This window comes from Erinaceus europaeus, chromosome 10 (genome assembly GCF_950295315.1).
Source record: "Erinaceus europaeus chromosome 10, mEriEur2.1, whole genome shotgun sequence".
NCBI lineage: Eukaryota > Metazoa > Chordata > Mammalia > Eulipotyphla > Erinaceidae > Erinaceus > Erinaceus europaeus.
The window spans coordinates 78,794,967-78,936,244 of NC_080171.1; the positions used below are offsets into that span (position 1 = coordinate 78,794,967).

The 141,278-nt window shown below is 48.2% G+C and overlaps 5 protein-coding genes across 12 annotated transcripts in view; 3 read left to right on the plus strand and 2 right to left on the minus strand.

The window, feature by feature from the left end:
- Window positions 1–737: 737 nt before the first annotated feature.
- TMEM52 (transmembrane protein 52) lies at window positions 738–2,531 on the minus strand. Its single transcript, XM_060199880.1, has 5 exons — window positions 2,239–2,531; window positions 2,111–2,173; window positions 1,968–2,009; window positions 1,306–1,478; window positions 738–1,212 (listed from the first exon to the last, which is right to left on the minus strand). Exons 1-5 carry the CDS (start codon window positions 2,514–2,516, stop codon window positions 1,034–1,036), a joined length of 735 nt encoding a protein of 244 aa, XP_060055863.1. The 5' UTR covers window positions 2,517–2,531; the 3' UTR covers window positions 738–1,033.
- Window positions 2,532–2,907: 376 nt separating this feature from the next.
- Window positions 2,908–113,584, plus strand: GABRD (gamma-aminobutyric acid type A receptor subunit delta). 5 transcript variants are annotated; one of them, XM_060199887.1, is made up of 9 exons: window positions 2,908–2,926; window positions 103,839–103,951; window positions 104,070–104,137; window positions 104,212–104,432; window positions 110,808–110,890; window positions 111,623–111,760; window positions 112,326–112,481; window positions 112,637–112,848; window positions 112,941–113,584. In XM_060199887.1, exons 2-9 carry the CDS (start codon window positions 103,843–103,845, stop codon window positions 113,238–113,240), a joined length of 1,287 nt encoding a protein of 428 aa, XP_060055870.1. In that variant the 5' UTR covers window positions 2,908–2,926; window positions 103,839–103,842; the 3' UTR covers window positions 113,241–113,584. The 5 variants fall into 5 exon arrangements, with proteins under 5 accessions (XP_060055870.1, XP_060055869.1, XP_007529560.1 ...); XM_060199886.1 differs by lacking the exon at window positions 2,908–2,926 and adding an exon at window positions 97,492–97,517; XM_007529498.3 differs by lacking the exon at window positions 2,908–2,926 and adding an exon at window positions 99,119–99,230.
- CFAP74 (cilia and flagella associated protein 74) lies at window positions 4,091–84,035 on the minus strand. Of its 4 annotated transcripts, XM_060199883.1 has the most exons (40): window positions 83,645–84,035; window positions 79,476–79,561; window positions 77,291–77,363; window positions 77,032–77,178; window positions 74,039–74,137; window positions 72,527–72,631; window positions 67,434–67,607; window positions 66,701–66,811; window positions 65,986–66,088; window positions 65,151–65,308; window positions 64,079–64,283; window positions 63,551–63,607; window positions 62,143–62,307; window positions 60,818–60,991; window positions 60,267–60,385; window positions 58,219–58,285; window positions 57,664–57,753; window positions 49,982–50,143; window positions 48,586–48,748; window positions 42,974–43,047; window positions 41,869–41,991; window positions 38,511–38,632; window positions 37,686–37,814; window positions 22,597–22,684; window positions 19,717–19,890; window positions 18,835–18,968; window positions 12,564–12,840; window positions 11,186–11,284; window positions 8,755–8,894; window positions 8,096–8,230; window positions 7,848–7,957; window positions 7,715–7,770; window positions 7,501–7,620; window positions 7,198–7,353; window positions 6,732–6,861; window positions 6,496–6,650; window positions 5,659–5,791; window positions 5,390–5,520; window positions 5,144–5,278; window positions 4,091–5,054 (listed from the first exon to the last, which is right to left on the minus strand). In XM_060199883.1, exons 2-40 carry the CDS (start codon window positions 79,540–79,542, stop codon window positions 4,953–4,955), a joined length of 4,962 nt encoding a protein of 1,653 aa, XP_060055866.1. In that variant the 5' UTR covers window positions 79,543–79,561; window positions 83,645–84,035; the 3' UTR covers window positions 4,091–4,952. The 4 variants fall into 4 exon arrangements, with proteins under 4 accessions (XP_060055866.1, XP_060055864.1, XP_060055865.1 ...); XM_060199881.1 differs by having other exon boundaries at window positions 7,848–8,230; XM_060199882.1 differs by lacking the exon at window positions 11,186–11,284 and having other exon boundaries at window positions 7,848–8,230.
- An 11,712-nt stretch (window positions 113,585–125,296) lies between the features above and the next one.
- Window positions 125,297–130,861, plus strand: LOC132540897 (protein kinase C zeta type-like). The gene is made up of 4 exons (XM_060199889.1): window positions 125,297–125,534; window positions 129,160–129,281; window positions 129,453–129,542; window positions 130,575–130,861. The coding sequence occupies exons 1-4, from the start codon at window positions 125,464–125,466 to the stop codon at window positions 130,859–130,861; spliced, it is 570 nt and encodes a 189-aa protein (XP_060055872.1). The 5' UTR covers window positions 125,297–125,463.
- Window positions 130,862–131,616: 755 nt separating this feature from the next.
- LOC103119236 (protein kinase C zeta type) overlaps window positions 131,617–141,278 on the plus strand; it is an 89,494-nt gene continuing 79,832 nt past the window's right edge. The window contains exon 1 of the mRNA XM_060200791.1: window positions 131,617–131,640. Coding sequence (XP_060056774.1) covers window positions 131,617–131,640 — 24 coding nt within the window. The remainder of the gene's footprint in view (window positions 131,641–141,278) is intronic.

A 141,278-nucleotide genomic window follows, 5' to 3' on the forward strand; every position in this document is an offset into this window, starting at 1 on the left:
GCTTCTTCAACTGTACGGGCTTCCTGGTCCTGATGGGCATCTATTGGCAGAAGGCACAGAACCAGAAGGGCGAGCTGAGGGCAGCCTTCCGAGTCTTTGACAAGGAGGGCAAGGGCTACATCGACTGGGACATGCTCAAGTTGGGTTTGGCTGGGGAGGCTGTGCCCTGCCCGCTGGAGTTCCAGACTGCCTGTGCTTGGCAGGTACGTGCTCACCAATACAGGCAAACCCCTAGATGAGGTGGAGGCTGAGCAGATGATGAAGGAGGCAGACAAGAACAGGGATGGCACCACTGACTATGAGGGTGAGCAGCATTGGCCCATGAGTGGAGAGCAGGCCCTGGTGGGAGGCTGACCCAATCCTCTGCCCCTAGAGTTCATGGTCATGATGACCAGGGAGTCCTTCAAATTGGCCCAATAGGAGCTAGAGGTGCTACCTCCCTGTGGGAGTTCCAGTAAGCAAAGCTGCTTCGCCCACCCCTCTTCCCTCATTCTATCTCCTGTTTTGTGTCCAATAAACACTCCAACCACACTCACCTGCTTCACTGTCTCCTCTGGGGATGAGGGACTGGAGGCATGGGGGGTGGTTTCTGGGGACCAATGGGCACAGGCCCTCCCAGCTGCTGTGACACCTGACACTCTCCCCCTCTCACAGCCCAGCCCTGGCCTCCACGCTGCTCACAGGGATAGGCTGCAGAGGACACCCCACCCCCTTGCCCTTTCCCAGAGGTGAGACCATTTAGATATAAACTTTATTCTTTCCAAAAGGAAGAGGCAGGGGTCCCAAGGGCCTGTGGGGCTCCTTTGGGCTGGGCCTGCCGGGCCAGGCCAGGCCGTTACATAGCAACGAGGCTAGGGCTGCAGCAATGTGCTGGATGGCTGGCCTTCCCAGGGGGGAAGGATGGAGAGGGGGGGTGGGTGTCCTTGGCTCCAAATGCCCTTGCACAGTCCCCTCTGGGCAAGGAGTGGGTGGTGGTGGCACTGGGAGGCCCAGGAGAATTTCCTGTGTCCCAGACCCCCAGGAGGCATGTGGGCTACTGGGAGGGGGTTGGCTCTTCCTGGCTGGTTTTGGACATCTTGATGACCTCATCGTAGGAGGGGGGCATCTCCAGGGCATACAGGCTATAGGCAGGGGGTGTCATGGAGTCCAGGTCCAGCTCCCCAAAGGGGAGGGGCAGTGACATGCCCAGTGGGTACTGCATAGAGCTGTAGGCTGGAGGGAAGGGAGTGGGTTTGTTGGAAGAGGCCTTCCCCCTCCCCCCATTGTGGGCAGGTGGACAACCAGGTGGGGGCTGTGGGCACTCACACGTCACAGTGCTGTGCACAGGGCTGTCGCTGTCTGCAGGGATGCCCACTGGATCGCACGCTGCCTGTGACAGGTGAGGCTGTGTGTTTGTCTGCTTGCGGAGGCAGCAGAAGCGGACACAGCTGGCTGTGACCCCGCACAGCAGCAGCAGCAGAACGGCAAGCAGGATGAGCCTAGGCAGGGGAGTGAGAGCCTGCTGCTGGACCTCTGCACCTGCACCTGCCAGGGTGGCCCCACTGCTCCCCGTGGGGGGAGAGGGAGCAGGCTGATACCTCCCTCCTGGCCCAAGCTGGCCTGCCATGGCTGTCTCTCCAGGCTTGGCTACAAGTGGCCTTGGGCCCACTCCCAGGACACAGTGTCCTGGGCTTACTGCACAGTCTTGTGCTCAGACCAATGACCGTTCACAGGGCCTCCCACAGGAGCAATGGAGGGGGTGGGGAGGAGGTGGGTAAGCAGGCTGAATGGAGTGGGGTGTGTGTGTGTGGAGGAGGGGTGCCTGGAGCTGCCTAGGGGTGGGGAAGGACTTGCCCTTCTACTGGGGGCAAAAGGCTGGGATATCCTACTGAGGGCCCCAACTCTCTGGAGGGGACAGTAACTCCTGGGTAGGGCGGGAGTCTGGTGGGCCCGCCCCGTGAGAAGTGTGGATCGCCCCGGCCACTTACCCCACGTGCCACAGGCTGCTCCAGCGGGCCTGGGGCGGGCACCTGCAGGAATGGGCAGCACCTGGAGCAGGCGGGGCGCAGCCCGAGCCTCCCTGCAGGGCGGGGCCGACCCCTGCGCCCTCCCCTAACCATTCCCGACTTACTGATCCGAGGGGTCACAGCTGCCTTCCGCGAAGCCCAGCGCCACCTGTAGGGACAGGGTGAGCCTGGGCCGGGGCGCGCTTGAACAAAGACGCTCTCACGGTGCCCGAGCCCAGAGTCCACGACTTACCTGCAGCAGCGGCGGCAGCAGTAGCAGTGGCAGCAGCCTGCGGGCAGCCGGTGGCCACGCAGACATGCTCCGCCACCCGGAGGCGGAGGGCCGGGTGCCGCAGCTTTATGGAGGACCCGCCCACCAACCACGCCCACCGCAAAACACGCCCAGACACTGTCCACCACCGGTCCTTCCCGCGCAATCCCCGCCCCGCGAAAGCCACGCCCACAGGCCCACCCATTACGTAAACAGCCCAGTGAAACCCTACCCAGGGCCCCGCCTAGTCCAAAACCCATCAGAGGCCCCTTCCTGCTCAAGCACCGCCCCATTCAAACCCCGCCCAGGGCACGCCCTTGGGAAACCCTGTCCAGGTCCCCAAGTTCCCCTCCCAGCGCAAACCCTGCCTTGTCCAAGTTCTTCTCAGGTCACAACCCACACCCCAAACCCTCGCCCAGACCCCCTCACACACACACCTCTACGCCCCTCCTCTCTCCCCCAGGCATCCCCATCCCATCCCCGCAAACCCGGCCCAGGGCCCCGCCTAGTCCCACACCCAACCTGGGCCCAGTCCCGTTTATCCAGCCCCAGCGTGTCAGCACACTGGCTGGGTGTGGTCCCGAGCGTCCCCTGGCCGGCTGCACCCGGTGTAGCTTCAGGGTATGGCGAGTGTGACAATGCGGTGGAACCTCTCATCCTTGCGCTGAAGGTAAAGGGGGGCGTTTTGCTTGCAGGCTCGACCACCGGAGTCTCAGTGCCAGGGTGCAGGCTATTTCCAGCGGCACGTCCCCTCAAAAAGCAAATCCAAGCTGGGGAGTGTGACCTGGGGCCCATTCTGCCAAGGAAGGCTGGAAGCTCCCTGGTTGTCATCTCGATCATTTTCAGGCTAAGGATGGGTCAGTTGGGCAAGGTCTGTCCTGTGTGGTCTCAGCAACTGGGAGGGCAGGTTCTCTGGGGCATGGGTCCAGCAGTTGTTCCTTAGCTGGGACCATACCCCAAAACTATCCTCATTTCTACCCCAGCCAGCAGGGCCATGTGGCGGGACAGCCAAGCCAGAAGGGTCTGTGCCTGCTGCCAGTCCCCAGGAGTCTCTGGGGCTTCCCTCATCTGGCCAGTCTGTCCTGGGCTCTACCCCTCACTTTCCCCCAGATGGGAGTAGAAGGACCTTAGCCTGCCAGCAGACATAAGTCTCCCAGAAGCCACTATAGATGGGGCCACTCACTGCCATGCTTTTCTTTTTTTCTAATTTTTTTTTTTTTGCCTCTAGGGTTAGCTCTGGGGCTTGAAGTGCCAGCACCACGAATCCACTGCTCCTGGAGGCTATTTTTTTCCCCTTTTGTTGCCCTTGTTGTTTATCGTTGTTGTTATTACTGTCTTTGTTGTTGGATAGGACAGAGAGAAACGGAGAGAGGACAGGAAGACAGGGGGAGAGAAAGATAGACACCTGCAGACCTGCTTCACCACCCGTGAAGCTTCCCCCTGCAGGTGGTGACGGGGCTCGAACCTGGGTCCCTGCACACTGTAACATGTATGCTCAACCAGGTATGCCACCACCTGGCCCCTTCTTTTGTTTTTCTTAAAAATATTTTTTGTTTGTTTTTTATTATCTTTATTTATCAATTAGGTAGAGACAGCCAGAAATTGAGAGGGAAGAGGGTGATAAAGAGGGAGAGAGACAGACACTTGCAACAATTCACTACTCACAAAGCTTTCCCCCTGCAGGTGGGGACCTGGGGCTTGAACATGGATCCTTGTGCATTGTAGCATGTGCATTCAACCAGGTGCTGGGGTGGGAGCAGGCAGCCAAAGGCAGGGTCTTGAAGCCTGCACCTATACCCATCCCCCCCATACCTGGGTGGTGGTGGTAGTGGTGGTGGTAGTGGTGGCGGCAGGCAGGGCTGTGTCCAACCAGTTTTTCCCCATAAGCCAGGGCTGGGGTGATACCAATAAGAGCTCACTACAACATCTCCTGTACCAGTAGGGCCCAGCAGGTGGAGCTCAGGCTCAGACTCTAGGGTAGGCAGGGCTCAGGAGGGAGGTCTGCATGGCAGGGTTAGCTCCGCAACCTGCTCACCTTTGCTTGGGGTCATGAGGAACTTGGGGGTCCAGGGAGGCCTAAAGGCTCTCGTGTTTGAATCCTCCTTAGTGGACTTCTCAGGACGTGGGCAAGTCTTCAGCCCTGTCCCCCAGCACCCCAGTACTTTGCCTTGTTCCAGGCACCCCCCTTTCTGACCATCTTAGTCTTCCTAAGTGTTCCCAGCAGAGGCAATTGTTTAATGGGTGGATTGTTTGGGTGTGGGATGGGGAGCTACCTCCCCAGTGCTTAGTCACCATCTTGCCTGTGCTCCCCACAACAGATTTACAACCCTAAGGTCACATCACAGGCCTGGAGACAAACATTCAGTGTTTATTGGCAGGTGGGGAGGCTCTCCCCCAGGCCTCAGAAGGTTGGGTGGGTGCTGGTGGGTTCAGGAGGGGGGATGGGGTGGGGGATGGGATTGTCTTCACCGCTGGTTCTGGGTGTTGAGGGCCAGGAACAGGTGCTCTAGAATGGGGCTGTCTGGGTCCAGGGCAGCTAGAAGCAGCTGCATCAGGAGCACTGAGGGGTATGGTGTCAGGGGCCCTGCAGAAGGTGCCCAGGTGAAGCATCCAGCAGGACTGTGGAAGACTCAGAGAGGGCCTTGAGGTGGACAGGAGAGCCCGAGGGGATCACTGGGGAGACCCCCTCTGGGGCCTCAGTAGCTGGTTACAACCTGGGCCACAAACAGGACCTTGTAAGTCTCCTTCACGTCCCCCCTGAGTTGCAGCAGGGCTGAGGCAATGAGCGGGTGGTCTGGCTGGTGTGGAATGATGGACAGGGCTTAGTCTACAGCAACCCACTAGCCCACCCATCCCCACCCAGTACTCAGCATTCCTAAGCACCTACGTCAAAGTCTGCTGGTGGCACCCAGGAGATGCTGATGGCTCTGGTCTGGCCGCGCTCCACAGAGCCACGGGCAGGTTCAATGGAAAAGCCTTTGTGCTGCAGCACTGAGAGGCTGTCCAGGCTGAATTCCACCGTCTGTGGGGCATTATGGTGGCTGGTGGGCTGGCACTGGGCACATAGCCCTGCCAGGTTTCCCAACCCACAGCCCCAGTGGTGGGCTCTGGGGTTGGGTAATGTGGGGCTCACCTTCTTGGGGGAAGACTGTGTGGTTCGGATGCAGCCCACCTGCAACTCTCGAGTGGCTGGTGGGGCTGGCATGTCCCCATCAAACTGGACATAGTCCAGTGTTACCAGGATGGGCTTTAGCTCCTCAGCTTCTGTAGAATGGGGTAGGGGGTTAGGTGGAGGGGTGGGACAGGGGTAGCTGGGGGGGGGCCCAGGACTGGCAAGGCAGTGGTTAGCTCTGTTTAGCAGCCCACCCTCCACCTGCACTGATGGGCCTGCTTGGGGCTCACCCTCCCTGCGCTCAGTGTCTAAGGCCGTGATCACTGCCAGTGACTCCACGGGCACATCCAATGGGTCTCCACCTTCCACAAACATCATGTGCTCACGGGCAGCACCCTTCAGCAGAATCCGGTGGGAAATTTTCTGGGAACAGATACCTGGTTAGGCTGCTCAGAGTTGGGGTGCCAGGGTCTACCTGATGACCCCCAGCCCAGTGGAGGTTCCCAGGCATCAAGGCCTCACCAGGGGTCTTGGAAGGGGTTGGTAGCACCCACTTTTCTTTTTTATGATTTAAAAAAAAAAATCAGATCACTACTCAGCTCTGGCTTATGGTGGTGTGGGGGGATTGAATCTGGGACCTTTGGTACCTCAGGCATGAAAGACTTTATTTTTATTATTACTGTAATATCTATAGATCAGAGCATTGCTCAGCTCTAGTTTATGGTGGTGTGTGGGACTGAACCTGGGACTTCAGAGCCTCAGGCATGAGAGTCTCTTTGCATAAGCATCATGCTGTCTCCCCCCTAAAGGCTTTAGTTATTTTCATTGCCACCAGGGTTATTGTTGGGACTTGGTGCCAGCATGCCCTTTCTTTCTGTTTTAAAATTTTGACAGGGTAGAGAAAAATTGGGAGGGGAGGAAGGACGGAGAGGGAGAGAGAAAGACAGACCCCTGCAGACCTCCTTCACTGCTCCTAAAGCGGGATCCCCCATGCAAGTAGGGAGCTGGGGCTTCTTGAACCCGGTTTCTTGAACATGGTGATGTGCGCACTCAACTGTGTACCTGCCTGGCCCCCATGAAAGGAATTTTGCAGAACCATTATGCTGTCTCTCCCACTCAGCACCCACCTTCTCGAAGAGCACAACCTTCAGCCGGTCAGAAAAGTAGAGGCTCTCGTGGTCTGGGCTGAAGGTTACGGTGAAATCCTGTGCCTTGCCAGGCTCCAGTACGCCCTCCACCGGCACCACGCTAAACACGCTCAGGCCGCTGAGGTTCTGTGTGCCTGTGGGGTGGGGGGAGTGGGGGGGTTGGTCACCTAGCCGGGCCTGGGGCCCGCCCCTTCCCCTAGGCTGCTGGCACCCACCTACGACCTCTGTCCTCTGTGCGGGCGAGGTGAGGAAGCGCGGCAGCTGCTGCTGGGTCTCTGCCCGGGCGCCCGCCAGGCTGTCCAGCTGCATGGAGAACTTGATGGGCAGCGATGAGTTGTTCTGCAGCTACGGGACGGGGCGTGGTCACCGGGCAGGGTCTCCCGGGCCACTGCCCACTCCCCGAGGGACAGCTCTGCGTGGGGGTGTGTGGCGGGGGTCCAGCCTCCCCTCCTGCCATGGAGGCGCATGGGGGCGGCAGTGGGATCTCCAGGGCAGGCTGCATCCCGCTGGGGTCTGAGTTAAGCCCCCCCCCCCCATACACACACACACATCGCAGACTGGGTGACAGCAAGGGGGCGTGTTTGGCTTTCCAGAAATAGGGGCCCGCACCCCTGCTGGAGAGATGCGGAGGTGCAGGCAGCTGAGGGACCTTAGGTGGCCCTGGGGTGTTGCTTCATTCACCCTGAAGCTGGAAGAGACAGACTCCCTGGCGATCACGTAGCCCATGTTTAGAATGTCCCCCTCGATGGAGCAGGTGATCATGGAGGCCACACCGGTGCCCACCAGCGTCAGGGTGAGTGTGCCCCTCCTAGTAATGATGTCCAGTGTCTCGTGGGCCTGTGGAGATCATGCCCTCAGTGTGGTTGGCTGCCACAGTCAAGTGCAAGTGGAGTGTCCTGTGTTGGGGACACTGGGCAGCACCTGCCAGCACTAAGGCTGTGGGATGCCACTATTAGCACCGTGGGCTGTGCTATGGGGCATCACCTGCATGCTGTCCTGCGGGGAGAAGGTCAGAGCCAGCACGTGGCTCTCACCTGCAGGCAGCTTGTGGATGGGGTTGAGCAGGAGAAAGGGGCCGTCAGGGTTCAGCAGGGAGAACTGTAGCTGGGGCCCTGAGTCAAGGAGAGGTTGTGAGGGGGATTCCCTCTACCAGCTCTCCCACCCCGCCAGCATCCCTAGCCATAGTGAACAAGGATACAGTCAGGTCCTCGGAAGAGATGTTCTGGATGGTGATCTTCTGCAGGCCATGGTGTCCTGAGGGCAGTCAGAGTTGTGAGCTGAGGTCTGGGGGTGCTTGGGGGGCAGTATGGGGGCATCCGACTGGGACTCACCCACAGCAATGTCACCAAAGTTGGAGAAGGTCTTGCCCTTGTTGGATGTGACTATGATGGATGGTGCCACTGATGGGCACCACAGCTCCAGGTACAGGGTGTTGTGGGGGCTGGGGGCAGAGCAGGGCATGCAGAGTGCAGGGGCAGCCACCTGCTCTAGGCTCCACAGACCTCCCCCACCCCCAACTGGGTTGTGGTTGAGGAGAACAATGATGGTTTGGCAGACCGTGCCGGGCAGGGCACCCCACCTGAAGCTTAGGGATTCCTTGCCCTTCCTGTCTTTGATGTCACCGCTGGCAACCACACAGGGGACAACAAACTTGTGGAACTTGCCCTGGAAAGATCTGATCAGGATGGCTTGTGTGGCCAGGAACTCTTCAGAACTGGAAGGCAGGCAGCAAAAAGCAACCCTGTGTACCCAGGGCTCCCGCAGGCAGGCTGCGGCTCTTCCAGCCTCTCAGGGCAGCTCCATTTGGGCAGCCCTTCTGGGATGCTCACAAGGCCACTCCTGTTTTGTCTAAGTAGTTGACTTTTGTCCCCCTGCCCTGGGTTCTGAGGGGACTTCTCTATGCCCTGGGTCTGGTCAGGCACAGGAGAGCAGGCACCTTTGGCAGATAATCAGAGAGCCAGGTTCCTGGGCCAAGAAAGGACTCGAGCTTTCTGGGGCTGCAGAGAGGAGCCAGGCTTGTGGAGATGGGGATTTGGAAATCAGGGCATCTTCCCCACCCATGGAGAGCCCAGGGGGTTGGGGTTAGTGGATGTTCAGAAAGGCAGAGCCTGGATCTAATCTTGAACTCTGGTCACATTGTTCAGTACTGCCCTGCTGCAGGCAGCCTGTGGGGAGCCAGGGCAGGGTCCCATCAGAGGGGTCTGGCTAGGAGCCAAAGCAGCCTTCTCCTGGGCCCACCTGCACTTGAGCTCCTGCATTTGTAGATCCAACGGGTAGGAGGTGGAGACCTGGGACACTCTGTCTCGGGGTGGCAGGCGCTGCACGGAGGTGGATTGCCTGCGAATGTCCTTCCTCTGGGTGGTTGTGTCCCTGCGGGACTGATGGGGGAGACTGGCTGTGGGGCTACCTGGGGCCCTGTCTGGCCCAGTTGGTATGGTGGTAGCTCCCAGGTGCTTCTTCTCCTAGGCCCAGCTTGGGAGCCCTGGGGTGCTATCTAGTGGCTCCCTAGATAGCCTGGTAGCAGGTTCAAAGAGGGACACAAGCCTGCATAGATTGGGCAGTTTCACCCTCAGCTTTATCCTTGTCCCTGTGCCTTTTCCACTCCTGACCAGCAGGGGACAAGCAAGTGTGCCTGGGAAAAAACTGGAAGACTGGAGAGGTTCAGGTGGTGTATTTCTGGTCTGGAGGGTAGTAGGGGCCTGTGTCACCCTGGGCAGTGAAAACATGTCCGTGGGGGTTGGCAAGGATATAGCCTCTGATCCTCTGAACACCCCATCCCCACCCCCAGGTTCACACTCCAGGTGAATGTCACAGTTGCCCTCTGGAGGCCAAGACTAGAGAAGCCATCCTGCAGAAAGGTTGGCCTACTCAGCAGTGCAGGGGAGCCCTTCCCAAGCCCCATCTTGGGGACCTACCAGCTTGCTGGGGCTTTGAGAGGATGCAGGGGTCTTGTGAAGAGAACATTTTCCCCCCATGGAGGGGTATTTATTTTAATATATATGTATGTATTTTATTTATTTTACCTCCAGGGTTATTGCTGGGACTCAGTGCCTGCACTACTACTGCTGTCACTTTCTTTCTTTCTTTCTTTCTTTCTTTCTTTCTTTCTTTCTTTCTTTCTTTTGGATAGGACAGAGAGAAATTGAGAGAGGAGGGGAAAATAGAGAGGGAGAAAGAAAGATAGACACCTGCAGACCTGCTTCACTGCTTGTGAGGCAACTCCATTGTAGGTAGGGAGCTGAGGGCTCGAACCAGAATCCTTGCTCAGGTTCTTGAGTTTCATACTATGTGCAGTTAACCCGGTATGTCACTGCCTGGTCCCCTTTTTATAATTTTTTATTCTCTTTATGTATTTATTGGATAGAGATAGCCAGAAATTGAGAGGGAAGGGAGTTAGAGAGACACGCACAACACTGCTTCACCACTCGCAAAGCTTTCCCCTATAGGTGGGGACCAGGGGCTCGAACTTAGGTCCTTGTGCATTGTTTTTTTTTAAATTTTTAATTATCTGTATTTATTTATTGGATAGAGAAAGTCAGAAATCAAAAGGAAGGGAAAGACAGAGAGGGAAAGAGACAGAAAAACACCTGCAACCCTGCTTTACCACTTGCAAAGCTTTCCCCCCGCAGGTGGGCACTTGGGGCTCGAACCTGGGTCCTTGAGCATTGCAACATGTGCACTCAACCAGGTATGCCACCACCCGGTCCCTGGTCCTTGTGCATTGTAACATATGTGCTCAACTGGATGTGCCACTACCCTGCCCCGGAGGGGTATTTATTTTATTTACTTATTTTTATATAGAGACAGAGAGGCAGGGAGAGTGAAAGAGACTGCAGCACAGAAACTTCCTTCAATGTGGTGGGGGCTGGGCTTGAACTTGGATCACACACATAGAAAGCAGTGCACTATCCAAGTGAGCTATTATGCCAGTTCCAGTTTTTATTTTATTTTTTAATGCAGTATAGGAGAATGAACTTAGGGCCTCCCCAGGTCAATTTCCCTCTCCTCTCTCTCTCCTACTCTCTCTCCTCCCCTCCATTCTTTCTTTTTATTGCCACCAGGGGTACTATTGGAGCTCAGTGTTGGCACTACAAATCCACTGCTACCCTCCCTCCTAATCTCCCTCCCTCCCTCTCTTTTTATTTTGTTTCATGGGACAGAGAGAAATTGAGAGGGGAGGTGGAAATAGAGAGGGAGATAGAAAGACAGACACTTGCAGACCTGCCTTAGAAGTCATTAAGGGTCCCCCCAGCAAGTGAGGAGCATGGCTTCAAATCTGGATCCTTGCACATGGTAGCATATGTACTCAGCTAGGTGCACCACTGCTCAGCCCCCCCCTCAGCTTTTCTTCTTCAATCCAGAGAGAGAGAGAGAGAGAGAGAGAGGAGAAAAGAGAAGATGGAGAGATACCAGTGCATCATCTTGGTACTGTCTATGGTCCTCCCATGGGGTGCTGGGGATTGACTCATGCAGAGCAAAGCCTGTGTTCTACCTATTGAGCCTATCCCCTAGTCCCAGAAAAAGTTTTGACTTCTTGAATAGTTCCACAGACATGATGCTCCATAGAAGTATACCCAGCAAGAACAAGTTGCATTTCTTGCCCACTGTACAAGGAGCAGACAGCCCCCCACCAGCAGACAGCGCACCCCCAGCCAGCACCAGCACCTACCCCTCTGACTTCAACATCCTTGGTGAGGGTCTGGCCTGCTTCCTGGCGGATGACCTCACTAGACAGCACTGGCTGGAAGGCCACCTGGACCAGGCACCTCTGTGGCAGGAAGGGCAGGGTGGCCTTGAGTACTGGAAGCACCTGTTGCCTGTGCCTCCCCTAGGCTCCTCTATGGACCTGGGTGCAAGTCCTCACCATCTTTTTTGGGGAGGGAGTTAATTTTAACACACCCCTTCCAAGAAGGCCTCCTTGCTTGACTCTGGTTCCCCAGAAGTTGGGATAGGTGGCAGGACATCACCAAGATCATCATCATCACCATTATTATTTTATTGCCATCAGGGTTATTGTTATGTGTCTGCCCTGGGCAAAGCAGGAGGGGTACTTTGAACCCTCCTGGTGTCCAGTCACAGTGTGGTCTGTGTGGGCTTCACCTCCTGCTCCCCTTCTTTTCTTTTTCTTTTTTCCCTCCAGGGTTATTGCTGGGGCCTGGTGCCTGCATTACAAATCCACTGCTCCTGGAGGCCATTTTTTCCATTTTTGTTGCCCTTGTTGTTGTCATTGCTGTTGTTAGATAGGACAGAGAGAAATCGAGAGAGGAGGGAAAGACAGAATGATGGAGAGAAAGATAGACATATGGAGACCTGCTTCACTGCTTGTGAAGTGACCCCCCCTCCCTGCAGGTGGGGAGCCAGGGGCTCCAGCCTGGATCTTTCCAGTGGTCCTTGTGCTTTGCACCATGTGTGCTTAATCCACTATGCTACCACCTCCCTCCCCCCACTTTTTTTTCCCAGAGCACTGATCAGCAATCAGCTCTGGCTTATGGTGGTGTGGGGGATTGAACCTGGGATTTGAGAGCCTCAGGCATGAAAGCCTCTTTGCATAACCGTTATGCTATATACCCTTCCCAATTTTTCTCAGTCTCTATCCAATAAATTATTAAGTACGTAAAAAATTTTATAAAGACCTCAGTGAGTGGTCCGAGAGGTGGTGCAGTGGATAAAGTATTGGGCTCTCATAAAGGAGGTCCCAAGTTTGATCCATGGTAGCATATGTACCAGAGTGATGTCTAGTTCTTTCTCTCTCTCTCCTCCTATCCCTTAATAAATAAATAAATAAAACAAAACAGATTAGATTAAAAATAAAATAAAATCTTATATAAAAAAAGACCTCAGAGAATCAGGGCCTGTCCCCACTGCTGAAGTCTACACCGAGTGCAGTTCCCCTTGTCCGCTCCATGCACTGGTCACAGAGCCCCTCTTGGCCTTGCTGGGCCCCAGGGACAGTGCAGAAGGTTACACTGCTGTGGTGCTGGGTGGGTGGAGCCAAGAGTCCCAGGTGGCCCCACCCATGGTCACTCTCCCACAGGTGTCACACCCACCTTTCCAGGCAGCACAGTCCCCACCAAGGGGGAGATGGTGATGGGCGAGTCCGGGGGCAGCAGGAACTCGAAGGAGGTGGGTCCCACGGGGAATGTGTCCCCGGAGCCGATTCGGGGTACGGAGTGGGTCAGTGAGTTCATGCTCAGGTGAGAGTTGATGACGTACAGGCTGGTCACGGACACATCGTACAGGGAGGTGGCTGCAAACTTGATCTGATAGTGGGACAGCTCCAAGGGTGGGTGGACACCCACTGCTCGGCATGTCAGTTTGAAGCACCTGGAAGTGACCAGTGTGGATGGACTCAGCCCTGGACATAGCCCCTGAGGACATCCAACTGTCATATGAGTAACCTCTAGGGACACAACAGCTGTGGCAGGGATGCCCTGACCTAGGATGGTAGCTGCCACAGATCTCTCCTCTACCCTGTTATGACTTTTGATGAAGTTTGAAAAGACTGTGCTTTGCATAGCGGATAGTTGTTTAAATGGTTACAGAAGAGGTGATTTCTGGCTTATTTTGTCAAATATTTGGCATGAAGTGTAAGGACCAGTGTAAGGATACTGGTTCACGCCCCTGGCTCCCCACCTGTAATGGGGGTCGCTTCACAAGGGGTGAAGCAGGTCTGCAGGTGTCTGTCTCTTACTCCCCCTGTCTCCTCCTCCTCTCTCAATTTCTCTCTGTCCTATCCAACAACAGCAGCAATAACCATAAGAACAACAACAACAAAAGACAAGGGCAACAAAATGGGAAAAATGGCCAATAGGAGCAGTGGATTCGTAGTGTATGCACTGCGCCCCAACAATAGCTCTAGAAAAAAAATAAGTAAATAAAAATACATTAATTAAAGTGAGAGAGATGGAGGAGGGAGAGAGAGAAAAAACAACCCAGAGCATCACTTTGGTATATGTGGTGTCAGGTACTGAATTTTGGGCATTGGGTATTTTTTGTTTGCTTGTTTGTGCGCTCAACCAAGTGCACCACCACCTGGCCCCAGGACTATCTCTCTCTCTCTTTTTAAAAGCTGAATTTAAAAAAATATTTATTTATTTTTTACCTTTTGTTGCCCTTGTTGTTTTTCACTGTTGTTATAGTTATTATTGTTGTTGTCATTGTTGAATAGGACAGAGAGAAATGGAGAGAGGAGGGGAAGACAGAGAGGGGGAGAGAAAGACAGACATCTGCAGACCTGCTTCACTGCTTGTGAAGTGACTCCCCTGAAGGTGGGAAGCCAGGGGCTCGAACCGGGATCCTTATGCCGGTCCTTGCGCTTTGCTATCTCTTTCTATCATAACTAAATCTTTAAATTAAAAAAGTAATTTAGAGGGAGTAGGGCGATAGTGCAGCGGGTTAAGCACATGTGGCACAAAGTACAAGGACTGGCGTAAGGATCCCAGTTCGAGCCCCTGCCTCCCCACCTGCAGGGCAGTCGCTTCACAGGCAGTGAAGCAGGTCTGCAGGTGTCTATCTTTCTCTCCCCCTCTGTCTTCCCCTCCTCTCTCCATTTCTCTCTGTCCTATCCAACAACGATGACATTAATAACAACAACAATAACTACTACAACAATGAAAAACAACCAAGGCAACAAAAGGAAAAATAAATAAATATAATAAAAGTAATTTATAAAGTAAGGCTCAATCTATTTTAATTCACTTCTGTAATAGCAAAGCTATAGCAAACATGGGAAACCCCAATAGAACTATGGGTTTGGATCTCAGACAAACTGCTACAGCAAGAGACAAGAACTCAGCATCCAGGAAGTAAGGACACAGACACATTCACAAAGGTAAGTGAAAACTGCTCTGTGAGATAATAAGACATTTGGGACGAGACCCATAAGATACAGAACTTTATTTGGATGAGCAGGAGGCAGGATAAACTGAAATCCCAACACACCAATCCTATTATAGTTTTGTGTCTAAAACTTTACAATAGAGGAAGATGGGAAATAAGCCGTAATTTGCATAGGAGTTGCAGCAGTCACATGGAAGCAGTCATATTGGAATTCGGTTTCTATAGTAACAGATCCTGAGGGTGGAGTTGGGGAGAAGACTTAATTTATCTTTTTCCAGTCAGCTTTCTGTGCACCTGCAACTTCAAACTGATGCTACCTTAGTGCAATTGTGACCACAAATCCCTGATAATTGCCCAGGCCTACTCAAATATAAACACCTGGCTCTGATCCTCATGGAGCATAAAAAATAATGGAAAGACAGACAGATTCACCACACCGCTGCACAAAGAGCAGCTCAAATTTAAAAGAGCTATATAATCTTCAGAAAGAAGAACTTAAAGCTGGGGAGTCGGGTGGTAGTGCAGCAGGTTAAGTGCATGTGGTGCTAAGCACAAGGACCTGTGTAAGGATTCTGGTTCCAGCCCCGGCTCCCCACCTGCAAGGGGTGTTGCTTCACAAGCAGTGAAGCAGGTCTGCAGGTCTCTCTCTCTCTTTTCTTTTCTTTTTCTTTCTTTCTTTTTTTTTTTTAAAGAATTTATTTATTTATTCATGAGAAAGATAGGAGGAGAGAAAGAACCAGACATCACTCTGGTACATGTGCTGCCGGGGATTGAAGTCAGGACCTCATGGTTGAGAATCCAATGCTTTATCCACTGCGCCACCTCCTGGACCACACTCTTTCTTTTTAAAAGCATACTTAAAAAAAAGATTTTATGTATTTATTAATGAGAAACATAGGAGGAAAGAGAGAGAGAGAACCAGACATAACTCTGGTACATGTGCTGCCGGGCATTGAACTCAGGACCTCATGCTTGAGAGTCCGATGCTTTATCCACTGCGCCACCTCCTGGACCACAGGTGTCTCTCTTTCTCTCCCTCTGTCTTCCGCTCTGTCTTCCATTTTTCTCTGTCCTTCCCTCTGTCTTCCATTTTTCTCTGTCCTATCTAACAACGACGACATCAGTAACAACAATAATAACAACTACAACAACAATAAAAAAACAAGGGCAACAAAAGGGAAATAAATAAATAAGTAAATAAATAAATAAATATAAAAAAAGAAGAAGAAGGGGGGTCGGGTGGTAGTGCAGCGGGTTAAGCGCATGTGGCGCAAAACACAAGGACCAGCGTAAGGATCCCATTTCGAGCCCCTGGCTCCCCACCTGCAGGAGAGTCGCTTCACAGGCGGTGAAACAGGTGTCTGTCTTTCTCTCCCCCTCTCTGTCTTCCCCTCCTCTCTCCATTTCTCTCTGTCCTATCCAACAATGAAAGGCATCAACAATAATAATAATGACCACAACAAGGCTACAACAACAAGGTCAACAAAAGGGGGAAAATGGCCTCCAGGAGCAGTGGATTCAGGGTACAGGCACTGAGCCCCAGAATAACCCTAGAGGCAAAAAAAAAAGAAGAAGAAGAAGAACTTAAAGCTATAGTCATAAGGATGCACACTGAGAAATAAGTTATGTGGTGGTCTGGGAAGTAGTACAGTGGATAAAGTTTTGGACCCTTAAGCATGAGGTCCTGAGTTCAATACCAGCTGCACATGTACCAGAATGATGTCTGGTTCTTTCTTTCTCTGCCTATCTTCTTCTTTTTCTTTTTTTCTTTTTTTTGCCCCTGGGGTTATTGCTAGGGCTCGGTGCCTGCACTATGGATCCACTGTTCCTGAGGCCACTTTCTTTTTTTGCCTTTGTTACTCTTGCTTTATCGTTGTTGTGGTTGTTATTGTTGTTATTGCTGTCATTGTTGTTGGATAGAACAGAGAGAAATGAAGAGAAGAGGGGAAAATGGGGAGAGAAAGATAGACAACTGTAGACCTGCTTTACTGATTGTGAAGTGATCCCCCTGCTGGTCGGGAGCTGGGGGCTTGAACCGGGATCCTTACGCTGGTTCTTGTACTTCACATCATGTGTGCTTAACCTGCTATGCTACCACTCGACCCCCCCATCTTCTTCATAAATAAATAAAAATAAAATCTTTGAAAAAAATTTCTGCTATCAGATTTAACCACAACAACAAAAGGAAATGCTATGTGGATGAAAACTTCAAAGTCAGAGAAAGTCTGGAAGAAGCTGTCACAGGTATCAGTGAAACAATGCAGTAACTGAGTTAAAATATAGTAAAGAGAGTTGGGCGGTAGCACAGTGTGTTAAGTGCATGTGGCAGCAAAGCACAAGGACCAGCATAAGGATCCCAGTTCAAGCCCCCGGTACCCCACCTGCAGGGGAGTCACTTCACAAGCGGTGAAGCAGGTCTGCAGGTGTCTATCTTTCTCTCCCCCTTTACGTCTTCCTCATCTCTCTCAATTTCTCTCTGTCCTATCCAACAATGACAACATCAATAACAATAATAACTACAACAATAAAACAACAAGGACAACAAAAGAGAATAAATATTTTTAAAAATACAGTAAAAGAGACATCTATGAAATGTCAGAATTCAAAAATTGAAGTGGTGAGATGGAGGACAGGGTAGTGAGTCATACAAAAAAAGCCATTTAAAAGAGAAAATAACTAAAGAAAATGAAAATAATCTAAGACAGCTATGAGAAAACATCAGGAGAAACAACATTCACATCATGCAGGTACCAGAAAGGAAAGACAGAAAAGGACAGAGTTCTTATTTGATGAAGTATTAGCTGGGAATGCCCCCAAAACTAAAGAAGGAGATAAAATTTCAGATCCAGGAACCTCTAAGAGCTCTAAGAAATATAGGTAAATCCAAAGATAAATTCACAAACTATATATATATATATATATATATATAGCCTCCAGAGTTATCACTGGAGTTCTATGCCTGCATGACTCCACTGCTTTCCCCTAGACAGATGGTGAGAGACAAAGAGAGGAGAGACACCACAGCACTACTCTACTGTTAGTGAAACTTCCTCCTGGTAGGTGCTCCATTGTAGTGACCTGGGACTTAAACCTGAGTTCTTACTCATGGTAGTATAAGTAAGCTTTTCCAGGTGAATGACCTGCCAGCCCTGACACATAATAATTGGAATGACAAAGAACAAAGGTAAAGAGAGAGTATTAAAAGGGTCAAGAGAAATGTTACCTGTAAGGGAACTCCCATAAGACTGTTAGTTGATTTCATACAAGAAACTCTAAAGCAGGGATGGGGGACCTTAAAAAAAACTTATTTATTTTGGATATAGGGATAAATTTGGAGGGAAAAGGGAGATATGGAGAGAAAGATACACCTTCAGCACAGTTTTACCACTTGTGAAGCTTCCCTCCTGCAGGTGGGAACTGGGGACTTGAACCTGGATCCTTGTGCATTGTAATGTGTGTGCTTAACCAGGTGCACCACCACCTGGTTATAACATCATTCATGAGTCTTATGAGTGGTCAAGGATGCTTGCTACCACTGAGCTATCTCCTGACCCTCCAGGTGTATTTTCAAGGTGGAGCCAATAGGACTAATGGCAACGTGGATGGGAGGTGAGGAAAAACAGGAAGACAGGATCGGCAGGTAAGTGTGGGGTGTGGGTAAGGTGTCTAGCTTCAGTCACATAAGATCTGAAACCTCTCTGAACACCCACCCACTGGAGCTGGCATACAGTTGACTGGACTTGGGGTACCAGATTGGGGAGGAGGTGAGCCCAAGATCATGACTCTCCCATCTGAAAGTCTGGGCTGGGTCTCTTCTGGGCTATAAACCCCACTGGGCCCTCCACTCCCTGCTGTCATCATGGAAGCTTCTAGGCTGAGCACTCTACACCATATACACCACCCCCACACCCCACACATGTACCCACATGCACACCACACACCCATACCCTCACCATGTACTACAAACATGCTTATAATACATGCATTTACATACAACCAAACACATGTTCTTATACATGTATCATACATGCATTCTATGCATATGCATGTTTCATACAAGCAACCAATCTAACATCTGCATCACACATTCACAGACATGCCCACATGTACATAGCAGCTTTCCACATAATGCCCTCATATACACATACCACATGCAGCCACAAATACACATGCCCATAGTGTACTCACATGCATGCACTATACTCATACAAGCACATGTATATATAATCATACACATGTACATAATAACATGCACACACAATACTCATGCTCTGAAATGCACATACCATTATGTTGTCCATACACTAACATATATGTACACACAGTCATATGTGAACACACACACACACACACACTCATACATATAATCCTTGCAAGCCATGGGGCTTGAGCTGGTCCAGTGTGCAAAGGTGCCTGGATCCCAGCTGTCTGCAGCCAGTCAGCCCCCAGGCCAACCACCTCCCCTGGGGCCAGGCTCACCGGTTGATCTCTGATTTGCAGATGAGCTCAAAGTTGTACTCCTTGGCCTTGGTGGGCTGGAAGATCACATCTAGCAGCAGAGTCTCCAGGGGCAGGATTGTCCCAAACCCGTCATTGGGCTGGATGTCCACAAACTGCAAAGCAGGGTGCACTGATGCCAAGGCAGACCCCCTGCAACCTGCTATGGGCTTCACTATGTAGGCACACAGGTAGCAGAGTATGCCAGCCAACGCTTTTGTGTCTACAGGCATGTGGGCCTATATGCTCCTGTGTGGCTTGAGCACACGTGTGAGCTTGTGTCTGTGCACATGTGTCAGTGTGGAGCATTCATTTGCTCTTTCAGCTGTAAGCATGCCCACGAGCATGTCTCTGTGTGCGGGCCCACCTGGAAGTGCTTGCAAGCATTCATGTGAGTGCATGAGAGTCTGTGTTTGCAAGCATGTGTGCACGTGAGTGAGCATGTAAGTGTGAATGTGTGTATACAGGTGTGAAAGTGTGTGTGTGTTTGTGTGTGTGTGTGTGTGTCCGTGGGTGGATGGCAGTCTGGTCATTGGGAATTCAAGGGTGGGGAGTGAAGGAGGCCCATTCTGGGGCTGTCCTGGTTGCTCTGTGAGATCAGGCAGAAAAGAGTCTCATGAGGAAGGGAGGGAGTGGAGCCTGGAGTCCTGCAGGGAAATGCAAGGGAACAGGAAAGGACAGAGAGAGACAGGGTGAGGCAGGGCAGGGACAGTGGGGCAGGAGGGACAAGAGGAAGGGAGGCGTAAGGCTAAGGTTAAGGTGCCAGGAAGTGGGTTGGCATTTGGACCTCAGGGCTGCCCCGTTGGTCTCAAGCACTTGCTGGCTGGGCCCCAACATGCTCCCCTCCCTCACTCCAGGAGGCACCTTGGGCACCCCGATGAACCCAAACTCCTGGGGCAGGAGGGAATGGTTGTAGAGGTTGACTCGGGCGCGGATGGCCTCGTATATGGTGCAGAAGCTGAAGTCTACCACTGAGGGCCGGAACTCTAGGTCGGAGGTTGTGACCACAGCATGGACCATAAACTCCAGTGGCTTGATCTACAGGGTGAGAGCAAGCATAGACTAGTCAGTGCAGCTCCCAAAACAGTAACAGAGAGTGCTGGGACTGGCTGCCCACTGCACAGCTTCCACGGACAGCAGGTTCTCTCTTTAAAAGTCAGCTTAGGGGGAAAGGTGGTGGCATAACTGGTGGAGCTTAAATGGTAGGTACAGTGTGCAGGGACTCTAGTTCAAACCCCCTGGTCCCTACCTGTAGTGGGAAAACTTCACAGTGAAGCAGTGCTATGGATGTCTCCCTTTCTATCTCCCCATTCCCTCTCAATTTCTCTGTCTCTCTCTCTTAAAAAAAGGCAGCATCCACTGTTGGGGAAATCTCAACTGGAAAGGACTGGAAAGCTATGTTAGACTTGTACATCTAAGGCTCTTGGTTTGATTCTCGGTGCTGCATGTATTGTAGTGGTGCTCTGGCTTCTTGCTCTTATACATAATAAATAAAATCAATCTCTAAAACAAAGTTTAATTCTCTTAGCTGGGGAGGTGGCTCTGTGCTAGAGTACAGGACTGGCAAGCAGGAGGTTTCAAGTTCGATCCCTGTGTCAGAGTACTTCTCTGGCTCTCTCTGTCCCCCACTAAGTGAATCAGTGAGAAGCATATAAATACCAATGCCCCTGGAATCCTGACCAGGATGACATGCAAGCAGTTGTCATCATGAGGTGCTAGAGATGAGGGCAAAGCCATGGGTAGGTGGCCATGGGAGGACGATAATATGCATGTGGGTGCATCTGTGTATCTATGGGAACACACACCTGTACTGAGTAAGTGCACACATGTGGTTGAGGGTGCTGGGAATGTGTTCACTTACATGTGTAAGAATTGAAGAGTGGGGAGCTGGGCGGGTTAGGTGGACATGGCTCGAAGCACAAGGACCGGCATAAGGATCCCGATTAAAGCCCCTGGCTTCCCACCTGTAGGGGAGTCACTTTACAAGTGGTGAAGCAGGTCTGCAGGTGTCTGTCTTTCTCTCCTCCTCTCTGTCTTCCCCTCCTCTCTCCATTTCTCTCTGTCCTATCCAGCAACAACAATATCAGTGGCAACAATAACAACAACAAGGGCAACAAAATGGGGAAAATGGTCTCCAGGAGCAGTGGATTTGTAGTGCAGGCACTGAGCCCCAGCAATAATCCTGGAGGCAAAAAAAATTTTAAAAAGCCTCACAAAAAATTTTAAAAAAGAAGTGAAGTGTTTCATTTTCAAAATATTAATATACATGTTTATACATATGACATATATTACTACTTTGAATTAATATAAATAAATATATAAATATATGTCAGAATAGGACAAGTGTTATCTTAGCGTTTCATCCCCCCTACTCCCTACCTCCTGGGGGCCTTCCAGGGAGATCTTTTCCCTGGGAACCTACTGATAGTCACTGCAGAAACAATTCAGCTGCTTTTCTTAGACCTTCAGCTGCTAAGGAATCCTACACAGCTATTTGAGGAAGGTCACATCTTCAGAACAGCACATGAGCCAAACCAGGCCCCTAACCTAGAAAAGAAAGTTCTCTCGCTGTCCCCAACCCCCATGTACCACCTTCCCCCTCTTCTCTCAGCCAGTGGTAATCAGACTGTGAACCTGTATATCCAATCCATGTAGAAAACAGGGTGGTTTCAAACCTGTGTTAGGGAATAAAATGGTTGTGTCTCTAGCTAATGTGTGCCAACATGATGGACCCAGGTGGGGCTGGGACCCAGTTCTATAGAACTGAATAAACTGCCTCACTTCCTGCCTTTCTTAAGTCTCTTGAGGCCGTTTTGGGGTCAGTGGGTAAAGTTTTTCTTCTTCTCCTTCTTCTTCTAAGATTTTTAAATTAATTAATTAATTAATATGAAAGATAGGAGGAGAGAGAAAGAACCAGACATCACTCTGGTACATGTGCTGCCGGGGATTGGATTTGGGACCTTTTGCTCTAGAGACCAGTGGTTTATCCACTATGCCACCTCCCTGACCATGGGTAATTTCTTTCTTTCTTTTTTTTTGTTGACAGCTGCAGACCTGCTTCACCGCTTGCGAAGTGACTCCCCTGCAGGTGGGGAGCTGGGGGCTTGAACTGAGATCCTTATGCCGGTCCTTGTGCTTTGTGCCACCTGTGCTTAACCTGCTGCACTACCACCCGACTCCTAAGTTCTTTATTTAAAAAAAATTATCTTTATTTATTTATTGGACAGAGACAGCCAGAAATCTAGAGGGGAGGGGGAGACAAATAGGGAGGGAGACAGAGAGACACCTATAACACTGCTTCACTGTTTGCAAAGCTTGCCCCCTGCAGATGGGGACTGAGGGCTTGAACCCAGGTCTTTGTGCATTGTAACATGTGCACTCAACCCTGTGCACCACCACCTGGCCCCCAAGGTAAAGTTATTTCTAACACATGTGTGTGCACCTTGACCTCCTGATGTGCATAGACAGTGTGCACACATATGTGCAGGTGTGGGGCACACCTCTTATGGTTACGTGACACATCCAGTTAGGGTGCACAGGGGACAGCATTCAGATGCCGCTATCTGTCCTACTCCGTCTCCACTGCATGGAGGCTCTGGAAGGACTGCCTGCTGCCCCAGTGACTGGATGCCCATTGTGGGAGGCACATGAAGATGGCCCCCCTGGACTTTTGGGGCACAGAGTCTAGCTTCCCCAGCAGCTTTCCAGGTGGCCCAGGGATTCCCAGTAGTGTCCCACACAGACCTGGTCAGCCACCCGGATTGTCATTGGTGCCTCCAGAACCCGGGTTTCCTTGTCGAAGTACTTCCCAGCATCCTCTGGGAGGGAGTGTCTGTAAGAGACAGGACACAGCTGAGTGTGGTTGCCATCCTGATGGTTTGCAGCCTGGCAGCAAATCTGACCTAGAAGGGGCACTTTTCTTTTCTTTTCCTTTCTTTTCTTTTCTTTTCTCTTCTCTTCTTTTCTTTTCTCTCTCTCTTTCTTATAAAGAAGAGATCCTCCTTCCTTCCTTCCTTCCTTCCTTCCTTCCTTCCTTCCTTCCTTCCTTCCTTCCTTTTTATTAATGCATAGAGACAGAGAGAAATTGAGAGGGGAATGAGAGGGGAAGAGACAGAGAGACACCTGCAGCTCTGCTTCACCACTTGTGAAGCTTTCCTCTTGCAGTTGGGGACCAGAGGCTTGAACCTGGGTCCTTACACACTGTGATGTGTGTGTTTAACCAGGTGTGCCACTGCCTGGCCCCAAGGGGCACTTTTCACATGCACAGAAACTAGGGGCTAGGTGGAGTGCACGTGGTACCATGCAGAAGGGATATGGGTTCAAGCCCCTAGTCCCCACCTACAAGAGGGAAAGGCATAGCTGTAGGTGTCTCTCAATCTCTTTCCCTATCTCCCCTTTCCCTCCAAATTTCTCTGTCATATAAATAAACGCATAAAAGTTAGATGCAGAAGCAGTAGAATTGCTATGGGGTGTGCAAAGCATGAACCTCCTGTTCCCCCAGAGCTGACAGTGAACCTTGGGCTTAGGGACTCAAGTCCTCTAGCTAAATGACCACAGCACTTTCTACAAACCCTAGACTCCAGGAGCACTGCAGGAAAGTGTGTGGGTGAGTGACATGGATGTGATTCCAAACAAAGCTTTTTTTTTTTTCCCTCTTGGGGCTTCACATCTGCACAGTTCCTCCACTTTGGGTGGATTATTTTTTTTAATATATATTTATTCTAGAATGAAGGTAAGAGACAGAGAAAGGAGACACACTTCAGCACTACTCCACCACTCATCTTTTCATGGTGCTCCCGTGTGATGGCAGGGTGCTTGAACCCAGATTCTTATACCTGGTGAAGTTTGTCCTATACTGGACAATATCCTCACTCTCTGAATAAGGCTATTTCACTACTTAACAGTGAATACATTTTTTTTTTCCTCCAGGGTTATTGCTGGGCTCAGTGCCTGCACCATGAATCCACCGCTCCTGGAGGCCATTTTCCCCCCTTTTGTTGCCCTTGTTGTTGTAGCCTCATTGTGGTTATTATTATTGCCATTGTTGATGTTGTTCGTTGTTGGATAGGACAGAGAGAAATGGAGAGAGGAGGGGAAGACAGAGAGGGGGAGAGAAAGATAGACACCTGCAGACCTGCTTCACTGCCTGTGAAGCGACTCCCCTGCAGGTGGGGAGCCGGGGGCTCGAACCGGGATCCTTACACCAGTCCTTGCACTTTGCGCCACATGCACTTAACCCACTGTGCCACCGCCCGACCCCCCCACTTGTGTTTTAAAGTAATGAAGAGTGGGGCCTGGGAGGTGGCACACCTAGTAAAATACACATGCTAAAGTAATGAAGAGTTTGTAACTTAGAGAAATCCTCAACCATTCCCTTGGAAATACACAATAAATAAAAAATATAGTATGCTATTTTAGGATAAAGGGAGATTGATGTAAGCCAATGTGAGTATGTTGCTGGATAGGACAGAAAGAAATTGAGAGAGGAGGGGAAAACAAGGAGTGGAGAGACCTGCTTCACTGCTTTTGAAGTGACCCCCAGCAGGTGGACAGCTGGGGGTTCAAATTAGGATCTAACACGGGTCCTTGAGCTTTGCACCATTGTGCTTAACCCACTGCACTACTGCCTGCCCCCCCAATAGACTAGTAAATTTACTAAAGAAGAGATACTCATGTACCACAGACATAAGAAATTCTATATTTAAAATTACACCACAGGGAATGACAGGTGTTGGTGAGGTTGTAGAGAAAAAAAGGACTGTGCTACACTGCTGGTGGAAATGCAAACTGGTGCAGCCCTTTTGGAAGACTGTATGGACAGTCCTTAAATAAATAAAAATAGAATTGACTTATGATCCCACAATAAAACTCTTGGGCATTTATCCAAAGTACATGAAGACACTAATTTGATGGGACATATACATCCCTATGTTCACAGCTACATTATTCACAATAGCCAGAGTGGAGGTAGCCTAAATGTCCATCAGCAGATGACTGGATATAGAAGTTATGAGAGAGCTGGGGAGATAGTATAATGATTATACAGAAGACTTTCATGCTTCAGGCTCCAAGCTCCCAGGTTCAACCCCCAGTATCACTTTAAGCCAGAACTGAGCAGTACTCTGGTCTTTGTGTATTTCTCTCTCATTAAAAATAAAATAAGACTTCCTGTTCCGGAGGCGGAGCTACAAGCAGCAGATCGCTTTCTCTCCTCTCCTCTCCTCTCCTCTCCCGGATCAACTAGGAATACCAAAGGAGACCACCTGGACCGAAACAAGACAGGACTAGAATGATCACAGGAACCCAGTAAATCACCCGTGAGTACAAACACGCGTGGCTGGTGACAGAGAGGAGAGAGGGGCCTAAGGAGAGATTAAGTGACTGCTAACAGTTCAACAGTTTATCAGTGGAGACACCACCTCCATTCTGCTCCACAACAAGGGGACAGCTGAAGGGAGGAAAGGACTCCCCAGAGACTCACCAAGTGCAACTCTGAGTCTCCATTGCTACTACCCTCAGAATCTGGAGCAGTAACAGGGAGGGACACCAGGGGACAGAGATCTAACTGGGAAACTCAGGAGAAGACCTATACCTCGGTGGCATAGCTGAGGGGCTGTGAAAGTCTCTTTGCATAACCACTGGATTATCTCTGCCACACCCTGCTTTATCTCTTGGTCAGGAGTCAGTGATAAAGCTAAGAAGCCTATTGACAGTTTAAAATCCCTCAGGCTCCCATAGCCTACAGGGAAGAAAAAAAATAAGAGGCTTTTACACCACTGAGCTCCAACTCAGGGATTGAAAAAACTGTTAATTTCCACCACGGTAAACCCTTTAATTAAATTACTTAGACACAAGTCAATCCAGGCAATAGTGATCAATAATTTGAAAAGTACTGATAAAGGGAACTCATAACATAATATATAAAATGGTTAAAACAACAAGAAAAAAAATTGGAGACTCGAACCAGGACAAGAGTCCAGCTGAAAGTCCTCCAGAGGGTGAAGCACAAAACAACGAGTTCAACATCCAAACATTAGCTAAGGAAATAATAACAGGAGTGAGTAAAGAATTTGAAAAAATTGTAATCAGAAATGCAGGAACAACAAGTGAGAATATGGAAGGAAATTCTAATTATCTCATGGTTATTAGAGAGCTGAAAGCTGAAATCGCTGAGCTAAGAAGGCAACTAGCTGAACAAGATAAAACAGTATCAGAGCAGGGCAACAAAACAGATGAACTCCAGAAAGCAGTAGAGGGCAGAGAGAATAGAATCTATGAGGCTGAAGACAGAATTGGCAAGATTGAGGATGAATTAGAGGCAACTAAAAAAGAAGTAAGAGATCTCAAAAAGAGATTAAGAGATGCTGAAAACAACAACAGAGTCCTATGGGATGACTTCAAAAGAAACAATATACGCATTATTGGCTTACCAAAGGAAGAAAGAGAAGGAGAGGAGGAAAGCATTCTCCAGGCCATAATAGCTGAAAATTTCTCTAGTCTAGACAACACCAAAGACATAAAGATTCAAGAAGCCCAGAGGGTCCCAAACAGATTAACCCAGACCTAAAGACACCAAGACATGTCATACTTAGAATGGAAAGGAATAAGGATAAAGAAAGGATCCTCAAGGCTGCAAGAGAAAAACAAAGAGTCACCTACAAAGGAAAACCCATAAGATTAGCATCAGACTTCTCCATACAAACACTACAGGCCAGAAGAGAATGGCAAGATATCTATCGAGTGCTCAATGAGAAAGGCTTTCAGCCAAGAATACTATATCCTGCTAGACTGTCATTCAGATTAGATGGAAGCATCAAAACCTTCTCAGACAAGCAACAGTTGAAGGAAGCAACCATCACCAAGCCTGCCCTGAAAGAAGTTCTGAAAGGTCTCCTATAAACAACCAGACCACCACAAATAGGACATATATCAAAACACTCTAAAACTCTTCAAGAATGGCGTTAAAATATCTTCAATCTTTGATATCAATAAATGTCAATGGCCTGAATTCACCTATTAAAAGACACAGAGTAGGAAGATGGATCAGAAAACACAACCCAACAATATGTTGTCTACAGGAAACTCACCTAACTCAACAAGACAAACACAGACTTAAAGTGAAAGGATGGAAAACTATCATACAAGCCAATGGCCCACAAAAAAGGGCAGGAACAGCTATTCTCATATCTGACATGATAGACTTTAAAATAGATAAGATTAAAAAAGATAGGAATGGACACTACTTAATGCTCAGAGGATCAGTCAACCAAGAGGACTTAACAATTATTAATATCTATGCACCCAATGAGAAGCCATCTAAATACATCAAACTTCTACTGAAAGAGCTACAGCAATATATTAGCAGTACCACAATCATAGTAGGGGACTTCAACACCCCACTATCTCAACTTGACAGATCATCCAGGAAGAAAATCAGTAAAGACATAAGGGAGCTAAATGAAGAGATAGATAAACTAGAACTATTGGACATTTTCAGAGTCATTCATCCCAAGAAACTGGAATACACATTTTATTCAAATCCACATGGATCATTCTCAAGGACAGACCATATGTTAGGCCACAAAGACAGCATCAGCCAATTCAAGAGTACTGAAATCATCCCAAGCATCTTCTCAGACCACAGTGGAATTAAACTAACATTTAACAATCAACAAAAGATTAGTAACAGTCCCAAAATGTGGAAGCTCAACAGTACACTTCTTAACAACTTCTGGGTCAAAGAGGAAATCAAGGAAGAAATAAAAATGTTTCGAGAGTTCAATGAAAATGAAGACACAAGCTATAAAAATATTTGGGACACAGCTAAAGCAGTCCTAAGAGGGAAGTTCATAGCTATACAAGCACACATTAGGAAACAAGAAAAGGCACAAATAAACAGCCTGATTGCACATCTTAAAGACCTAGAAGAAGAACAACAAAGGAATCCTAAAGCAACCAGAAGGACAGAAATCACTAAAGTTAGGGCAGAAATAAATAACATTGAGAATAGGAAAACCATACAAAAGATCAATGAAAGTAAATGTTGGTTCTTTGAAAGAGTAAACAAAATCGTCAAACCTTTAGCCAGACTCACAAAACAAAAAAGGGAGAAGACCCAAATAAATCGGATAGTAAATGAAAGAGGAGATATCACAACAGACACTGCAGAAATTCAACATATCATGCAAGGCTTCTATGAAAAACTATATGCCACCAAGCTGCTAGAGAACCTGGAAGAAATGAATGATTTCCTAGATACCTACCAACTTCCAAAACTAAGTAAAGAGGAAGTGGATAACATGAACAGGCCCATCACAGCTAATGAAATTGAAACAGTTATCAAAAATCTTCCCAAAAATAAAAGTCCTGGACCAGATGGTTTTACAAATGAATTCTACAAAACTTTCAAAGAAGAACTAATACCTCTACTTTTAAAAGTCTTCCAGAAGATTGAAGACACTGGAATACTCCCTGCCAGCTTCTATGAAGCCAACATCACCCTGATACCAAAAGCAGACAGGGACACAACCAAAAAAGAAAACTACAGACCAATATCTCTGATGAACATAGATGCGAAAATATTGAACAAAATTCTAGCCAACGGGATACAGCAGTATATCAAAAAGATTGTTCATCATGACCAAGTGGGGTTTATCCCAGGCATGCAAGGTTGGTTTAATATACGTAAATCAATCAATGTGATCCACCACATCAACAAAAGCAAGACCAAAAACCACATGGTCATATCAATAGATGCAGAGAAAGCCTTTGACAAAATACAACATCCCTTTATGATCAAAACACTACAAAAAATGGGAATAGATGGAAAATTCCTGAAGATAGTGGAGTCTATATATAGCAAACCTACAGCCAACATCATACTCAATGGTGAAAAACTGGAAGCATTTCCCCTCAGATCAGGTACTAGACAGGGCTGCCCACTATCACCATTACTATTCAACATAGTGTTGGAAGTTCTTGCCATAGCAATCAGGCAGGAGCAAGGAATTAAAGGAATACAGATTGGAAGAGAAGAAGTCAAACTCTCCTTATTTGCAGATGACATGATAGTATACATGGAAAAACCTAAGGAATCTAGCAAGAAGCTTTTGGAAATCATCAGGCAATACAGTAATGTGTCAGGCTATAAAATTAACATTCAAAAGTCAGTGGCATTCCTCTATGCAAACACTAAGTTAGAAGAAATTGAAATCCAGAAATCAGTTCCTTTTTCTATAGCAACAAAAACAATAAAATATCTAGTAGTAAACCTAACCAAAGAAGTGAAAGACTTGTATACTGAAAATTATGAGTCACTACTCAAAGAAATTGAAAAAGACACAAAGAAGTGGAAAGATATTCCTTGTTCATGGGTTGGTAGAATTAACATCATCAAAATGAATATATTACCCAGAGCCATCTACAAATTTAATGCTATCCCCATCAAGATCCCAAGCACATTTTTTAGGAGAATAGAACAAATGCTGTTGTTTTCGCCGGGTTATGTTGTTTTCGCCGGGCTAGCTTCACGGGTGGGTAACAGACAACCAGGGATTCATGGTTGAGCTGTAGGCAGTATCTCTTTATTCATGCAGGACGCAGCACAATCTAAGATGAGCTAAGCTAAACTCAAAGTACAGTACTGTAAAACTCACAATGCTGTCTTTATATATACTTGCCAAGTAGGGTGGAAACAGGGTGTGACATAGAGAGGGTGGAGAGAAAAGTGACTGGTGACAATCAGTGTGTGACAAGGAGAGGATCAGGGTGTGACAAGGAGGGGGGTGGAGCAAAAACATATCATGAAACAGTGGGGATTGAACCAATGCCCTGGAGGGAGGTGCTTGTTAACAGCGGTTATATAAATAGAATGAAGTGGTTATGTAAATAGAATAGTGTTAAGCAGGGGGGATTTAAACCAAATGAAACAGAAGGGGTCTCATGCATACCAACAATTCCCCCTTTCTTTTTAACTAATGGCCATTGCGGGGTGAACAGAAATGTATATTGTACAGGCGTTTTCAAAAGAACTGGCATATGACATGGAAAACAAAATAGGCGAGCAGCAATAACTAGTGGAGCTTTTCTTGCCTCAAAGGGCAAGGCCTAGCAGGCGAAAGGGCATTTCTTGCCTCTGGGAGTGCTTCATGCCTCTGGGGGCATCTCTTGCCTCAAAGGGCGATTCTTGCCTCTGTGGGCATCTCTTGCCTCTTGGGGCGCTTCATGCCTCTGTGGGCATAACCTAATAAGGAGGGGGAGTTTTCTGCCTCTGGGACAGAGCCTGCAGGCGAGGGGACATGGTCTATAAAGTCTCAAGGCAATTGGCTGAAGTTAGTCTTTGAGAAACACAGCTGTGTGTACCAGTAAGTCCGATGGAGTTGTCAGTCCAAAGTAGCTGACCACAGACGAAAATGTCAAAGGATGAAACGCTGCACGTCTGTCTCGATGGGGAATGTCGGCCACCAGAATTCTGCTTTTCTGTAGAGAGTGAGCTTTGGAGTCTGTGAATCTGTTTCTTCATGTCGTGCCAGGTTTCATCATTGGTTTCCGGGGGCGATGTCAGAGAACCGGATCCAAATGGATTTCCAGGAATTCCATTTGAGTAGATGCTTTTTCATGTGAAGACTTGACAGCTGAAATTCACTTACTTGTCAAACAAAACTTGTAGCAGATTAGAAGTTTACTACAATTGATAACTCCATTATAATTGGAAGTCGTTTCTAGTATGATTTTAAGGTTGTTTAAACAGTTTAAACTCAATACAATGTGGAAAGGTAAACAGAAGAACCACAATTAAAAGCCTCAGGCATGAGAATAATTAACATAATCATTGCACTATCTGCCCCACCCATAACTCATACAGTTTTCAGGATTAAACGTTTCAGATTCATGTCAAGACGTAAAAGAGAAATCAAAGGAGGGAAAAAACAATTTTTGGATTGTTTCTGGATGTCTCTAGAAATCATGGCTGCGTCCAGCATTTTTTTTTAAGTCAATGTCAAACAAAAATTCAGTCATTCAAATCATTCTCTTATGAAACGCAACTTGAACCAGATTATCAAGATCTCACCATGTAGGATTAAGAATCCCCGGAGGGCGACCTAGTCCAAAAAGGTCCTCGAAATTCCATTTAGGGTGTTTCTGACTGTTCCTGCTGGATTGCTTCAGGCACCCATTTTTAAAAGCGTCTTCCCATCGAAGAAAGAATCCAATCAGGAGAGTAGAACTAACCACGTGTCTCCATACTTGGGAACTGCCAGGGTACTCGAGAATGCTCCTCAAATTAGAGTAGTCCTTCTCCATGGGAAACATTCGAGAAGAAGTCCAGAAAGTCCCAGGGGAAATCCCCATGCATATCCCAAGTTCTATGATCACAGTCATAAAGAACCAAATTGTGGCCCGGAGCAAAATGTAGTCCTTTTCCTCAGGAAACATGGGAGAGGGAATCCAGAAAGTCCAAGGAGAAATCTCCGTGCATCTCCCAAGCTCTATGATCCCGGTCATAAGAAACCAAAGTTCCCGGTCAGGGAACCGAAATGTAGCCCAGAGTAAAATGTTCCAGAGACAGACTAACTATCTCATGATGAAACAGTAGAGGCTTTGACAAACCTCTTCATAAGTAGAAAGGCAACCCATGGTGGATGGGTAGCCAAGTTTACTTATCTGGACGATGGGTGGGTAGGGTCCCACGTTGATGCCGGTCCATGTTTCAGGGCTTATTTCAGTCCCTGTTCAGGCGCCATATGTTGTTTTCGCCGGGTTATGTTGTTTTTGCCGGGCTAGCTTCACGGGCGGGTAACAGACGACCAGGGATTCATGGTTGAGCTGTAGGCAGTATCTCTTTATTCATGCAGGACGCAGCACAATCTAAGATGAGCTAAGCTAAACTCAAAGTACAGTACTGTAAAACTCACAATGCTGTCTTTATATATACTTGCCAAGTAGGGTGGAAACAGGGTGTGACATAGAGAGGGTGGAGAGAAAAGTGACTGGTGACAATCAGTGTGTGACAAGGAGAGGATCAGGGTGTGACAAGGAGGGGGGTGGAGCAAAAACATATCATGAAACAGTGGGGATTGAACCAATGCCCTGGAGGGAGGTGCTTGTTAACAGCGGTTATATAAATAGAATGAAGTGGTTATGTAAATAGAATAGTGTTAAGCAGGGGGGATTTAAACCAAATGAAGCAGAAGGGGTCTCATGCATACCAACAAAATGCTACAAATGTTCATCTGGAACCAGAAAAGACCTAGAATTGCCAAAACAATCTTGAGAAAAAAGAACAGAACCAGAGGCATCACACTCCCAGATTTCAAACTGTATTATAGGGCCATTGTCATCAAAACTGCTTGGTACTGGAACATGAACAGACACACTGACCAGTGGAATAGAACTGAGAGCCCAGAAATGAGGCCCCATACCTATGGACATCTAATCTTTGACAAAGGGGCCCAGACTATTACATGGGGAAAGCAGAGTCTCTTCAACAAATGGTGTTGGAAACAATGGGTTGAAACATGGAGAAGAATGAAACTGAATCACTGTATTTCACCAAATACAAAAGTAAATTCCAAGTGGATCAAGGACTTGGATGTTAGACCAGAACCTATCAGATACTTAGAGAAAAATATTGGCAGAACTTTTTTCCGCATAAATTTTAAAGACATTTTCAATGAAACGAATCCAATTACAAGGAAGACTAAGGCAAGTATAAACCTATGGGACTACATCAAATTAAAAAGCTTCTTCACAGCAAAAGAAACCACTACCCAAACCAAGAGACCCCTCACAGAATGGGAGAAGATCTTTACATGCCATACATCAGATAAGAGTTTAATAACCAACATATATAAAGAGCTTGCCAGACTCAACAACAAGAGAACAAATAACCCCATCCAAAAATGGGGGGAGGACTTGGACAGAATATTCACCACAGAAGAGATCCAAAAGGCCGAGAAACACATAAAAAAGTGCTCCAAGTCTCTGATTGTCAGAGAAATGCAAATCAAGACAACAATGAGATATCACTTCACTCCTGGAAGAATGTCATACATCAGAAAAGGTAACAGCAGCAAATGCTGGAAAGGGTATGGGGTCAAAGGAACCCTCCTGCACTGCTGGTGGGAATGTAAATTGGCCCAACCTCTGTGGAGAACAGTCTGGAGAACTCTCAGAAGGCTAGAAATGGACCTACGCTATGACCCTGCAATTCTACTCCTGGGGATATATCCTAAGGAACCCAACACATCCATCCAAAAAGATCTGTGTACACGTATGTTCTTGGCAGCACAATTTGTAATAGCCAAAACCTGGAAGCAACCCAGGTGTCCAGCAGCAGATGAGTGGCTGAGCAAGTTGTGGTATATATACACAATGGAATACTACTCAGCTGTAAAAAAATGGTGATTTTACCGTTTTCAGCCGATCTTGGATGGACCTTGAAAAAATCATGTTGAGTGAAATAAGTCAGAAACAGAAGGATGAATATGGGATGATCTCACTCTCAGGCCGAAGTTGAAAAACAAGATTAGAAAAGAAAATACAAGTCGAACCTGAAATGGAATTGGAGTATTACACCAAAGTAAAAGACTCGGGGGTGGGTGGGTGGGTGGGGAGAATACAGGTCCATGAAAGATGATGAATGACATAGTGGGGGTTGTGTTGTTAAATGGGAATCTGGGGAATGTTATGCATGTACAAACTATTGTATTTACTGTTGAATGTAAAACATTAATTCCCCAATAAAGAAATAAATTATTAAAAAAAAATAAATATACTGCACCAAAGTAGGGGACACTGGGGAGGAATAGAATAAGGAGTCTAGGGGGCAGAGGTGGCTTGGCGTCCTTGATGGGGGGATAAGAATATGTAGAATATGGGAGTCGGGCTGTAGCGCAGCGGGTTAAGCGCAGGTGGCGCAAAGCACAAGGACCGGCATAAGGATCCCGGTTCGAACCCCGGCTCCCCACCTGTAGGGGAGTCACTTCACAGGCGGTGAAGCAGGTCTGCAGGTGTCTATCTTTCTCTCCTCCTCTCTGTCTTCCCCTCCTCTCTCCATTTCTCTCTGTCCTATCCATCAACGACAACAACAATAATAACTACAACAATAAAACAACAAGGGCAACAAAAGGGAATAAATAAATAAATAAATATTTTAAAAAAAAGAATATGTAGCAGACACCAGTTACACAGAACTGGGAAACCTTACACATATATAGACAAATATGCTGTAAATCATTAACCCCCAAATAAAAAATATAATAAAAAATAAAAATACAATAAAGTAAATAGGGGCCAGGCAGTGGCACACCTGGTTAAGCACACATATTATCATGTACAAGAACCTGGGTTCAAGTCCCGGTGCCCCACCTGTAGGGGGATGTTTCACGAGCAGTGAAGCAGGCCTGCAGGTGTCTCTCTTTCTCTATCTACCCTTCTCTCTCTACTCTTCCCCTCTCAATTTCTCTCTGTCCTGTCAAGTAAAATAGAAAGAAAAAGATGGCTTCTGGGAGTGGTGGATTTGTTGAGCCAGCACCGAGCTCCAGTGATAATCCTAGTGGCAATAAAATAAATAAATATACTAATAAAAGAAGTTATGGGGTATATAATCTGTGGAATACTACTCTGCAGTCAGGAATTTGAGGTGATTATACTTAGCAAAATAAGCAAAGAGGTGAAAGACAATTACCAGATGGTTTAACACATGTGGAATATAGACAACTTAAACATGTGATCTTGTAAAAAAGAGAGAAAGAAAGAAAATACCAAAAGTAAATAAATTATCTCTAAGGCTTTCTAATAATGAGGTTGGTTATCATGGGGAGACTGGGGGTACAGAATTTTGGTGGTGAAGTAGGGCACCAAAGTAAAAAATCTCTGGGTTCAGGGTGGATGTTCAGCTTAATCGGTAGGGGTTGGGGGGGTGGGGGAGGATGGGATGGGACACAGTTTTTGGTGGTGGGAATGTTGTTTATGTACTCTCCTATTCATTTGTAGTCATATAAATCACTACTTAATATGAGAGGGGAAAACTGAATATCTCAACCTTTTTAAAAAATATTTTCTTTTATATTTATTTTTTCCCTTTGTTGCTCTTGTTTTTCATTGTTGTTATAGTTATTATTTTTGTTGTTATTGATGTCATCATTGTTAGGACAGAGAGAAATGGAGAGAGAAGGGGAAGACAGAGAGGGGGAGAGAAAGACACTTGCAGACCTGCTTCACCGCCTGTGAAGTGACTCCCCTCCAGGTGGGGAGCCGGGGGCTCGAACCGGGATCCTCACGCTGGTCCTTGCCGGTCCTTGTGCTTTGCGCCATGAGTGCTTAGCCCGCTGTGCTACCACCCAACTCCCTGTTATTTATTTATTTTTTATCGTTGTTGTGGTTATTTTTATTATTGTTGTTATGGATATGGTTGTTGGATAGGACAGAGAGAAATTGAAAGAGGAGGGGAAGACAGAGAGGGCGAGAGAAAGACAGACACCTGCAGACCTGCTTCACCACCTGTGAAGTGACTCCCCTGCAGGGGGGGCTGGGGGCTTGAACCAGGATCCTTATATCAGTCCTTGCGTTTTGCACCATGTGCGCTTAACCTACTGCGCTACCGCCTGACCCCCCACCAGTGTTCCTTTTTATAAATAAAAATTAAAAAAAAAAGAATTTTGGTGGTGGGTGTGGTGTGGTTGCTGGAATTTTGCAGCAAATAACTACTAATCACAAAAAAAGAAATGGCGGTGGTCTGGGATGTGGTGCAGTGGATATGATACTGAACTCTCAAGCATGGTCTTGAGTTCGAGCTCAGGAAGCACATGTACCAGAATGATTTATCTGGTTCTCTCCCTCTCCCTCTCCCTCTCCCTCTCCCTCTCTCTCCCCCTCTCTGTCCTTCCCTCCTCCTATCCTTCTCATTAATAAATAAATAAATAAATAAAATATTAAAAAAAGAAAAGAAATGGTGGGGCGGGGCGGTAGCGCAGTGGGATAAGTACACATAGCGCTAAGCGCATGGACCAGCATAAGGATCCCGGTTGGAGCCCCTGTCTCCCCACCTGCAAGGGGGGGGTGTCACATCACAAGCGGTGAAACAGGTCTGCAGGTGTCTTTATCCCCCCCTCTTTTTAAAATTTTTTATTTATAAAAAGGAAACAATGATTAAACCATACATTAAGAAGGGTACAATTCCATACAATTCCCACCACAACTCCGTATCCCATCCCCTCCCCTGATAGCTTTCCTATTCTTTAACCCTCTAGGAGTATGGACCCAAGATCATTGTGGGATGCAGAAGGTGGAAGGTCTGGCTTCTGTAATTGCTTCCCCACAGAACATGGGCATTGATAGGTCGATCTGTACTCCCAGCCTGCCTCTCTCTTTTCCTAGTGGGGAAGGGCTCTGGGGTTGTCTGTCCAGGGAAGTCTGGTCGGCATCATGCTAGCATCTGGAACCTGGTGGTTGAAAAGAGAGTTAACATACAAAGCCAGAACTGGCATAAAGGTCCCCGTTCGAGCCCCCGGCTCCCCACCTGCAGGGGAATCACTTCACAGGCGGTGAAGCAGGTCTGCAGGTGTCTTTCTCTCCCCCTCTCTCCATTTCTCACTGTCCTATCTAACAACAATGATATCAATAACAACAACTACAACACCAATGAAAAACAACAAGGGCAACAAAAGGGAAAACAAACAAATAAATATAAAACAAAACAAAACAAACAAAAACATACAAAGCCAAACAAATTGTTGACCAATCATGGACCTAAAGGCTGGAATAATTCAGATAAAGAGTTGGGGTTTTTTTTTCTCCATTTTGTAGATAGCTAGCAGGCATGTTTTAGTTATATTCCAAAGGGCCTGTGGCTACACTAGTTTTTGTTTGTTTGTTTTTCCATGAGCCTGAAATCTGATATGCAGGTGGATCCTAATTATTGTCTGGGGAGATGATGTCATGACTGGAAGAAGGACCAGAAAGCTGGATCAGGAAAGAGAGTAGCTCCCTAATATAGGAAAGGGGTATAAATATTGTTGATTGTATCTCTCCTTCTCGGTCTTCCCCTCCTCTCTTGATTTCACTCTGTCCTATCAACAACAACAACAATAACAACAGCAACAATGGCAACAAAGTGGTATAGGCATCCCCAGTGATAACCCTGGAGGAAAAAAAAAGTAGCTTATAAAAACAAGTTAAAAAATTTAAATTTTAAAATTTTATTTTAAAAATATTTATTTATTTATTCCTTTTTGTTGCCCTTGTTGTTTTATTGTTATTATTGTTCCTGTTATTGATGTCCTTGTTTTTGGATAGGACAGAGAGAAATGGAGAGAGGAGGGGAGACAGAGGGGGAGAGAAAGGTAGACACCTGCAGACCTGCTTCACCGCCTGTGAAGCAACTCCCCTGCAGGTGGGGAACCCAGGGCTTGAACCAGGATCCTTACATCGGTCCTTGCGCTTTGTGCCACCTTCAGTTAACCCATTGTGCTACCATTGGACTCCCAAATTTAATTTTTATTTAAGATTTTTAAATTTGTTATTGGATAGAGACGGAGAGAAACTGAGAGAGAAAGGGGAGACAGAGAGACACCTGCAGACCTGCTTCAATGCCTGTGAAGCGACTCCCCGCAGGTGTGGAGCCGAGGGCTTGAACTGGGATCCTAACTGTTCCTTGTGCTTTGCGCCACTTGTGCTTAACCTGCTGCGCTACCTACCACCCCGATTCCCCCCAATTTAAATCTTAATAAAAAACAAAAGGAAAAGAAGTTCCCATTGTTAAAGAAATACCAGACGAAAATCCAAAGAAGGGAGAGCTCATGTCTGAGAGGAAGGCAGTCTCTGGTGCTTACCGAGGCTTGAACTTGAGCTGCACAGAATAGGACGACAGGGCCTGGATGTAGCCTGTCTCCGGCAAGAGCTCGATGTGGTCTCTGAGCTCCTTGCACACTTCCAGCTTCAGGCGCAGAGCCACTTTTGACCTGATGCACCAAGGGATACAGGACAGCAGCTGTGAGAGTGCTAACCTTTCCCTCATAGTCCCGCTGCTGTGGCCACATGCCTGCTGCACTTCCAAGAAGCTTCAGGTTCTGCACAGGGGCTGGGCAGTGACACAACTAGTTGAGTGCACACAATACTTTAAGGATCAGGGTTTAAGTCCCTGCAAGGGGGGGAAGCTTCATAAGTGGTGGAGCAGTGTAGCAGGTCTCTCTCTCTCTCTCTCTCCCTCTCCGTCTCCCTCTCTCTCTCCCTCTGAATCTTCCCCCTTACCTCTCAACTTCTCTGTCTCCATTCAAAATAAAAATATATATATATTTGGGGGGAAAAAAGCATCACAAAGCAAATATGCCCATTCAGCTTTTTGGCTGCTAGACAACAAACCATAAACAGAACCTAAGACAAAACTGGCCAAGAAGCAAGGCTTAGTCCTGGGGTATGGCATTCCAAAGTGGGTAGAGCATACCCTCTGGAGGCTCCTGTCATTGTCAGTTTCTGGAAACACTGCTCCCAGGTCCCTGGCTTTGCCCCCACCTCATTGCCCACCAGCAGTGCTGTGTCTTCCCAGATTTCTGTAATTCTGGTTCTCCCCTGTCTCCTGTGACCAGTTTAGGGGGTTGGCCAGCACCCAGGGCACCCCATAATCTCCACAGTCACAACTCTCCTGGACCAGGACTCACCGTGTGTGGACAAGGATGGAGTCCTGGTACAGGCGATCATACATGCAGATCTTGAGGTCCACGTTGGGCTTTGGCACCCAGACTGGCACATCAATAGCGACGCCAGTGGCACCAAAATACAGCTGAACAGAGACATGCAAGTCAGGAGTGTCTCCCCAGGCAGTGCTAGTGCAGGCTCCATGGTGGGGCCAGGCTTCTGCCATGGTTACAGATTATCACCATTGGTTGCCTTTAGAGTTCTGTTCTTTTCACATCATAGAGAAGGGCAGAGAGAGGGAGAGACACCACAGTACAGTCCTACCATCTGGGGGGCTCCTTCCAGTGCTGTGGTTCACAACCGAGGGCTTCATGTCTAGTCAGCTATACATTCTGCCAGGGGAGCTATGTCCTACCTTAAAAAGCTCCCTTCATGATTAAATAAAAGTCATACATAAAAATGTAGAATGGTGGGGGCTGGGCAGTAGCACACCAGGTTAAGCACCCAAAGTGCAGAGAGCAAGGACCTGTGCAAGGATCCAGGTTTGAGCCCCAGCTCCCCACCTGAAGGTGTGAAGCAGGTCTGCAGATGTCTATCTTTCTCTCCCCCTGTGTACTCCTCCCTTCTCAATTTCTCTCTGTCATATCCAACAGCAGCAGCAGCAGCAACAACAACAACAACAATAATGGAAAAAAGATGGCCGCCAGGAGCAGTGGATTTGTAGTGCAGGCACTGAGCCCCAGTGATAACCCGGGAGGTAAAAGAAAACAAAACAACAGAAGTAGAATGGTGTAATGAATGTCATGTACTCATCACACAGCTTCAAGTATTTGACACCTTTTTTGTAGTGTGGGAGGAGGTACAAAGCATAAAGTACTGGACTCTCAAACATGAGGCCCAATTTTGATCCCAGGCAGCACATGTACGAGTGATGTCTAGTTCCCTCTCTGTCTCTGTCTCTCTCTCCTCCTATCCCTTCCACAATCTTTAAAATAAACTTTTATTACAGGGCTGGGGATATGGATAATAGTTCTGTAAAACTTTCATGACTGAGGCTTTGAGGTCCCAGGTTCAATCCCCAGCACCACCATAAGCCAGAGCTTGAGCAGTGCTCTGATTTTTCTGTTTCTTTCATTAAGATAAATAAAATATTAAAAAAATAAACTCTTTATTACAGAAGATCACATAACTTTCACAGTGCTCCCTGGTACCCTGCACTGACAGATCCACAAGACTCTATAGCCCAGGGAAACCCACATTGTCACTTACTACCTCATGGTACTCCAATAGAAGGTTGAAGCATCAAAACTGCCCTGAAGTCCCCCTGCACCCCACATTGTCCTAAAACACTGCCCAGTATACCTGTCCTGGCCCACAGAACTAACAGGGAACAGAAGCACAGAGTCTGGGAGAGACCAGGAAAGAGAGTAGGGACTCTTTCTCTTGGACCAAGCCACTATCGTCTCCCAGAGAAATCCTGAATCCTGGACATTGGGAGCTGCGAAGGGTAAGTGGAGGGAAGGTTTCGGGTGTGTGTGTGTGTGTGCCCTTCAGCTCCCATTGGACTGGGCAGGCCCCTGGTAGGTCAGAGCCCTGGTGCTGGGGCATATACCTGGAGGAAGCTGGACAGGGGTCATTGTGCTAACACTACAGCAGTGAATTTTGGACTCTGCATGCCTTCTGCCAGCACCCTGTGATGGGTGGAGACCCTGCCATAAAGAAAGCAGCCTCCAGGACTAGATAGGGACATTGAAGAGGTGGCTGCTTCCCTTCCCACAGTCTGTGGTGCGGGGGATACTTAGATTATACAAGAAACCAGGTGCAGGTTTATCAGAGCCCTGTGGGGGTATTACAGGGTGATGTGGGGTTCAATAGGGCACTGTGGGACAGTGTTGGGGGACTGTGGGGATTGTGGGGGACTGCATGGCAGTGTGGAACACTGGGGACCACTGTGTAGTTAGTAGCCAGTTCTTTGGCACATGAACCCTTGTGCTATTTTAGAGATACTTAGGATTGATGGCACCTTGGGCCCTGATCTAAAGAATCATCCTATTCCTCAACACCAACCCCTGTAGAGTCATTCCTATCTGGCAGCAGAGGGTGCCTGGAGAAGAGGAGGTAATTAAAAGGGAGCACAGGCACAGCATACACATGACAAAATGTGGGTGTTGTGCTGGTGGGGCAGGGCACATTGGGGGAAATGCTAATAATTAATGAGGAGGAGGACAAGATAGTGCAAATACAAGGGCTCCCAAGTTGCATTTTAATTTGGTCAAAAAGAAGTGTTGGAGGAGGGCATCTAGCTGAGGGTAGCAGTGATTATGGAGTGTTTTCTTCCTTCCATGTGAAAAAAGAGATTCACTTGGGATTATGAGGGATGGAAAGGGGAGAGATTGCTGATGGAAGAGAAAGCAGAGTTTTTGTACAGTGCAAACTTCACCAAGTGTGAGGACCCCATTTCCGCCCCCAGCCACCAGATGGGAGCCCTACCCAAAGGAGAAGTCTCACAAGCACAGGGCAGTGGGGTAATGTCTCTCTTTCTGTCTCCCCCTCTCTGTGTCTCTGCCTCTATCTGAAGGCAAAAAAGAGGGGGCTGGGTAGCGGAGCACTGGATTAAGCACACATAGTACTAAGCACAAGGACCTGTGCAAAGTTTGAGTGCCTGGCTCCCCACCTGTGGGGGGGGTGGGTATGTTGCTTCATAAGTGGTGAAGCAGGTCTGAGGTGTCTATCTTTCTCCCTCTCTATCTTTTTTTTTTTTTTTTTTGCCTCCAGGGTTATTGCTGGGGCTTAGTGCCTGCACTACAAATCTACTGCTCCTGGAGGCCATTTCCCCCCCTTTTGTTGTCCTTGGTGTTTATAGTTATTGTTGTTGTTATTATTGTCATTGCTGTTATTGTTGTTGGATAGGACAGAGAGAAATCCAGAGAGGAGGAGAAGATAGAGAGGGGGAGAGAAAGATAGACACCTACAGACCTGCTTCACCACTTGTGAAGTGACCCCCCTGAAGGTAGGGAGTGTGGGGGGGCTCAAACCGGGATCCTTGCACCAGCTCTTGGCTTCTTGCTTTGTGTGCTTAACCCGCTACGCTACTGTCCGGCCCCCTCTCCCTCTCTATCTTCTCCTCCTCTTAGTTTCTATCTTATTTAAAAAAAAAAAAGGCACCTAGGAATGAAGACTGAGTGGGTCCAAGCACCACCTTATATGCACATGTGTGTTCATGGGTGCTGGTTCTGGGATCGCCCCTCCACACCCCCACCTGTCAAGCGTGGGCAGCAGAGTTCCCCTACAGAGCCTTGTGGGGAGGGAGCGAGGGCGAGGATACCCAGCCCAGGGAGGCTCTGTGTTGTGGTCCAGTACATGAGGCTGCAGGATACTTACTGTTGGGCACTGCTGGTTCTTAAACACCACCTTGAACCTGGTGTGGACTGATCCTGGGGTGATGGGCGTGAATATGATGGGCACTTTGATGGAGGAGAAGGGGGCGACCTCACCCTCTGTTATCTGTACAGCAAGAGAGATGCCAGTGGGACATGAGGGGCTCCCACTGTGCCCACCATGGACTGCACATTCTGCACACACATGAACGCACACATGCACAGCCAAGAATGCCCGACAATCATTCTTCTCCTTGTGTTGGTTACCAGCTTCTTTTTTTTTTTTATTTTTAAATTTATTTTCCCTTTTGTTGCCCTTGTTTTATTGTTGTTGTCGTTGTTGGATAGGACAGAGAGAAATGGAGAGAGGAGGGGAAGACAAAGAAGAGGAGAGAAAGATAGACACCTGAGACCTGCTTCACCGCCTGTGAAGTGACTACCCTGAGGTGGGGAGCCAGGGCTTGAACCAGGGTCCTTAAGCTGGTCCTTGTGCTTTGTGCCATGTGCGCTTAACCCACTGCACTACAGCCCGACCCCCGGGTACCAGCTTTTTTTTTGCTTTTTTTTTTTTCCTCCAGGGTTATTGCTGGGCTCGGTGCCTGCACCATGAATCCACCGCTCCTGGAGGCCATTTTTTCCCCTTTTTGTTGCCCTTGTTGTTGTAGCCTCGTTGTGGTTATTATTATTGCCATTGTTGATGTTGTTCATTGTTGGATAGGACAGAGAGAAATGGAGAGAGGAGGGGAAGACAGAGAGGGGGAGAGAAAGATAGACACCTGCAGACCTGCTTCACCACCTGTGAAGCGACTCCCCTGCAGGTGGGGAGCCGAGGGCTCGAACCGAGATCCTTACGCCAATCCTTGCACTTTTGCGCAACTTGCACTTAACCCACTGCGCCACTGCCCGACCCCCCCCCCCCCCGTACCAGATTTTATGTGGGACTGTGGTTCCCTGGTGCCAGCTTAGATGGCAGACTGTACTCCCCAGTGGTCAGACAAGCCTAGTCAGGTTCTAGTCTGGCTCTGGTCCAGTGGAAGAACCCCTTGGGGTCAGGGGTCAGGACCACTGACTAAAGAAAGATGGGCGATGGAAAGCTGGGGTCTGCTGACCTCTCCCAGTGAGATCTCTGCTTTTTCCTCTTCAACAGGCACTGTCAAAACGGTGGGGCCAGGCACCTCTCCATCTGGAAGAGATGGACATTCCTATGTGAGGTCCTCCTGGGTCAAGATCTGCCCCAGGCACTGGCTGTGGGGGCTGAAGTGCCAGCGTGCACTGGGCTCCCTCTGCTGGATGGATCTTTGTCCTAGCCAGCCCAACCCTGGTTCTAGAAAATATCACTACTTTCAAAAAGATGATTTTTTTCTTATTATTATTAAAAATCAAAGTCCTGAATGAAAAGGAAAACAATGTGAAACTTGGATTGGGTGTAGTGTACTGCACTACAGCAGGGGATTCAGGTGAAGAGGGAAAAGGGAGAGGATGGAAGGGTACTGGGGTCCTAGTGCAGGATGGGGGAAAATGACCTGGATTGGGGATGAGAGTGTCTTGCAGACACCTATCACGGGGAGATGAGAGGTTGTACCTATGTGTTATCAACAGTACTGTGAACCATTAACTTCCCAATAAAGTGGGTTAAAAAACAAAGTCCTAGAAAGGAGACTACCTGGGACCGCAATAAGACAGGACTAGAATGACTTCAGGAACCCACTAAATCACCAGTGAGTGCAAACACATGTGGCTGGTGGACAGAGAGGAGCCTAAGGAGAGATTAAGTGGCTGGTAATAGTCCGGCAGTTTATTAGTTGAGACACTACCTCTAGTCTGTTCCACCAACAAGGGGACAGCTGAAGGGAGGAGAGGACTCCCCGGAGACTCACCAAATGCAACTCTGAGTCTCAATTGCTACTGCCTTCAGAATCTGGAGCAGCGGCAGGGAGGCCCTGGACTGACACCAGGGGACATAGAACTAACCAGGAAACTCAGGAGAAGGCCTATACCTTAGTGGCATAACAGTGGGGCTGTGAAAGTCTCTTTGCATAACCACTGGATTATCTCTGCCACACCCTGCTTTATCTCTTGGTCAGGAGTGAGGGATTAAGCTAAGAAGCCTATTTATAGTTTAAAAGCCCTCAGGCTCCCATAGCCTACAGGGAAGAAAAAGAACAAAAGAGGCTTTTAAGCCACTGAGCTCCAAATCAGGGATTGAAATAATATTGAAACAACTGTTAATTTCCACAACTGTGAACTCTTTAAGTACCTTACTTAGACACAAGTCAATCCAGATAAGAGTGATCAGTCATTTGAAAAGTACTGAGAGAGGGAACTCATAATGTAATATATAAAATGGTTAAACCAACAAGAGGAAATATTGGATAAATGAACCAGGACAAGAGTTCAGCTAAAAAGCCCCCCAAAGGATTAAGCACAAAATGATGAGGTCAACATCGAAACACCAGTTAAGGAAATGATCACAGGAGTGAGTAAAGGGTTTGAAAGAATTGTCATCAAGAACAGAAACAACAAATGAGACTCTGCAAGAAAACACAAAATATCTCAAGGTTATTAGAGAACTGAAAGCTGAAATAGCTGAGCTACGAATACAACTAGCTGAACAAGCTAAAACAGTATCAGAACAGGGTAACAAAATTGATGAACTAGAGCAAACAGTAGAGGGGAGAGAGAATAGAATCAATGAGGCTGAAGACAGAATTAAGAAGACAGAGGATGAATTAGAGACAACCAAAAAAGAAGTAAGAGATCTGAAAAAGAGATTAAGAGATACTGAAAAAAATAACAGAGACCTATGGGATGAATTCAAAAGAAACAATATATGCATTATTGGCTTACCAAAGGAAGAAAGAGAGGGAGAAGAAGAAAGCATTCTTGAGGTCATAATAGCTGAAAATTTCTCTAGTTTAGACAATATCAAAGACATAAAGGTTCAAGAAGCCCAAGAGGTTCCCAAACAGAATTAACCCAGACTTAAAGACACCAAGACACATCAAATTTAGAATGGAAAGGAATAAGGATAAAGAAAGGATCCTGGGAGTTGGGCGCTGGCGCAGTGGGTTAAGCACAGGTGGCACAAAACACAAGGACTGGCGGAAGAATCCTGGTCAAGCCCCCGGATCCTCACTTGCAGGGGAGTCACTTCACAAGCGGTGAAGCAGGTCTGCATGTGTCTATCTTTCTCTCCCCCTTTCTGTCTTCCCCTCCTCTCTCTATTTCTCTCTGTCCTATCCAACAACAATGACATCAATAACAACAACTACAACAATAAAATAACAAGGGCAACAAAAGGAATAAATATTAAAAAAAAAAAGATCCTGAAGGCTCCAAGAGAAAAACAAAGAGTCACCTACAGAGGAAATCCCATAAGGTTAGCAGCAGACTTCTCCACACAGACACTACAGGCCAAAAGAGAATGGCAAGATATCTATCGAGTATTCAATGAGAAAGGCTGTCAACCAAGAATACTGTATCCTGCTAGACTGTCATTCAGACTAGATGGAGGCATAAAGACCTTCTCAAACAAGCAACAGCTGAAGGAATCAACTATCACCAAGCCTGCCCTTAAAGAAGTTCTGAAAGGTCTTCTATAAATAGACCATATCAGAAATAAATATGCCATATATCAGAACACTCTAAAACTCTACAAGAATGGCATTAAAATATCTTCAATCTTTGATATCAATAAATGTCAATGGCCTGAATTCACCTATTAAAAGACACAGTGTAGGAAGATGGATCAGAAAACACAGCCCAACAATATATTGTCGACAGGAAACCCACCTAACTCAACAAGACAAACACAGACTCAAAGTGAAAGGATGGAAAACTATCATACAAGCCAATGGCCCACAAAAAAGGGGCAGGAACAGCTATTCTCATAACTGACACGATAGACTTTAAAATAGATAAGATTAAAAAAGATAGGAATGGACACTACTTAATGCTCAGAGGATCAGTCAATCAAGAGGACCTAACAATTATTAACATCTATGCACTCAATGAGAAGCCATCTAAATATATCAAATGTCTACTGAAAGAGCTACAGTAATATATTAACAGCAACACAGTCATAGTAGGGGACTTAAACACCCCACTCTCTCAACTTGACAGATCATCCAGGCAGAAAATCAATAAAGACATAAGGGAGCTAAATGAGGAGATAGATAAACTAGAACTGTTGGACATTTTCAGAGTCATACATCCCAAGAAACTGGAATACACATTTTACTCAAGTCCACATGGGTCATTCTCAAGGACAGATCATATGTTAGGCCACAAAGACTGCATCAGCAAATTCAAGAGCATTGAAATCATCCCAAGCATCTTCTCAGACCACAGTGGAATTAAACTAACACTTAACAATCAACAAAAGATTAGTAATAGTCCCAAAATGTGGAAGCTCAACAGTACACTCCTTAACAACTACTGGGTCAAAGAGGAAAGAAAGGAAGAAATCAAAATGCTTCAAGAGTTCAAGAGTTGAAAATGAAGATACAGCTATCAAAATATTAGGTCACAGCTAAGGCAGTACTGAGAAGGAAGTTCATAGACATACAAGCACACATTAGGAAACAAGAAAGCACAAACAGCCTGATTGCACATCTTAAAGACCTAGAAGAAGAACAACAAAGGAACCCTAAAGCAACCAGAAGGACAGAAATCACTAAAGTTAGGGCAGAAATCAATAACATTGAAAATAAGAAAACCATACAAAAGATCAATGAAAGTAAATGTTGGTTCTTCGAAAGAGTGAACAACCCCACACCTATGGACATCTAATCTTTGACAAAGGGGCCCAGACTATTACATGGGGAAAGCAGAGTCTCTTCAACAAATGGTGTTGGAAACAATGAGTTGAAACATGCAGAAGAATGAAACTGAATCACTGTATTTCACCAAATACAAAAGTAAATTCCACGTGGATCAAGGACTTGGATGTTAGACCAGAAACTATCAGATACTTAGAGGAAAATATTGGCAGAACTCTTTTCCGCATAAATTTTAAAGACATTTTCAATGAAACGAATCCAGTTACAAAGAAGACTAAGGCAAGTATAAACCTATGGGACTACATCAAATTAAAAAGCTTCTTCACAGCAAAAGAAACCACTACCCAAACCAAGAGACCCCTCACAGAATGGGAGAAGATCTTTACATGCCATACATCAGATAAGAGTTTAATAACCAACATATATAAAGAGCTTGCCAGACTCATCAACAAGATAACAAATAACCCCATCCAAAAATGGGGGAAGGACTTGGACAGAATATTCACCACAGAAGAGATCCAAAAGGCTGAGAAACACATGAAAAATGCTCCAAGTCTCTGATTGTCAGAGAAATGCAAATAAAGACAACAATGAGATATCACTTCACTCCTGTGAGAATGTCATACATCAGAAAAGGTAACAGCAGCAAATGCTGGAGAGGGTGTGGGGTCAAAGGAACCCTCCTGCACTGCTGGTGGGAATGTAAATTGGCCCAACCTCTGTGGAGAACCGTCTGGAGAACTCTCATAAGGCTAGAAATGGACCTACGCTATGACCCTGCAATTCTACTCCTGGGGATATATCCTAAGGAACCCAACACATCCATCCAAAAAGATCTGTGTACACATATGTTCTTGGCAGCACAATTTGTAATAGCCAAAACCTGGAAGCAACCCAGGTGTCCAGCAGCAGATGGGTGGCTGAGCAAGTTGTGGTATATATACACAATGGAATACTACTCAGCTGTAAAAAAGGTGACTTCACCATTTTCAGCCGATCTTGGATGGACCTTGAAAAAATCATGTTGAGTGAAATAAGTCAGAAACAGAAGGATGAATATGGGATGATCTCACTCTCAGGCAGAAGTTGAAAAACAAGATCAGAAGAGAAAACACAAGTAGAACCTGAAATGGAATTGGTGTATTACACCAAAGTAAAAGACTCTAGGGTGGTGGGGGTGTGTGAGAATACAGATCCAAGAAGCATGACAGAAGACCTAGTGGGGGTTGTATTGTTATATGGAAAATTGGGAAATGTTATGTATGTACAAACTATTGTATTTACTGTTGAATGTAAAACATTAATTCCCCAATAAAGAAACAAAAATAAAACAAAAAGCAAAAAACAAAGTCCTAGAGAAATTGTGCACCAGGTGGGGGTAAATAGCATAATGGTTATGCAAAGACATTTCATGCCTGAGGCTCCAAAATACCAGGTTCAATCTCCTGCACCACCATAAGCCAGAGATGAGTAGTGCTCTGGCTAAAAAAAAAAAAAGGAAAGAAAAGAAAAGAAAAGAAATTCTGCACCGGGGGCTGGGTAGTGGTGCACCTGGTTGAGTGCACATGTTACAATGTCAAGGACCGGGGTTCGAACCCCCGGTCTCCTCCACCTGCAGGGGAAAAGCTTCATGAGCAGTGAAGCAAATCTGCAGAAGTCTCTCTTTCTCTCTCCCTATCTCCCCCTGGCCTCTCAATTACTGACTGTCTATCCAATAAATAAATAAAAATAATAAAACATTAAAAAAAAAAAAAGAAATTCTGCACCTACCCAGCCCCCTGGCAACATGCTGTGCCTCAATGCACCTAGGATAATGGTGGGCAAGGACCACCCCAATGCTGCCTTTTAGGGCCACCACCTGTTCAGTCTGGCCTCCTCTCAGCTGTCAGATGGGTGAGCTTGGGGTGGGGGCCAAGGTCCTGTGGCTGGTGCCCCCTTACCTCCAGTCTGCCTGTCCTCATCATCCTTGCTGTACTGCTTCCCAGACTCCTTCTGGCTTAACACCTCCAGGATAGAGGACTCGTTGCCCTCCACAAGCTGCTCAGAGAAGCTGGGGAGGGGTTTTTCATACAAGCCTCTTTCTTCAGAAGGGAAGATGTTGCTCTAGGAAAAAGACAGGGACCTCTTATTGGTGGGCACCCTGCCTGGACCCCCAAGTTCTGGAAGGCCTCCCAGAGAGCGATCACTGGACTACAGGCAGTGGGCTCTCCTCTCCTGAATGCACAGGACTCTGGGGACCCAATGGTTTGTCCCAGGAGGAGGTTCAGCTGGGGGTTCGGCTGGCACTGTGCTGTTACCCAGGCCCTTCCTGCTGCCTCCTGAAGCCCTTTGCTCATATCCTCTGAAGGCTGGGATGCCTAAGGCTAAACTCACTCGGACCTTCTGCCTTTCTCTCTGCCTGTGTGCCTGGAGGCCTGGAATGCTTGTTTATTTGTTTATGGTACTATGTGTGGCCTTCCACATTCACACTTTCATTGTTCCAAGCTAAGGTTTTTGTTCCTTTTACTTGAGAGAGAGCAGGAGAGATGTCACAGCAGTGGAGCATACCCCCGTGTCACGGCACCTCCATGTAGTGTTGGGGCTTGAATCTGGGCCACCTGCATGACAAGGCAGGCACCCTACCTGGTGAGCTATCTTTTGGTCCCTATGAGCCCTAGCTTTGTTTTGCCTCTCTCCCCTCTCCTTTCATTTAAAAAATTGTCACCAGGGTTACTGCTGGGGTTCAGTGCCTGTATTATGAATCTACTATAAGTCCTGGTGGGTGGATGGATAGATGTGTGTGTATGCATGCATATGCATATAGATATAGTTTTGATAGAGACAGAAATTTAAAGGAAGACTACGGGGGGGGGGGGAGAGTACTTCAACGCTTGTGAAGTTTCACCCCTGTAGGTGGGGGTGGGGTTTGAACCTGGTTCCCTGTGCATGGTAACACATGTGCCAGGCTCTTTCCATTAGTCATATATCCCACAAAAGGACAAAGGCTCACCTCATACCTTTGGGGAAGGTGCACACACAGGGCAGGAGTGTGGTTTTTAGGTTGTGTAACTGTGATTATGTTGAAGCATGTACCCCAGAAGAAGGGGGGTCCTGGTGCCCATGCCTCTTCCCTGCCACATGCTCTAAGGGGTCCTGTCCTGCTACCCGTCGTGTCTGTAGCTTTGTGGCCCTAGGTGTCCTCCACGCAGAGCCCCACCTCTTTTACTGAGATGACAAGAGTGTCCACCCCCCTCTCCTGCACCTGGCTCCCATCACCACCCGGCCCTCACCAGCTCAGAGGGGATGCTGAGCATCCAGCACACCTGAATGCTGGGCTGAGACCAGCAGCACACTCACTGTTTTCAGAATCAGGTGGGAGCCCATGTCGCAGGGCTCTGATGCACGAAGAAACTTGAATCTGGTGCCTAAGCCGCCGATATTGGACAGTGTGATGACCCGTGATGTTGTCTCGCCCACCACATAGCTGCCGAAGTCAATTAGCTCTTTGTCCAAGGACAACTGCCAAGGGGGCCGGTGAGTGAGGGTGACTGAGCCCTAGGCTGCCAGCCAACTCTCCCACATGTCATCTGCAGCCCCCTGGGGACTCAAGGAACCGGGTGTTATTATCATGCCCCGCCCGATGCCCCCCCACCCCCGTGTCTGGAACACAAACCATATATAACCTAGGAATTGCAGACCTGTGTGCTGATCAGGAAAAATGGGAGCCCTCAGGCTCATGCTTTGCTTGTGTGTTTGTAGACTCTGCTCTGGGGCACTTTCTCATTCAGTGCGGAGGGTGGGGGGTGGTGGGGGGGGAGAGATGGTAACACTGAAGCCCCATGCAACGCCACAGCACTGCTCATGGATTTCCATGGCTCAGACTTGGATCATACACAGAGCCAGGCCCAACCTGGTGCTCTATCTCTCTGACCCTTCTGTCGCATTCATTTGTTAATTTATTTTCTTTAAGTCTCAGAGAGGAAAAGAGTGGGGAGAAACACAGAAAGAGATGGAGATATACCACATTACTGTACTGCTTGTGGAGCTTCCTTTGGTGCCAAGCATGGCCTGAGCCCAGCTTTTAAAAACTTCAATCCAGCAGGGGGCTGGGTGGTGGCACACCTGGTAGAGTGAATCATTATAGTGAACAAGGACTGGGTTCAAACCCCCAGTCCCCACCTGCAGGTGATGTAATGCTGCAGGTATCTCTGTCTCTTTCTCTCCCTCTTTACCCCATCTCTTCCATTCCTTTCAATTCACCTGTTTTTATCCAGAATAAACAAATAAACAAATCAATAAATGTCAAACCAGCTAAAAATGATAAGCTGTCAAGACACAAAGGGACCTGAAACACATATTACTAAGTGGAAGGAGTCAATCTGAGAAGGCTGCATGAGTTCAATTAGGAGACATTTTGGAAAAGACAGAACTAAGGAGATAATTATGAAAGATCAGTGCTCACATAGTACTGAAGGGTTCACTACAGTAAGAAGATAAAACAGTTATAAACATTAACACACCTAATACCAGATCATGAAAATATACACATGAAGTCACACTTGATGGAGTGGAGGGGAGACAAACTATCCTAAAAGAACCCTCTCACAACAGCAGTCAGAACATACAGAAAGCAGTAAGGAAGGAAGCAAATGTTCAGACAGTATGCAAGGCCCCAAGCCTTGGCACTTGAAGGAGGTCACTGCACTCTGTTGAGTACACATGCTCTCTTCAAGTACACAGAGACGTTTTCAGGATAGAGCAAACACTAGACCACAAATTAGACTCATTAAATAAAAAAAAATGTAAGTGGCATACAGACCATCTTTTCTAAACCCAAAAAGATTAAGTTAGAAATCATTAACAAAGCGTGAGGGTAAATAGCATAATGGTTATGCAAACAGATTCTCATGCCTGAGGTCCAAAGCCCCAAATTCAATCCCTTGCATCACCATAAGCGAGAGCTTAGCAGTGCTCTGGTAGAAAAAAATAATAATAGAGCCAGAAATCAACACAAAGATGGTGCATCTGGTTGAACTCCCATCTGCAGTGAGGAAGCTTCTTGAGCAGTGAGGCAGATTTGGAAGTGTTTCTCTGTCTCTCTCCCTATCTCCTGTTCCCTCTCAATTTTTCCCCTCTTTCTTTCTATCCAAAATTAATGAAAAAAACCCACCCTTAAAATACCTTGAAAAAAGGGTAAAAAACTTGAATAGACATTCTACAAAGAAGACATACATGGCTAACATATACATGATAAGATGCTCAATATCACTGATTATTATGGCAATGTGAACTGAAACTATAATATGAGATAGGCTCATGGCCACTAGAAATGTTACTATCAATAACTAGGAAGTGACAAGTATTGGTGAGGATGTGGAGAAATCCAAACTCTTATCGTACTGTCAGCATGAATGAAAAATTATTTGGCCTTTGTGGAAAACAGTATGGTATTTCCTCAAAAAACAAACAAAGAGTAGAATTCCTCTATAACCTTGCAATCCTACCTCTGGACATATATGCAAAAGAACCAAAAGCAGGAGGGCAGGCAGTGGCATACTGGGTTGAGTGCACACATTGTCATGGGCAAGGACCCAGGTTCGAGTCTACTGCTTCCCAGCTACAGAGGGGAAGAAAGTCTGAAGCGGTCTCTCTCTCTCTGCCTCCCCCCCAATTGCTCTCTAGCCTCTCAAATAAATAAATAAATAAATAAGAGGGAAAAAATGGCCACACATGACCTACAGATATATGTGGAAATACTCCACTCATCATCAGGAAAATGCAAATCAAAACCACATTGAGATTCCACCTCACACCCGTGAGAATGGGCTCCATCAATAAAACAAGAGAAGGTAAGTGTTGGAGAAGATGTGGAGAGAGAGGAACTCTGCTACACTGCTGGTGGGGATGCAAACTGGTACAACCACTATGGAGAACAAATACAAATGGAAATGCCATACAATCCAGCAATTCCACTACTAGGCATAAACTCAAAAGATATAATAACACTGATTTGAAGGGACAGATGCATTCTCATGTTCATAGTGACTTTATTTACAATAGCAAAAACCTGGAAACACCAAAATGTCCTTCAACAGATGAATGATAAGAAAGTTATGGGACATATACTCAATAGAATAAAAAAAGATGATATAGTATCTTTTTTTTTTTTTTCTCCCTCCAGGGTTATCGCTGGGGCTTGGTGCCTGCTTATGAATCCACTGCTTCTGGAGGCTATTTTTTTTCTCTTTTGTTGCCCTTGTTGTTTATCATTGTTGTTATTATTATTGCTGCTACTGCTGTCATTGTTGTTGGATAGGACAGAGAGAAATCGAGAGAGGAGGGGAAGACAGAGGGGGGGAGGGAGAGATAGATACTTGCAGACCTGCTTCACCACTTATGAAGCAACCCCCTGCAGGTGGAGAGACGGGGTTTGTCTGTCCTTGTGCTTTGTGTCATGTACACTTAACTTGCTGTCCTACTGTTCAGCCCCGATGATATAGTATCCTTTGGGATAAATGAATGGATTGGAGATTATGCTTAGTGAAACAAGTAAGGAGGTAAAGGACAACTACAGATGGTTTCACTCATGCGAAATATGAAAATGATATATGCAGACATTGAAAGCAGACATTATAAATATAAATGGAATATAAAGAATTGATTATATGAATGTGAAAAAAATTTTCTACCTATTTCTAAGAATGTGGGAGAACTATAGTGGTTATCTATGGGGGTGGGTGGGGACACAGACTTTTGATGACAGGAGTGATAAAAAAAAATAACTGAAAAAAAAAAAAGAAGGGAGTCGGGCGGTAATGCAGCGGGTTAAGCCCCCGTGGCGCAAAGTTCAAGGACTGGCCTAAGGATCCTGGTTCAGCCCCTGGCTCCCCATCTGCAGTGGAGACGCTTCACAGGCGGTGAAGCAGGTCTGCAGGTGTCTATCTTTCTCTCCCCCTCTCTGTCTTCCCCTCCTCTCTCCATTTCTCTCTGTCCTATCCAACAACGACAACATCAATAACAACAATAGCAACAACAACAACAACAAAAAGACAACAAGGGCAACAAAAGGGAAAATAAAAAGAGTGGGTCTGGCAGTAGTAGAGCAGGTTAAGTGCACTTGGCGCGAAGCACAAGGACCTGTGTAAGGATCCTGGTTCGAGCCCCTGCTCCCCACCTGCAGGGGAGTCGCTTCACAAGTGGTGAAGCAGGTCTGCAGATTTTTATCTTTCTCTCCCCCTCTGTCTTCCCTTCCTCTCTCCATTTCTCTCTGTCCTATCCAAAAATGATGACATCAACCACAACAACAATAATAAATACAACAACAATAAAAAACAACAAGGGCAACAAAAGGGAAAATAAATAATAAAAAAATTAAAAAAGAGAGAGAAGACATAAAAATGAAAGACATCAATTAGTAGTAATGATATGGGGTGATTCAAAAAGGATGTAAAGGCAGGGCTATTTAAAAAAATTGAAAAAAGGAGGCAGGTGGTGGCGCACCTGGTTAAGCACACACACTACAGTGTGCAAGGTCCCAGGTTCAAGCCCTTGGCCCCCACCTGCAGGCTGGAAACTTCACAGTGAAGTGCAGGTGTTTCTCTGTTTTGCTCTCTAGATTTCTGGCTGTCTGTATCCAATAAATAAATAAATATAGTAAAAAAATTTTTAAATTGAAAAAAATGTACAGGTATGTTATAAAGAAATAAAAATTATTTAATTTTATTTTTAAAAATCAAGTCAGGCAAGAGAACTAGAATCATGCAGGTCCAAAGTCCAAGCCAAAAAAAACAAAACAAAAAACGGAATTTAAGCAATCAGGTGGGGTCTTAACCAGGCATAACACACACATAACCATTTTCAAATATTTATGTTCAAACCCCTGGCCCCAACTTGCTAGGGGAATTCTCATGATTGCTGGAGCAGTGCTGCAGTTATCTCTGTTTCTTTCTGTCTCCCTTTCTAGCTCTCTGTATCTTATCCTCTATAAAAAAAAAAAAAAGCCACAAATAACCCTGATGTAGAAAAAAACTCAAATATACAGAGGACAGATTGTGGTTTTCAGAGGTTGGGGGTGAAGGATGGAGGCAATGGGCAAAGTTGGTCAAAAGGAACAGACTCCTAACTTCAGTTAGAAGGTGAGTAAGTTCTGAGGGTGTAATGCACAACATGATGACTGGCTAAAATAGGGGAACAAACAGTGGATGAAGGGGACCACTGTCGTATGCTTTACATTGGTTTGTTCTAGCCCTCCCCCACCAAGAGAATTGGATCAGTCCAGTTAATTTCGCGGCCCGCTTGGCCCCGCCCCAAGGAACCCCGACAGAGGGTTCCTGAGTTCGAGAGTTTCAGAGTTACAGAGTAAGAGAGAGTTCCACAGTGGAAGAGTTTCAGAGTTCGAGAGTTCGAGAGTTCCTGAGTTCAAGAGTAAGAGAGAGTGCTTGTGCCGCTGCAAAGAGACAGCAGAGTTCTGTTTGGTGATTAGTTTGTCTTAGTTTATGAATTGTTGTTCCTGAATAAAGAAATACAGCTTCCCTGCCCAGCCGTTGTCTCCGCGTCTCTGTTACCCGCCGGTGAAGCTAACCCGCACGGCAAGAGCCTACGAATTTTAACAACAAATGGCGCCCACGTGGACCTGACCTGCGCATCTCTCAGATAAGTAAAGACAATTTGGCTACCTATGCACTATGGCCTTCTCTTCTGCTTGCGAAGAGATCTCCAAAGGCCTCTGCTCTTTCTTCACGAGACTGTTTTGCTGTTTCTGGAACATTTATCTCTGGACCACTCTGTGGTTTCCACTCGCTCGGGCAAACTCAGAACAGCCAGCGGGAAGAGCCAGCAGGAGGGAGGCGAGGTGCGGAGCTGCCATTTCCACCTGGTTAAACAGCCAGCCAGCCGGCTGCGCCCAGACAACCCCGTGCACCGCGCCTGCAGCCCCGCAGCCCCGCAGCCCGCAGGAGCCCGATGCCACCACACAAGAGCCCGATGCCAACACACAAGAGCCTGAGGCCAGCCCACAGGAGCTGGCTCTCCACCGTGTGGCGCAGGGCACTGGACGCGTGATCCCTCCACACTGCTCGGCCACTGCGAGCAGGGCAGCAGACATGGCAGGGCCATGGGGCAGGGCCGTGGCGGCCTATCATGGCCGCCACCCCTGGGCACCTAGGCCCACACCTTCTACAAAACTGGCCTGCCTGCCCTCTTGCTATAAATTCTGGAACCATCCCGGGCCTCCCGGACCCCCGGGCTCCCTGCCGAAACTGGGCACACGAGATCTCCAGCCGCCGGTCTGGTCTGAAGACAGACAAGCTGGAGTATGCAGAGATTTGTGCAGAGATCGCAACCTGCAATTCCTAGAAGTAAAGCTGCGCGGGAAGCCACCTCCGGATGGTGAACCCCCCCCCAACAACTAAGACAGTACAGATTTAAATTCGTGTTTAAAATGACATGTCTTCATAACAAAGGTTTCTCTCCTTGTGTATTAATGACCATGTTTATGTATATGTTTAAAGTTTGGTAAACAGTAACTTTAAGGCTAAATTCTTACTAGTCAAAATTAAATGAAAAAGGTTTTCAACGTAATTCTCATAAAGATAAAATTAACTTACATTTAAAGTCTAAGGTAAAAATTAGTTAACAAGCAATATATTTTAACTAAGTTGGTCTAAACAAAAGGTTAAATAGACTTGTTGATATGTAAAACTCTCCACTACCTTCTCTATTAGAAATGGTAGATCACACAATGGCTATGCTAATTATTCTCATGCCTGAGGTTTCCTCTCCGGCCCACACCTAGGGTGTGTCTCCATCTTGAATGGGTGTAACAAAAGGTTAAAAGATGTTGTTGATATGTAAAAGTCTCAAATTCCTTCTCTATTAGAAACGTTGGATCGTGCAGTAGATATGCTAATAACAAGTTTTGTTTCATAGTAAGTAAGTTGCAGCCAGCTGCCTTTGGGACTCTAGGCCGTTCCCCGCCCCCATGCAAATGCCCGTTGAGGCAAGTACGCCCCCCAGAGACAAGAAATGTTTTTTTAAGCTGATAAAGTTTAGCCCACAGAGGCAGATATGGCCCCCTCAGGCCTTCCCTTAGCAGCACACTGGTTCTTGTCGCTTGCATGTTTCTCCATGTTTGTGCCAGTTTCTTTTTTAAAAATGCCTGTATGATATATGTTTCTGTTCACCCCACACCCTTGATGCTATAGTCATTTAGTTAAAAAGAAAAGGGGGAATTGTCATATGCTTTACATTGATTTGTTCTAGCCCTCCCCCGCCAAGAGAATTGGATCAGTCCAGTTAATTTCGCGGCCCGCTTGGCCCCGCCCCAAGGAACCCCGACAGAGGGTTCCTGAGTTCGAGAGTTTCAGAGTTACAGAGTAAGAGAGAGTTCTACAGTGGAAGAGTTTCAGAGTTCGAGAGTTCGAGAGTTCCTGAGTTCCTGAGTTCGAGAGTAAGAGAGAGTGCTTGTGCCGCCGCAAAGAGACAGCAGAGTTCTGTTTGGTGATTAGTTTGTCTTAGTTTATGAATCGTTGTTCCTGAATAAAGAAATACAGCTTCCCTGCCCAGCTGTTGTCTCCACGTCTCTGTTACCCGCCCATGAAGCTAACCCGCATGGCAAGAGCCTAAGAATTTTAACAACAGACCACAGAGTTGACTCAAGGCCCCAGTCTCATCAGCAGACACCAGGCTCCATCTGGTGTAGGAAATATCTGTATTTTCTTTCTTTTTTGATGAGGCCACTGCTCAGTTCTTCGTTATGGTGGTGCTGGGGGTTGAACCTAGGACCCCAGAGCCTCAGGCTTCTTAAATAACCATTATGCTGTCTCCTCAGCCCAGAAATATCTGTATTTTCCAGCATGAGAACAAAGGGCTCATTTTCCCATAGTGTTCAGCACCCCCAACTGAGCCAGTGTTGGGAGTCTTGAGATCCTGCCGTCTGCCCTCTCCCCACCTCCTTTAGGACACCCACTCTCCATATGGGGGCTCCCAACCAGAATGCTCCCAGGGGCCAGCTCAGATGGGCCTCTCACCCCCAGACTTACAGAGCACTTCTTTGTGGAACACTTCAGCGGGATAGAAAATGCACCCGTCTGAGCCAGAAATGAGACACTGCCTTCCATGTCCTTGTTGATCTGGAATGAATAGCCACCACAAGCTCCATCAACATTGGTAACTTTGTCCAGCAACACCTGCCAGCTGCATTTTCAGGACCTGAGCTGTGGCCAACTGCAGAGTTGCTGGCATTATACGGAAAGGGTCTGCAGTGTGTCTCATGAGGGGTCACATACAGGAATGTTCTAGCACACTCCAGATGAAAAAGCATGAAGAGAGGAGGCCTGCTAGTGACCCAGAGAAGTGTCTTGTGGTCTGCCTGGTGCTTCAGAAGGGCGTTGAATATGATTTGGGGAAAAACCCAGCAAAACAGGTTGTGTGTGTCTCCTATGAGATGCCAAGCAAGCCCCTCCTCCATTGTGACCTTCAGCAGAGCCTGGGCAAGTAGCAGCAGAGATCTGGATTCCACCCACTGCCCTGGTCCTCATGAGGGGTCGAGGAAACTCCTCTTTTGCATCACTTGGCTCTGGAGTGGTGACACTCACCATGGGCTTGAAGGTGACAAGCATTTCACAGGACATGCCGGCTGACATTGGGCCAGGGGGGTCAAAGCTGTAGGTACAATGATTCACAGAGCACATGTAATTAGATCTACATGCAGGAGACCCCCCACCCCTTCTTAATACACAGATGACATAATCAGGCTGGAGTCACTTGTGTAGAACAGCTGGGGCCTGGCATGGTTCTGAGCTGGTCTTCTGGGTTCCCTCACTCAAGCCTCCCAGTGCCCAGCTAATAGGAAACACATAACATTGAGTCTTGTTTATTTTGGATAGAGACAGAGAGAAATTGAAAGAGAAGGGGGAGATAGAGATGGAGACAGACACCTGCAGCACTGCTTGTGAAGCCTTCCCCTGTAGGTAGGGACTGGGGGCTTGAAACTGGCTTCTTGATTTTATCTTCTGTACCTGCATTAGAAGTACAGAAACTGCAAGGACCAGCATAAGGATCCCGGTTCGAGCCCCCGGCTCCCTACCTGCAGGGGAATCGCTTCGCAATCTTTCTCTCCTCCTCCCTGTCTTCCCCTCCTCTCTCCATTTCTCTGTCCTATCCAACAACAACGACATCAATAACAACAATAATAACTACCACAATAAAACAACACGGGCAACAAAAGGGAATAAATAAATAAATATTTAAAAAAAAAGAAATATAGAAACTAGTAGCTCAGGACGTATGCAGTGGACAAAGGGCCTGACTTATGCAAGAATGAGATCATGAGTTTGATCCTCAGCATTGCATATACCAGTGTAATGTCCTGAACCTTTCTCCCTCAACTAAATAAATATCTAATAAAATGAAACATATACACTTAAAACTTATATTTTTACCAAAGCATTGCTCAGCTTTGGCTTATGGTGGGAACCTGGGGCATTGGAGTTTCAGGCATGATAGTCTATTTGCATAACTATTATGCTATCTTCCTTGCCCTCCACTAAAATTTTAATATAAAATATTTCCAGACAGGTAATGTCCCCATGCACTGGACAGAAGCAAATTCAGAATTTTCACAGGGGAAGGGAAGCATTTTGGTGGCAGGCTGCAGAGATTCTGAGGATATATACATAGAGAGAGAAAGAGAGAAGGAACCGGAGCATCACTTCAGCACATATGATGCTGGAGAGCAAATTCAGGATCTCATGCTTGAGAATCCAATGTTTTTTCCACAAGATTGACCTTCTGCCTTCCATAATGTTTATTTATTAATTAAATATTGTATTTATGTATTGAAAAGAGACAGAAATTGAGAAGGGAGGAAGAGATAGAGATGGAGAGAGAAAAAGAGACAGAACACTACTTCACCACTCATGTAGCTTCCACCCCTGCAGGTGGGGACCTGCAACATGTCTGCTTTACCAAGTGCACCACTGCCTGGCCCCCTTATTTATTGATTTTTTTCCTCCAGGATTATCGCTCGGGCTCAGTGCCTGCACTGAATCCACTGCTCCTTGTGACCATTTTTTCCATTTTTTATTAGGTAGGACAGAGAGAAATTGAGAGAGGATGGAAAGATAGAGAGGGAGAGAGAAAGATAGACACCTGTAGACTCGCTTTACTGCTTGTGAAGTGAGCCCCGTGCAGGTGGGGAATCAGGGGCTTGAACTGGGATCCTTGTGAGGGTCCTTGCACTTTATACTATGTGAGCTTAATCTGCTGTGCCACCGCCCGGTCTATTTATTAATTTTCTTTTTTTTTATGAGAGAGAGAGACAGACAGACAGACCAAAGCAGTGCTTAGCTCTGGCATATGATGGCACTGTGGACCAAACTTGGGCTTTTAGGCATGCAAAGCCCATGCTCCAATATGCTGATCTATCTCTGCAGCCCTCACCAGGGAATCATCCATGTCAAATCCTACTGATAAGGAGCACTTGGTGGACAAGCCAAGATGGCCTTAGAGGACTTCAACACAGGTGGCAAGAGGGGTCACCTTCACAAACTCCTCATAGAAATTTGAGCCAGATGCTCGCCCTGGCTCAAACCAAGGGCTGCTGAAGCACAGGCCCTGCACAGACTTCAGGTGGGCCACCTACTCGATGTGGATGAAGTCCCGCAGGTGCTCCTCCACGCCCACCAGCTTGCAGTAGTTGATTGTGTAGGTGGCATTGACCAGAGTGATCTTCTTCTTGTATACTTTGCCAATATCAAAGTCCTAGAGATAGCAGATAAGTGGTCACAGGGGCAGTTGAACAGACGCTAGGAGACAGTGGTGGACGCTGAAGGCCTTGGGAACCATTCCCTAGGTGGTCCTACAGTGTGTGTGAAGAGCAGGGTGGGGTCCCTGACCTAGAAGAGTCCTGGCCACTGAGGCTAGAAGCAACTTACTGGGACCCCAGATAGGGAGCTGAGAAGGGTGTTGACATAGTGGGGTCCAGGGCTGGCCCCTGCCTCTGCAGGATGAGTCAGGGGTGGGAAAAATGCCAGGTTCATACTGCAAGGCCTGGTTGATGTGACCTCAGTCATTTGACCCTCTTGGAGAGGGGCCGGGGTCACACTGCCCAGTGAGACATTCAGCATCTGAAAAGGACAGCAGTGCTGCATTCCCTCCTCCTCCCTGGCCTGGGCAGACCCTTGGTGGACTGACCTTGAAGTGGATGAGTTCGGGCTTGCTGTTGAAAGGGCGACCTTTGAACTCCCTTCCTGAGGCCACCTGCTTGTGGATCAGTCCACTGCGCAGTCGCTGGAGGGTGCGGGCCAGGATGTCTTTGTCCATCTTTGTCCCGCCCAAGGGCTTCTGGTCCATGTCCTCTGTAGGCACCTAGGGGTTCCACAAGGACAGAGACTGTCCTCAAAGCAAGTCTTGGGCCCTCAAAAACCTCTCCGCTCTGGAGTCAACAAGGGCAGCTCAAGCAGGGAGCCAAAGGCCAGGGTGGGCAGGGTGAGGGCCACGCACTGTCAGCGAGCTACTTAGGAAGCTCTGCCATCAAGAGGCAGCAGCCCCATCCAGAGGAAGAAACAATGAGGAGCTCTGAGTTGTCCAGGGTGCCAGCAGATTTCTGAGCAATAACAGCAGAGGAGGGATTGTCTAGGTTTCTTTTAATCAGACTTAAGCCTTGAAAAATTCTCTCTCTTTACATAGAGGCAGAGAGAGAGAGAGAGAAAAAAAGAGACCACAGTACAGATATTTTTTTCAATGCAGTGGAAGCCAGGCTCGAAACTGGGTCACTCATATGGCAAAGCAGCACACTGTCTAAGTGAGCTATTTTGCTGGCTTGTCTTGAAAAGTTATGTAGGAAGTACATTTTCCCAAGAGGCAAACAGAGGCCTCCCCCTGACTAGCAATTCCACCTGGAAGTCTTTGCTGAAGACACTCTGAGTTTTCCCTTCTGGGAAACGCTGCAGTAGACAGTGGAGAATCTGTATATAGACCAAGGTCAGGGCAGCCCCTCTCCCAGGTGGCCAAAGCAGGGTCAGGGATTGACCCACTGAGACCTCCTGCTGGGGGCACGGGATGCTCACCAGCCCCCTGCATCAGCAGGTCCAGTGGGCTCAAGAAGGCTGCCACCAAACATTTCATTTCCCACCTTTTTCTAGAAATGTTTCCCTAATGGAAACAAAACAATCTGGAAGCATCCCCCTAATCCTGGATTGTCTGGGCACACATGTGTCCCTCTGTCCCTCCTGGCCATGCACAGTGGTGGATGGCTGAGCACTCAGGTTCTGGGAACCAGGAACATGGGACTCCTGGATTGTTTGGGATTTGTTGGTTGCATGTTGGTTCCCATGGAGACCCTTGAGGAGAGGAGAGAAGGAGTAGGAGGCTGGGGGAAGCTGGGAGAAGGGAGGAACAGCTAAGAGAAGCTGCTGGGTAGAGCAGTCCTTGGACAGGACAGGCCCAGGTAGGTGGAGATGCTGAGAAAGGCATGCGGGGTCCTTGTGGGAGGGAGTTCCCAAGAGCACAGTGAGTACCTGACACTGTTTACAGTCATCATCCCAGAGCCCAGAGATTTCCAGCTCAGCCACTGTTTCGTCTTCTGGGTTTACAGTCCCGAGTTCACTCTGTACGGACTCACTGGATATGACTTTTATTAGCTGAGGGTCATCGGGCAGTAGGGTGCTGCCTGTCTTCCACAACTATTAATTACAGGAAACAGGAAATATGCAGATCAGCAAGAAACAGAGCAAGCTCATGGGAAGCCCCCAGGCCACTTGGCTATGGATGAACCCACATTTTCCTTCCATCCTTGCTTCTTTTTTTAAAAATTTTTTTCCTTTTTTTTTAAAAATATTTATTTTATTTATTTATTCCCTTTTGTTGCCCTTGTTGTTTTATTGTTGTAGTTATTATTGTTGTTGTTGTTGGATAGGACAGAGAGAAATGGAGAGAGAAGGGGAAGACAGAGAGACACCTGCAGACCTGCTTTACCGCCTGTGAAGCAACTCCCCTGCAGGTGGGGAGCCGGGGTTCGAACTGGGGTCCTTGTGCCGGTCCTTGTGCTTTGCGCCACCTGCGCTTAACCCGCTGTGCTACAGCCCGACTCCTCCATCCTTGCTTCTTATAGCTAGACCAGGATGACTGCCACCTGCTTCATAGCTGCTCCCACTTAAGACTCAGTGTGCATATCTTCACATGCCACTTAATATGTTCTTCTTTTTTTTTTTTTTTATAGGATAGAAAGAAATTGAAGGGTAGGGGGAAATGGAGAGGGAGAGAGACAGAAAGACACCTTCAGACCTGCTTAACCATATGTGAAGCTTCCCTCCTGCAGGTGGGGAATGGAGGCTCAAACACAGATCCTTGTACATGATAACATGTTTGCTCAACCAGGTGTGCCATTGCCTGGCCCTGGAGCAGTGATATCTCACCCTCTCTCTGTTTCTCCAACTGATAACTATATGAAAAAGAAAAGTATAAGTTGACCCAAGAATAGTGAAATTTGTCATGCTTAAGGCTCTGACTAAACACACACACACACACACACAAACATACACAAAAGATCATCGGGGGGCAGGCAATGGAACACCTGGTTGAGCAAACACGTGACCCAAGAATAGTGAAATTTGTCATGCTTAAGGCTCTGACTAAACACACACACACACACACACACACACACACACACACACAAACATACACAAAAGATCATCGGGGGGCAGGCAATGGAACACCTGGTTGAGCAAACACGTTATCATGTACAAGGATCTGTGTTCGAGCTCCCATTCCCCACTTCACAGAGGCCCAGGTCCAAGGGGCTCAGTTGGAGTCAGTGACCTCTGGATTTGAGGTGCACCAGCGCAGAAACTGAAGTGCTGCACTAGGCTCATACTCATCCTCCCCCCCCCACCCCACCGCCTGCCCCAGCTGAAGGCTGTCACCTACCCCTGTGGCTGTCATGGAGCAAGCAGGAGGAGAGGAGTCAGAGGAAGCTTCTGTTCTCTGGGGGGGATGGAAGGGAAATGATAATGTTTAGCACCCTGAAAGTGCTCCATTGTTGCAGGCACTTCCCGATGTGCTTGGCCTCTTTGGACATGGCAAGTGAGGCATCTATAATCTGGGGTATTGCTCCCAGAACCTGAGCCATGGCCCAGGATACTGCAACCCTCTAATGGATGGATGCCATATGTCCTGCCACCCAGCCTGCCATAAGGGTACTGTCCTGAGTCTCTAGGGGGAGGGGTAATGGGGGGATGAGAGTATGCAGGCACACAGCACTGGCAACAGGACCCCAGCAGACTGGGCACAGGGAGGACACCCTGGAGTGGGTGAGCTGCTGCTTTGGCTTTGACATCAGCTGCAGAGGCAGCTTCTATAAGACACAGTTCCTGAGAATAGGTGACACGGGTGATTGCATGCCCATCACCTCCCACAAAGGTGTGGCCTGTGACCAGCTAGCCCCCCTCTGCTTACTGGTATGCAAGAGGGCATGGCCCCTGTAGTCATCCCTCTGCTGACTTCACTGAGGTAGCTCCAGGTCTTGTCCCTCAGTGTGACGCGCTCCAAGGTTTTGGTGGGAAGAGGCTGCTTCTTCCTCCTATTCTCTTCCTCAGCTTCTTCTTTCAGAATCCGACTCACAATCTCATACTTCTTGAGCTTCTGCTCCTCCTCAAAGGCACTATGGGGAAACTGGCTCCTGAGAGTGGTCCCTGGCGAGCCGGAGCATGGACCCTGACGCTCCTGGGCTTCCTCTACAGCTGGTTTCAGGTCCCCAGCAGCAGTGACCCCCACTGAGCACAAAGGCTGAGCAGTATCATTCATTCATTCATTCATTCATTCATTCACTCACTCACTCAATCCAGCCACTCCTTGCTAGGGACCCAAGTGGGCAGAGCTGTCCAGGACCCCCACCACAGTGGGGTGATAGCAGAACTCAGGTGATGCCATTCACAGAAGAGACAGTATCCCCGGTGTGAGGGCCAGGAGGCCATGCCTAGGCAGAGCCTAATGGTCTGAGACTGAGGATGGGGGGCTAGAGTGGGAGAAAGAGCAAGGTCACCAGAATCAGGGAGGCTTCAGACAAAGGTAGAGAGAGGTCACAAGGACAATGAGAGTCAGCACAGCTATAAGGGCCACAGGGTGGGGAGGGGGGGCAGAAACTAGGTGCTTGGAACTCGGGTTGGTGGAGGTGGGCACTGGTGCAAGAGGCCCACTGGAGTCTTGACTTTCAGGGCAGGGCACAGCTCTGGCAGCGGGGCTGAGGGGAATCTCAGGGTAAGTGGAGGGTGAACAGGAAGGTGACACTGAGTGCTGATTGTGGGGGTGCAGGAAGCAGAGTAGATGAGGACCATGTGTTGAAGCCAGCCCACAGACCTAAGGGTAGGGTTAGCGAGCTCAGACAGAGAAACCCAGCAGCACACGTGTGAGGGTCTTGGAGTGGACTGAAGTGTTGTGCTCCTGAGCCTCACAGATGCCCTGCCTGCAGGAATCTGGACAGCAAGAGATGGACAGGGAGACGGGAGCCTGCACCCAGGCCAAGCCTCACCGTTGTTGGGCCTCCAGTTCTTGGCGTCTACGGTGGTGGAAGAGCTGCCTGAAGGCATCCCCACCTTGAGCCAGGATAGCTTCCTTCTCGGCCTGTGCCTTCTGCTTGGCCAGCTCAGCCTTGGCCCGGCCCCAGGCCCGGAATTTCCTGAGCGTCTCCTTGGGGGACAGAGAATGCACAGGTTACTGATGAGGCACTGTGCACACCTGCATCAATAAGCATGCACTTTGAAACTTTCTGATAAGCAATATATCCTGTCACAGGACAGGACTGCAGAAGAGAACCTGCCTGCAGAAATCACTGCACCTCTTAGCATCTCTGCACCTCTCAGGGGTTCCCTGCTGAGAGCATGCTGCCTCAGATTTGGCCTCTGCCCCCACCAGAGGACATGCTCACCTACTTCTAAGCCTTTACAGAAGTGGGTTCTCCTTCCCCTCTCTGCCTCCTGGCCTAATTGCACACCCTCAATCCCCAGAGTCACAGGCCTGCCACATGGCTTCAGGGTCCACCATCCACCAGCACCTCATCAGTGGTTGAGCCTCAAGCCTAGCCCCCATGAGGACAGGCCCAAGCTGCCTTCTTCCTGCATCTCCTGCACCCAGCTTAGGCTGTACTAACATTTGCACAAGAAATATCTTAGAAGCTTAGGAAGTGCCTGGGAGCTGTTAAGGGCAGAAGCTCCTGACTAGGTGGACCCTGCCCAAATGGATGCCCTCCTGAACAAAGCCCTGCCTGGCTGAGCCCCAAGGCACTTGTACTGGAGCCCTAAGGGTGCTGGGAGGTCAGACAATGCTGCCAGTGGGGTCTGAGATGGAAATATGAGATGGACACCCACCCGGTTTGCAGTGATATTGTTCTTTAATGCCAAAACTGCATCCATGCGCCTCCTCATATGCTCACGAGACTCTAGTTCCTCCATCTTCTCTTGCTCTCGAATTCTGGGGGGAAGGAGATTGTTAACTGGGGAGCATGGGGTTAAGCTGATGTGCCACTATGGAGCTGGAAGGAACCTTAGGTGCTAGTCAGGTTCAGCAAAGACAGAATTAGATGAGATTACATTAAATGTGAACAGAATAGTGTGACTAGATGTGAATTGCAAGGAACTTCTTGTGTGCAGTGTGTGTGTGTGTGGGGGGGCGAGCACCCAGTTGAGCATACACAATACCATGTGCCAGGACCCAGGTTTGAGCCCCTGCTTCCTACCTGCAGGAGGGATGCTTCACAGGTAGTGAAGCAGGTCTGCAGGTGTCTCTCTCCCTCTCTACTCCAATTCCCTCTCAATTTCTCTCTGTCCTATCAAGTAAAATAAAGTTAATAAAAATAGTGGGGAGGGGGGATAGAATAGTGGTTATGCAAAGAGACTCTCATGTCCAAGGCTCCAAAGTCTCAGGTTCAGTCCTCTACATCACCATAAACCAGAGCTGATGAGTGTTCTGGTAAAATAAATTAATGAAAAAAAAGTCAAGGAGTACTGGGACAGAGGCTGAAGTCACATGCTTAAGTCTTCCTTCAGGGCTGTGACAGGAAGCAAGGTTCAGGGAGTGCCCTACCTGCCCAGGGAGGCCTTCAGGAACTTGACAGCAACCCGGTGGTTCTTTTGGGCATCTTCCACCAGCTTCTGGTGCCGGAGCCCGAACTCCTTCTGGAGGTGAATGGTCTTCCTGGAGCAGCAGGTGCAGTGGAACAGAAAGACATGGAGTGTCTGCTCTCAAGGGGGGTGGGGCACAGGTTTCCCAGAGGACCAGGCCCTTTCCTGTGCCCCTTCCCTATGAGGGCTGCTGCTGAGTCAGCAGAAGGGGGCACCAAGCAGAATTGACATGGTGGGCAGCTCTGTCATCAATCAGGAAGTTGCCAAGGGGAGGCCTGACCCAGACTATACAGGATACGAAGAGACCAGGGACCAGGATGGATGATATCCCTCTGGGCTTGTGGGGCTTGGATTCCAGGTGGGACCTGGTAGGGGCTTGGGACAGCCCTGAATGAAGATGTGGCTTCACAGTGAGATGGGATGAGAAACAGAGAGGGTATGTGTGGGGCCAAGTTGGGGGGTGTCATGACACTTTAGAGACACCAGCCCTGGCCTGCCTGGGGGCTGCCCTAGGGGAGTGTGCAGGGGCAGGGCTGGTGGTCAGCAGAGGAGGAGTTGGAACAGGAAGCAGACAGGGGCTTTCAGGAGGGCAGTGACATGAGGACACAGCTGCATGGATTTCCTGACTGCCCAGTGGTGTGAAGAAGGGTGGACTGGAGGAGAGCAGAAAGGCCAGAGCAAGGGGCCGTACTCACCGGATCCTCAGCAGCCGGTTTCTTTCCATCTTTCCCACTGCCTCCTTCTCGTTATGAAGCTGCTCAGCTGCCTTCACTTGGAGGCACTTCCTGGCAGCCTCTGCCTCCCTTTGGGCACCCTTCCGAATGTCTTCAAACTGCCCCTTCTGGATCTCGGTGTGCCACATGGCTTTCCTTGAAAGCAAGAGCACTTCTGTTTGTGCCAGGGAAGGGGCTGGTAGCTGGGCCAGGGCCTCCACACAATCACTGCCCAGTGTCTCCAACATTGGGATCAGACACTGGGCACCCCACATGGGCCAGCTTCTCCTCTGAGGAGCCCTCTGGGCCCACAGATGCTGGAGGGTGAGGATTTCCTTTTACCAACAGGTTAGTGTGTTTTCACATGGAAGGAAACAGGCATGGATACATGGCTGATGGATTCTGGAGCCCCCAGGTCTGAGCTAATGGGGATCCTACTCAAGTCCCACTTCATTTGCATAGCCAGTCAGAAATGTGACACTGCTGGTTCTGGAGGTAGAAGAAGGTGGCACAAGCCAAGGAATGTGGGGACCCCCAGAAGCTGGGAAGACAAGGAAATAAGATTCTCCCCTAGGGAGTTGGGCGGTAGCGCAGCGGGTTAAGCGCAGGCGGCGCAAAGCACAAGAACCGGCATAAGGATCCAGGTTCGAGCCCCCGGCTCCCCTCCTGCAGGGGAGTCGCTTCACAGGCGGTGAAGCAGGTCTGTAGGTGTCTATCTTTCTCTCCTCCTCTCTGTCTTCCCCCCTCTCTCTATTTCTCTCTGTCCTATCCAACAACAACGACGTCAATAACTACAGCAATAAAACAACAAGGGCAACCAAAGGGAATAAACAAAATAAATATTTTTTTAAAAAAGATTCTCCCCTAGGGCTGCAGAAAAGAAGACATGCCCTGTGAAAAGACCCAGGTTCAAGCACCTGGTCCCCACCTGCAGGGGAAAGCTTTAGGAGGAGTGGGACAGTGCTGTGGGTGTTTATCCTCTCCTCTATCCCCATCTCTCTCTTTCTTTGCCTCCAGGGTTATCAATGGGGTTCTGAGCCTGCACTATGAATCCACTGCTTTTGGAGGCTATTTTTTCACTTTTGCTGCCCTTGTTGTTATTATTGTTGTTGTTATTATTGTCATTGTTGTTGGATAGGACAGAGACAAATTGAGAGAGGAGAGGGAAGACAGAGGGACAAGAGAAAGATAGACACCTGCAGACTTGCTTCACTGCTTGTGAAGCAACGTCCCCAGTTGGTGGGAAACCAGGGGCTTGAACTGGGATCCTTGTCTGTCCTTGTGCTTCGCACCATGTGTGTTTAACTCACTGTGATACCGCCTAGCCCTCCCCATTTCTCTCTTTTATCAAAAAAAAGAGAAAGAAAGAAAGAAAGAAAGAAAGAAAGAAAAGAAAAGAAAAGAGAAAGGGAGACAGAGGCAGTGGTGCACCAAGTTGAGTACACACATTACAATGTACAAGGACCCAGGTTCAAGCCCTTACTCCCTTCCTGCGGGGGGGGGGGGGTCCTTCATGAGCAGGGAAACAGGTCTCCAGGCGTCTATATTTCTCTCTCCTTCTCTCTCCCCCATTCTTGTCAATCTCTCTGTCTTGTCAAATAAAATAAAGAGAGAGAGAAATAAGGAGGGAAGAAAGGAAAGAAAGGGAGAAAGGAAGAAAGGAAGGAAGGAAGGAAGGAAAAAATGGCCATGAAGAACAGTGGAGCCATGCAGGCACTAAGCCTCAGCAATAAATCTGGTGGTAAGAAATAAAAATAAAAATTAAAAAAGTCAGTCACCTCTCCTGGGTCAACTAGGAATATCAAAGAAGACCACCTGGGACCACAACAAGGTAGGACTAGAATGACTTCAGGAACCCACCGAACCACTTATGAGTGCAAACACGTGTGGCTCGTGGATGGGGAGGAGCCTAAGGAGAGACTGAACAGCTGGTAAGAGTCCGGCAGTTTACCTGTTAAGGCGCCACCTCCAATCTGCTTTAACAACAAAAAGATGACTGAAGGGAGGAAAGGACTCCCTTAAGACTCACCTAATGCAACTGTGAGTCTCCATTGCTACTGCCCTCAGAGGCTGGAGCAGCAGGGGGAGGCCCTGTGCTGACATCTAGGAACAGAGAACTGACCAGGAAACTGAGGAGAAGAGCTACAGACCTTGGTGGCCCAGTGATGGGGCTGTATAGTGGGAGTCTTTCCACATTGTTCTGATAAGAACATGGTGAATACTTGCCTCAGAACCTACAGACTATAAATGGGCCTTGTTTAGAAATGGGCCTAGCAGTGCTGCCTGGCTTGGCAGAAAAGGTGAATAGAGCCTGGAGCTTTGTATCCTTGGGGTGTAAGGGTCTCTTTGAATAACCACTGTGCTATCTCTCCCACACCCTGCCTTATCTCTTTGTCAAGAGTGAGGGATTAAACTAAGAAGCCTGCTTATAGTTTAAAAGCCCTCAGGCTCCCATAGCCTACAGGGAAGAAAAAGAACAAAAGAGGCTTTTAACAGCCTCTGTGCTCCAACTCAGGGATTGAAATAATATTGAAACAACTGTCAATTTCCACAACTGTGAACTCTTTAAGTACCTTACTAAGACACAAGTCAATCCAGGCAAGAGTGATCAGTCATTTGAAAATTACTGAGGGAGGGACCTCATAACATACTATATAGAATGGTTAAACCAACAACAAGAAATATTGGAGAAATGAACCAGGACAAGAGCCCAACTAAAAGAACCCCAAAGGCTGAAGCATAAAATAGTGAGGTCAACATCCAAATGTTTGTTAGGGAAACAGTGACAGGAGTTAGTAAAGAGTTTGAAAGAATTATCATCAGAAATGCAAAAAAAAAACAAAACAATGAGACTCTGGAAGAAAACACAAATTACCTCAAGGTTATTAGAGAACTGAAAGCTGAAATAGCTGAGCTAAGAACACAACTAGCTGAACAAGCTAAAACAGTATCATAACAGGGTAACAAAATAGATAAACTACAGAAAACAATAGAGGGGAGAGAGAATAGAATCAATGAGGTTGAAGACAGAATTAGCAAGATTGAGGGCGAATTAGAGACAACTAGAAAAGAAGTAAGAGATATGAAAAATAGATTAAGAGATACTGAAAACAACAACAGAGACCTATGGGATGAGTTCAAAAGAAACAATATACACATTATTGGCTTACCAGAGGAAGAAAGAGAGGGAGGGGAAGAAAGCATTCTTCAGGACATAATAGCTTAGAACTTCTCCAATATAGAAAAGATAAAAGACATAAAGGTTCAAGAAACCCAGAGGGTCCTACACAGAATTAACCCAGACTTAAAGACACCAAGACACATCATATTTAGAATGGAAAGGAATAAAGATAAAGAAAGGATCCTGAAGGTTGCAAGAGAAAAACAAAAAGTCACCTACAGAGGAAAACCCATAAGATTAGCAGCAGACTTCTCCACACAAACACTACAGGCCAAAAGAGAATGGCAAGATATCTATCGAGTACTCAGTGAGAAAGGCTTTTAACCAAGACTACTGTATCCAGCTAGACTGTCATTCAGACTAGATGGAGGCATAAAAACCTTCTCAGACAAGCAACAGTTGAAAGAATCAACTATCACCAAGCCTGCCCTGAAAGAAGTTCTGAAAGTTCTCCTATAAACAGTCAGACCACCATAAATATGGCATCTATCAGAACACTAAGTCAATCAAGAGGACTCAACAATTATTAACATCTATCCACCCAATGAGAAGCCATCTAAATATATCAAACATCTACTGACAGTGCTACAATAATATAGTAACAGCAACACAGTCATAGTAAGGGACTTCAACAACACACTCTCTCAACTTGACAGATCATCCAGGCAGAAAATCAATAAAGAAATGAGGGAGCTAAATGAGGGGATAGATAAACTAGAATTATTGGACATTTTCAGAATCATTCACCCCAAGAAACTGGAATACACTATTCAAGTCCACATGGGTCATTCTCAAGGATAGACCATATGTTAGGCTACAAAGACAGCATCAGCAAATTCAAGAGCATTGAAATCTTTCCAAGCATCTTCTCAGACCACAGTGGAATTAAACTAACACTTAACAATCAACAAAAGATTAGTAATAGTCCCAAAATGTGGAAGCTCAACAGTATACTACTTCAAAACTACTGGGTCAAAGAGGAAATAAAGGAAGAAATCAAAATGTTTCAAGAGTCCAATGAAAATGAAGACACAAGCTATCAAAATATTTGGGACACAGATAAGGCAGTACTGAGAGGGAAGTTCATAGCCATACAAGCACACATTAGCAGACAAGAAAAAGCACAAATAAAGAACCTGATGGCACACCTTAAAGACCTCGAAGAAGAACAAAGGAACCCTAAAGCAACCAGAAGGACAGAAATCATTAAAGTTAGGACAGAAATCAATAATATTAGTATTCAGGACTTTCCTCTACTTTTTTTTTTTCCTGCCACCAGGGTTATCACTGGGTCTCCAGTGTCAGCACTATGAATCCACCTCTCCCAGTGGCCATTTTTTCCCTTTTGTCTTTCTTTCTTTCCTTTTTTTTTTTCCTCTACTTTATTTCATATATAGGGCAAGAGAAATTGACAGGGGGGAGATAGAGAGGGAGGGAGGGTGAGGGAGAGAGAGAAAGGCCTGCAGACTTAACTTCACTACTTGTGAAGCGTCCCAGCTACACGTAGGGAGAGGCTTGAACATACGTCCTTGTGCATAGTACTGTGTGTGATTAACTGGGTATGCCACTGCCTAGCCCCCCCTTTCTTCTTTTCATTTTTTTCTCTCTCTTCTCTCTTTTTTATTGGATAGGACAGAGAGAAATTGAAAGGGAGAGGGGAAGAGAGAGATAGGGAGAAAGAGAGGCATCTGAGAGCTACTTCACTCCTGAAACTCCCCTCTGCAGGTGGGGGTCAGGGGTCTGAACCTAGGCCCTTGCACTTGGTAACGTGTGCTTCACCAGGTGTGCCACTGCCCAGCCCCCTCCTCTTTACCTTTAAAACAGGAATCAGTCGAGATATGGGATTCCTGCTATGTGGTGGGAAGCTGGTGACCCTGCTTCTGCCCCAACTTACTCACTCTCCTTCAGCAAGGTGGTGAGCTGGGACTGTTGGTCTCGCTCATTCTCCAGCTCGGTGCACAGGCGACGGGATACTGCCTGGAGGCGGCCCACAGCTGCACTGGAGTGGTGGGGTGCCAGGAGAAGTAGGAGAGAGTGTTTACAGGGGCTGCAGCCTATCTTCACTTTCAAGAGATATGACACCTCAGAGCTTGGAGGTGGGCCCACAGCAGAGTTCAGCTTCCATCAGAAACCTGCCCACAGCCACTTGGGGCTCTGCTGGGCCCTCCTTCCTCCCTAGGAGGTGGAGTCCTGGTTCTCTGGAGCAGTAGCCTGCCCACACAGCTTTGCAAGAAGAACTCAAATTTAACGAGTGGCTCAAGTGCCACCAGGAAACCCCCTTGGCACTGAGCCCTGGAGTCTCTTCCTTCATGTCTCCATGTCTCCCTAAAACTCCATCCCCCAAAGGCAGCTCTCAGTATATTTCCCATCCCCAAGCCCAATTATACCCTGAGATGTGACCATTTCAGGGGATGGGAAGAGGGAGGTCACTTCCCTGTGGTTAGGTGGTGCAAGGATCCCTTCTAAGTCCCTGTCTGTGAGAAGGGCTTTTGGTGACGTGACCAAGTGGATGGGAGCCAGCCCCACCCTTTGACACACTGGTGCAGGAAGGAAGCAGGTTTGTGCATCTGGTCTGTTTTGGTGACTGGCCTGCTGCATTCCACAGAAACAGGCAGGCTTAGAAACCCCACCGAGGAGCTGTGTCCTTTCCCACTGGGACCCAGGACACAGGCCTCCTGGGGCTCCTGCTCTGTGGCTGCCTGGGCTCATGTCCTGCTCCTAGGCCCAAGGGGTTGGGGGTGTTTGCTCCTTGCCCTCAGCCGGTCAGTGCCACTATCACCCTAAAAACTTTGGCTCGGAGGGCCAGGACCCTTTCTTGTGGGCGGCCTTGGAAGTATGTCATTTAATGTCTCTGAGCTTGGAGGATGACAGCTGCAGAGGTGATGGGGAGAGCTGGAGGGTGGTGGTGCAGGGCCTCAGTGCTCTGGCTAGAACGCCCCCTTCAGATGTCCATGTAACTGCATGCTTTTTTCCAGCCTTTCCTGTCTGCACCACCCACTGGTCATTTAAATTGAGCCAGGCTAGCCACTCTTTCCCCAAGCTTGCCTGGTGTCCCCACACTGGGTCATCTGCAGGTGGCTCCTGGTTGTAGAATGCTCTGTCCCTGGTGACTTTTGCACAGGGATCCCAGCCTAGATAAAATGTCCTCTGGGAGTCCTCCTGCCTCAAGAGCACTGCCCTTCCTGGTCTTGTGGTCACAGGCTGTCCAGTCCTTGGGACCATCAGATGCTTCATGCCCACTTTGGGTGATGTCTCCCACCCACACTGGCATGAGGCTGATCTGCTCCATCTTCTGCCTGGTGGTTTAGATGCCCAGTTCATAATGCAACTTGGAAAGATAAATGCCCATCCCTGTGCCTCCACAGAGGCCCCAGATACCTTTGTAGACCCACAGCAGACCACCTACGTGTTGTTGGACTCTCTCTCCAGCTCCACCTTGGCTGCCACACTCTCCTGTTGCTTGATGATGAGATCCATCCTCTGGCGGCATGCACGCAGCTCCCCTCTGCAAAGTGAGCCAGGATCTGGGGAGAAGTTCCCTGAGACCCAGGCTCTTTGCTCCTATTTCCCCAGGAGCCTCTACCTGCTCCCTCAACACAGGAGGGGGACAGCAAGATACACAGACTCTTCACGGAGCCAGGGCTGTGGGCCAGTCTTTATTTATTTATTTGGATAGAGACAGAATTGAGAGGGTTAGGGGAGCTAGAGAAAGATACCTGCAGGGGACCAGGTAGTAGAGAAGCAGGTTAAGTGCACATGATACCCTTAAGCAGGTTAAGTACAAGGATGGGCATAAGGATCCTGGTTTGAGCCCCTGGTTTCCCACCTGCAGGGGGTGGTCGCTTCACAAGCAGGTATGCAAGGTCTATCTTTCTCTCCCCCCTCTGCCTTCCCCTCCTCTCTCGATATCTCTCTATGTCCTATCCAATAACAACAATAATAACAACAACAATAAGAACAAGAACAACCAAATGGAAAAAATGGCCTCCAGGAGCAGTGGATTCATAGTGCAGGCACCAAACCTGAGTGATAACCCTGGAGAAAGAGAGAGAGACAGAGAGAGAGGGAGGGAGGGAGAGAGAGACCTGTAGCATTGGTTTATGTCTCAAAAAGCTGAGCCACAGGGTAGCGCAGTGGGTTAAGTGCACATGGGACAAAGTGCAAGGACTGGCGTAAGGGTCCCAGTTTGAGACTGTGCCTCCCCAACATGCGAGTGTGTGGGGGGTCACTTTACAAGTGGTAAAGCAGATCTACAGGTGTCTTTCTCCCTCTCTGTCTTCCCCACCCCTCTCGATTTCTCTGTCCTATCCAAAACAACAACAGCAATAACAACAATGATAATAACAACAACAATAAACAACAAGGGCAACAAAAGAGGAAAAAATAGCCTCCAGGAGTAGTGGATTCATAGTGCAGGCACTGAGCCCCAGTGATAACCCTGGAGAAAGAAAAAAAAAAAAAGCAGGGCGGAGGGTAGATAGCATAATGGTTATGCAAACAGACTCTCATGCCTGAGGCTCCAACATCCCAGGTTCAATCCCCCGCACCACTATAAGCCAGAACTGAACAGTGTTCTGGTAAAAACAAAACAAACAAATAAACAAAGCTGAGCCACCTGCAGTTGAGGTCCTGGGGCTTGAACCTTGGTCCTTGTACATTATAATGTCTGCTCATCCAGATGTACCACCACCCAGCCTCCCAAACCATCTTTTCCAGGCATTTTTCTAAGGTAACCAAGCACGTGGGCAGGCTGCCTTCTGGAAACTCTGTCAGATGGCAGGTGGCCTATGTGACCTGCCTAAAGATGATAGGCTCTCAGTAGCTGAGAATAATCCTGGAGTGAAATTAACATGAACCAGTACAAAAAATAAGGGTACTGAAAACCCTATGAGAGCTTCACAGGGCACTGGCCAAAGTAACTAACAAGAGTTCTAGAGCAGAGAAAGAACATGCCACCTCAAATCTTGGGGACAGGACTGGGCTGAACCTTGACTTTTACCTCAAATAATGCCCCCAACATACACACTCAGCAGAATCTAAAACAGGCTCTAGAAGACAATTGGAAGACAGACAGATAAACTGGAATATAAAATTGCTTTTATGGTGTTACAGAATGCTACTTGTTTTCTTAGGTGAAGCAGTAGTGCTCAGGCTGTGTTCAAGATTGTTTTCTGGGTGCTGGGTGGTGGTGCATCCAGTTAAGTGCACATACTACCATGTACAAGGACCCACTTTTGAGCCTCTGCTCCCCACCTGCAGGAGGGGATGCTTCACAAATGGTGAAGCAGGTCTGCAGGGTCTCTCTGTCTCTCCCCTTCTCTATCTCCCCCTCTGTACTCATTTTTCTCTGTCTTGTCAAATAAAATAGAAAGGAAAGAAAAAAAGGGGAAAAAAGAGGAAAAATGATCTCAAGGAGCCCTGGCAATTAAGGAAAAAAAAAAAGATTGTTTTCTTTCTTTCTTTTCTGGCTATTTCTTCCTTTCTATTTCATTTGATAGGACAGAGAGAAATTGAGAGAAGAAGGGATAAGAGAAAGGGAAAGAGGGAGGGGGGTAGAGAGAGAGAGACCCCTGTAGACCTGCTTCACTGTTCGTGAAGCACCCCTCCTGCAGGTGGGGAGCAGGGGATTGAAAAAGATTATTTTCTTTCAGGAGACACTGAAGCCTTTGGGAGGAAAGCATCATGACGTCTGCAGTTTGCATTCAAATAATTAAGGCTCATAGATAAGCAGCTGGGGAAATAGCCCAACTATGGGAACATAGTTGCAGGCCCAAGGTTCCCATTTCAGTCTCTGGCACCCTGTATGGTGCTTTAGCTTGTCTCTTTTGTCTGTCTCAAGTGAAATTCTCTTTTTCTCATATGTAATAAATAAGACACATCTCAAAAAATAAAGAACACAGTTATAGCCACAACACAGAGACGCCCATATACAGAGAGACAAAAGGAAGTCAGTCTTCCCTTGGCCCTGGGGATACAGGGAATAACTGGACTGCTTGTCTCCATGGGCACTGTGTTCAGAGGCTTCCTTCACAGATGTTTAGGGGAACAGGCTACACAGATGCTACTCCTGACCAAGCTGGAGTGGAGAATGGGACAGGCCTAACTTTTCTGAGCACAAACCCCACAGAGATGGGCCCCAGAAAGACCCAAGGGAGCAGCTTTACACACATTAAGCAGACAGCCCAGAAGGCAAGAGGAGGCAAGGCAGAGTGGCAAGGGCAGATATCTCAGTAGTTTACACAAAGACTTCCATGCCAAAGATACTGGCACCACCATAAGCCAGAACTTTAAAGGGGAAAAAACCTTGGCTGCGGTGCCCAGCATGTAGGATGGTAGCTTCAGATGGGTGACTGAGCTTGGGAGTGGTGGCCTGGCACCCTTGCCTCACTCCTAGCTCACCTCACTTTCTGGATGAAGAGATCTTTCTCCTCATGCAGCTTATCCAGGTAGTTCAAGTGCTTCCTCAGCTGTAAGGCCTGGATCTTGCCTCGAACATCTGTTTTCATTTTCTTCCCACCAGTGCTGGCGTTCTGCTCTCTCTCTGGACTGCAGGAGAGAGGACTGTTAGCAGCAGTAGGCATGCTGAGCCTGACTGACTCCTGTCTGGGCATGCCTGAACCATTATGGAGGCTGAGGTTTGGGGGGAGGCGTTAATTACCAGAGGCAGCCTGAGTCCCCTTCTGGAGGGAGAGAGTCAACCTCAAACTCTGAACAGCCCAGCTCATCTCTTCCTAGAAACCAAGGCAAGAGTTAACAAGAGGAGGGGTTAAATATGCAAGAATGAAGTTCTGGACTAAATCCCAAAAAGTTCAGACTTGGTGATAGTGATGATGGTGGTTTCTAGAACAATAGTTCTCAAAACCTGGCGGGGAGCGGGGTGGGCAGGTGGTAGCACAGTGGGTTAAGCTCACATAGTGCAAACTACAAGGACAGTCATAAGGATCCCAGTCCGAGCCCCCAGCTCCCCACCTGCGGGGGGGGGGGGGGGGTCATTTCACAAGCGGTGAAGCAGGTCTGCAGGTGTCTATCTTTCTCTCCCCCCTGCCTCCCCCTCCTCTCTCGATTTCCCTCTATCCTATCCAACAACAATAGCAATAGCAATAATAACAAGGGTAACAAAATGGGGAAAATGGCTTCTAGGAGGAATGGATTTGTAGTGCAGGCACTGATCCCCAGTAATAACCTTGGAGGCAAAAAATTAAAAAAAAAAAATAATAAGCCAACCAAACAAACAAAACTGGCCTGGAGGAGTTGGGTGGTGGTGCACTGGGTTAAGTGCACATAGTACGAAGCTCAAGGATCCGGTTCTAGCCCCTAGCTCCTCGCCTGCAAGGGAGTAGCTTCACAAGCAGTGAAGCAGGCCTGTAGGTGTCCATCTCTGCCCCCCATCTTCCCCTCCTCTCTCAGTTCCTCTCTGTCCTACCCAACAACCACAAAAAATGGGAAAAATGGCTGCCAGGAGCAGTGGATTTTAATTTTAATGCAATAAACACAGAAAGATAATCTGTAGAAACTCAGCTATCAAACTGTAAAGGAGTTTTCTGACAAAAACAAAAAGTATAAGACTCTCTGTCTTAGAGAATCACAGCAGACTTATGGTTCGGCATGACTAATAAAACTACTTACTGGGTTTTTCTCCATTTTTCCCCATTAAATCCCAGAAAGTGACTGGAAAAGTGATTCAAAGGCATCAATCCACAATCACAAGGAAAACAGGAAAGGGAAGACAATACATTTTATTTTATTTTTGTCATCTCCAGGGCTTTACAGCTCCAGGCTGACTTTTTCAATTAGAAACAGATAGGAAGGCAGATTTATATGGAGAGAGAGATAAGAGAGAGGCCACAGTACCAAAGCTTCTGTCTATTGTGAGGGCTAGGCTCGAACCTAGATCATGCACATGGTAAAGCAGCGTACTGTCTAAGTGAGCTATGTTGCTGGTCCTACAACACAAACAGATAAAAGCTCACTGACCAACAGCAACTGATTTACTGATTTATACCACACTGGAAAATAGTGGGGTGGGAACATCACCCCCAAATAAGGGGGAATCTCAGAAACTATCAGGGGCCAGGGATATGGTACATGGGCAGAGCACTAACCTTCATACCTGGTAGCCTGGGTTTGATCCCTGACACCACACTGATTAAATAGTACTCTGGCCTTCCCCGCCTTCTCATAAAGTAAAACAATAGGAGGATTGGCAGGTAGCTAGCCTGGTAGGGTACATTAAGTGCAAGGAGGCTCTGGGTTCAAGTTCCAGGTTCGAGCCTCATGCAAGTGCTTGTAGGGGGAAGATTCACAAGTAGTGAAGCAATGCTGCAGCCTCTTTCTCCGCCCCCACCTTGTCTTACATCTTATGTCTAGAGGAAAGAAAAGGAACAAAAAGACTACCAGGAACAGTGGAGTCACACAGGCACCGAGCCCAGCAATAACCTTGGTGGCAAAAAAAAAAACAACAAACATATATAAATAAATAAAAAGTAAAACAAGAAAACATTTATTTAAAGAAAGAACAAAGTTATAGATCATCAGAGCTTCTTTAAATCCTAAAAGTTTCCAGGGAGAGGAAACAAAAATAGGTCACATTCAAAGGTACAGGCCAAAAATGGCATCAGATTTTTAAACAAAGAGGTCAGAAACTAGAAAACTATGTCCAGTCACTTTCAAAATTTTCTCTTTCAACTAAAGACAGAACTATAGAAGCTCCCTTTTTGAGAAAAAAAATGTGATTTTTGGAAAAAAAAAAGTCTCTCTGAAGAAAGGGGATTTAAGGGCAATTCTGAGGAATATTGCTTATCTTCCCTGTTAAAGCACCTTATTTGTAGAAAGACCTTTATTACCATCTTTCAAAAGTGGGACTTTGTCCATAAGCTTCTCTTTAGGGAATACGTTAGCATCTTTTTCCATATTGGAAGGCCAAAATCAGCTGGAAAAAAAAATCACATAACAGAGATGAACAAGATTATATGATATTCTAGGTTTCATAAGAATAGTATATCTTATAAAAATGACATTAAGAACGTGACTGAGTAAATCACATACCAGGAAAAATATTTGCAGCCCATATCTGACAAAGTTCTGGCATCCAGAATATATAAAGAACAATAAAATTATCAAACAGATGAAGACCAGGCCTTTATTGAAAAGGGACAAAATTTAGAACAGACACAATACAACACAATGGCTTCTAAGCTTGTGAAACTCTGGGCATAGTGCAAATGAAAACCATAATGAGATATTGCTGTCCACCTATGATGGAAAGAAAAGGCACTGGTAACACTAAGTGAACGAGGCTCTGACACATTGCTGGGAGTGTAAAAGGAGGCTTGGGGATATGGCTGGGCAGCTTCTCATGAACAGTTATTTGCCATATGACCCAATAATCCCTATCCCTCCATTAAGTGTTTTTTTTTAATATTTTATTTTATTTTATTTATTTATTCCTTTTTGTTGCCCTTTTTATTTATTTTTCTATTTATTTATTCCCTTTTGTTGTTTTATTGTTGTAGTTATTATTGATGTTGTTGTTGGATAGGACAGAGAGAAATGGAGAGAGGAGGGGAAGACAGAGAGGGGGAGAGAAAGACAGACACCTGCAGACCTGCTTCACCGCCTGTGAAGGGACCTGCCTGCAGGTGGGGAAGTGTTTTTTTTTTTTTTAAAGATTTTATTTATTTATTAATGAGACAGAGGAGAGGGAGAGAGAGAGAGAGAGAGAGAGGAAGAACCAGATATCACTCTGGTACATGTGCTGCCAGGGATCAAACTCAGGACCTCATATTTGAGAGCCCAATGCTTTATCCACTGCAGCACCTCTTGGACCACTTTCCTCCATGAGGTTTTTATTCATGAGACATGAAACTACGTAAGTTTTCTGTCTCCCTTTTTTCTTCCTTCTTTCCTATTTCTCTTTTTTCTTTCTTTTGATAGAGACAGAGAGAGATGGAGAGAAAGATACCTGTAGCACTGCTCTACTGCTTATGAAGTTTCTCCCCTGCAAATGGGGGCCAGGGAGGCTTGAACCAGATCCTAGAACATAGTGATGGTACCTCACACAACAGTGATCTACCACTGTTCAGCTCTGGTTTATGGTGGTGCTGGGGACTGGACTAGGGACCTAGGAGCCTTTGGCATGTATCTTGCAAAACCATTATAATACTGGTTTTGGTTTTGGGGAGGCCTTCAGCATTCCTTTTTTATTTTTTCATTCTTCTGCTCAGCAATGGCTTATGGTGGTACAGGGGATTGAACCTAGGACTTTGGAGCCTCAAACATGAGGCTTTTTGGGGCCCTAAGAAAGAAAACTATAATATATATACAAAAATGTTTAGAGCATCATTAACCATACTAGTCACAAACTCAAGACAACTCACAGATCCTTCACTGCAAGATAAACAAGCTGTAATCCATTCACATAGCAGAATGATACTTGGTATTAGAGAACAAAGCTAATAACTTATAAAACAGTCAATAGCCATAGAACATTTCAGGGTAGAGGTGGGGAGTGGGAACCTGGGGGGGGGCATGATTATGAGGGAATTTTAGGAATACAGAGGTTCTAGATCTTGCAGGGGGGGGGAGTGGTGGATGACACAATGAGCAAAATTGTCAAAACTCATTCACACACATTTTTTTTTTTTTGTCTCAAGACCCTATCCTCCCATCTTTAGAGCCAGTAACATCAAGTGTCTGATGTTTCCCAAGCTGTCTTCCTGGTTCTTTCTTCTGCCTCCCCCTTCCACTTATAAGGACCCTGGTGGTGGCACTGGGTACACCTGACTAATACAGGGTAGTGTCCCCATCTCAAAGTCAGTTGATAAACAAACCTAGCTTGATCTGTCATTTTAATTCCTCACAGCTTATTGTGTTCATAGAGTTCATGAGTGAGTACATGAACATCTTTGGTGGCCAGTACTTTGCTTGCTCTGGGACTTGGCAGTTTCTCTCATAGGTGACTATCCTACAGACTCTTAAAATGTGGTAGTGTCTCAGGGTTACTATGAGTAAGAAGCACAAAGTGGGCATCTTAGAGTGACAGGAATCTAACCTTACAGTGTTGGGGGCACTGGCAACTTTACTCCCTCTGGAATGCTCTGCATGCTCCTTGTTTCTGGCATTCCCTGGCTATGGCAGTGTAATTACAACCTGAGCATTCTCTGAGTGTGTGTGTGAGTGTCTGTGTAAATCTCTAAATTTCTCTTTTACTCATGTAATGAGTGTGTGAAAGAAGAGTGCAGGGGACTGGGCAGTGGCACACCAGGTTAAGCAGAGTTAAGTAGTGCTCTGGTTCCCCTCCCCCCTTTATTGGGTGGATTAATGGTTTACAGTCAACAGCAAAATACAGTAGTCAGTACATGTGTAACATTTCTGTTTTCTTTATTTCTTTATTGGGGGATTAGTGTTTTACAGTCAACAGTAAATACAATAGTTTGTACATGCAAAACATTTTTTCAGTTTTCCATATAACATTATAACCCCCCCTCCCCACCTAGGTCCTCCTCCACCATCATGTTCCAGGACCTGAACACTGACCCACCCCAGAGCACTTTGGTGCTGTATTGCAGTTCCTTTTTTTTTTTTTTTTTTAACTACATATTAAAACTGGGGGCCGGGAGGTAGCGCAGCAGGTTAAGCACGTGGTGTGAAGCGCAAGGACCCTCATAAGGATCCGGGTTCGAGCCCCCGGCTCCCCAACTGCAGGGGAGTCGCTTCACAGGCGGTGAAGCAGGTCTGCAGGTATCTTTCTCTCCCCCTCTTTGTCTTCCTGTCCTCTCTCAATTTCTCTCTGTCCTATCAACAACAACGGCAGCAATAACAACAACAATAAACAACAAGGGCAACAAAAGGAAAAAAATAGCCTCCAAGAGCAGTGGATTCGTGGTGCAGGCACTGAGCCCCCGTGATAACCTTGGAGACAAAAAACAAACATACAAAAAAACCTATAAACTATTTAACTATTTTTTTTACATTTTGTTTATTTATTTTTCCCTTTTGTTGCCTTTGTTGTTTATTATTATTGTTATTGCTGTCGTTGTTGTTGATAGGACAGAGAGAAAAGACAAGAGAGAAATTAAGAGAGGACGGGAAGACAGAGAGGAGGAGAGAAAGTAGACACCTACAGGCCTGCTTCACAGCCTGTGGCCTGTGAAGCGACTTCCCTGCAGGTGGGAGCCGGGGGCTCTGGATCCTTAAGCGGGTCCATGCGCTTCGCACCACCCGCGCTGAACCCGCTGCACTACCGCCCAACTCCCTAAACTATTTAACTATTAAAAAAAAAACTTGCTGTTTAGGGGTGCATGAATTTGTAGTAAAACTGGAGAAAAGCAAGGACATTTGACTCCTGAGTGAAGGGCCTGTAGGGGTGATGGTGTGAAGATGGATGAATGGGGGGGGGGGCTGCCGGCAAGCTTCCACTGATAGTTCTGGATCCAGGATGACTAAGTTATTCAGTGATGCATGTGAGCGGTGGCGGTGTGGGCTCGCTAGCATGAGGTCCTGAGTTCTATTCCCCCGCACTCAACGTACCAGCGCATCGCTACTCTGACCGCTCTCTCTTTGTGCAGCTATGAAACAAAACCAGTCTTAAAAAAATAAGAAAATAAAATAAGTATGTATATGGATCCAAACCACCTGCAAAGCTTATCTCGCAAACCCTTTTGCACTTCGAGCAGGCGGGTTCATTACTCAGTCCTCTCCTGGCGAGCAGAGAGAGGGCAAGCACAGCAGGGGCAAGCCCGGGCTGCCATTCTGGGGTATGCCAACTGGGGGTGCGGTGGGGGACCCGGAGCATCTGCGTGAGGCCCTGGGTTCATCCTCGGCCCTGCCAGTGAGCTCGCAGGACGTTAGCGGTGTTGGGGCGCTGAACCCTAGACTGGGGGTGGGCAGAGCGGGCCTTCCTCTGGGGCATCACTCGGGGCGTCCCCCTTGCGCGGCCTGCTGAGTAACCCCAGCCGGGTCCGAGCCGACGCACCCCCCCCCACACACACACACACACACCCAGACCCCTCACCTCAGCCCCTCAGGAAGACTTCCTGTGAGCACGCACTGCAACCTCGGACCCGGGTCTGACCCTCTGAGCGTCCAGGGCAGGTGCTGAGTCTCCTTGGGAACCGACCACTCCAATCTTGCGGGGGGGGGGGGGAGGCGACTGCGGGCGTCTGGATAATGGTTTGCGCCGGCGACTGCACAGGCGCAGTGAGGGGGCGTTGTGGGCAAGCGCAGTACACAGTGGGCGGCTCTACCTGTGGGTGGGGCTATATACGTGCGTGGGGATCTGACTGTCTGGGAGTCGGTGGAGCTGGATGGAGCTCTTTGGCCATACTACAAGTCGATTGCTCCTGGCAGCCATTTTTTCTTTTTCTTCCTTTTCTTTCCTTTCTTTTTTCCTCTTATTTTATTCATAGGACAGAAAAATTTAGAGGGGATGGGAGAAAGAGAGGGAGAGAGAAAAATACCTGCAGACCTGCTTCACTTGTGAAGCAACCCCCCTGCAGGTGGGGAGCCGAGGGTTCGAACCCAGATTCTTGCACCAGTCCTTGCGCTTAGTGCTATGTGCGCTTAACTGGGTACAACAGCTCCCGCCCCCACCATGTGATTTTTTTTTTTCTCTTAAAATTCATCTCTTACCTTTGTCCACTGAAAAGATCTAGAATTTAGAATTGTAGCCACTGGACACATATAACTGGTTAAATAAACTAAAATTTAGGACTTCAGCAAGTATTTGTGCACCAATGTTAACAGCAATATGATTCACAATAACCAAATGGTAGGAACAACCTAGATATTCAACCATGAATGAATGGATAAACAAAATGTGATCAAGACAGAATGGAAGATTATTCAACCTGAAAAAAGATGAGATTCTAACATGATTACAACATAGATGAATGAGCCTTGAAGACTGTATACTAAGTGATAACTCAGATACAAAAGAACAAATAATGTCTGATTGTAACATACATAGAGTAACCAGAGTTACAGAAAGAGGCTGTACAGTGGTGGGGGGGGCAGGAGTTGGGATGTAGTTTGAAATGTGGAGTGAGTGTTTCAGGGGGCCACAGTTTCAGCTGGGGTGATGAAAAGGCTGTAGAGATGGATGGTGACGGGTTGGTTGTAAGACTTTGTGAACGTGCTGGATGTTGCTGAGCTGAATACTTTAAATGAAAAATTTCATGGGCCAGGTGGTAGCACAGTGGGTTAAGCGCACATGGTGCAAAACAAGGACAGGCAAGGAGCCCCTGGCTCCCCACCTGCAGGGGGGTCACTTCACAAGCGGTGAAGCAGGTCTGCAGGTGTCTATCTTTCTCTTCCCCGTCTGTCTCCTCCTCCTCTCCCAATTTCTCTCTGTCCTATCCAATAACAATAACAACAACAAGAATGGGCAACAAAAGGGAAAAAATAGCCTCCAGGAGCAGTGGATTCGTAGTGAAGGCACTGAACCCCAGCAATAACCCTGGAGGCAAAAAAAGAGGAAAATTTCATGTCATCTCTATTTCAACACAATAAATAACATTTAAGTGACATTTAAACTCCCAGTCCTCAGCTGCAGTAACAACATTCCAAGTGTTTAGTAGTGTTGCAGTTTGCATGCTGAGCAGCATTGGTACAGAAAGTACCCTTAGCAGCTTAGGAGATGGCACAGTGACTACAGTGTTGGACTTGGAAACAGAAGGTCCCGAGTTCAGTCCCTGGCACCGAATGTGATAGAGTGATGCTCTGGTTCTCTTTTTTCTGATACATGTTAATAAGTAATTAAAAAAAAATCCTATCCTGCTGGATTGCTTGGATCTAAAAACAACCATCTCGTGGAACCATACCTCTCCAGAGCCCTACCCCTCTAGGAAAAAAATAGAAACAGCCTAGAGATACGGCTCAACCTGCCAATGTCCATGTTCAGTGGAGAAGCAATTACAAAAGCCAGGCCTTCCACCTTCTGCACCCCATAAATAATTCTGGTCCATACTCCCAGAGAGGGATAAAAAATAGGGAAGCTTCCAATAGAGGGGATGGGACATATAACTCTAATGTTGGGAACTGTGTGGAATTGTACCCCTGTTATCTTACAACCTTGTTAATCATTACTAAATACCTAATACAAATTTTAAAATAAATAATTATGAACTCAGTAGCAATGAGCTCTCTTAAGCACCCAGACCGCTGTCCCTACATGCCATTTTCCCTAAAATAAACCATATATAGTTTCTTAAAAATAACAACTGACTTCAGATGCTATCCAGAAAGCACAGTGTTGTGGGAAACAGTGCAAAACGCACTCTGTCTATGCCTTAAAACAAGGACTGAGACACTGAGAGTCATGAACAAAGCAAAAGTTTTACATATATATATGGGTGCAAGGGTGTAAGCCAGCAAGCACATCAAAGGCAACCTTCAGAGCCTTTTTATACATTATTGGACGTGGGAACAACCTGTCCTCTTCCCATTTGGCAAGAGGGAACTGGCTCACAATCTAACCATGTTCAGGAAAAGGGGATGGGAATGAATATGAGGGGGCCGGGGGTATACTATAATGGGAAAGAAAATGCGAGGAAGGGGATTTTGGCCTGGAAGTTTGAGTTTACAATATGGCTATAATAGGAAAGGAAGAGTGATGAGGGGGCTTGGAGTCTACTATGATGTAATGGATATGAGGAGGGGGGCCAGGAAGTCTAAGCTGATTTTGAAGAAAAATAGGTGTCTATCTTTGTAGTCACGTAGACATGTAAAAGTCAAGGGTCTATAGTCAGACTGGATTGATAGACATCAGTGAAAAGACTACAACCAACTGGGCCATTTCTTACAGTGTGATGCTGGAGCAACTCACCATTAAAAAACAAGAACATCACCAGAGGTTCCAGCCAGTTTGAAAGGGCTCCCACTATTCAAAATAAGAGCTCACTATGGGTAGAGAGCATAATGGTTATGCAAAAAAGACTTTCGTCACTGAGGCACCAAAGGTCCCAGGTTCAATCCCAGAGTTGAGCAGTGCTCCAGGGAATATATATATATATCTTTGGGGCAGGGAGATAGCACATCAGCCTTCCTGTGTATGAGGTCTTGGGTTTGAATACTGGCACTGCATGGAAGCAGTATGAATGGCACTAAGAGAGCTCCATGGGTGGTGGGGTGATACTATGGTATCTTTTCTTAAAAAGAAAGGAAAAGGGGGGGCCGGGTGGTGGCTCAGCGGGTTAAGCACATGTGGTGCAAAGCACAAGGACCAGCACAAGGATCCCAGTTCGAGCCCCTGGCCCCCCACCTGCAGGGAGGTCGCTTCACAAGCGGTGAAGCAGGTCTGCAGGTGTCTGTCTTTCTCTACCCCCTCTGTCCTCCCCATCTCTCTCCATTTCTCTGTTGTATCCAACAACAATGACAGCAGTAACAACAATAAGCAACAAGGGCAACAAAAGGGGAAAAAATGACCTGTAGGAGCAGTGGATTCATAGTGTAGGCATTGAGCCCCAGCAATAACCCTGGAGGAAAAAAAAAAGAAAGAAAGAAAGAAAGAAAAGAAGGAAGAAGGGAGGGGTTTGGGAAGACTAATAAGTGATAGCTGTGCATGTGTTCATCCTTCTGCTCTGCATTTAAAAAAGTCCTGGGAATCGGGCGGTAGCACAGCGGGTTAAGCGCCCGTGGTGCAAAGCACAAGGACCAGTGTAAGGATCCCAATAAGAGCCCCAGGCTCCCCACCTGCAGGGCAGTCGCTTCACAGGCGGTAAAGCAGGTCTGCAGGTTTCTATCTTTCTCTCCCCCTCTCTGTCTTCCCCTCCTCTCTCCATTTCTCTTTCCTATCTAACAATGAAGATATCAACAATAACTACAACAACAATGAAAAACAAGGGCAACAAAAAGGGAAAATAAATAAATATAATTTTTTTTTTTAAAAGTCCTGAAAGATGGCACAGTAGATAAAGCACTGAACTCTCAAGCATGAGGTCCTGAGTTCAGTCTCCAGCATCACATGCTCCAGAGTGATGCTCCATTTCTCTTTCCTCCCCCCCACCATAAACAAAATAAATTCTTTTTAAAAACGAAACACAAATTTGAATTTTAAATGACTACCATGAATTCTGAAGTTCATGATCATGTTAATATTCATGAGCTTGTTAAAATAATCCAACTCTCCGTGGTTCTTTTTGGAAGGGACCAGGACACCAAGTTACTGTTAAGAGAACTCTTGTAGCAACCAGAGGACACTGCCATCTTTGGGAAGGGCTTTGTAGCAGTCAGCCACGAGCTTCAGAGCCAAGGTACAACAGGGTTGGAGCTGAACCAGCTCATTTTCTGGGCTGCTCCAGGCCTGTGACTGAGCATGGCAAGAACACTAGGGCAAGGACACTCACCAGCTCAGGACTTCTCTGATTTCCAGAGTCCCCCCCCCCCATTCCTGTCACCTGGTTAACCAAAACATTGGCAGATTTGCATTGGGGTTGGGTCTCCTTGCCTAGTTGTGCCCACATACTAGAGCCATGCTGCATTCTGAAGGCTTCCTCTGCCCAGTTTTACTTCCTCCTGTGATCTTTCTTTCTTTTATATATTATTTACTTATTTATTTATTTTGGATAAAGACAGAGAAATTGAGAGGGAAGGGGAAGCTAGAGGGAAAGCAATAGACAGACAGATAGATGGATAGACTCCTGCAACACTGCTTCATCACTCGTGAACCTTCTCCCCTGCAGCTAGGCAGTGGAGAACCCAGGCCCTTGTGCACTATAATCTGTGCACTCAACCAGGTGCACCACTACCCAGCCCCTGATGCTATGATCTTTCATAGGCATGCCCTTTCTCTCCCTGAAATCTGCTGATTCCTAATCCCTCCCTCCCATGGTCTGCTGACGGGAGGACCCAGGCTTACACAGGTGGCAGCAGGAATGACTGAGAAGATGGAGATTTTAACTGAATCATTTCTGCCCATTCTGGTCGGAAGGGGGTACTGAACTAGGTAGCAGCCTATTGCCAAACTTGTCACCATAATCGGTTGTGAGATTATGCAGTGCCAAGCAGCGTGTGTGTTTGGGGAAAGGGCTATTCTAAAGTTGCATTGACACCCTGCTACAGGAATCAGGGATGGTGAAAGAGAGAGACAATTAACAAACAATTGAAATGAAGAGTGGAAATCAGAAATGCTTGGTTGGTTTACAACCAAGGGAGGGGAAGCTGATACTAAGGACTGAACCACTAGTGATGCTGAGCTTCAAAGAATACTGAAGGGCGGTCACTAGCCAAGGTCAGGGGCCTGGTGGGGAAACCATGGTGGGAAGTTTTTGGTGTCTCAGACCCTTCTGGAATTGCAGAGCATGCAGAGGTGGCTCATCCCTCCCTAGGAGGAGCTAGCACTCAACTCGTATGGAAGATATGTTCTGCCCTCATCTTTCTCTTCCCTACCCCCCCAACCACCATCCATCCCTCCATCCATCCGTGTACTTACAAGGAGTGATGTTAGGCTGGTAACCAGGGAGAGGGCTGGTGAAATAGCTCACTTGGATAGTGCACACTTGGATATGCACAGCTTTGACATATGCATGATCCAGGTTCAAGACTGCTCCTCCACTTCCTTCCGTTGTGATAGGAAATTATAAATAAGGTTTTTACCAGGCTGACAGAATAGTAGCAGTTCAAGAGGTAGGCCAGTGAAAACTCACAGTGCAAAATCTAGCAGTTGGCTCCCAGCCATTCTAAATATCAAAAGAAAGGCTTCTACACCTGGCAACTAAATAGGAAGCCATTGAAAAGGACAGAAATCTGGCCCAGATGCCAATGTGGTTAGGACACACTCCTTCACCTTGCTTTCCACAAAATCCAGTTTCCATTATAGGTCTATGCCCAGTGCACTCCTGCCTAGCAGTGGGCATTTGGCTCTCTCCTCACTGACAGGTCTCCTCTGTCTCACCTGTGAGGTAGCAGGCTCCCTTTTTACTGTTCATCTTTGTCTTCTCTTGGTGACTATTTCTTAACTTGTTTATTCCAATAAACTTCCTATATGTAACTTTTGCTGCATGTTGCCTTGTTCTCTCCCAGATCCTCTGTGCATCGCTGGCCAGAAGGCCAAATATGTCTTCATCTCCCATTGAAGAAAGTTTCTGTGCTGTATGATCTCTCTCCCTTCCTCCTACCCTCCCTTCCTCTTTGTCTTTACACACACACACACACACACACACACACACACACACACACACACACACACGGAATATCTGCAACACTTAGTTCCCCACAGACCTGGAGACAGAGAAAGTGCCTGTGTGCCAAGGGCTACAGAAGTGGCAGCCTTACTGGGCAGAGGTGGAGGTTGTGGGTGCCTGATCCAGAAGGCCAGGATGGAAGAGGGTGAAAGGCAGAGCTTTTTTTTTTTTTTGCTCAGGGCATTCTTTCAAGAGTTGGGGGTCTCAAACCCTGGCAAGAACCCCAGAAGATGATTGAAAATCTTCCAAAACTGATAAAAATACAAACCCACAAGGAGCCCTGAAGTTCATTCAACTCCCAGCAGAAGGAATTCATGCAAACCACATTAGACACAGAGTAATTGGACAGATGAAAAAGAGAAAGAATAAAATCAATTTAAAACATTCAGAGAAGGCTGAGGAGTTAGGATAATGGTTCTGCAAAAGACTTTCATGCCTGTGGCTCCAAGGTCCCAAGTTCAATCCCCAGCACCACCATAAGCCAGAGTTGAATAGTGCTCTGATCTTTTTCTCTGTCTCTGTCTCTCTCTATAAACATGCATCTATAGTTAAAATAAATAAGTAATTAGTGAACATATTACAGTGGTCAAGGACCTAGATTTAAACTCCTGGTCCAAGCTGTGAAGCAGGGCAGTAGATGTCTCTCTGTTTCTCTCCCTCGCTATCTCCCCCTTCCCTCTCCATTTCTCTCTGTCCAATAAATAAGTAGATAATAAAATAAAACTATTTTAAATAAATAAAATATTAAAATATAAATAAATAAAACAGAGAAAAGATATTTTTTTACAGAAACACACATACACAAAGATCAGCACATTTTTGGTAAGCCAATGTCAATGTAAATCCAGAGCAAGAATCTGGAAATAGAAAAAGAAAAGGGGGAAACTGGATTGAAGACCCCACCAATGTGTCCTGGTGCTCAGCTTCCCCAGAGACCCACCCTACTAGGGAAAGAGAGAGGCAGACTGGGAGTATGGACCGACCAGTCAACGCCCATGTTCAGCAGGGAAGCAATTACAGCAGCCAGACCTTCTACCTTCTGCAACCCACAATGACCCTGGGTCCATACTCCCAGAGGGATAGAGAATGGGAAAGCTATCGGGGGAGGGGGTGGGATATGGAGATTGGGTGGTGGGAATTGTGTGGAGTTGTACCTCTCCTACCCTATGGTTTTGTTAATTAATCCTTTCTTAAATAAAAAATAATAAAAAAAGAAAAAAAAAAAAAAGAAAAGGGGGAAACCCCACCCACAAAAACCCTAAATCAAAGGCCCAGGACATGGATGGTCCCAAGGGAGCTCCATGGATGTTGGAGCAGTGTTGTGGTCTCTCTCCTGTTTCTAGATCTATCTTCCTTCTTTCCTTCTCTCTTTAAAAGGGAAGAACAGAGTTAGGCTGAGTCGGTTGCTTAGTGGTATGACTGAGGATTCACTAAGGTTCTGGGTTGGGTTCATCCCTGAGTACTGAATGAAAAAAAGAATGCACATTGAATCTATGATATGCCTCTCCATAGCTACAATTATGGCCAAAGTCAAAGCCCTCGAAGTTAAGTATTGAGGCAGAGGTAGAGTGACATACAATCTCATACATTACTGGTGGGAATATGAAATGGAAAATGGGCAGTTACTCAGGAAGTTCAGTGTGCACGCCCCCCACGATGTAATGCCTTGCCTGAGCATATATTCAAAAGAGATAGGGCTGGGCAGTGGTGCACCTGGTTGAGTGCACATGTTACAATGTGTAAGGACCCAGGTTCAAGCCCCCAGCCCCCCAACTGCAGAGGAAAAAGTTTCACAGGTGGTGAAATAGTACTTCAGGTCTCCCTCTCTCTTTTTATCTCTCCCTCTTTCCCTTATTTATCTATCTATTTATTTATTTATTTCCTCCAGGGTTATCAACTGGGGCTTGGTGCCAGCAGTATGAATCCACTGCTCTTGGAGGTCATTTTTTTTCTTTTTAATTTTTATTTATTTATTTAAATTTTACTGGATAGGACAGAGAGAAATTGAGAGGGGAGAGAAAGATAGAGAGAGGGAGAGAAAGATAGACACCTGCAGACCTGCTTCACCGCTTGTGAAGCAAATCCCCTGCAGGTGGGGATCTTTGCGCTTTGTACTATGTGCTCTTAACCCGGTGTGCCATCTCCTAACCCCCACACCCCATTCCTACTCTCTATCTCCCCTTTCTCTCTCTACCCCCACCACCAGGGTTATTACTGGTGCTCAGTGCTTACATAACAAATCCATCTCTCCCTATGCCCATTTTTCTTTCTCTTTTTCTCCCTCCCTTCATACCTTCCTTCCTTCCTTCCTTCCTCTCTCTTTCTTCTATTTCATAAGATGTAGAAAGTGAAGGAGGAAAAAAAAAGAAAAAAAGAAAGTGAAGGAGGGAGATAGATAGGGAGACACAGAGACAGAAACACTATAGCACTGCTTTACCTCTCATGAAGGAAGACTTGAACCTGGTCCTTGTGCATGGTAACTTGAGTATTCTATTGGGTGAATTACAGTTCAGCCTCTGCAAATCTGCTTTTGTTTCTCTGTCATCCTGCAGAGGGTCGGACTGCAGCCCAGAGAGAGGTGGCAGTGTCAGGCTGTCCACACTTGGGAGGGAGCATCCAAAGTGAGATATGTCTCTCACTGGAGCGGCAGCCCCTTGGTTAGGAATGTGACTTTGTGTTTCCTATTTTCTTTCTTTTCTTTTCTTCTTCTTCTTCTTCTTCTTCTTCTTCTTCTTCTTCTTCTTCTTCTTCTTCTTCTTCTTCTTCTTCTCCTCCTCCTCCTCTTCCTCCTCCTCCTCCTCCTCCTCCTTCTCCTTCTCCTTCTTCTTTTTCTTCTTCTTCTTCTTTTTTTTGCAAGGCACTGCTCAGTGCTGGTTTATGGTGATGTGGGAAATTGAACTTGAACTTGGGAATTCGAAGCCTCAGGCATTAGAGCCTGTTTGCATAACCATTATGCTATGTCTCCAGCCATCTATCACATGAAGGAATTGGAGCTGCCACTTTAAGGGAAAAAAAAAAGAATACAAGTCTGCCTTCCCCACATTAAACATAAGTGATTTGACTCGGCTGCCTATTTCACTAGTGTCAGAAAAAGAAACCCTTTCTAAGTTGCCTGATTTGATCGTTTATTGGTTCCCAGGCCTTGATTACTAAAAACAGCAACACCAGCAAGCCCGTTTCCTAGTGAACCGCAGCTTTTGTTTGAGTGGAAACTTGCTCTCAGGCTGCTTCTGAGTTTTGCACTTGCTGCTTCCTGCCAAGTTCCCTTTGGCTATTATTCCTTCTACAAAAGCATGGGGTCCCTCCTGCCCCTCTGAACTCGGGAACATTCTCCCCTTTGTCACTGCCATTTGCTCCACTGGTTGGTTTTCTGAAGAAGAGGATAAAGCAATAGCACAGACTCTCATCAGTGTGGATTTTCAGTGGAGCCCCTGTGGCTGCTCCTCTCAGTTTCAATGACTCACCTCTACCTCCCAGGGCCAGTCCTGCTGCCTGAAGGGAGCAGGGCCAGCTCCCTGCCAGGGTCCTGACCCAGAGCCATGCCTGCCCACACACAAGAACTGCCAGCAAAACTCCCCAGAAATTACCATGCCACAAAGCTATAGGCTGATAGTCTGCAACATCAGGTAGAACAGCAGTCTGCACCCTGGTGGCTTTTTCTGTGCCACATAAGGTGTTGTTATCCAGGGGTGTGTGGAAGGGTGACTCCTGGGGACAAAAGGCTGAGTTTCCATACCTTCCACAGCCAGATGTTCACCATCTGGGAAAACATAAGGCCTTTTTACATCTATCAGGAGATAGACAGCAGCAAGCACCCTAGCTCATAGCCTAGGGCTCTGAGTGGGGCTGAGCTGCCAGGACCAGCACCCTGGCATGTTTCAAAGCTTCGAAAGTAGAGACCATGGGTGGGTGCATGAGACTTACAGGACTGATGGCTCAGAATGCAAGTTGAGAATCTTCTCCCATCATCCCGTGCTCTGGACCCAGCTCTTTTCTATGCTGGAGCTGTCCAGGCCTGGCTGAGGAGCTCATACCTCCCCCAGAGAGAACTGCCTGGTGGCTCCAGGAGGTGACTCAGTGGATACACTCATTGCTGGGCTGTCAAGTGTGAGGTCCTGACTCAATCCCTGGCACATTGCATGTGCCAGAGTGATGCTTTGGCTCTCTCTTTCTCATTAATAAATAATAAATTGCATCTTCATTTAAAAAGAAAAGGGAGGAAGAGGAGGAGGAGATGGGAGACAGCCTGCTCTGACACACACTTGGCTCATTGATAAAAAAGTTTCACCCAAGCCATACGCAGAGAGTGGGGTGGATGCTCCTTAAATCAGTAGTAGGAGAGGAGTCCGCATGGGCAAGAACCTTCGGGGCTTTGCAGTGAAGCAAAGAGGGGAGGCAGCTTACTCTGAGCACCTTCAAATCAGAGAGTTGTTTCTGGTGGGAATGGCCTTTTATCATTAGCTAAGACAACTGAGACACTTATTTAAATGACGATGGTGGGGGCTATATGGTGGGCACACCTGGTTGAACCCATACATTGCCATATGCAAGGACCCAGGTTCAAGCCCCCAGTCTCCACTTGCAGTGGGGGAAGCTTCAGGAATGGTGAAGCAGTACTATAGGAGTCCCTCTCTGTCTCCCTTCTCCCCTCAGTTTCTCTCTGTTCTATCAAAGTAAAACAAAAAACAAACAATGGTGATGGTGATGATGAGCCAGAGTGAGGAAGAAGCACCACTCTACCAGCCATGAGGCTTCACTCATTTCAGTGTCTTATAAGAGAGATGAGAGAGAGAGAAGAGAGAGATAGAGAGAGATATTAGAGTTCCATGTACCACATGGTTGCTCTTTCATGTGGTGTTAGAGATAGAACCCTGAGCCTCACAGGGAAGGAATGCTAGGGGCTCCACTGCTGAGAGTCTTTTTAAAAATATTTATTTATTTATTCCCTTTTGTTGCCCTTGTTGTTTTATTGTTGTAGTTATTTTTTTTTTATTTATTCCCTTTGTAGCCCTTGTTGTTTTTATTGTTGTAGTTATTATTGTTGTTGTCATTGTTGGATAGGACAGAGAGAAATGGAGAGAGGAGGGAAAGACAGAGAGGAGGAGAGAAAGATAGACACCTGCAGACCTGCTTCACCGCCTGTGAAGCGACTCCCCTGCAGGTGGGGAGCCGGGGTTCGAACCGGGATCCTTATGCCGGTCCTTGTGCTTTGCGCCATCTGCGCTTAACCCACTGTGCTACAGCCCGACTCCCTATTGTTGTAGTTATTATTGATGTCATCGTTGTTGGATAGGACAGAGAGAAATGGAGAGAGGAGGGGGGAAGACAGAGGGGGAAGAGGAAGATAGACACCTGCAGACCTGCTTCACCACTTGTGAAGCGACTCCCCTGCAGGTGGGGAGCCGGGGGCTTGAACTGGGATCCTTATGCCTGTCCTTGCGCTTTGCACCACCTGTGCTTAACCTGCTGCGCTACCGCCCGACTCCACACTGCTGAGATTCTTATTGTATCTCTGGGCCTCAGGCAGGTTTTATCCAAGTATACAGAGATACACACAGAGAATGAGTGTGTGAGAGATAGAGATAGAAAGACATTAAAGTACAGGAGCTTCCCTCAGTGCTGCAACAACCCTTAGGCGGTACCAGAGTTTGAATCTGGACCACTTCCTAGCAGGACACAAGTCCTACCTGGTGATCTATTTCTCCAGTCCTCTTTTATTTTTTAAACCTAGAGCACTGCTCAACTCTGGCCAGACTTCTTTTAAAATTTTTTATCTGGGGGGATGGGGAGACAGCATAATGGTTCTGCAAGACTTTCATGCCTGAGGATCTGAAGTCCCAAGTTCAATCCTCATTACTACCATAAGCTAGAGCTGCACAGTGTTCTGGTAAAATAAATAAATAAATAAATAAATAAATAAATAAATAAAAATCTATTTATTGGGGCTGGCAAAATAATTACTAGGATAGTGCACTGTTCTGCCATGTGCACAATCCAGGTTCGATCCCAGCCCCCAGAACACTGAAGAAAGCTTCAGTACTGTGGTCTATTTCTCTCTCTCTCTCTCTGTTTCTCTGTCTTTATCTAAAAAAATTATTATGAGAGAAAGAGAGACCAGACCACTGCTCAGTTATGTCATAGGCTGGGGCTGGAGGTTGAATTTGTAACCTTTGGGGTGTCAGCCGTGCATGCTGGGGCTGTAATGGGCTGAGCTCCCTCTCTGGTCCAACAAACTATCAAAGACCTTGAAAAAGGATTAGTGGAAATGCTCGTCCTTCAGATGCAAAGAAAGAGTGATTGGAGACACTGCAGAACTAAAATGAAACTTGCAGACTGGAGCAGAATGAAGCCTTCTGATTTAAGGTTCACCACCTCCTTCCCTGCCCAACCCCATCCTGGGGAAAGCAGCTGTCAGAGAAACCCATCAGCAAGAGGGGCAGGATCCCTGGGGCCCACTGCCTGCTGGACCTGTATTGGCTCTTAAGTTCTGAGTTCTGGCCAAGCCTGCCTGCAAAACCAGAGGCACAGGGCTCAGGTGCCTGTCCAGCTCAGCGGAACTATTCCCGGCAGCACTATAGCACAGGAGTTTAATCTTTACTGCTGCTCTGATTATAGAGGAGAGTGGAGAAAATAGCACTCGCCCAGCTCATGTGACAGCTCGGCACTCTTCCTCCGGGCTCTCAGCAGCCTCTCAGCACTTCACAGATGTTGGAAGGACCCCACTCAGAGTGATGGGTGCTTGGACTGGCCCAGGCACCTGCAGCTAGGGCCCAAGTTCCAGACTGAGATGTCCTACTAGGTGTGTGTGTGTGTGTGTGTGTGTGTGTGTGTGTGTGTGTGTGTGTGTGTGATACTGACTACAATGCCTGCTTTGCTGGATTAAGGACTCAACCTGTACACTTACCTACTTTATTTTATCTCTTGCCTCTGAAGCCTTGTACTGGTATGATTTCATTGCTCCTGGCTATTTTTTTTCCTTTCAATTTCAGTTAAAAGGAGGTAGAGGGGGTGCTGGTCAAATAGTTTGCTTGGGTAGTGTGCTGCTTTGCCTGCCATGTGTGTGATCCAGGTTTAAGTGTGGTCCTCACTATGTTGAAGGAAGCTTTGGTCTCTTTTACTCTCTCTTTCTCTACCTCTATCTGAAATAAACCAAAAAAAAAAAATGACAGAGAAGGAGAGTGACAGAATAAAGAAGAGACATCACAGAAATGTTCCCCCATTCATGGAGCTTCTCCTTGGTGCTATCGATGGTGCTCTTATGTTAGGGGTTGAACCCAGGTCTTTGCATATGGCACATTGCTCTTGATCATGAGCAATCTCCTGGTTCCAACCTACATTTATTAAACACCTACTAGATGCTGGAGGCTGACAGTGATGAGAAACAAGGGAAGCTGTGAAGTAGTAGACAGAGCAGGTCCCAGATCTAGTGAGGGAATCAGAGAAATATCATAGCTCCCTGGACAACCTTTTCCCAGACACTAACCCTTCCTGCTCCCCGCTAGTTCTTGTGAAGGGCAAATAGACCCAACGTCATGAGGCCCAAGGAGCTTCATTTAAGCACACAGTGCAGCATTCAAATCCCTCAGGCCAGTGCTTCCATCTAAACACTGGCTTTAGGGGACTGTGAGGAGGCTCCTGTCTTGCACACACAAGGCTCTGGGTTTATCCCTGGCAACACCTGGAAGCAGCAGGGAGAATGCATATGAGGTAGAGTGGTGCTTTGCTTTCTCTTTTTCTCTTATTCTAAGACAAAACATTGGGACAAGTAAGTAGCTTAGTATTAATGTGTGATTCTAGCACTGCATAGCTAGACAGACAGACAGTCAGAGAGGTTGGTAGACAGATGAAGGAGGGTCATCAAAATAGCTCACTTGGACAGTGCATTGTTTTGCCATGTGCACAACCCAGATTTGAGCCCACCTCCTACTGCACTGAAAGAAGCTTTGGTGCAGTAGTTTCTTAAACTGTCTTTACCCTTATTAACAAAAAGAGAAAGCACCTTATTCATTATTATTATTATTTTATTTTTATTAGTGATTTACAAGATTACAAGATATTAGGAAGGCACTCACTTTAGGTTTGGTCCTGGGACTATCTCTGGTGGTGTGTAAGTGGTGGACTTTTCTAGATCTCACTGCATACATTAGGTAGGAAGCCCTAACCCTTGGCACTCAGTATTGGGTTGGAAATTCCCAAAAGGAAAACCTTTTTTTTTTCTAATTTTTTTGTCTGTTTTTGGTGGAGCTAGGGCCTCATCCATGTGATATTTCACTGTTCCCAGGTCTTCTTTTTTCACTTAAGTGGAAAAATAAAGAGACAGCCCAACAGATAGAGGGAGAGACAGCCCAATGTAGAAGCTTCCCCTGGTGCCATGGGACCTTCCATATGGGGCTGGGCTGAATCCGGGAGGAAGGCATGTAAACCTGCTCCTTACCTGCTCCTTTCTCTGTCCTGCCTAGCAAAGCCCTTTGACACCTTCCTCCACCTGCCCCTGCTCTGCTTCCTGCCGCTGACCACCCGCAGGGACTTAGGTCCACTTTGCGCAGTGCAGTAGGGAGGTGGGAGCTGGACGCCAGCGACATAGAGCTGGCACCCAGGCTTTCTGAGGGGAACCATTGTCCAACTTTGAGTTCAAAAGGATTAAAATAGAAAGTCTGCGAGGTGACTTTCTCAGGAACTGGGACAGATCGTGCTGTCAGCGCCCAGAAGTGGGTCCTGAGACCTGCAGAGGGTTCCGGCCACAGGGCCCAGTATGTCCAACCCTCAGTTCTGCAGAACGCTGTGCCCAAAGGGGCTGGAACTGCCATAGAGGGTAGAAGTGGGTGTGACGGGGCCGCAGAGCCGCGGGCACGGCCCCCGCCCTGCCCCAAGCCCCCACTCCTACCTCCCGCGACCCCACCCTCCACAGTCCCCTTCTCTTCCTCTCTCCTCGCCATCCCGCCCCCACGCTGCCCAGTCACCTCCCGGGGACCCGGACAGTCAGGCAGCGGGAGCACTGGACCTTCGGGACCAGGCTCTTAGTGTCTCCGGTTCCGCACGGTCCATCGGGTGGCGCCCAGGTGACTCCCAGGACAGCCTTTCCAGGGCTCATAGTATCTCGGCCGTCGGACGTGGGCGGCGGCGCCTAGGGGCAGGTGGAGGTGGCTCCTGTGCTGGGGCTGGGGGGGTTCTGGGACCGGGCGGGGGTGGGAGTGGGATGGGGAGCGGGTTCCGGGACGGGGCGGGGCTGGCGGCCGGGAGCTGCGGGTTTGGGGGGCGGGCCCCGCTCTCCGTCCGCCCCCGCGCCGCGCCCTCCCGCCCCGCCAGAGCCGCCGCGACCGCGGGCAAAGCACCTCGGGGAGCGGCCGCCGGGGCCATGGGCGCGCTGGGCTGGCTGCTGGCTCCGCTTCTGCTGCTCAGCGCCCGGACCCCCGCCTCCAGGTGAGCGATGCCCAGCCCGGGCCCCTAGGGCTCCCCAACTGACGCCCCACAGCCTCCCCAGCACCCCGGGGCCTCCTCTCTGCATTCGCTGCCCCGCCCGCCAGTGGGTGCTGTCCGCCGTCCAGGTGCTGAACTCCGCGGGGGCTGAGTGCTGAGCCAGAGGGGCTGCGGGCAGCAGGCAGACGATCCCGAGGGCTGGGGAGGGCGCTGCTCCTTCCCCTTGGGGTCAGGGCCCGGCGCCCTGCTGCCGCCCACAGGTGACCCACCTAGGCTCTCCCGTTGGAAACCGTGAGACGAGCCCGCTGGACTAAGGTGCACAGCTGGAAGAGCAGCCAGGTACTCCCCGGAGGAGAGTGGTGAGGCCTGTCTGCTAGAGTAGGAAGAGGCTGGGACAAAGGTCCCTTGGCTGAGGGGTCCCCCTTCCCTTGTGGTTTCAGGTAGCATTCTCCCCATCCTGGGATTTGAAGTGGGCTCCATGTGACCTAGCGCCCTGAGTGCTGAGCCTCGGGGTCTTCTGTGGTAATTGTGCGGGGCCTTTTGGGGAAAACAGTTGAGTGCAAGGACTGCGGAACAACCAGCGCAAAGACAGGAGCCCAGGGCACTGCATTGCGTGATCATCACTGGGGCCAAAGGCAGACTAACGCCAGAAGTGAGTGACTTCAGCTGAGCTTTGACTGGAGGTAGGGGGTGGAGAGGCTGTGGATACAGGCTTCTCCCTGGGGCATAGAGACAGAGCCAGGAGGCTCCCACTTGGCCTGCAGATGTAGAGCTCACAGCCAAGGTCACAGGCAATGCTGAAGTACCCCCTGTCCTCCAAGAACACTGTACTTTTTTTTTTTAAGATTTATATATTAATGGGAGGGGGAAAACACCAGAGCATCACTCTGGCACATTTGATGCAGGGATTGAACTCAAGACCTTAATCTGGAGAGCCCAGTGCACCACCTCCCAGGCCACTCTACACAATGTATTAAACTCTGTAAAGCTGACATCATCCCTCCTGACAACTTGAATAGAAGGAATTTTGTGGGCGGTAAGCACAGACATGACAGGTGCCAAAATGATGCTATGGAGAAGGAGAGACAGAGACACCTGCAGCACTGATCCACTGCTCATGAAGCACAGGGAATGCTGGTGGAGATCAGGGGCTTGAACCTGGGTCTTTATGTATGGTAACATGTGCTCTACTGGGCCCATGCCCACATTATATTTCTCAAACCTGGAAACTTCAGAACTTGGCCTACATTTAGCTTGGAGTGCTGGCAGGGGGTAGCCATCTGTCTGTCCAGGACAGCTGGAAGACTGTGACCAAGTTGAGCAGGGTGATAGGGTCTTGGGGGATGACCTTTAAACAGTATGGTGCTGGCCATTTGAGTTCCTCCCCCCACCCCAGAAACCAGGACAGCACCCTCCAACCCTCCTCCTTCTCTTCCTCCTCCAGGTTCCCATCCCTCAGACCATGTGTGAGTGTGGGGATTAAAGTGGTGATAGTCCTGGCTGCTTCTGCTCATGCTGTGTGTAGGGAAGACTTGGTGGGATAAGAAGGGGAGGGACACAGCATCTGTGGGTTGGGGTGAAGATGCCTCCTCCTTCTCCCCCTCCTCTTTCTTTTTTAAAAAATTTATTATCTTTATTAATTAGATAGAGACAGCCAGAATTTGAGAGGGCAGGGGGCAGTAGAGGGAGAGAGACACCTGCAGCACTGTTTCACCACTTGCAAAGCTTTCCCTCTGCAGGTGGGCACTGGGGGCTCAAATCTGTGTCCTTGTGCATTGTATCATGTGAACTCAACCAGATGTGCCACCACCCAACCCCTCTTCCTTAAAGTTAATTATCTATATACAAGAAAGAGAGAGGGGGTGAGGAGAGAGAAAGAGATGCAGATAATCACACTAGATTGAACTCAGGAACACATGCTTCAGAGACCAGTGCTTTTTTTTTTTTTTCTAATTTCTTTATTGGGGGATTAATGGTTTATAGTAGACAGTAAAATATAATAGTTTGTACATGCATGACATTTCTCAGTTTTACACAGAACAATTAAACCCCCACTAGGTCCTTCTCTGCCATCAGGTAGGGAGACCAGTGTTTTATCCATTGTCAACAGCCAGTCTCTTCTTAGGTCTCTCAAACAAGGCCACGGAGCCCACCAGCTGAGCATCCCAATGGGGTGTTTCTGAGCTCCGAGTACCTCCATATCCCAGTGTAGCACCTCCTGCCTCAAAGCTCACCACGCTGCCAGGTGTCCTCTTTGCCTAGGCAACTGAGTTGTCAGCTGCGGATGGGCTGTGAAGGAGCTGTCAGGGACTTGTGGCTCGGGGCGGGGGCGGATCAGGGAGGGAGGAGAAACCGCCCCTCCAGCTCAGCCACGCCCACTTCCCCTTATGTTGGCTGGGGCACAGGCAAGATACTAGAGCAGCTTTGCTTTTCAGCGGGGCCAGGAGAGGGAGTATGGCTGATGACATCTCAGAGCTTTTGTTTGCCCACCAAAGGGAACTGAGCTTTGGACGGCTGGGGATTGCCAAGGGTATCGGAGTTTTTGCTCGGGTTGCCAGTCAGAATGTCATATTTCTGCTTGGGCCCTGCTCCCTGCCTGGAAGGGTCTCCCAGGAGCCCTGCTGGTTCTGCTCTCCTCCAACCATCTGGATGAGCTACTACCCACCCTGGGGGAGGCATATCAGCAAAGGAGAGCCCCTCCCTTTCTCAGCACCCCTCCCCCACACAATGCTATAGGGCGCCCCCCTCCACCTTGCCTTCACATCCCTGAGTGGGTAGGAAAGGTGTGTGTCACTAGCCTGAGTTCCCGAAAGCCCAGCTCCGGGCAGGTCACTGGGCCAGTTCCCAAATAGCATGGATTTGAATCCCTTTACATCTGATCTTCAGGGTGACTTCCATGAAATCAGGTGGCCCTAAAGGGACAGATCAGGCACCTGCAAGCTTCATTAGTGAAGGGACTCTGGCTCAAGCCCAGCCTTCTTCACATCAGGGTGAAGAGCAGGGAGAGAAAAGGGAGGCTGGACTTGGTTTGCTACCTTCAGCTTTCCTGTCCTCAAATCTGAAACTATCTTCCCAAACAATACTCATAGCCCACCTGCTTGTTAGCTGTTGGGCTCAGCCAAAAATTAGGCCCCTTGGAATATTCCCAAAACAGGCTTCCTAGCTTCTTCCAACATGAATACTCAAAATTTCATCTCCTATACTCTTATCTTTTGGTTCCTGATTCCTAAACAATTTATTCTGCTTTATGTCACTGAAGGGCAGAGAGAAGCTCCTAATTTGGGGAAAGTATATAAAAGGAGGACTAGTCTTAATACCTCCCTGAGGGCCAGTTGAGGGTATATGCAGGTAGGCTAGGCCTCCAGTGACAAGTGACCACAGTCCAGATGCCAGGAAGAAGTGAAGGTGCAGACAGAGCTGGCACCTTGTAGAGACTCTGGTGGGGAATCAGGCTGACTTCTCTTAGTTCCTGCTGCTGCAGGCAGCTCCTTCTCCCCCTGGCTCTGCATGGTTCAGATTTGTCACCCTGTGTCCCTTCCCTGTGTGTTTGTGTCTCCTTCCACAGGACATTTGTCATAGGAGCAGGGCCACCTAGTTGGCACGACATCATAAAAAAAAGACTTTATTGTGTGTGTGTGTGGGGGGGAGCCAGAGCATTACTCTGGCACATGTGTGGCCAGGAATTGAACTTGGAACCTTATGCTTGAGAGTCCAACACCTTATTCACTGTGCCACTTCCTGGGCTGGCATAACTTCATCTTAGGTGAACACAGCAGCAAAGACCCCAGTCACAAAAATGGTCACATTCTGAGGACCTGGGTGAACATGAGTTTGACAGATGAGCAAAAGTCGGGAGTTGGGGCGGGGGCAGGCAGGCATTGCTGCCAGGGAGCCCTGTGCTTTTGGCTGAGTGGGGTACCCCAGGGCCCTGCCATACATAGCCACACAGCTGATAGCTAAGGACATGGCCCCAGCTGCCTTGGGGTAAGTGTCGGTGCAGGAGCACATGGTGGTTTGGGGACTTCTGGGACCAAGCTGGGGACTGCTTGGGGAGGGACAGGGGGCAGGAGGTCAGCCTCACCTCCCAGGAGTCCTCTGCCTGGCCTGGGGTGTTTTGGGACCTCTCACTCATTCCCTGCCTGTTCCTAGGCCTGCTTCCAGGTCACCACTGGGCTGGCAAAACAGCTCACCTGGACAGTGCATCTGCTTTGCCATGTGCATGGCCTGGGTTTGAGCCCAGTTTCCAATGCATTGGGGGAAGTTTCTGTGCTGTGGGCTCTCTTCTTTCTCGATCTCTCTGAAAAAGGTGATCTGGAGTAGTGAATCCCCAGCAATGATAAAACAAAACTAACAACCCAGTTCACTAGCTTTATAGAGTCTCAAGAGAGGCTCTTATTGGGGTCTGCTGAGGTCTATCTGCTGAGGGGCTACCTGCACCTGTTGTGGGGGGAACTGGGGGTTCAGCCTGCCTGGAGCTCTGCCCCATTGGGTGTGGGGATAGGAAAGACGCAGAAGACCTGGACTCAGGAGTCTCTCAGGGGCCCATGGTGTCTCTAGAATAGAGCACTGTGTCCTGCCTGTGACCGCTGGGCCTTGCCCCCCACCCCTCAGAGCCATGAATGACATCGGGGACTATGTGGGTTCCAACCTGGAGATCTCCTGGCTACCCAACCTAGATGGCCTAATGGAGGGCTACGCTCGCAACTTCCGGCCAGGCATTGGAGGTGAGCAGAAGGGACCAGCGAGGGGGCTGGTTCCCCGCAAGTCTACAGGGAGGTGATTTCTGGGCCAAGGCAGCTTCCTCTCTCCTGCCTGGGCTTTGACGGGGTGTCCTCCCTCCAGGTCCCCCCGTGAACGTAGCTCTGGCCATTGAGGTGGCCAGCATCGACCACATCTCCGAGGCGAATATGGTAGGTGCTGGCCCCCACCCACCCACCAGAGGGCGCTGCTTGAGAGGGGCTGACACTGCTCCACCCACCCACAGGAATACACCATGACCGTGTTCCTACACCAGAGCTGGCGTGACGGCAGGCTGTCCTACAACCATACCAACGAGACGCTGGGCCTGGACAGCCGCTTTGTGGACAAGCTGTGGCTGCCAGACACCTTCATTGTGAACGCCAAGTCGGCCTGGTTCCATGACGTGACAGTGGAGAACAAACTGATCCGCCTGCAGCCCGATGGCATTATCCTCTACAGCATCAGGTGAGGTGCTGGGTCCGACAAGGCCAGCGTCTGGGCTGGGAGGCCGGGTGCTGCAGGGGGCCTGGGGAGCCATGGATGTAACTTTGTGGCCAGGACAAATGGTGCTTTCTTGGTTTGGTATTAGGACAAAATCGGTGTAATATGAAATTAACCTTTTTATTAGCTGCCTTCCTCCCCACCCTTCTCTTTTCCTTCTCCTCCTTCCAGTTGTTCCTCTACTCAGTTTTCTTCAACCATCTTCATTTGCCTTTTTTTTTTTTTTTTTTACTGCAGGTCTTATCACTGAGGCTCACACCTTCATGATTCCTCTGCTCTTGGAAACTTTCTTTTTTCAATATAGAAATTGGGTGATATGGGTTGGAGAAATCGGAGAGTAGAGACACCACTTGAGACACCCCCCACCCCCCACCCGCCAACCCTGCCACCCATGCAGGTGCTCCTACATGTGGCCAAGGGCTCAAACCTGGGTCCTTATTCATGATGAAGTGTGTGTTCTACTGGGTGATCTATCTCCTTTTTCCATTAGCATTTTATTTTTTTAAATCTATTTTTGCATTTACTTATGAGAGAATCTGGGGAGGGGAGAGGGGGGGAAAGCCAGACATCACTCTGGCACATGCAACTCCAGGGATTGAACTCAGGACTGTCCTTATGCTTCAGAGTTCAACACTTTATACACTGCATCACCACTAGGCTGCTAAAAGTAGGCACTTTAGAGTGAAGGATCCAGTGGCATTTAGTGCATTCACTGTGCTGTGCAAACATCAGCTCTTCCATCTCCAAGGATCTCATCTCCTACAGAGGACACCCGCCCCCATGAATCAGTTCCTCCCCACTCCCCAGCCCCAGCCTGACTGAAGTATCAGTCTGCTATCTCTATAGGTGGGCCTAGTTTGCACACTCCTACAGAGCTAACCATAGAAATAATTGTAGGGTCTCAGAGATAGCTCACAGGGTACGTGTCTACATTGCCATGTATACGATGCTGATTTGAGCCCTAGGTGGCACCACAGGGGAGGAGCTATGGCCACAGAAGAAGCTTCAGAGTTGTGATGTCTCTCCCTCTCTGTGTGTTTCTCTTTGTGAACCAAGCAAAATGGCTCAGAGACACAAAATTGTGCTATGTATTTAATGTGACCCTTGCACCTGCCTTTTCACTTAGCAGGTTTTTGAGATTCACCTTGTCATGACATTAATCAACACTGCCTTCCTTTTTCACTACTGATGCCCTGTGCATGGACACAGCAGCTTAGCATTCATCTCCTGGTCCTGGTTCTCATTCCTGAAACAATGTAGAAGCACTACAGACATGGTAGAGCAGTGCTTTGGTATCTCCTGTTTGTCTTTCCTCCTTTCTTCCCTAGGGATATAGAAGAGAAAATGTATTACCCGTGGTAGAGTACATACTTCACACAGCAAGGCAATCCCTAGTACCAAAAGTAAACAAACAAAAATTTTATCTCTATCATAAAAATAAGAAAAAGAGAAAAATGCCACTGGGAATGGTGGAGTCATTGTGTAGTCACTGAGCCCCAGTGACAAACAAATCAAAACAGTAGCTATCACTTGATTCTTTATGAGTTGTAATATTTTTGCTGGCATAAGATCTCATAAAACATCTGTGAGGCTCAAGAAAAGTGTGATAAACTCTGCAGGGGGGAAGCTTCACAAATGATGAAGCCGGACTTCTTCTTCTTCTTCTAGCGTTTGCCCTTCTTCCGTAGCCAGTCAACAGCATCAGGTTGAGCCTGATGTAAAGTTTCAAGACCTCCTTTGAATCTGGAGAGGTGGAAGTCGTTGACTATGTGGGTCATAGTCTGTCTGGAGCCGCAGGGGCAGTTCGGGTCGTCTCTGGCTCCCCAGCGATGGAACATAGCGGCGCACTGGCCATGGCCTGTTCGATAGCGATTGAGGAGGGCCCAATCATAACGTGCTAGGTCAAAGCCGGGTTGACGCTTGCAGGGGTCTGTGATGAGGTGTTTGTTCTTTACCTCAGCTGACTGCCAACTCTGTTTCCAAGAGTCTGGAACAGAGAAGTTCAGTGTAGGCGTAGGGGACCAGATTGGGTGACGAGATGTCAAGCGTTGAACAGGGTGGGCGAAGATATCCGCGTATATTGGCAGGTCCAGTCAAGCGTAGACGTGGGAAATGAACTTAGATGATGCCGCATCCCAACGAATATCTGGCGGGGCGATGTTGCTAAGAACTGGCAGCCATGGAACTGGGGTGGAACGGATGGTTCCAGAAATTATCCTCATGGAGGAATATAATTTGGAATCAACCAAGTGGACATGGGGGCTACGGAACCATCCTGGGGCACAGTATTCTGCAGTGGAATAGCATAATGCCAGAGATGATGATAGTAGTGTGGAAGTGCTCGCGCCCCATGAGGAGCTGGCCAGTCTTGCAATGATGTTATTCCTCACGCCCACCTTTGCTGCAGTTTTTATGAGATGTTTGTGAGATGACAGAGTGCGATCGAGAGTAACGCCAAGATAGACTGGCTGGGCTTCATGCCAGATTCTCGTATCGCCAAGCTGCACATTAAGCTCACGCGAGACTGAGGCATGGTGTAGATGGAAAACAGATGATACCGTTTTTTGCAGTGCTAGGGATTAGTCGCCATTTTTTACAGTAATCAGATATCAGAGACATGTCTTTCGTGTTTCCTCGAGGATGTCGAACTTGGATGCCTGAGTTGCACAGCAGATGTCATCGGCGTAGATGAACTTCCTTGAAGAAGTTTCTGGGAGGTCATTGATGTAAATATTAAATAGCGTAGGAGCCAGAACAGAGCCCTGGGGGAGGCCACTTGAGACAAGTCTCCATCTGCTAGACTTGTCACCCAGATGCACCCGGAATCTTCTGTTTTGGAGAAGAAACGATATAGTGTTGGCCACCCATGGAGGCAGGCATCTTGAGATCTTGACTAGGAGACCACGGTGCCAGACCATGTCATAGGCTGCTGTGAGATCAACAAAGACAGCACCCGTCTTTAAATTCTTCTGGAATCCATTTTCAATGTAAGTTGAGAGGGCCAGGGCTTGTTCGCAGGTAGATCTTCCTGGGCGGAAACCAGCCTGGGCGGGTGATAGGAATTTCTCTGGAAGATGAGAAATACGTGACAGAAGCAGCCTCTCAAGGAGTTTGTAACACACGGAGAGGAGAGAAATTGGTCTATAGCTGGCGGCCAGTGTTGGGTCTTTCTTTGGTTTCAAAACCGCTATAGCCGGACTAACGGTGTCTATCTCTCTATATTTCTCCCTTTCCTCTTGATTTCTGTCTATCCAATAAATAATTAAAGATGATACACAAAATTAAAAGAAAGTGTGATAAGCAAAGTACGCCTGTAGTTGTAAACATTTTTTAAAATTCTTAATACAAAATAAGTTATTGCCATTTTATCATGTTTTTCAGATATCTTGATTCTACTGAGTGGAGTATCTTCTTTATTATATAAGTCCCTTTAGTATTCCTTACAGGATTGGTTTGGTACTGATGAATTCTTTTAACTGTGTCTGAGAAGTTCTTCCTTTCTCCCTCAAGCTTTAGTGATAACCTAGCTGGGTAGCATATTCTTGGTTGGAGGTCTTTTTCATTCAACACTGTGAATGTACCCTGCTAATCCCTCTTCATCTGTAGAGTTTCAGTTGAGAGGTTTACTGATAGTCTTGTATTTCTTTCTTTCTTTCTTTCTTTTTTCTTTCCCAGAGCACTATTAATCTCTGGCTTATGGTGGTGTGGGGGAATTGAAACTGGGACCTTGGACTCTCAGGCATTAGAGTCTATTTCTGTAATTATAATGCTATCTCCCTTACCCTGGGGGATCCCTTATATATGACTATGCTTTCGCTGGCTGATCTCAAAATTCTCTGGCTTTGTTCTTTGCCATTTCAATAGTAATGGGTATTGCTGTACATCTATTTGGGTTGATTTAGTTTGGAATTCATTGATATTCCTTGATCTGGTTCTGGGTATCCTTTCTAAATTTGAGGAAGTTCTCAGTTACTACTTCTTCAGGTGAAAGATCTGTTTCTTTATTTCTGCCTTCTCCTTCTGGAACCTCTGTAGTGTGAATGTTCCTCTTGACATTGTCCCATAGACTCTTCTGTTGTGTCTTTTGATTCTATTTAATTTCTTACAGGCCTTTTTGATTTATCATCTAGAATACTGATTTGACCTTCAGTTCCAGTTCTGCTGTTGAGCCCTCCATGATATTTTTTTCAGTTCAACCACTGTATTCTTTAGCTTTTAATATCTGCATTGACATTCCTCATACTTTCTCTCACCTTGTTGATTTTTTTCTATCATTGATCTTATATCTATAAGCATCATTAGCACTGTTGGTTTAAAGCCCTTGCCAGTTAGTTTACATAGCTCTGTTGCATTTGGAATATTTCCCAGACTGTTGTTTTGATACAAAAGTATAACTGGTACAGATGAGTACCTCTTTTTTCTCATTGTATCTGGTTCTCTGTGAGGGCTTGAACCAAAAGTCTATATGTGAGCATGTCTGGCAACCACAGGCATTCAGTATCAGGTGCTTGACAATACCTATGAATCTTGTTCATGTTGATCTGGGGAGACCAAAGGTTTCCAGCTGTACTTGGTAGTATCTGTACCCCAAGGTCAAGTGTGCCTGGTGGTGACCAAGATTTTAAGGTCATAAGTGCCAGGTGGTGAGTTTGAGCAGGCCTGGACAAAAAGTTTGCCATTATGAGTGTTCCAGGCCACCTGAGTTTAGATAGGTTAGGGAGCTGGGCCACATGATGGGGCAAGTCTAAAAGAAGGCTGTCTTCTTGGCTCAGCTTTGAGCTGGGGGCAAGTGGAGAACTCAGGGATTTGCCTCTAGAATCTATTACTATGGAAACTGAGATTCAGTATGCTGTCCAACATGAGACAAAATTGCAGCTGCCAATCACTTCCATGGAATTTGTACCCTACAGTTTTCTGTCCCCAGTCCAATGTTATATGTAGAAGGATTGGGATTGCTGGGGTCTAGTGCAAACCTCCCCCCCTGCTTTCCCCCGGAAAGTTCCTCACCTTAAGAATCTTTTTCTGGGTGGGAGGGGGAGAGTACAGGTCCAAAAAGTATGACAGAAGACCAAGTGGGGGTTGTATTGTTATGTGGAAAACTGGGAAAGGTTATGTATGTACAAACTATTGTATTTACTGTCTAGTGTAAAACATTAATTCCCCCAATAAAGAAATTTTTTCTGGTGGTCTGGGAGATGGCACAGTGGATAAAGCATTGGACTCTCAAGCATGAGGTCCCAAGTTCAATCCCTGTCAGCACATGTACCAGAGTGATATCTGGTTCTTTCTCTTTCTCATCCCATCTTCCTCATAAATAAACAAATAAAATCTTTAAAAAAAAAAAAAAAGAATCTTTTTCTGGTTGTCACTGGCTACTGCACTGGAGGGTGTCTTTCCAGGCATGGGTTTTTCTTTTGTCTCTCCATCTGGACACCGTCCCTTTGTCCTTTGCTTTGGAAACTGTTCAGGCAGGTCTCAGAATGGTTTCTGTGCAAACTACCGCCCATGTTGGTTTAGTTTTGCTGTATTTTCTGGAAGAAGTAAACACAGGTTCTTTCTTACTCTCTCTTTCTTTCTTTTTGCCTCCAGTCACTAGGGCTTGGTGTCAGCACTACAAATCCACTGCTTCTAGCTGCCCTTTTTCCTTTTATTCAATAAAACAGAGAGAAATTGAGAAGGGAGGGTTGATAGAGAGAGGGAAAGAAAGATAGATACCTTCAGACCTGCTTCACCAGTTATGAAGTGACCCCCTTGCAGGTGGGGAGCCTGAGACTTGTGCGGGTCTTTGAGCTTTGTACTTAACCCAGTTAGCCATCACCTACTCCCCACAGGTTCTTTCTATTTGACCATTGAAGAAAGTCCTCAGTATTTTAAAGGTCAAGAGATTTACAAAATAACACATTGGGTTGTCAGAAGTCACATCATATTGTTGTATTTTTCTATGTTTTCTATGAAAATTAAATAATGACTTTTCCAGCAGCCCTCTTATCAGAACTCTTAGCAACCTAGCTTTTCCCACTCATGGTCACCAGAAGCTCCAAGGCTGTTACTTAGGGTCACAGGCTTAAAGTGCCTTCTAGGCCCCAACTTTTAGCCAAATAGCCAGCTCTGAAAGATGTAGAAAGTGATGAGAATGCATTTCTTGGTTCCTAAAGAAAGTCCACAAATAACATGGTGTTGACCTCAGATTTCAGCTGCCCCCCAACTAGTTGCCTTGCCCACAGGCCTGAGAGGTTGAGCCCCCTCTGGGTTAGGTGGATGCTCTGCCTCTTGGGGGTGGGAAGAGGTATTCCTGGGGGGTTGGTCTCTAGAAACTTAATTAGCATGTTGTCTGGGCAGAATCACCTCCACAGTGGCCTGTGATATGGACCTGGCCAAGTACCCCATGGATGAGCAGGAGTGTATGCTTCACCTGGAGAGTTGTGAGTGCCACTGGGGCCTGGGATAGGGGGTGGAGATCTGGGATAGAGGATAAGGATGGGGACCTGGTATGGGGGATGGAGATCTGGACCTGGGATGGAAGTGGGACCTGAGATAAAGAATGGAGGATGGGGACAGGGACATTAGGATGGGGGATAGAGACCTGGGTTAGAAGATGGGGAAGCCGGAGTGAGAGGTGGAGGATGGAGACCTGGGACAGACAATGGCAGATGGGAACTTTGGATGGAGGATGGCAGATAAGTATCTAGGATGGAAAATGGAGATGGAGACCTGGGTTGGGGTTGGGGGGCCAGGAACAGACCCAGCATCCAGGTTGGGGACCTCACTTGTGCATGCCATGCAGGCTGCTCAGTGGCTGGACTATGTGCCTGACGCAGACTGTCACAGATCCCTTTAGTGAGCTTGACACCTCTCAGGGCCTGGAGGTGCCTGGAATGGTGGGGAATGCATGAGTGAGACAAGCCTAGGTAGGAAGAGGAGGGCTGGAGGTCTGGACTATCCTTTTCCCAGAGTTAGACCATGGTACCCACATCAACCGCACCCTGTCACTGCCTTCTGGGCCCTGGCAGTGAGCCACACCTCTAACACTTCTGGCTCTGCTCACTTACCTGTGCCCCCGGGCATGACCCCAACCCCTTGCCTGGGCAGTACTGAGGCTCCCCAGTGGCTGAGGGTATACACAGACCTGACATCCACATTGAGCTCTCCCACAGATGGCTACTCCTCTGAAGACATTGTGTACTACTGGTCTGAAAACCAGGAGCAGATCCATGGGCTGGACAAACTGCAGCTGGCCCAGTTCACAATAACCAGCTACCGCTTTACGACAGAGCTCATGAACTTCAAATCTGGTAACGTGGCCTCTTCCGGAGCTGTGCTGGGGCTTCCCGGCTGGCTCCAAGGGGGAAAGCGGGTGCTGGGGGTGCTGGTGGGCAAGGGCGGAACCCTGAGGGCGTGTGTGGAGCGATCACTCTTTTGTTTTTGGTTTGGTCCTTTGCCATTTTTCAGGGCTAGAGCCTCAGAGATGTGTGCAGGCTTCCTGCACCCCAGGACTGCAGGCAGACTCAGACACCAAGCCCCCTGTAGATGCCTTATCTCCTGAGCTCTCTTCTCAGTGCTCAAGCCGACTGCCTGCTTGTGGGTGTTTGGGGGCCAGTTTAGCCTTGCCCTTGAGTCAGCTGTGTGTGGAGGGTGGTAGCAGAGAGGGTGAGAGGAGCCCCGGCTGGGAGTGATGCTCTAGGCACTGCATCAAGCTGGACACAGTGGTGTTGGACTTGTTCTTCTTTCCTTGGGGTGGTGGGAGGGGGGAGAAGGGCAAGGAGGTGGCAAGGCTGGGGTTTTCTTTCCACGTGTGGCTGCAGAGCCCTCAGTTCAGCCTTAGGCAGGAAGACCCTAAAGGGCACGGTTCTCCGGCAGCGGGCCAGTTCCCCCGGCTCAGCCTGCACTTCCACCTCCGGAGGAATCGGGGCGTGTACATCATCCAGTCCTACATGCCCTCCATCCTCCTGGTCGCCATGTCCTGGGTCTCCTTCTGGATCAGCCAGGCCGCCGTGCCTGCCCGGGTGTCTCTAGGTACGGAGCTGCCCCCAGGGATGGCGCAGCGAGCTTCCCGGGCCAGTTAGCCCTAAGCCCGCTGCCTGGTCGGGAGTGGTGGCTGCCCAGGCCCCAGGGCAGGGCTGGAGGGGAAGGCAGGCGGCCGCAGCTCCAGGACATGACGCGCTCCCCAGGCATCACCACGGTGCTGACCATGACCACGTTGATGGTCAGCGCCCGCTCCTCGCTGCCCCGGGCCTCGGCCATCAAGGCGCTGGACGTGTACTTCTGGATCTGCTACGTGTTTGTGTTCGCCGCGCTGGTAGAGTACGCCTTCGCCCACTTCAGCGCCGATTACCGCAAGAAGCAAAAGGCCAAGGTCAAGGTCACCGAGCGCCGGGCAGAGGTGAGGCCGGGCGGCAGGGGACGGGCAGTCGTCGTGGGCCGCCACCTCTGGTCCCGGGGTCCCCAGCGAGTGACCGGCGCCCCTCCCCGCAGATGGACGTGAAGAACGCCATCGTGCTCTTCTCGCTCTCTGCCGCCGGCGTCACGCAGGAGCTGGCGGTGTCGCGCCGGCATGGCCGTGCCCCGGGGAACCTCATGGGCTCCTACAGGTCCGTGGAGGTGGAGACCAGGGAGATGAAGAAGCAGGGGGTGGCCGGCTCTGGGGCCCAGGGAGGCCTCCGCGCGCTCTTCAAGCCCATCGACGCCGACACCATCGACGTCTACGCACGCGCCGTGTTCCCAGCGGCCTTTGCGGCCGTCAACGTCATCTACTGGGCCGCATACACCATGTAGGCGCCGGCAACATGGCGCTTTCCACGCTGCTGCCCTCGCCACCGGATTCAGAGTGCGGGTGACAGCAGGCCAGGACAGGATGGAAGCCATGTCCAAGCACCCCGTCCCGGTGGTCCCCACTCCCCCAGATATAAGTGTAGGTCTCCCAGGCCCCCCATCTCCTGCACGCTTAGCACCTGCCTCCCCGCTGACTGTGCTGGTCCCTGGGGAACCTTTGACTCGGGGATCCCCCTAATTCAGGACTTAGCCCCGGGGTTGGGAGCTGACTTGGAGTTGGTGAAAAGTATTCATATGGCCCCTGGGCCTGGCATGAAATTCAGTAAATTCTTCGGCTTGATAACTAACATCTGTCTCACTTTCTGTCAGTAGTCACCGCCGCTAGCCTATGGCCTCCTCTCTAGCTACCTGCATCTTCCTCTTCCCCTTCTACTTTCCCATCCTCTTCCTTCTCCTCCTCCTCCTCCTCTTCCCCCTTTCCCTTTCCATTTCCCAACTTTCAGGAAAGTTCCTCCCATCCAGGCCTTGGTAGGCTTGGGGCAGAGAGCTGGGGTGCCCCAGAGGCTGAGCTGGGCAGCTACTGGTGGTGCAGTGGGGGTGAGGGGGCAACTGTGCAGAAGCCCTGCAGGGATTCAAGGCCGGGGTCCCCATGATCTGGATGTCACCATGGCACCTTTGAGGATGTGCATCTTTGGGCCACTAAGTCCCCCCCCCTTACCTCCTCCCCCTTTGACCTAGGCAACACAGCTGTGGGTGATGGCCCTCAGCCACCGGAGACAGACAGCTTGTAATCACAGCCCGGATGTTCTGGTCAGATCATTACATTCGAGGAGACAACGAGTGTCTAATTATCAGGCAGCTGTGCAGCTCTGCATCTGCAGGACGGGAGTGTCATCCTCATGGGGACCCCCACCCCAGGTCCACTTGAGGGCCATATGACTGGTTGTGAGAAAGAAAAGGTACCCTACCGGGCCACCTGCCTTCAGCAGTGCAGCTTGCAGCTCTGCAGTGTCCCCATACCATGGGGATAGGGACAGGAGGGCACAGCCAGGGCAGAGCTGGCAGAGTGGCTACAGCCAGCAAGGTATCCAGCTCCAGAGGACCAGGCTATGGGTGAAGGCCAAGGAGGACATGGATGTCTCATCCAGCCCACTCTGATCACAGCTGAAGACCCCTCAGCTCACACCAGGCTACCCCCTCAGGCACCTGTTGTAAACATCCAGGTGGCTGAGGGGGACAGGCTAGGGTTCTGGTGTGAACAGGAGCAGCAGGCAGATCAGCAGGTGGCCAGAGAAGGTATCCTGAATCTGGGTCAGCCAGGCCTCTGGGCACTCCTGTGAACATCAAGCCACCAAACCCTGCCAGCAATGGGAATGGGAACAGGAACCCCACGGGGCCATGGCCTTTGCCCACTGGCCCCTCTGGTGTATGTGGCCCCATCAGAGTGCCTGGGGGGGTGGGAGTCTGAGTCCAGATGGCATGCTGAACTCCCCAGTTGTGTACAGGATTGATCATCCCCACTGCCTACTCTGGGGGCACCCAGGTCCTACCTCAAGGCCCCCAGGATGTGTATGTGGGGGTGAGGGGAAGGCCATGCCACAGAGCTGCTGGGCTCCTCCAGATGTGGAGGCCTGCCCACCACATGCTACTTCAGGCCCCTGATTACCCCCCCCCCATGATTGCTGGCTGCCCTCTCTCCCACGAGGAGCTATTTAAAGCCAGCCTTTATTACTGCCTCTGGCACCCACACAGCGCCCACCGACTGGGAGCCCACACGATGCTGATTCTGCAGGCAGTACTCTGTCTCCAGCCCCAGGCTGCTATTTATGCCATGGATCTGAAGACCCAGGAAAGCATGGCAAGGCTGCTGGCTTTGAAACACACAGTTCTGTTCCAGAGGAGAGAACATTGGTGACTGGATGCTGGGTGGGGTACAGCAGGCTGGGGTAGGGTGCCTGGTGGGGGGAAGGGGCGACCTGGGTTCTCGATGCCCCTCCTCCCAGTGGGAACAGGTCTAGGAGGGCTGGCAGCTTCTTCATGGTATCTGGCAGAGGCTGGGGTGCCTGCTGCCAATGTAGATTCTGCTTCTCTGGGGGCTGGGACAGTGATTTCCCAAGGCAGAGGAGATGGAGGCCTGAGGGAAGCACTCCAGTTTCCCTCTCCCTATGCAAGGGCCCTTTCCACCTACTACCCACCATGAGGGGAATCATCAGGGTCCCTTCCAAAGTGGCGCCTGAGACAGGGATTCAGTTCTGAGGATTTCTGTGACCAGCTGCCTGTGGAGCCTCAAACGGCAGAAGTTACTTCCCTTGTAGGCTGCAGGGAGGTAGGAAATCCGAGTGTAGCAGTGTGCCTATATGAAGAAGCTTCCCCTCCTCGCCTCGCCCCAGGAGGTGTGGGTGGTGGCTGCTGTCCCTGGTGCTCTGTTGTCACCTGGGTGGGGTTTGTCTCTGTGGGTGGCACTGAACTGAGGGCCAAAGAAGTATGACATCTTAAACAGTTTTATCTGCAAAGACTGTCTCCTAACAAAGTCACATTCTACTCCAGATGGATGTAAATTTGGGGGACACTGCCTGGCTCAGTACACAGAGAGACATTCCATGTACAAAGGGGGCAGGGAGAGAAGAGGGAGGAGGAGACACCAACAAGATATTTAGCTGCTCTTCCATCCATGGCTGTCCACTGACACCCATCCCGTGTCCACCGACACCCCCACCTTGAGCCCATCATTCACCCTCACCTACTGCTCTGGTATGCATCCACCGTGTCTGTTTTTTCAGAGACAAGACAGCTGAATTGAGTGAGAATTTGAGGGGTCTCACTTCCGCTTCATTCTGTCTGTGACAGTGGCACTAATGTTTGTCACTACCCAAGAGTGTGACATATTTCTGAGCTGTGTTCTTTGCCTGGAGGAAGGGCAGATTCACACTTTGACCTTTTCTCTCGTGGTTTTTATTTTTGTTGTTGTTGTTGATTTTAATGAGAGGGAGAGGGAAAAGAGACCAAAGACTGTTCAGCTCTGGCTGATGGTGGTTCTGGGGATTGAACCTGGGACCTCAGAGACTTAGGATATTATGTCTCCCCTGCCCTCTTGCTGGCTGTTACATCACAGGTCAGGGAATCAGAGAGGGTTCTGGAAGTTGCTGTGATGAAGTTGGGGTCCAGTGAATGTCCATTACATTGGCCACAAACTCACACAATCAGTCATGAGCTAGATGTGCTATCCATCCCAGTTCCTTTTGAACTAGGGGTTGGTATTGACATTTGGGGTCCCTTGGCACAACTGCCAATTCAGACCCTATAACAGAGTCCTTCTACATTGCAGTATGCTTGTCCCAGAGGGGATCTATTGACACCAGCTTTGCCCTGGGACTGAGTGGTGCTTAAGAAAGTGAACAATGCAACCAATAGCACAGCTATATACAAGATACTGGGTACTGTACAGCAAACCCTAACAAAAGGATTTTTCAAAGTTAACCCAATTACCAAATAATGTGATGATAAAATTAACTATTGATTGTCTTTTGGAACCCTAAGACAGCAGGAACCTCACATCTCCACTATAGAGCCTCTACTTCCCCCAGTCCTGGAACCATTGGATAGGGCCCACTTTCCCGTATGCCTCTCCCAATCCATATCAAATAATATTGCATCTGCCGGTCACAACCTAACCAACACGAAGGCCACCTCAACATGCTTCACTTCAGACTGTGTCCAGAGACTTCACTTGTGGAATGACAACCCTTCAGCTTCATTACTCGGGTGAGACCTTTCCTTTCATAGTATACTCTAATTCCCTCTCAGGTGGTTCACTTTCTAACAAAGTCCCAAAACCTAGATATACACCAGTTTCTGTGAGAGAGAGCATATGTTCACACGTATCCGTAAACTACTGCAAAATATATACCTGAAAGCAGAAGTACACTAGAGTTTGCAGTGAGTAACCCCCTAACACTTCCTCTCCACTATTCCAAGCTTTGGGTCCATGATTGCTCAACAATTTGTTTGGCTTCGTATGTTAACTCTCTTTTCAGTCACCAGGTTCCAGATGTCATGAGGATGCTGGCCAGGCTTCCCTGGACTGAAGACCCCACCAATGTGTCCTGGAGTTCCACTTCCCCAGAGACCCATCCTACTAGGGAAAGAGAGAGGCAGACTGGGAGTATGGACCGACCAGTCAACGCCCATGTTCAGCGGGGAAGCAATTACAGAAGCCAGACCTTCTACCTTCTGCAACCCACAATAACCCTGGGTCCATGCTCCCAGAGGGATAGAGAATGGGAAGTCTATCAGGGGAGGGGATGGGATATGGCGATTGGGTGGTGGGAATTGTGTGGAATTGTACCCCTCCTACCCTATGGTTTTGTTAATTAATCCTTTCTTAAATAAAAAAAGGGAAAAAAATAAAAAATAAATAAATAAAAAAAGAAAGTGAACAATGCTGCGTAGGAGGCATGAGGCCCTAGGTTCGATCCTCAGCAGTGAATATACCAAAGTGATGCTCTGGCTCTCACCTCTTATCTCTCTCATTAATAAATATAAAAAACAACTTAAAAATATAAAATAGGGGAGTTGGACGATAGCTCAGCGGGTTAAGTGCAGGTGGTGCAAAGTGCAAGGACCTGCATAAGGATCCCGATTCCAGCCCCTGGTTCCCCACCTGCAGGAGAGTCGCTTCACAGGTGGTGAAGCAGGTCTGCAGGTGTCTATCTTTCTCTCCCTCTCTCTGTCTTCCTGTCCTCTCTCCATTTTTCTCTGTCCTATCCAACAATGATGACATCAATAACAACAACAATAATAATAACTACAACACTAAAACAACAACAAGGACAGCAAAAGGGAAATATATATATGAAAAAGGACAGTGACAACCACCTGGTGAGAGGTTGAGGATCTCCGACATCCAGCAAGGGGAAGCAGGTGGTCTCTTCCCTGTGTGCTGAAGCTGTCCTAAGAGAACTGGCACCAGCCACCTGCCTGTCAGGGCCTGCCACTTCCTCCAGGGCAGGGCCTGGTGTACCCATCTGCCACTCTGCTGGGCTCACCTTGCCCAGAGACAGACATTCCCAGGGCTCTGTCTGCATTTTGCCAGTTTGCTTTCTAGAAGACTCAGCCATGCTTCCTGAGTCAGGGTGAGGATTTCTCTCCCAGTTAGGAGTAGTTTCTGAACCCTGATGGACTCAGAGACACATTCAACCTCAGCTGGAGCTTTAGTAAAAGCAAAGAGAACTGGGGAAGTTGGCTCAGTGAGGTGGGTGGACCTGGCTTACTAGACCTGGACTGAACTCAGCATCCTGGGGAGTCCTCAGCACTTCCTGTCATGTCAGCCTAGAAAGCTGAAGCCAACATGATTTCCTCTGTTTTCTTTTTCCTTTATTATTTATTTATTTATTTAAGAATTTATTTATTCATTCATGAGAAAGATAGGAGGAGAGAGAGAAAGGACTAGACATCACTGTAGTACATGTGCGGCCAGGGACTAAACTCAGGACATCATGGTTGAGAATCCAATGTTTTATCCACTGTGCCACCTCCCAGACCACTATTATTTATTTATTATTGTCTTTATTTTATTTTATTTTATTTTATTTTTTACCAGAGCACTGATCAACTCTGGCTTGTAGTGGTGTGGGAGATTGAACCTGGAACTTCAAAGCCTGCATGACAGTCTCTTTGCATAACCATTATGCTATCTATCCCCACCCTCCTTTATTATTTTTAACTATTGTATGAAAGAGAGAGAGAGACAGAGAGAGAGAGAGAAAGAGAGAGAACACCAGAGAATCACACTGGCATATGCAGTGCTAGGGACTGAGCTTGGGACCTTATGCTTGAGGGTCCAATACTTTATCCACAGAGACACCTCCTAGGCCACAATTGTGTTTTCTTGGGATGGAAACAGCACCACTGCCCCACAGAGTGGGGTGACATTGCCATGGAACCATTGTTTGGGGCATTGTCTCCTCAGAAACGTCATCCCGCTCACTTGGGGCTTAAATGTCATCCCATAGCAGGGCCCAGAGCCTTGTCCTTTGGGCAGTAGGGCAGAGAGCTGCTTCTCCTCCATGCCAGGACCAGGTGGGGGACTTAGGGGACTGCACTTGTGGGCACCTGTGGCTTCCTGTTAACATCTAGCCCCAGCCCTCTGCCCTGAACAAAGCCCTGGGCATCACTGACCCTTAGTGGGGTGAGGGCAAAGACCTACATCCTAGGGAGGCACCATGGGCTTGAAAATGTCATCTGAGACCAGGGGCCTTTGGAGAGGCTGAGCTGGGGTGGAGCCCAGGTGCTCATTGTCCTCTGGGAACAATAACACTATGTTCCCTGTTGTAATGTTCAGTGGTAAATGTGGGGTGCACTGGCAGGCAGTACCTGCTCAGCCCCTCTGTCCTCAGTTCAGTCCCAACATAGTGCCCTATCCTCCCACTGCTGCACCCCTGCTGGACTGTCCTACCAATGTGTGTGTGCCCCCCCCCCAAGGAGCACAAATGCATATTCAGGCACATTAACATGTACTCAGAACCCCCCACCACAGAAGTTCCCAGTTCCCCCAACACTCACTGCTCCCTCTCTCTCAGCGAGAACCCTTTCCTCCTGCCTGGCCCATCTGTGCCCTCTACTGAGCACATGTGGTACTGCACCCACCTTATTTCCCCTCATAAGGACCCACTGGCAATGTCAGCTGTGCTGGGGTAGACACCCTCCCCTCACCTGGGAGAAAATCCAGATGCAGGCACAAAGACTAGAGGCAAAGTATGGAAGGTGTAGAGGGTTGCACACAGTACAGACACACTTAAAGATGTCTGCAGAGACGTGTGTGTACACAGACACACACATACACAAACACACACACACTAGAATCAGAAGCCTGAGAAAATATGTCATTTCTGATACCATCCCACTGCTCCATGGCTGGAGAAAGCTTTTTTAAAAAATAATGTTATTGTTTATTAGTGATTTAATATTGATTTATAAAATTATGAGATAACGGGTATAATTCTGTTCTCACTACCAGAGTTCTGTGTCCCCATTTTTAAAAATTTGTATTTAATTTTATTTTAGCCTGAGGACTGTTCATCTCTGACTTGTAGTAGTGCCAGAGATTGAACCTGAGACCTCCAAGTCTCAGGCATAAGAGTCTGTTGTGTCACTGTGCTGGAGAAAGCTTTCTTCTTTTCTTTTTTGGTCATTACCAGTTTGTCACAGCTCCAGGATGACTTTTTTGGATATGTAGATAGAGGCAGAGAGAGAGAGAGAGAGAGATCCATAACTGAAGTGTCCTCCAATGCCATGGAGGTTGTGTTTGAACTTGGGCTGTACAGATGGCAAAGCAGCGCACTGTCCAAGTGAGCTATTTTACCAGCCCATGGAGAAATCTTTTTTAGCTCCCAAGGCCACACCCCTCTTTCCATGGCCACAGATAGAGAGCCTGTGGTCACCTCTGCCCTCCCAACCATGCTATCTCCAACCCCATTCAGACCCAGAGCTAGTCTTTCTCCCAGACACCTGGCCATACCCTACCCCATCAATGAGTTGCCACATGTCACTGTCTTTGGAAGCGTGTCCCCTCATTGTGAGAGTCTCACAAGGGTGCAGCCATGTGAGCCTACTCCCCTGGGGTCTCAGCACAGCTTCTGGCACTGGTTAGCCCTCCATCAATATGATGAGCAAATGACTGAGTGGGTGAAGCAGGGTGGTCACTCAAGCCAGTTTCCCCAAGCCCTGTGACCCATGACTAAGAGAGAGAGAGAGGAAACATCTGCTGTCTGCCCTTGTGGCGGCACCAGGCCCCATCAGCAAACAGCTCGGCTCTTCTCACATCAGCTGGGTGACCATCCAGACCCCGGATACCAGGAGATGCTGACTTGGGACTCTGTCACCCTGGGTCCAAGCCAAGAACACACTGATCTTCAAGGAGGTGCCAGGATGAGGTGCCTAGGGGAGAAAGCCATGGGGGTTGGGGGAACCCATAGGAGGCCTTTCTTTCTTTTTTTTTTTTTAATATTTATTTTATTTATTTATTCCCTTTTGTTGCCCTTGTTGTTTTATTGTTGTAGTTATTGTTGTTGTCGTTGTTGGATAGGACAGAGAGAAATGGAGAGAGGAGGGGAAGACAGAGAGGAGGAGAGAAAGATAGACACCTGCAGACCTGCTTCACCGCCTGTGAAGCGACTCCCCTGCAGGTGGGGAGCCGGGGTTCGAACCGGGATCCTTATGCCGGTCCTTGTGCTTTGCGCCACCTGCGCTTAACCCGCTGCGCTACAGCCCAACTCCCAGGAGGCCTTTCTGTATGTGTGATGTGCCAAATAGGCCTCTCTTTCTCTCTCTCTTTCTCTCTCTTTCCCTCACTCTCTCTCTCTCTTCCTCCCTCCCTCCCTCCCTCCCTCCAGGGTTATCACTGGGACTCAGTGCCAGCACTACAAATCCACTGCTCCTGGTGGCCATTTATTTCCAATTTTTTAATTGGACAAGATAGAGAAATTGGGAGAGGGGAGATAGAAAGGGAGAGAGAAAGGTAGATACCTGCATACCTGCTTTGTCACTTGTGAATCATCCCTCCAGCAAGTGGGGAACCAGGGGCTTGAGTCTAGTCCTTGTGCTTCATACTATGTGTGTTTAACTGGGTGCACAACCTCCTGCCCCACTGGCCTTTTCTATAAGCATTTCTGAGTCATCACGGAGAACTTTTATTTTTTTCATTTTTAAAAAATATTTTTATTTATTATTGGATAGAGATAGAAGTTGAGAGGGAGGAGGAGATAGAGAGGGAGAGAGACTCATACAGCCTTGCCTAACCGTTTATGAAGCTTCTCCCTCTGCAGGTGGGAACCAGACTTAAATCTGGGTCCTTGGGCACTGTAATGTGAGCGCTTAACTAGGTGTGCCATTGCCTGGCCCCCACAGAGAGCTTATGTCAACAGGCTGGGGAGACAGCTCACCTGGCAGAGCATTAGACTTTTCTGCCTGAGCTTCTGGGTTCTATCCCTGGTGCTGCATGTTCTGGGATAGTGTTCTGGCTTCTCTCTGTATCTCATGTGAAACTTTCTCACTTTCTCATCTATAGTAAATAAAATAAAATTTTTTGAGGGGGGAGGGAGAGAGTGCAGTGGCAAGGGCGGGGGCAGCCAGAAGCCTACTAGGAGAGCTCTATGTGGGACTTGCCCACAGTCCTGCCCCAGTCACCTTCCTGCCAAGAAGCCAGGCCAGGAGCCCAGCCTGTGCCTTCAGCCTTAGGTCCTTGATGACAATCAAAGGACAGGCAGGTGGCTTTCACATACTTATAACTGCCTAGCTGGGACGCTTGCTCCACATATCTTCTTGTGCTACCAAAAGATTGCAGTAAAAAAAACCACATAACTTTTATGATCCACTAAAATAAACAAGTTTGCACATGTCCATATTGGAAACAACAGCTTTTGTGATTATGAAGGACTGTGAGTTCTTTGTGGGTAATCTGGGAGAGTCAAAGACTGACCCTCAGATGCCTGGGTCCAAGGTCACTTTGCCATCTGAGGATTATCCCCCTGCTCCTGCTGAGGCTGAGGCCACCAGTGCTATGGGGCACCCCTATAGGAGGCTCACTTGGCAGGGGACCCCCAAACAGGGCCCTAGGCCCTTGGAAGACTACATGACCCTGGGTTTCACTATCTAGTCACTCATTCATGCATTCAGTCATGTGACTGTGCCAGAGGCCTGGGGACACTGCAGCAACCCAGGCTGAATGAGCTCCACACCTACCAGCTGGAGGAGATGTTGTTACAGAATTTGGAAGTAAACACCTGGCACTGGCCCAGAGTCAGTGATCACAGGGGAACCTTGAAGGGACTGCATCTACCTTCCAGAAGTGGGTCTGGGGTAACTCTGCCTGCCCCAGACTCTGGGACTTTTTTTTCTGGACACAGCAAGCAACCAGGTGCCTTCACTCTGATTGGGGCTGGTTGGCTTCCCAGAGATTCCTCCTGAAAGAAAGAGCCCTTCTTATTCCACCCCCCTCTGGTGGAGATGGGGGCTAAGCTGCAGCTGTGGGCCTGTTGTCTGCACTCCCTACGGAAGGGGGAGGGGGCTGTGACCACCTAGATGCCACCTTCCTGGACAGAGATTCCCACCTGGCACTGCAGGTGAGGCAACTACACCTACAGCACTGAGGACTCAACCAGTAAGACCTTCTGGTGGGGGAGATCTCTGGGCCAGGCAGACAAGCTCAGCTGCAGAGCACTGGACTTGTATGCACAAGGTCCCTGATTCTGTCTCCAGTAAAGCTTATGCCAAAGCTGCACCCTCCCCCCCACCTCATAAAGGCATACATACGTACTAGGAGGTGCTTTTGACCTAAGGTGGGAGGGTGGGGGGTTCTGGCTACTACTCAGGACACATACCCACATAACCATGGAAAACACATAGGGTCACGGGGCCCTGTGTGCCTCGTGGGGACTATAAAGGAATCACCTGGGGGCTGGGGGAGTGGTGCTAAGAGGAAACTCAGAGGCAGTGAGGTCTGGGGAAGGTGCTGGGGAGAGGGAACCACATGTGCAAAAGCCCTGAGGAGCAGTAGCAAGGTACAGGTAGCCGGAGCAGAGGGAGGGAGGATGATGGGGAGGCGGTGAGGGCAGAAAGGAGTGAGGTACCAGATCCTATAGATCTCTCCAGAGAATAGTGGGAATCTGGAGCATTATTTGGACATGGAACAGAAGGTAGCAGGAATTCTGGGGAGTCAGCACAGTGTTTATGTCAGGTTTAATCCCCAGCATCACCATAAAGCAGAGCTGAGCAATGCTTTGTTCTATCTCTCTTTCTGTATATTTATTTCTCTCTATATCTCTCTCATGTATATGTGTATATACATATGTGTGTATGTATATATGTGTGTGTATAAAAACTTTTTTTTTTTTACCAGCTCTGGCTTATGGTGGTGTGGAGGATTGAAGAGGAAAGTGCATGCCATAGAGGCATGAAGGGGAGGGAGAGAAAAAGAGAGGTAAACCCCCCCCTTTCTTTGTCTCCCAGTTTTTATTTTTATTATCTTTATTTATTTACTGGATAGAGACAGCCAGAAATCGAGTGGGAAAGGGAGACAGACTTGCAACACTGCTTCACTACTTGCAAAGTTTTCCCCCTGCATGTGGGGACCAGGGGCTCGAACCTGGGTCCTTGAGCATTGTAACACGCGCACTCAACCAGGTGCGCCACCACCCAGCCCAGTCTCCTAGCTTTTATAGTCAACTCTGGGGGGGGTGCAGGCGACCCTGAGGTGAGTTGCTCTAGACTTTGTCTTCAGATGCTCACATCTACATCCGTCTGCATTTTATGTCCTCGCAAGCAGGTAGGGAAGAGAGTGCTTAGTGTATGAGGTGCCTCTAGCTACTTTTGGCCATTTCTTCTCCTGGCTGGGTGCCTGGGAGGGGAAGAGTTTGTCTTCCCTAAGCAGACTCCTAACAAAAGGTCCTGGGCCGCGGGCAAAGCAGTCTGTCTCCTTGTTCTGGGCAGAGGGGGCTTAAGGGAGTCGGCGACCAGGGGGTGTAAACAAGCCTCGCCTGTAATGCGATTGCATTTTAGTTTATTTTTATTTATTTTCTCAGGACTCCTGCTCTGGCTTATGGTGGTGCTGGGGATTGAACCTGGGACCTCGGATCCTCAGGCATAAGTCTCTTAGCAGAATCATTCCCAGCACCTGTAAAGGGTCTAGGACTCCACCAGGTAGAGGCGCGCAGCGTGCCACCAGCCCGACCCGCACCTGTAGGTGCCCACGCTAGTCCCGGGGGCGCGTCCGACGTGCTCTGGTGGCTCCGCCCATCTACCTGCCACAGCCTCCGGGCCAGCCCCCCGGGGTGACCCGCGTCCCCTGGCACAGCCGAACACGCATCGCTATTGGCCGCAGGTGGGACACCCCCTCCCACAGGTAGGCTCGCGCGCTGCCCATTGGCTGCAGCCGGGCCCCCGGGACTGCTGGTTCCTCCCCCTCACCCTCATTGGCCGCAGGTGCCACCACCCCCGCGCTCCGCCCGCCCCGCCGATTGGCCCCCGGCCCGGCCTGCTCCCGCCCCGCCGGGGCCCCGCCACCTAGTCCCCCGCCCGTCCGGCCAGGGCTCCCCAGTACGCAGCGCCCCGCCTGCCCCCCCGCCCCCCGCCCTCCCGGCCCTTCCGCGTTCCCGCCCGGTCCCCGCCTGCCGGTCGTCCGGGGCCCACGGGGCCGCAGCGCCCGGGGCGCGGCGCTGACGGCGGAGGGGCCATGCCCAGCCCCGCGGGCCGCAAGATGGACGGCAGCGGCGGCCGCGTCCGCCTCAAGGCGCATTACAGCGGGTGAGAGGCGGTGGGGGCGTGGGAGTGGAGGGTGCCCGGGGCTGGGGGGTCCCCGGGACCCTGCGCGCCCAGCCGAGTCATGCACCCGAGCCCCAGGCGCCCCGTCGGTCCCCGCGGGGAGACAGCTGGGCTGCACAGCGGGACCTGCCGGGCACGGGACACCGGGGCGGGGGACCAGGGGGCCGGTGTCCCCACCCGGGTGCCATTGTTGACATTTTCCCTGGAGAGCTGGCTTACTACCTTAGAGTCACATACCTGCAAGCCCTCCAGTCCCTCCTCCTTTACTTTTTTTTTTAAGTCTAATTCGGAAAAATGCTGGCAGACTTTGCCAAGTATGAACGTTGGAAAGGGTGAAATCGAGAACCACCACCCCCCCACACACACACATAGATACACACACAAACTTTCCCTCACTTGCCCCAGGCTCTCAGTTTACTGCTGAAGGCGGCCGGGGGAGTGGAGGACGGGAGCTCAGGGATGGCCCCAGGACCTGGCTGGGCTGAGCTGCTGCACTCTGCCTGGCTGAGCGCGACCGGCCCGGGGCCCCTGGAGCAGCCCCAGGCAGGTAGGGGGCGCGTGCTTTCGGCCTCCATTCAGTATGGGCGGTGTTCCAGAGAGGACTTAGTGGCGGTGACTGTGCTGCGTCTAGCTCCCACGGCGTTGGTATCCAAGAGCCCCCAGACACACGTGGGGACTCCCAAGTGTCCTCCGCTGTTGTGGAGGGGGAGGGGAGAACGGTGGCTGTCCCGCAGGTGAACTTGGTGTTCTTCCTTGACATCTCACCTTTCTCAGGTCTGACCCCAGCTGCTCCTTGCTGTGCCCAGGCGGGCTCCGTGTGTGTGTGTGTGTGTGTGTGTGTGTGTGTGTGTGTATGTATGTATGTATGTATGTATGTATGTATATGTGGGGGGTCGGCGGAAGGTGTAAGATTTCCGGGGACCCGCTGCCAGCTCCTTCTCCAGCTGTCCCCAGCCCTGACTTATGATTTGGAAGGGCCTTGCCAATTCAGGTGTCAGTCAGCAACTTGCTGGTCATGCAAGGCCAGTGCCTGTGGGGATAGTAAACTCGAGGCCTGCCCACTGCCCAGGCTGGCTCCACCCCAGCTGAGGAGCTGGGAGCCCATACCCTGGCAGGATAGGAAGGGGACCCTAAGCCCCTGCCCCCAAGTCCAAGCACCTCCACACTTAGTCCAGTTGGGGGGCGGGGGTTAGGGCTGTGAGCACCCAGGCAGGTGGGGGCTAAGTTCAGGGGAGCCTCTGTGATCCAAGGTTGGGCTGCACAGCCCTCCCCACCCCCACCCCCACCACAACCACCACCACCACCCTGGCTGGCCTAGGCCTCTAGAGAGGTTCTGGTTACTCTGAGAAATGCGACCTCCTCTGTGCTCACTCCTCCTCTTTCTAGTCCCTACTCTGCTGTCCTTTTCCTGCCCTCCCTTCCCTCCTCCCCAGGCTAAACCTTCCTTCCCTTCTCTCTCCCTCCCTCTTCCCCCTCCTCCCCTTACTCACTTCCTGCACCCCCCCTCCACTTGCCTGGGGCTGTCCTGGATTTCTTTCCCTGTCTCCCTCCTCCCCTCCCTCTTTTCAAAAATTTTTAAATTCATTTTCCCTTTTGTTGACCTTTTTTTTTTTAATTGTTGTAGTTATTGTGTTGTTGTCATTGTTAGATAGGACAGAGAGAAATGGAGAGAGGAGGGGAAGACAGAGAGGGGGAGAGAAAGATAGACCTGCTTCACCGCTTCACCTGACCTGCTTCACCTGACTTCTCTGCAGGTGGGGAGCTGGGGGCTTGAACCGGGATCCTTTCTCTGGTCCTTGTGCTTTGTGCCACCACCGCCCGACTCCCCCGCCCCTTTTCAAAAGTACTTCTGCCTGAGTGCTCTACCAGGGGGCTCTACCATGGGAACCTGTCCTTGGAGCAGTACAGGGACTGTACCCTGCACCACCCCTGCCAGGGTCAGCTCTCTCTTGTCCACATTCTGGGGACCTAGGTGGAATTCGGGGGGCAGTCTGTGGGGACAGTAGGAAATACTGATTGATTCCCCTAGTCACCCCAGGATGTCCTTACTTCTCCCATAAGCTTAATATCTGGGTCCCCCACCCACCCACCCAGTGGCCTTTAGAAGGTGACCTACCAGGGTGGCATTGTGTATTAGGGACTCCAGACAAGGCATTCAGTACTTGGAGACCCCTGAAAGGGCAAGGAGAGGGTGGAGGTAAGGGCTAGCAGAACCCCACTTCCAGATCTCTGTGGTAGGAGGACTGGAACGTGTGGGTCAGGTGGTGAGTGTGCTAGGTATCATGGGGATCAATCGAGGGGCCCCAGGGTGTTGTGGGGAGCTTGCTCAGTGGAGTGCCCACTGGGGAGCCATATGACCTGCTGAGAAGTCAGCTGGGCTGGTGCCATAGAGCCTAGGAGGTTGGGGACAGGTGCTGAGGGGCTCTGAGTCAACAGTGATAATTCCAGCAGAAAGGGCAGCAAGGGACTATGTCCCCCACCCCATGTCCTCCCACTCTCCAAGGTCAGCTGGAATCCCTGAACTTCTCCAATAACATGATTCAATATTCTATTTCTCAATGGACAGATAAATGGCAATTATGGCATTTTGTGACTTTCTTATTTATTTTGGAATGAGACTGACAAAAATTGAGAGGGAGTAAAGAGGTAGAAAGAGAGAGAGAGACACACACACACACACCTGCAGATCTGCTTCACCAATTGTGAAGCTTAACCCCTGCAGATGGGGACTGGGGGCTTAAACCTAGGTTCTTGCACAAGGTATTATGTGAGAGTTCAACCAGGTGCACCACCACCACCACCCCTCTCTCTCCCTTCCTTCCTTCCTTCATTTCTTTCTCTCTCTCTCTTACCAGGGCCTCATACTCATTTGATTTCACCATTCCCAGCCAGTTAATTTCATCCAGACAGAGAGACAGAGAGACACCATAGCATGAGAGCTTTCTCTGGTACCACAGTACTTCCTATGTGGTGCTGAGGTTTGAAACTGGACCACATGCAAACCAACCAAGGTAAATGCCCAAACTGCTGAATACCTTCTCCAACTCTCTCTCTCTCTCTCTGGCCCTGCAACTTGCTTTTTAGAACAGCTTGCCATCAATTATTATAGCTACAGCTGCTTGGCTAAGAAGAAGGGCTCATTCCTGGGAAACCCCCTTCTGCTCCACCACCTGACTAATGAGTTCTCTGCTTACTCTAGGAGATAGTGTGGAGGTACATATTTGGACGTACCCACTGCCCTGGTCACTGGCCTGTCAACAACCTGGAGCCTCACACAGCCAACCTGCTCTGCTGAAATCCCTTGGCCTGGGCCCACAGTGGCTCATTTACTCACGCCACCTTCCCCCTTAACACTCCCTGAGTTTGGGGGGCAGGGGGAGGTGGAAACTTGGATTGCATAAGCCCTGCTGTTCTTTCTGGTGGTCCTTTGTACAGAGCATGGGCCTAGCAGGAGTTGGGGGTGCTTGCTGCTGCCCCCACTTGCTCCTTTCTGCATATGTGGGGGCATTCAGGTATGTGACCCACCTACTGGCTGCCCAGGGCCCCATCCTTTCTCCTGCTTTCACTGGGCTCCTACTAAAGTATGTCCCTATCCTTTTTGCCCCAGGGACATCCTGATCACCAGTTTGGACCCCACCACCACCTTCGAGGAGCTGTGTGCTGAGGTGCGGGATATGTGTCGCCTTCACGAGGGACACCCACTCACCCTCAAGTGGGTGGACAATGAAGGTAGCTTGTGCTCAGCCTGGGCATACAGCCTCACATATTTGGACCTCCCCACTGCCCTGGGTGGCGTGTCACTGGCCTATCATCCATTTGGAGCCTCACACAGCCAACCTGCCCTGCTGAAAACCCTTGGCCTGGGCCCATGGTGGCTCAGCTCTGTCTCCTGTCTCCCAGGCGATCCATGTACCGTGTCCTCCCAGATGGAGCTGGAGGAGGCCTTCCGCCTGGCCTTTCAGCGCAGGGACGAGGGCCTCATCATCCACGGTTGGTGTGGTGGGTGTTGAGGGGAGTGGCTGTGAGGGGCACAGAGATTGCTGAGGGGTGGGGAGGATTGGCTGGGCCTTTTTGCCACACCACCTGGGTTTTGGAGTGTCCCAGTTTCAAGTCTTGGGATGCCTAGGACTTTATGGAAGACAATTCAAAATTAGTACTTGTGTCCCTCCTTCTTCCTCTTCTCCTTTTTCCTCTTCTTCTGCTTCTTCTTCTCTTCCTCCTTCTATTTCTCAGAGCCCTGCTCAGCTCTGGCTTATGGTCATGCTGAGGATTGAACCTGGGACTTTGGAGACTGAGGCGTAAGAGTCTAACCATTATGCTGTCTCCTCTGCACTAACCTGTGTCTTCTCACATACTCTGCGAGCCCGGACTTTGGGTGACAGGACCCAAATTGCTCTGACTGCTGGAGTCAGCAGGGCTCTTCTGCCTTTTTATGTCTGCTATTGCTCTCAGCCACCCTGGGTCCAGGGCCTGTGGGGATGGAGAGCAGAGGGGAACAGTGCCTTACACACCCCCAGAGCGAGGAAACACTATGATTTTGTCTGTGCTCACAGCCTCCTCATGGGCCTCAACGCTTGGTTTGAAATCTAGCCTGGTGATACTCTACCTGTCTCATGTGGCCATTACACATGATAGTGTGACATAGCATCACATCATTGTAGTCTTTCTCTTTCTTTTGATAGAGACTGAGAGAAATTGAGGTGGAAAGAGGAGATAGAGAGGGAAAAAGACAGAGGGACACCTGCAGTTTCACCATTTGTGAAGCTTTCCCCCTGAGGTGGGGAGTGGGGATTTGAACCTGGGCCCTTGTATGTTATAACACATGTACTCTACCTGGTGCACCACCACCTGTCTCCCACATCACTATAATCTTTATATATTTATTTTTATTTTGTGTGAGAGGGATGGAGACAGAGCCAGACCCCAGGGCACTACTCTGACCCTGCTGGTGCTTGGGATCAAACCCACATGGCACCCCTGGTGGGCAGGCTTGGCGGATGCACTGACATCTTCTCTTTGCAGTTTTCCCCAGCATCCCAGAGCAGCCCGGCATGCCCTGTCCCGGAGAAGACAGTGAGTACTTCTCTTTCCTCCCTCGTGTGTCCTGTGTCCTATGCTGCTGCCACCGGTGCTACCCCTCTGTGTTAGGAGTGGGCAGGCAAACGAGGCTTCTATGCCTCCCCAGGCTTTGGCCTGTTTGTCCTGGTCAAGAGACCTGGGAGGCACTAGCAGGTCATGTGGCACCTGCAGCTTCACAACTGGTACTCTTGCCTATGTGTGTAGAGCTGTATGTATCTGCAGCTCTGTGAGTGTACACCTCTGTGTGTGTGCAGCTTCATGTTGGGCAGTTCTGTGTGTAGTTATATGTGTATGCAGTACTGTGTGTGCAGCTGTGTGTGTGTGTGTGTGTGTGTGCAAATCTGTGTGAATGTATACCTCTGTGTGAGTATGCAGCTGTGTTTACAGCTATGTGTGTGCAATTCTTTGTGTGTGTGTGTGTGTGTGTGTGTGTGTGTATGTACCTCTGTGAGAAGCTGTGTGTTCTGACTCACAAGCACTGCCCCAGGGGAAGGGTGGGGTCTCTGGCGTTCTGGGTTAGTGCCATAAGGAAGCATTCAGGAGGTACCCTGCTCTCCTGGGCTAGTGGCCCCCACTGGGCCTCAGCTCTTTCCAGGGAGGTCCTGTCACCCATCTCAAGTGAGCCTGCTGGGAGGTGATGAAGCCCCAGGAGCCCATGGGTTCAGAGAACACCTATCCTAGAGGTTGGGGCTTGAGCTGACTGGAACTATCTCTTCCCAAATCTGGTACCCTGGTGGCCTGGGCACTGCCATCCACACCCAGGCCTGCAGCCTTGGGCTGGCACTGCACTGTCTCCATTGTGTAGGCAAAGTACCCTGGGCCAGGTGGAGTGGGCTCGTCCTCTTCCCAGCCAGAGTCCCCAGATGGTCAGCCTCAGGCTCTGATCCTTCAGCCTGGCATTGGATGTTGGTGAGCCTGGGATTAGACAGGACCTTTAAGGGTGTCCGGGGCACTCATGTTTTGGGGCCTCAGGTTATAAGTCGCCATGAGCATGGAAGCTGTGTCCTTGGTATGGGGGGCTGTTTAAGACTCTGGGGGAGAGAGGCTGGCTACTGGACTTGGCCGCAGAGGCCCCCAGAGTTGACTTGAAGGTGTGGTCAGTGGGGCTGTGGAACTCTTTGGCAAGTGGAGCTGGTAGGAGTAGAGACATATTCTGTGGAGAATATAGCCGGGTCATGTGTGGAAAAGGCACTGGGCCTTTCCTTGGCCCGTTGGTCAGGTCACCCCAAAATTTGACCATGGGAGGCAGATGGTCAGCAGAAGTTATCTGGGGAAAGCCAGTGTCAGGCAGGGAGCTATAGGCGGAGGGTGCAAACAGTGCTGGCTAGGCCACTGTGGTGCCTGGAAGCCCAGGGAGGAAGTAGGCACTGCAGGCAGCCAGGGAAGGTGGGTGGAGGGGGGGAGCTGCCATGTGCTCACACACAGGACTACCCCTGCCAGTGACCCTCTACCTGGGTGCCCACACCCTGAAAGGGCTTCCTCTAGTTTATGCATATGTGGGGTTATTTTTTCTGAAATAAAAGATGAAATTTACTTTAAATTTCAAAAACCTTTAACTCCCAATTTAACACTTCTGAAAAGCAAAAGGATGTGCCATATATTAGTTTATTTCTTCTAGTCATTTTGTTGATAAATGTGTTTTTTAGGCTATGAGTTCATTTATTAAATAGAGACTCAGAGCATGAATCTGACACAAGTGCTACCAGGAATCAAACTAGGGACAACATGCTTGCAAGGCTGGTGCTCTACCTGCTACAAACCTCCCAGGCCTCCAAGGTGTGTTCTGTATGCCCACAGAATTAAATGAGCTGGCCAGTTCCCCCAGGAGTGCAAGCAGGTGCTGGAGGGTGCCTGCAGCTGGTTAGTGTCACCTGTATGGTGTGTGTGACCTGAGGTATCTCCACTTCAAGATGTCACCACTGATGCCATGGAGTCATGGGGGATGCTGCCTACAGAACCTCAGCTAACTGGTCTTCCTTCCCCCCTTCCCACTCAGGTAGAGCTGTTCCTTGCATCTCTCTGTGGACACTCTGGCCTGGCCATTGCGGGGAGGGGCAGATCGCCTCTGAGACACACGGGGGAGACTCAACTGCACCCGCAGAGGGAGGGACGCTCCCTGCTAGTTACTGTGTGAGGAATGTGGGAAATGCAGTGAATTTGTCCTTGAGATGCTCAGCCTAGGTGGCCCAGGGGCTGTGGGACCACTTGGTTTTGTTGGAGGACATTCCAGCAGTGCCTCACTCGGCCAGCTTCCAGTGCTAGGTCCAGGTGCTGGTATGCTGGATGTCCCTGTGGTACTGCCACCCCTGGGCAGGGCGGGGATCAGACTAGGCAGTGAGAATGGCACCTCTGTGCTACCTCAGACCACACCCTGTGTGCAGGGGTGGCCCTATGATATAGGGCATGGCTGGAAGGGCCACATGGCACCACTTGGACTGGTGTTGGGGCCTACAGGCCCCTTCTATTTAGGCTGTCAGCAGGGATACAATCATTTTGACAAAGTTTTAAAGATTTGTAGAGTTAGGGGCATGGCGATGGCTCACCTAGTTGTGCTCATATGTTACTGTGTGCAAAAACTTGGGTTCAAGCCAAGCCTCCACCTGCAGGGGAAAAGCTTCATGAGTAGTAAAGCAGTGCTTCAGGTGGCTCACTCTCTCTCTCTCCCCCTCTCTCTCCCAAGTAAAGTATTAAAAATAAAATAAAAGGGAGTCGAGCGGTAGCACAGCAGGTTAAGCGCAGGTGGTACAAAGCACAAGGACCAGCCTAAGGATCCTGGTTCAAGCCCTGGCTCCCCACCTGCAGGGAAGTTGCTTCACAACCATTTCTCTCTGTCCTATCCAACAACAATGACATCAATAATAACTACAACAATAAAACAACAAAGGCAACAAAAGGGAATAAATAAATAAATAAATATTTTTTTAAAATAAAAATAAAATAAAACAAGAAAAAAGAGAATATTATAGCTACATCTTTAAAAAAATAAAATAAAAGGGCTGAGAAGATAACATAATAGTTATGCCAAGACTTTCATACCTGAGGCACAAGAGGTCCCAGGTTCAATCCCCAGCACTACCATAAAATAGAGCTGAGGGCTGGAGAGACAGCCTAATGGTTATGCAAAAGCGATTCTCATGCCTGAGGCTACAAGGCCCCAAATTCAGCCCCCCACACCACCATAAGCCAGAGCTGATTAGTGCTCTGGTTAAAACAAATTAATAACAAAAAATAGATAAATAAAAATTGTGTGGAGTGGCCTGGGAGGTGGTACAGTGGATAAGGTACTGGACCCTCAAGTGTGAGGTCCTAAATTCAGTCCTTGACATTGCATGTGCCAGAGTAATTCTTTGGTTCTCTCTCTCGTTGATAGATAAATTTTGAAGTCTTTTATTAAAACTTGGGTGGGATACACATAATGTCTTAACCACTGCAAAGAGAATAGTTGGGGACTTGTAGAATATTCAAGATTATTCTTCCACATTTCTAATTGGTTCTATTTTTTTTTTAATCACTGGGGCATACCTGCTTTAGGATAACTTGAGAGAGAATGAGAGAGAGAGAGATTGAGATTGACTTCTAATGCATGGAGGTCATGCTAAAACCTAGATGGTACACATTGCATAGCAGTGCACTATCCTAGTGAGTCATTTTACCAGTCTCCCTCTAATTGGTGATCCTCCTCTTCTAATATTTACTATATTTAATATTTTTTAATTTGATAGAATGGAGAGGAGTTGAGAGGGAAGAGAAGATAGACATCTGCAGACCTGTTTCACATGAACACTCATGAAGCTTTCCCCCTGCAGGTGGGGCTGGGGGTTTGAATCTGGGTCTGTGTGCATGGTCACATGTAATCTCACACTCACTACAAACTGCCCAGCCCTGGCAGCCCCTCCCCTGGGCTCATGAGGACCATCTCTGTGGTGGCATGTTATGGGGCCTCTTGCCTTTGCCCTCCATCTGCTTGCTGTGCTAACTCCACACTTGTTGTTTGCCAGTTTAATTGTTGATTGTTTATTGATATAATTGACAATCACTCTGTGTATCCACCAACACCCACTTTCTTAATACTTTGCATCTTGTAACATGGAGGCCCGTCCCCATTAAGCAGTCCCTTCCCATTATCCCCTGCTCCTGTCTCATCTCCCACTTTGTTCTGTGAATCTAATGACATCGAGTGTGTCTCATAGAAGTGGAGTCACACAGTCATGCAGCATTTATCTCTTTGTGACTCGTAGGTCACTCAGCACAGTGCCCATGAAGTTCATATGTGTTCACTTTTTATTTCTTAAATATTTATTTTATTATATATTAGAGAGAGCAGAGAACAGAGCATCACTCTGGCACATGTGATGACAGGAATTGAACTTGGGACCTCATGCCTGAGTGTCCCACTGCTTTAGCTACTGCACCACCTCCCAGTCTGAGTAATTACTCCTCTGACCTCATGATGTTGCATTGTATCAGTCTTGTCCATCCCCCTACCTGTCAGTACTATGAACCTGGGGGTGCAAAAAGTGTTTTAAAACCCCACTTTTTGTTCTTTTGGTATATATTCAGATGTGGGGTTGCTCGAGCTCATGTTAATTCAGTTTGTTTTTTTTTTAATTTTTTTTAATATTTATTTTATTTGTTTTTTCCCTTTTGTTGCCCTTGTTGTTTTATTGTTGTAGTTATTATTGTTGTTGTTGTTGTTGGATAGGACAGAGAGAAATGGAGAGAGGGAGGGGAAGACAGAGAGGAGGAGAGAAAGATAGACACCTGCAGACCTGCTTCACCGCCTGTGAAGCGACTCCCCTGCAGGTGGGGAGCCAGGGTTCGAACCGGGATCCTTATGCCGGTCTTTGTGCTTTGTGCCACCTGCGCTTAGCCCGCTGTACTACAGCCCGACTCCCATTGTATTTTTTTTAAGGATTTACTTACATGGGACAGAGAGCAGAACACTCAGCTGTGGCTTTATGGCAGCTGGGCCCTCTACTACACATGGGTCCTCAGGTATGCCAGTGCTGTGTCTTGCTTAGCTCTGGCTGATGGTGGTGCAGGGGATTGAATCCGAGACCTCAGAGCCTCAGGAATGAAAGTCTTTTGCAGAACCATTATGCTGTCTCTGCAGCCCATGTTCCTTTTATTTGTAATTAACCACTTAATTTTGTTGAGCAATGGCTACACTATTTTCTTCTGTACATTGATACTCTGTTTTCCCAGCACTGCTCCTTGAAAAGATTTCAACCTTTGAATTTTCTTACTGCCCTTGTCAAAAACTCTTGGACTGTATGTGGGAAAGTTTCTTTCTGAACCCTGTTTTCTGATTTCCATTGGTCTATATGTTAAAGACAATACCATGATCTTTTTATTCCTGTAACTTTGTACTAAGTGCTGAAATTAGAGAGTATGAGACTTCCAGCTGTGTTCTTTTTCAAGGTTGTTTTGGAGAGTCCTTTAACTTAAATTCCATATGAGGGGCTAGGGGACAGAGTAATGGTTATGCCAAAAGACTTTCATCCCTGAGGATGAAATCCCAGGTTCCATCCCCAGCACCACCAGAAGCCAGAGCTGAACAGGGCCTTGGAAAACAAGACACATGAATTTGCATGCACACACTACACTACACACACACACACACACACACACACACACACACACACACACACACCAAGCAAACAGCAACCTGAAGTGATATCAAGTGGGAAAATTTAATACTGGACCAAATCCCATATGAATTTACAATCAGCTTTCCTACAAAGAGTGTCAGTGATAATATTGCATTGAGCCTGCAGGCGGCTTTGCGCTTCCTGAGGTCTGAGCAATATAAAGCCTTTCATTCTGAAAATGCAGATGGCTTTCTGGAGGTTTAAGTCTTTACTTTTTGTTTGTTTTAATTTTATTAGTGATTTAATACTTATTTACAAAGATACTACAAGATAACAGGGGCACCGTTCCCACTGCCAGAGTTCTGTATCCCCATTTCCTCCATTGTAAGGTACAGCAGTTCTCCTAAGGTTGGAGATATGGGTTAATTATTATTTTTACAACTATCTGTCTATATTTGTATATATTTGCCCATTTTTCCATAGTCCTATCTTCTCTTTTCTTTTTTTAATTATTTATTTATTTTTTATTTTAATTAATTTATTTATAAAATGGAAACACTGACAGGACCATAGGATAAGAGGGGCACAGTTCCCACCACCAGATCTCCGTATCCCATCCCCTCCCCTGATAGCTTTCCTAGTCTTTAAACCTGTGGGAGTACTTCTCTTCTTTCCTAAGTCATACATATACCTATTACTACATCCAAATGTCCCTCCCTTTTTCTTCTTCTCTCTCTGGGTCCTGATGAGATTGGAGTTTAGAACCCTCTGGTCATCTTCCCCTATTATTTCTGTTGCACTGGGAGTATAAACCAAAAAATTTTTGAGGGTACAGAAAGTGGGAGTTCTGGCTTCTGTAATTGCTTCTCTGCTGGACATGGGTTTTGTCAAGTCGAACCATACCCCCAGCCTGTTTATTTTTTCCCCCAGCCTGTTTCCATCTTTCCCTAGTGGGGTGAGAATCTGGAGAGGTAAGGTTCCAGGACACAATGGTGAGGTAATCTGCCCAGGAAGTCAGGATGAAATCATAGTAGCGGGAGTTAGGGGGTAGCGCAGCGGGTTAAGCACACGTGGCGCAAAGCGCAAGGACTGGCATAAAGATCCTGATACGAGGCCCTGGCTCCCCACCTGCAGGGGAGTCGCTTCACAGGTGGTGAAGCAGGTTTGCAGATGTCTATCTTTCTCTCCCCTCTCTGTCTTCTCCTCCTCTCTCCATTTCTTTCTGTCCTATCCAACAATGATAACATCATCAACAATAATAACTACAATAATAGAACAACAAGGGCAACAAAAGGGAATAAATTTAAAAAAAAAGAAATCATAGTAGCATGTGCAACTTGGTAAGATATAAGTGGGACAAAATGATTAATAAACAAGAATAAAAAAGTAGAAATAGAGTTGATAAGAATAGTGATCTTAGGGTGAAAAGAAGCGAGAAAGTCTATTTTAGGTATGTTCCTGGGAGCCTATGACTGTCATGGTTTTTGCTTGACTTTGATAGCTAACATGGTGTTGGACAGAAATACTGTCTGAGAATATTGTGACAGAGTTGAGAAACGAGCTAAAAAGTTAGATTATGGCAGAGAGTAGCTTTCAAACTTGAAGAAAGTCTAAGAAAAAAATTAACTGTTTACTCCATCAACCTGACCCAGGACCCATATATATATATTTCTGCCTCCAGGGTTATTGCTGGGGCTCAGTGCCTGCACTACAAATCCACTGCTCCTAGAGGCTATTTTTTCCCTTTTGTTGCCCTTGTTTATCATTGTTGTTGTTATTTTTGTTGTTGTTATTGCTGTCATTGTTGTTGGATAAGACAGAGAGAAATAGAGGAGGGGAAGACAGAGATGGGGAGAGAAAGACACCTGCCGACCTGCTTCTCTGCTTGTGAAGCAACCCCCTTTTAGGTAGGGAGCCGGGGCTTGAACCAGGATCCTTGTGCTTTGTGCCATGTGCGCTTAACCCACTGCACTACCACCCCCCCCCATATATATATTTATATTTAGCACAGAAGCCTGAGTAACCTCTGATTCTTTGTCAGTCTGAGCTCACAGTTCATGGTCACAACTGGGAACATTCTAGGCTGTACTCATTTCAGGACCAGTCTTCCTCAAGTAGCAGGGTAGGATGGCCCAGCCTCCCTTTGGTGAGTGGGGCAGTCCCTACTTTCTTTAATTTTTTTAGAGCATGAGAAACAGGTGAAGAGAGAGACAGCACTGCTGCACCACTAGTGAAGCTCCTGCACCCCCATGCATGTGGTGGCTGGGGATTCAAACCCAGTTCTGCATGACAGTAAAGTGAGCAGTTTACTGGGCAAGCATCCTCCCAGAAACCCCCTTAGGTTTTTGTTGTTGTTGTTATTTGTTTTTTGCTTTTTACCAGAGTACTGATCAGCTCTGGCTTGTGGTGATGCGGGACTTTGGAGCCTCAGTTTTAAGAGTCTCTTTGCATAACCACTAAGTTATCTACCCTCACCATCCCCCCCTTTTTAAAAGACATTAACATGTGAGAAAGAACCAGAACCGGCATATCTCTCTGGTACACACAGTGCCGGGGATTGAACTTACAATTTCCTGCTTGCAAATCAGGCTCTTGTGCTCTTTCACCTCCCTGGCCTCTCTCTCATTTCTTACAATAGTGTCTTATAGTATTTTTTAAATTTACTTTATTCATTTCATATGAGATAAAGAGGAGAGAGAGGGAGAGGAAGAGGGAGAGGGAGAGGGAGAGGGAGAGGGAGAGGGAGAGAGAGAGGGAGAGAGAGAGAGAGAGAGAGAGGGAACACGTGAGTACCCATCTGGCGCATGCTAGGGATTGAACTTGGAACTTAACCTCATGTGTGCAAATCCAGTGCTCTAGATGCTGAACAACCTTCTGGGCTAATGTAGTTTCTCCTCCCTCCCCTAATGTCAACATCACCTTGCTGAGTGTAGTTTTCTGTTTTACATGTTTATTTATTTACTTTATAAGAGAGAGAGAGCAACTTTATTGTGGAGATAGGGTTTCTTGCCTGTGCAATCTCACCACTCCAGGCCCTTTTCTCATTCATATATCCAGAGAGGGAGAGCCCCCAGCTCCCCACCTGCAGGGTTGTTGCCTCACAAGTGGTGAAGCAGTTCTGCAGGTGTCTATATTTCTCTCTCCCTTTCTTTTTTCTTTTTTGCTTTTTTAAAAAAATATTTATTTATTCCCTTTTGTTGCCCTTGTTATTGCTGATGTAGTTGTTGGATAGGACAGAGAGAAATGAAGAGAGGAGAGGAAGGGGGAGAGAAAGATAGACACCTGAAGACCTGCTTCACCGCTTGTGAAGCAACTCCTCTGCAGGTGGGGAGCCGGGGGCTCGAACTGGGATCTTTGTGTCAGTCCTTGCACTCTGTGCCACATGCACTTAACCCTCTGCGCTACCACCCAACTCCCTCTCTCTCCCTTTCTATCTTCACCTCCTCTCTCGACTTCTCTCTGTCCTATTAAAAGAAAAAGAAAACAGTAAAAAAAAAAAAAATGGCCACAGGAGCAGTGGATTTGTATTGCAGGCACTGAACCCCAGTAGTAACCCTGGAGGCAAAAAAAAAGATGTTTTTATTACATATGAAAAAGAGCTTTACAAGAGATACACAGAGGGGGTGGAGAGTAAAAGAGAGAGGTACATATAGCACTGAGGATTGAACTGGAAATCTCAGGCATTTAAGTTCAGTATTCTACCAGTTGAACCATTTCCCCACTTGATGAGCTTCTTTAAAGATGTATATAGTCAGTGACTTGGGGCTAGGGAGACAGAACAGTGGTTTTGCAAAAAGACTCATACCTGAGACTCTGAGATAACAGCTTCAATTCTCAGCACCACCATCAGCCAGAGCTGAGCAGGGATCTGGAGGAAGAAGAAAAAAAGACAACTAGTATTTGTTTTATGAGCAAGAAGAAGATAGAGAACAGAGCCTAATTGCACTACATGCTGAACCACTTTCCCCTCAGGTTAGGTTTTTCTACTTGTTAGGTTTGTTGTCAAGCACTTGATTCTTTTGGATCTTGTGAACATGGACTTTTAAAATTTATTTATAGTGTGAGGCAGAATGTGATTTCAGTATTCAAATTCAAGAACTCATGCTTCAGAGTTCAGTGCTTTATCTACTATGCCACTTCCCCAGGCACCTAGGACCTTGAAGCCTCAGGCATGGGAGTTTTGTGTGTGTGTGTGTGTCTGTGTGTGTGTCTGTGTGTGTGTGTGTGTGTGTGTTTAACCATAAGATACTACTTTATATAGCTAGATGTAACATTGGTAGCACGGTTAACAATAAATGCTAGGGTTTTTTTTTTACCTGATTTTTCCCCTTTATTGGGGGGATTAATGCTTTACAGAGACAGTAAAATATGGTAGTAGGTACACTTGTAACATTTCTCAGTTCCGTAAGTCACTCAGCAAATTAATGAAGCCAAGGAGGGGTACCTGAAATGTCATCTACAGCTGTTGGTAGTAATCAGACGGATGATTGGCAGCTAAAATGTGGAGGAGGGGTGGGGGGATGTGTATCTTGTAGGATTGCACCTGTGTGATAGGATGCCATCACCAGGTGAGCAATGGGATTGAGTCCCACTGGTGTGGGAAAGAAAAAAGAAGAAGAAAGTGAATCATTATCCCTCCTATTTCTGATGAGTTGAGCAGTGAAAGGACTTACAGCTTTGTCAGATTTATTTTCTCTGTCAGTTGAGATGATTGCAGTTTCCATTTTTTTTTAAAAAATATTTATTTATTTTAGTTTGGCAGAAGAGAGAGAAAATGAGGAAGTAAGACAGAAATTTCTGGGATGTGTGGCTATAGACTAACAGTAAACAGCAAAGTTTCTCCTCCCATAACAACAAATTGACAACCATTGAACCCACAAACCTCACTAAATTACAGCTGGGACATAAGCCGACACCAAGGCCTCAGGTGAATACTGGTTATGTGTGGATCTAGTGATAGGGAGCACAGGACCGAAGCCAAGCACCTGGAGGTTGGGATCTGTGGCAATATATAGCATCATTCAGTTTCTGAGTAAAGCAGTCAAGGCTGTACAGG

What these genes read in the sequence shown, in the direction of transcription:
- TMEM52 (XM_060199880.1), bottom strand. Translation starts at nt 2,516, where the DNA reads ATGGGTTTTGGACTAGGCGGGGCCCTGGGTAGGGTTTCACTGGGCTGT. An exon ending in TGCTGCCGCCGCTGCTGCAG is followed by an intron (nt 2,174 to 2,238) that starts GTAAGTCGTGGA and finishes GCCCCGGCCCAG; the next exon opens with GCTCACCCTGTCCCTACAGG. An exon ending in AGCTGTGACCCCTCGGATCA is followed by an intron (nt 2,010 to 2,110) that starts GTAAGTCGGGAA and finishes CCATTCCTGCAG; the next exon opens with GTGCCCGCCCCAGGCCCGCT.
- CFAP74 (XM_060199881.1), bottom strand. Translation starts at nt 79,542, where the DNA reads ATGGAAAAAGATGCTAACGTATTCCCTAAAGAGAAGCTTATGGACAAA. An exon ending in GAACTGGAGGCCCAACAACG is followed by an intron (nt 64,284 to 65,150) that starts GTGAGGCTTGGC and finishes GTTTCCCCATAG; the next exon opens with TGCCTTTGAGGAGGAGCAGA. An exon ending in AGACACTGAGCGCAGGGAGG is followed by an intron (nt 5,521 to 5,658) that starts GTGAGCCCCAAG and finishes CCCATTCTACAG; the next exon opens with AAGCTGAGGAGCTAAAGCCC.
- GABRD (XM_007529498.3), top strand. Translation starts at nt 99,166, where the DNA reads ATGGGCGCGCTGGGCTGGCTGCTGGCTCCGCTTCTGCTGCTCAGCGCC. An exon ending in ACATCTCCGAGGCGAATATG is followed by an intron (nt 104,138 to 104,211) that starts GTAGGTGCTGGC and finishes ACCCACCCACAG; the next exon opens with GAATACACCATGACCGTGTT. An exon ending in GCCTGCCCGGGTGTCTCTAG is followed by an intron (nt 112,482 to 112,636) that starts GTACGGAGCTGC and finishes CGCGCTCCCCAG; the next exon opens with GCATCACCACGGTGCTGACC.
- LOC132540897 (XM_060199889.1), top strand. Translation starts at nt 125,464, where the DNA reads ATGCCCAGCCCCGCGGGCCGCAAGATGGACGGCAGCGGCGGCCGCGTC. An exon ending in CAAGTGGGTGGACAATGAAG is followed by an intron (nt 129,282 to 129,452) that starts GTAGCTTGTGCT and finishes CCTGTCTCCCAG; the next exon opens with GCGATCCATGTACCGTGTCC. An exon ending in CGAGGGCCTCATCATCCACG is followed by an intron (nt 129,543 to 130,574) that starts GTTGGTGTGGTG and finishes TTCTCTTTGCAG; the next exon opens with TTTTCCCCAGCATCCCAGAG.